Raw genomic sequence first — 135,430 nt, forward strand, 5'->3', positions numbered from 1 at the left:
AGACCTCTGTGTTCGACTCGATTTGACTGTGTCCTGACCATGAGATGGTGGGTCTCTGGCTCTGTGTGTTTGTTCTCCTCAGTTACCTGCCCAGGTGGAGACTAGTTCTGGTGGGCTGGTTACTGAGAGCCCAGAGGCAGGTGTGCTCCAGGAACAAGTGGTAACTGTCTCCCTTTCCCTCTCTCTCCTCCCGACTTCCCTCAAGGCCACATCACTGTTCCACGCCATGGCAGTTAAAGCTCGGAATCCTAACCACTAGGTCACCAAGTTTCTCAGCTACGTCTGAGAAACCTGCAGCAGCGTCACAGCTGCACCGGTCACAGCTGCGGGCCCTGTCAGCACAGCCACCGAGCTCTAAGCACCCTTTGGGACTGGGACACTTGATGAAATAAAATTTATATTTTGGGAATTCCCTGGCGGTCCAGTGGTTAGACTTGGCACTCTCACTGCTGGGGCCCGGGTTCGATCCCTGGTCGGGGAATTAAGATCCTGCAAGTCTTGCAGCACGGGCCAAAAAAGAAACTATTTTACGGCAGGACAAGAGAAAATTAAACATAAGATTCTCTCCGTGTGTTTGCGCCTCCTCCCTCCCTGACCCGCCATGTGCCTCTGCATCACGCGCGAGCCGGAGCTCCTCCAAGGTGGGGCGCCTGTGCCATCGGAAAGATCAGTTTTTTTCTTCTGATGCCAGCAATGTAACTTCTTAAAGAATAGAGTCCCTGGGCTTCCCTGGTGGCGCAGTGGTTAAGAATCCACCTGTCAATGCAGGGGACACGGGTTCGAGCCCTGGTCCGGGAAGATCCCACATGCCGCGGAGCAGCTAAGCACGTGCGCCACAACTACTGAGCCTGCGCTCTAGAGCCCGCGAGCCACAACTACTGAAGCCCGTGAGCCACAACTACTGAGCCTGCGCTCTAGAGCCCGCGAGCCACAACTACTGAGCCCGTGCCCCACAACTACTGAGCCTGCGCTCTAGAGCCCGCGAGCCACAACTACTGAGCCTGCGCTCTAGAGCCCGCGAGCCACAACTACTGAAGCCCACGTGCCTAGAGACTGTGCTCTGCAACGAGAGAAGACACGACAATGAGAAGCCTGTGCACCGCAACGAAGAGTAGCTCCCGCTCGCGGCAACTAGAGAAAGCCCACACACGCAGCAACAAAGACCTGATGCAGCCCAAAATAAAAACAAATAAATAAATAAATTTATTTTAAAAAAAGAAAAGAAAGAAACGTATTCATCATGGACCCAGAAGCTGGTGCCAGCACAGGCAGGTTCCCGTGAGGACCTCTTCCAGGCGCAAAGCCTGCCTTCCAGCTGTGTCCTCACATGGCCGACAGAGTGGGCGAAAGCTCTCCCGTCTCGTCCCTCTGTAAGGGCACTAATCTCATTCCATGACCCCATCCCCTCCCAGAGGCCCCTCTTAAGGCCACCACCTTGGGGGGCAGGTTTCAACATATGAATTAGCAGGGAAGGGGGTGAGGTAGTAAGGGTTGTGGACACAAACATTTAGTCCATTGGACCTGGTCTCTGCTCTGGAAAAGTCCGACCAAAGATTGCAGACTCCAAGTGGGCAGACCGGTCAGCTCAGTCCTGGGATGTTACCCTCACCTCTTAATTCAACAAAGCAAACTCCTAGGGACACAGAGAGAAGAAAGTCCCATGCACACACAGCCAGATGGTGCCCCGTCCCACCTGGCATTTCGTCCAGAGCCGGCCTCCTGATCCAAGTAGAGGAAGAAGCTTGGCCAGGTCTTGCCTAACACTTTTCTGACCTTAGGCTGGCAGCGGAAGCCCAAGCCCAGGGCCCCACAGGCCTGGGGCCTTGAGAGGCCATGAGAAGGGAGGGCCAGGAGCTGGGGATGCTCCGGCTGCAGCTTGGCCAGCCCCCGGCCCCTGCATGTGCGTGTATGGCCCAGGCCGTGGTCAGCTCATATGTTGGGGGGTGGACGTAGGGGCCAGGAGAGGACAGAGTTGCCTCCCCACACCCAGAGCCGCTGAGCCTTACCCCACTGTGCTAGACAAGGCAAGGGGTGCTGGGGGGACCATGGGTGAGGGGAAGGGCGTGGCCTCTGGCCCACTCGTGGGTAAGGATGGGAAGGCAGGAAGTGGGCCCCCACCTCCCCACACAGACGTGGGGATTCCTTCTCTGAAGCGGGAGCCCAAAGCCACCAGATGGGTGTCAGGGTCAGGCAGTCCACCAGGAAGAGACACCTCTGAAGCAGCAGCATCCAGTTGCTTCTTGGTCACCACAGATACCAGGCTGCAAAAAGGGCTGACATGCCCATTGAGGGCAGGTCAGTGTGGCCCTGGGGCAGGCTGGGTTCTGTGGGTCTCAGCACGGAGCATCTCCCGCACCTGTCCTTGTCTGAAGTCTGGGGCCCATGAATCCCCTACGCCATGCCCTGTCAGTTACCAGAACAGAAATGGGCCCCTGCCCTGCCCAGGAGCCACAGGGATGGGCCTTGGCTGTCCCTGCACCCCCAGCTGGAGCTCACGGGGAAGCGACTTCCAGGCAGACATCAGGCCAACCCACTCCACTCTTCACAGCTTCAACGGCTGTTTCCGGGTCCCGCCCCGCCTGACCTCTTCCACAACCCCATCAAGTGGGCACGTGGTGGTGGCCCTGGGTGGCGGTGGGCACATTAGTTGTTTATTGCTATTGTTATTTATATTTATTTTAATTTTACATAAAACATCATTGTTATTTATAGCTGCATGACAAATTAACCTACAATTCAGCAGTTTAAATCAACAGACGTTTATTATGTTGCACAGTTTCTGAGGGATAGGAGTCAAGGAGCTGCTCAGCTGGGTGATTCTGGCTCTCAGTCTCTCAGCGTTGCCCTTGAGATGCCGGCAGTGACTGGGGTCTCATCTGAAGGCTCGACAGGGCCGGAGGATCTGCTTCTAAACACCACACTGTTGGCCTCTCCATAGCAAAGAACAGCTGGCCTGCCTCAGAGTGGAGAATATGAGACAAAGACGTAGGCCAGGATGCCCTGCAACCTCGTCTTCTACAGGATCTTACTGGTCACGCAGGTCAACCTCAGTACATTTACAAGGCTGAATACCAGGTGGGGGCTCTTGGGGGCCTCCTTCCTCGCCCAAGGGTGCATCCTAGGATGAGTATGCCCCCCAGGGCTCCATGGAGGAGAGAGGAGCCAGGCACAGCCGCAGGACCCTCTGGTCTCAGCTTCTTCCTCGGGAAAAGGGAGCAGGCCCTGGAGCCAGGGCATGCCAGTGCGTGCCAGCGGAGAGGAAGAGGCTGCTGGCAACCGTAGGAGTTCTGGTGGGGGTGCTAAGGCCTCACCTCTCACAAGCCAGGGCTCCAAGCAGCCCCAGGCCCTGCCCCACCCCAAATTCCCAAGTGACTGGAGTTTCATGGGCCTGGCCAGGAGGACTTCTGTCACCATGAGGATTAATTCTTTCTCCATATTTCAAACACCTATGACTTGCTGTCATTGTCTGGTCCCCAAGCCCTGACCCCACAGGCGAGACAGAGGGGCCCAGCGTCACAGGGCTCCACAGGGCTGAGACACCCACAGAGGCAGGCAGATCACCTGACCTTGCACGTGAATTCAGCAAACATTTATTGACCCTTGGTCCCTGCCAGGGTCCAACTGGGCTGGAAGGAGGCCACAGATGAATGAGGCTCCACCTGCCAGTGGAGGAGAAATGATCAGCAGGGCTTCTGGCCACACCCACCCCAAGGAGGAGGAAGTTCTGATTCCTCCCACACCCCCAACACAGCCACCGAGAAGATGCTTCCTCTATTATTCTGCAGGAAAGGCCTGCAAGACAAAGGCCAAGCCAAAGGGGTGGAGGGGGACAGAGGAATTACCCAGAGCCCCTCTGAGGCATGGGAGGGGGCAGGAAACGGGCAGAGAAGGGGGGAGGGTGGCAGTAGGAAGAGCCCCTGGTGTGAGGGGGAGACCCCCCCCCCAACCCAGCTCTCCACGGATGGTGCAGGTGTCCAGGCTGAGTGGGGAGAGGGGTGTGGCCTCCTCCCACAGACAAGGATACTGCGGACGGGTGGCCTGGGGAGGGGCCCAGCCTCAGGCCCCGGTGTGCTCCCTCACACCCCCCTAATCTAACCAAGGGCGACACCCTCGGCAAACCTCCTGGCTCCTCCTTCATCCAAGCTAATTAACGAGGTCTGTATGGCCTGAGCCCGACCTGAGCGTCTTCCTGTTCCAGGCAGGTGCTGGGGACAGGAGTGAGTGACAGAGACACGGCCCTGGCCTCCAGAGCCCTCGGAGCCTGGGGTGGCTGCCTCAGGTGGGAAAGTGGGGAGAGAATGGGGCGGGGGGGGGGGGTGAGTACAAAGGGATAGAGACGAGAGGAGCTTGCCTGTCTGAGGAACAGTGTGGTTCCCTCTGAGCCTGAGAGGTCCCTGGAGGGCTAACAGGGTGCTCGGCGCAAAGATCCCTTTGGCAATAGCGTCTTGAGAACAGATGGCCAGGGACAGGAAGTAAGGGAGGGGGCAAGGCCCTGGGACGGAGGTGGGGGGTCTGGTCTGGAGCTGTCGCCACCCCCTCCCTGGAGAAGGGAGAGTGTGATGACCCAAGTTCCAGGTGACCTTCCCAGGCAGCCCTTCTCTCTGGCCACCAGGCGGGGTGCTCCCCCTACCCACCGACCCACCCACCCAGCTTCATATCCCAAAGCACCCCCCCCAACCCCTCCTGCACTGAGGCCCTCCCTGAGCGGTTCCCCTCCCCCAGCCAAGCTGAACTTCTGGCTTCTGAAATGGACCCTCTACAATTCTCCTGCTGGGAGGGCCCCCCAGGCTGGTCAGGAGCAACTCCCCCACAGTCCTGCTGGAGCCCCGGCTCTCCCAGCCTCCCCAGGGCCTGTGTGCAGAGGGTGCGGCACCCGGCCTGCATGGCTGCAACTGTCCAGGACCACTGGCCTGGGCCCTGGACACTCAGGAAGATGGGCCAGGCAGCTAGAGGCCGGGGAGGAACTGCCTTGGTGGGACGTGGCAGGCCCTGCCGGGTGTGCACAGCTGAGTCCAGGAGGGCAGGTGAACCCTGCGCATGACACAGGCACGGGAGCTGATGGGGCCACTGGAGGAGGGGCGGGCCAGCCCCGGCAGTGATTCACCCTCCTCCTCCGCGATGGTCCCTGGCCAGGCAGGTGGCCGGCAACCATCAGGTAAACTTGGCTGTGGTTGGGAAACAGATCTTGCCTCAGCCTCAGCAGGGCTCAGGATGAGACACTGCAGTCCCAGCTGCGTGCCTTGGACCACGCCCTCACCGCACCTGGAGCACAGCCCCCAGCAGCAGCCTGGGGAGGCCTGGGACCACAGGACAGCGACTCCCGGGGTGGGGGGTGGGGGGCCATGCCCAACGCTGCCTAGGATCGCTGTATTGTAGGGTGAACACACAGCTGGTGCTCAGGACGGACGTGTAGGCCGGACCAATGCCAGTTCCTTTGTACTGAAGGGGGACCTCCCCTCTCAGGGCAGGATGGGGCACACAGCAGGGCTAGACTCTGGCAGGAGAAGAGCCCCAGCACTAAGTACCCTTTGTCGGGCTGGCCCCCGTTCCCTGCCCCTGGGACTCAGATGCCCTCTCCTGCTGGCAGCCCTCTCCTGGGCAGACACTGGCCTGGGGCAGGCTCAACGCACGGGTGGGCACAGGCAGCTTTGTGCTCGGCCACAAGAAGGCAGGACGTGGAACAGGCCAGAACCGAAGCTTCAGGGACAGTCAGCCCTCACCACAGCTCAGCACCAAGACAACAGTGTGAAAATACATGTCTCCACCTTCCAGGGTCCTCGCGAGTGAGAGTGGGAAACAACATGCCCAGTGATGCTGCGGGACCGCTTCCCAGCACGGGGAGACATTCTGGAAAAAGTGATGACTGGCCCCGTCCTGCCTAAGCCTCCCGCGGGACCTCTCACACACCCTCCCCCCCGCCCCGACTCCAAGGCGGGTCGCGGCTCCAGCGCAGTTAGATACAGGCAAACGCAAGGCCGGCCGAACCTCCGCGCCGGGCACCTGCGGGCCCAGGTGGGAGCAGAACCCCCGCGGCCCGCCCTGCCCGCTCGCGCGAAGACATCAGCCGACCCCGCTGCCGGGCCTCTGCCGGACTGGACCCTTCACGGAGACGACAAAACAAAGCTCCCGACGCGGTCTCTGGAAATAAATATTTTTTGGCACAGTCTCAGCGGGTTCTGGGGCCGCGACCTCACCGCAGCCACGGCCTCCAGGGTGCACGCCGGCCCTGAGCCGCGGCCCCGGGGGCGGCGAGGGGCTCCCCCGTCCGGCCCCGCAGGAAGGGCGGCGCCAAGACCGCCCCGCAGCGCGGCAAGGGGCAGGGGCCGTCGAAGGCTGGCGGCGGCGAGCGGCCCACGTAAACCGCGGGCGCCAGAACTTCGGCGGCAGGGGCCGGTGGAAGCGGGCGGCGCAAGGGCCCCAGCCGGGCCAGGCAGGTCGCCAGATGGCCGAGCAGGCGGGACCGCACGTCGGCCGGGACGCCCTCGCAGCCAGCCAGGAAGCGATTCACCTCGGCCAGACACTCGTGAAAGCCGGCGCGGTACTTGCCCAGGACTGCCGGGTCGGCGCGGAGGGCGGCTGCGGAGGCGGCAGGGGACAGGCGGTCGGGGCCCGCGGTGGCGGCGGCTCCGGCCCCAGAGCCCTCGCCGCCGCCGCCCGCGCTCACCTGTCACCTGCACGCGCCGCAGGCTCTGCAGGTGCTTCACGGTCAGCTCCAGGATGTCCGCCTTCTCCAGCTTCGAGCGGCGGGAGCTCTGGGGGCGGGGCCGGTGTGGGCGGCTGGCAGCCCAGGAGCGCCGGGATTCCAGGCTCCCCGATCTCGCCCTCCCGCCCCCGACTCACCTCTTTCCTGAGGGCGTCCAGGAGGAGGCTCTGGAGCTGAGCGAGGCTCTCGTTGATGCGCGCTCGGCGCCGCTTCTCCATGACGGGCTTGGAGGACTGCGGGGCCGGCAGCGGCTGAGTCCCCCGGGCGTCAGCTCCCCTCTCCCCCCCGCTCCTTACAACCGCGTCTGGCTGGGTCCCCACCTTCCGGTGCTCGGCCGCGCTCCGGGGCTGGTCCGGGGTCCGGCGGGCACCGGCCGGCGCTCCCGCCCGCGGCGAGGCCCTCAACTTCCCCGGGGTGTTGGCAGGCATGGTGCGCCCCCGCGCAGCGCGGGGCCGAGGGCGGGCCGGACGCACGGCTTCCCGAGCCCCTCTCCCGCGGGTTCCAGGCTCCGGGACCGAGCGCGCGCAGCCAGCCGCCTGGCTATTTAAGGAAGCGCCGCCGCGGGGCGTGTGAATCCGGCTCCGCGTTCTTTCCCACACTCGCGCCAGCCAATGAGCCGCCGGCTCCGGGCAGCCCGCCCCCGGCCGCAGCCCCCGCTGGCTGTCAGTCACGCGTCCGCTCCCGGCCCACCGACCCCGCGAGCGACAAAGGCGAGCCGGGGCACCCCGCCCGCGCCCGCCGCTGGCGGCGCCGGGCCGAGGCGGGGAAGTCGCCGCGCCCGCTCCGCCGTTCCGATCGGTGCGCCGGGAGGGGACCTCTCCGGGAAGGCGGAGGCGCGAGGCTCACCTTCCGGGCGAGCTGGGGCCGCGGGAAATCTGAAAGGAAAACTCGCGAGGGGAACCGGGTGAGGCGCCCCCGAGGAGCCGGCGAGCCTCGGCCCGCGCACCTCTGCTCTCCGCGGACCAAGCCGGGCCCTCGGGCCTCCGCGCGGCCTGCGAGTCTGACCCCCGCCGGCTGCAGCACCTGCACGAGGCCCGTGACACAGTGGACGTGGAACACCAGCCGCTGGGCAGGAGAGAGGCTGGCCGGCCAAGGTCGTAGACAGGCAGAGTGGCATCACGGGACCAGTGAAGGTGATGCCACAAGGCGGGCGGAGTGACGTCATCAGTCAGGCAGGATGACGTCATGGAACAGAATGTAAGGCTGTCACTGGTCAGGCTGGTGACGTCTCAGGGTTAAGGTCGATGATGACACAAGCCAGATGGGGTGTTGTCATGGTCGCTGGTGATGTCACTCTCTTCCAGATTACCCAACAGTGAGCCAAGCACCAGCAAAGTAGGGCTCACAAAAAATGAGGGACACTTGTTAAAATTTTGTTTTTTAGTTCAAAGTGGCGTTGTGGGGAAAAAAGAGGGCTAAGCTTATTTTCGCGTTTGATATCTTCATTCTGAATTCCCTTGCGCCAGCACTCTGGTCTTCTGAGTACTGAGGGTTCCAGCCCACTGTGGCCTGGCGGCCGTCTTGTCGGCATCGCACAGATGTCTCCTGAGGCCCACGGTAGACCCGGCCTGCCCTTGGAGCTGAGGAAGCGTCTCGCGGGTTCTAATCCGACGCGGGGGGCGACGGCAAACAAAGTTATGTCGCAGTTGCCAGAGACAGAAAGAAATGGGTAGGTTGCTGGGGGAGAGGAAACCCCTCTTTCGACTGGGTGGTCCGGACGGCTTCTTTGCGGTGGGTTCCAGGAAAGAAGGCAGATCTGCAAGGCCCGGAGAGGAAGTGGCATGCCCAGGGTGGAAAGGGACCACAGGCCCGAGGGAGGAGGGGCAGGGGCAGGTGGGCGCGGGGCCTGGGAGAGTCGTGCTGGGCTTTTCGGAGCAGCGGAGTGGGCCGACTGGCAGCTCGGAAGGGTCACCTCGGTCCTAGGCGTACCTAGTGGGTGGGGTCGCCGGCTGGCCCCTTACCCAACACCAGTTCCCGGGGTCACGGTGTAGACGCCTTTTCTCCTTTCTGAGGCCAACCTAGTCTGGCCCCAGCCTCGCCCTCTGGAACCCCCCAATCCCACCCCCGGCGCGAAACCGACCTCTCAGCGGTCTGCGGGGGCGCCCGGGGCGGGGCGGGAGGCGGCTACACTGGGTTTGTCTGTGGGCTGTCGCCCCCGAGGCCAGGCCCCAGAGGCGCAGCCCCGGAGGAGCGGAGGAGCGTGCGGGGCGGGGAGCGTTGGGAAGCCACGGGCGTCGGGCAGGAGCGGGCGGTGGGGACCCACCCAGAGCACAAAGCCCTGGGAGCGCTGACTGCCCCGGCGCCGGGGTGGCTGGGACCAGCCCTGAGGTGGATGAGGCCGCGGGGGTCGCGGAGTCCCCACCCCGCCCTCACCCCCGCCGGCGGGCTGCGCGCAGGAGAGAAAGCCCGCGAGTGCCCCGCTGGGAAGCATCGGCGGAACCCCAGGCCGGCAGGCGGGGCGCTGGGACCCGGTCTGGGTGGGCCCAGCCCCCCACCCCCAGGAGACCACACAAGCAGGGGGTTCAGACCGCAAGGAGAGGCTCGAGGAGCCATGTTTGACCATTCTTTACCTGCTAGTGGTTAGACGGGTTCGCTTACCCTCCGGTACCTGTTTCCTCACCTGTAAAATGGGCTATCTTTTCATTTATCCCTGGGTTGTTGGGAAGATAAACGAGCTCCTATTCTGAAAACACGCAGCACATGTCAGCTTCAGTTGTTACTGCCTGGGGGAAGGAAGCAGACGCAGGCAGGGAGGAGCCACCTGGACTCACCTCGGCCATGTGCCCCTCTGCACCCTCTGCCCTCTGAGACGCCCCCTCCCCACCCAGGGTCTCCAGGGGCCTGTGTCTTGGCCTCCCAGCCCCAGCCCCAACAAGGAGACTTCACTAGCCCAGAACAAAGTGAGTTTCCCTGGGGTTGTCACCCACACCGTCTGTGTGGTCATGTCTCTGGGCCCTCCTACCTCTGGCCGTCCCCCCACCCCACCTTTTACATCTGGGCTTGATCTCTGGTAGGGCCACCGGGTCTCCTGGGGGTCGTAGGGGCTCCCTTGCTCTGAGCAAGGAGGGAGAGTCCTGGGCTGCAGTTGGGAAATAGTGCCGAGGAATGCTGTGGAATATTGCATTTTCCAAAGATGGCTACAGCAACATCTCCCCCTCCAAATACCCTTACGGTGCACCTTGGTGAGATTTTGTGATGACATCGACCAGCAAAGACAGGGGCAGGGGTGAGATGTGAATTCTGAGGCTGGACCTTAAAAATGCCACACAGGGCTTCCCTGGTGGCGCAGTGGTTGAGAGTCCTCCTGCCGATGCAGGAGACACGAGTTCATGCCCCGGTCCAGGAAGATCCCACATGCCGCGGAGCGGCTGGGTCCGTGAGCCATGGCCCCTGAGCCTGCGCATCCGGAGCCTGTGCTCCACAACCGGAGAGGCCACAACAGTGAGAGGCCCGCGTACCGCAAAAAAAAAAAAAAAAAAAATGCCACACACGTTCACCTTGCTGTCTTGGGAAACCCGCTCTTGGAACCCGTTTGCCCCTCTGTGAGGAAGCCCAAACTGGCCCCATGGAGAGGCCCCAAGGGGAGGCCATTGAGCCAGGAGCCCAGAAATCTCAGCTGCTGGACAGGTGATCCCAACCTGCTGCTTCAGAGCACCCACCTCATGCCTTCCCAGCTGCTCCTGGGTGCTTTGTTCCAATTCTTGATTCACAGAATAGGACAGTTGTTACTGTGACCTTTGGGGGTCATTTGTTACACAACAGTAGTAACTGGAATAACTAAGATGGCCCAAACCCCGGATCTGGTCCTCCGCCCCGCCCCTCCCCCTCCCCGCCCCTCCCCTCCCCTCCCCTCCCCTCCCTCACCCCACTCCCCATCTTGTTCCTTCCTTTCTCTGGCAGGAAGAGAGGCGCCGGAGCCTGCAGCCCTGGCTGTCCAGCTGACGATTTGAGTTGATTTTTGCAAGCCATCAAAGGCCAGCTATTTGTCTTCCTAGATCCAGGCTTGAGTGGGCCAAGCCCCCGTTGGCTGGTTGTCCCAGGGGCATCTCCAGGGCCCACTGGTGGCCACCGGGTTTGGGGAGCAGGGGGCTGAGGCAGGAAAGTCAGTGGGGGAGTCTGTGTGGAAAGACGGGTGTATTTCCCAGGCCAGACACTGGGCTCCAGCCTTGGGTTGCGGGGGGAGGGATGGTCCTCTGCCTACCGTGACAGCGTTCCACACAACATCATTCAGACAGTGTCCCTTGGGGGTCTGCCACGTGCGATCTGTGAACATGTCCCTCCCAACCTCCAACATGGGGGTGGCACCTGCATTCCCACTCTGCCCCTCAGCATTCCACAGGCATATGAGCCCCAGAACATCAGAGACATCACAGACCACCCCCTCCGGCACCCCTTACCCTCCTGTTCCTTCCTCTTCTGCCAAGAGGCAACGGCCTGTGGACTCAGGCAGCCAGGACCAGAGTTGCCAAGTAACCAGGCTAGAACTGTTGCAGGTCCTCTCCTGCAGCTCGGGAGTTGGTCGCTGGGATGATAAAGTGGCAGAGGCCAGGGCTGGAGGAATCCAGCCTTCAGGCTAGAGATGAGGGAAGCAGATAGCCAGGACCCAGGCAGAAGCCAGGAGCACCAGGATGCCGACAACGAGGCTTGAGGTTCAAGGGCAGTCCCCACCCCTGTGACTGAGGGGGCGTCTTCCACCCTTACAGGTCATGAGACCAACGTACCTTCCCTCGGCCACCTGATGCCAGGTAGTGGGAGCATCCTCCCAACACCCGATGCGTGACAGTACCTTCTCCGTGATCTGGGCGCTGTCAACATCTTTCTCCTGAATTGCCCGTTGACACCTCTCCACATTTGGGGAGCCATGTCCCCCAACTTCTGGGTGGTGACAGAATCTCCTTCCAACCCCTACCTGCCTGGCACGCTGCCTCCCTGTGGGCCCCCGTGGGTGCTGCTTTTCTTTCCACTCTCCTTGGGCCGGCGCTCCTGGGGAGAGGTAAGCTTCCCTGTCCTTCCTGCTTGGCGCGTCCAGACCGGTGTCTTCTTCACCAAAAGGGCCCCAGCTTTGAAACCTCACCTTATTAACAGACCACCCCTTTCTTAACAGACCACACAGACTACAGTCGACCAAAACCTTCCTGAAGGGTTTACTCCTGGTTCCCTGTCACCTTCACCAGACACTCCTGTCACAGTTTCTGGTGATTTCAAAATCCACACGGATGAGCCTCCAACTTTCTGGACTTCCTCGCCTCCACCGGGTGTCCTGGTGTAGCGTCAATGACTAAGCTCCGGATCCCAGGTGCTGGATGTTGACTGTAGCTCTCAGTTTCCCACCCACCCTGGAGGCCCCACCCACCGGAAGCCCCTCCCACAGGGGCCAGGTCCGGGCTGGAGCCTGAGGCGGAAGGTGCAGCGCCCTTCGGCTGCTGTTCCAACAGCGTCGCCTCGGGTCCTGCCTCCTCCCTCCACATCCCCAGCCCTTTCTCTCAGGTCCTGTCTCCCGCCCCCCGTGACTCAGCAGGGCCCCAGCTTCTCCTCGTGCCTTTCAGTTCTCTGGTACTTGGGGAGCAAGTCTTCACACTAACTCTTCTGTCCAGACAGCTGGAGAGGTCTCTGCCTGGTGAGGGAGCCTGACTGAGGCTCCAGCCTCCTCTGTATCTCACCCTCTCAGAGTTCTCAGACCAACATTCTGCCATCATCCTGACGCTTGGAGTCCACTCGCAATGCTTCCGCATCAGGTCCTCCAGCAGCTCTGTCTCCCTGATGTATCCAAACGCCCACTTCTGACCTCTTGCGCTCTCACCACCGGCTGCAAGCCTCCACCACCTTCGGCCTGGATTTTTGCAGAAGCTCTTTGCCATGGCAAGGAGGCCAGTGTTGGAGCCAAGCACTTGGTGAGGGGAGGTGGGCCGGAGAGGAGATGAGAGGGCCAGCAGAGTGGCCAGACGAAGCCTAAGCTCCTAAGCCTAAGCATATGCGTCCCAGAAGCACGACCACTGGGATGTATACGCAGTAGCCTGGGCGAGAGGTGACTGTGCCCTGGACCAGGGTGCACAGGTGTACGTGGTGAGGACTGCGAACTTTTTGGGAGGGTTTTTTGCTGTTACTGCTGCTGTTAGATCATTGAAGGGCTTAAAAATAAAAGCAAGTGTGTTAAACATGATATAGATACTGTCTTAAAGATTTAAGGAAGTTTAAGGTAGTTTGTAAATGAAACCAAATATTAACCAAAGACCCCTTTATAAGTGGCTGTCGTAATTTCATGAATAGGACATTCAGGCAGGTTTGTGACTAGAATTTATGTATTCTGTGGTCATGTTATTAGGTGCGTACAAATTTTAAATCTTTTTTTTTTTTTTTTTTTAACCAATGAACTCAACCTTGTATTGCTATGCAACCTTCTGTATCTAATAATGCTTTGTAAGTGTAAGGCCAACTGGCCCGAGGCAGGGGAACGCAATCAGACTCACAGGTTGCATCAGACCGAAACTCTCCAGACCACCCAGTTCCAGAAACTGACCTGGAGACTTTCCGGACCACCCAGTTCCAGGAACTGACCTGGGGATTCTCCACCCGGCCCAGCCTTCCCGCCTTTCGAGGGGCGGGACTAACGGTCCCCCAGGATACCCGAAAAGACCACCAAATAAGGAATACCCTGCGCCCTCCCGGATTCACCACACCCCTTTCCCTTCTTCCCCTATAAATTCTGCCCAAACCCTCGCCCGGGCGCGACTTCCCTGGCCCCTTTCTCTCGGACCAGTGAACCTCGCCCGGGAGCGTTCCCAAATACAACTTGCTTAAGCTCTCCTCCGTTTCTTGGTGCCGTTCCTTACAATAAGATTTCTTTGTTAATCTGTTAATAAAATTGTTAATGTAGCCACATTGGCTTCCTTTTAGTTAACATTTACCTGGTAGGTTTATTTTCATCCTTTTACTTTCAGTTTCCCATATCCTTATATTTCAGATGATCCGTGTCTTCTGTAAGCCACATAAAATCAGATTATTTTTAACCAGGCTGACAACCCTGGTCATTTAGTCCCCCTGGATTTTAGACCTCTGCTCTGTAGAACTGTGAGGGAATACATTTCTGTTGTTTTAAGCCACCAGTTTGTGGTGACTTAAAAGCCACCAAGACAGGGAGACACGTGCTTCCAGGCGCTATCACTTTGTCTGCCTAAAGCCTTTGTGTTTAGTTCCTCTTGTCAAAAGCAGGTGACAGAGCTTCCCTGGTGGCGCAGTGGTTGGGAGTCCGCCTGCAATGCAGGGGACACGGGTTCGTGCCCTGGTCCGGGAACATCCCACATGCCGTGGAGCGGCTGGGCCCCTGAGCCATGGCCGCTGAGCCTGCACGTCCGGAGCCTGTGCTCTGCAACAGGAGCGGCCACAGCAGTGAGAGGCCCGTGTACCGCAAAAAAAAAAAAAGGTGACATTCAATGAAGTAACTAAAAGAAAATACTCTATTACTGTATGTCAGTATTAAGAAATTAGGAGACATATGCCATGTTTTTGTTTTCTCTTTTTAAATTTTTAAAATTTTTTAATTTTTAATTTCTTTTTAAAAAATTTAAATTGTTGTATCTTTGCCATGTTTAATAATGGTCATCTGGGGACTTCCCTGGCGGTCCAGTGGTTAAGACTCCTAGCTCCCAATGCAGGGGACATGGGTTCAATCCCTGGTCAGGAAACTAAGATCCCGCATGCCGCACCGCATGGCCAAAAACAAAAACAAAATAATGGTCATCTGAAGGAGATTGAGAGATTTGCACATTCTATATTCTTTGTTATGTTTCTAGTTTTCTTTTTATAATACTAATATTATTTATGCAAGGAATGTGTCGAGATAGAAACTTAAAATAATAAAGAAACAAGTTTTTAAACTGCTTTGTGCATGTTAACAACTTTGGTGCCATATGAGATGATTTTGGGGGAGGGGAGGTGGAATGATTAATTCATATGCAGAACAGTTTGTTTTTTCCCAGTCTTTTACTTATTTATTTAAATTTTTATTTATTTGATTTTTTTTTTTTTTTTTTTTTTTTTTTTTTTTTTTTTGTGGTACGCGGGCCTCCCACTGTTGTGGCCTCTCCCGTTGCGGAGCACAGGCTCCGGACGCGCAGGCCCAGCGGCCATGGCTCACGGGCCCAGCCGCTCCGCGGCACGTGGGATCCTCCCAGACCGGGGCACGAACCCGCGTCCCCTGCATCGGCAGGCGGACTCTCAACCACTGCGCCACCAGAGAAGCCCTATTTATTTGAGCTTTAATGTATTTTTAAGTATTTATTTTTAAGTATTTATTTTTATTTTATTTATTTATTTACTTATTTATTTTTGCTGTGCCATGCAGCATGTGAGATCTTAATTCCCTGACCAGGGACTGAACCCATGCCCCCTGCAGTGGAAGCCTGAGTTACTAACCAGTGGACCACCAGGGAATTCCCTAAGTATTTATTTTTACTTTTAGCTAACGTATGCCTGTGATATGCTGTTTGTGATAGGGAAAACTTGAGAATAACCTACATATTCAACAGTATGGGACTGGTTAACTAAATTACACTGTATTCTATAATGGACTCATTATGCTATGAGCAACATATACAGCCATGAAAACAACTTGCATAAAAGTATCTATTCATATGGAAAAATGTTTGTGAGATACTTGTGAATGAAGCACTTTAGAAAATGGTGAGAGTAGCATGAGGGTTTCCTTTTTTTCAGTTTTCTTTTTTATTGAGGTGAAGTTCATGTAACATAAACTTAACCATTTTAAGGTATATAATTCAATGGCATTTAGTATATTTAGTACAACCATCACCTCTATCTAGTTCCAAAACATTTTATCATTCCCAAAGGAGGCCTTGTCTCCATGAAGCAGTCACTCCCCATGCCCCCTGGCCCCCAGCCCCTGGCAATCACTTTTTTTTTTTTTTTTTTGCGGTACGCGGACCTCTCACTGTTGTGGCCTCTCCTGTTGCGGAGCACAGGCTCTGGACGCGCAGGGTCAGCGGCCATGGCTCACCGGCCCAGCCGCTCCGCGGCACGTGGGATCTTCCCGGACCGGGACACGAACCCGTGCCCCTGCATCGGCAGGCGGACTCTCAACCACTGCGCCACCAGGGAAGCCCTAATTATTTTTTTCTTTAACTTTTTTTTGGCTGCGTTGGGTCGTTGTTGCTGCGCGCAGGCTTTCTCTCTAGTTGCGGCGAGCGGGGGCTACTCTTTGTTGCGGTGTGTGGGCTTCTCATTGTGGTGGCTTCTCTTGTTGCGGAGCACTGGCTCTAGGCACGTGGGCTCAGTAGTTGTGGCACACGGGCTTAGTTGCCCCTCGGCATGTGGGGTCTTCCCCGGAACAGGGCTCAAACCCATGTCCCTCGCATTGGCAGGTGGATTCTTAACCACTGCACCACCAGGGAAGTCCCTTGTGGACATTTCGTATCAGTAGAATCACACAATATGTGACTTTTTGTGTCTGGCTTCTTTCACTGAGCATCATGTTTTCAAGGTTCATTCACATTGTGGCCTGCGTCAGTGCTTCATTCCTTTTTATGGCTAATATTCCATTACAAGGATGGACCACACTTTGGCTATGCATCCACCTGCTGATGGGTTTGTTTGCTCCCCCAGTTTCTACCATTCATCTCCTGTGAATAGAGCTACTGTTAACATTTGTGTGCAAGCATTTCTCTGAACACCTGTTTGGAGTTCTCTTGGGCATATCCCTAGGAGTGGAATTGCTGGGTCACATGAAAATTCTGTTTAACATTTTGAGGAATTACTAGACTGTTTTCCACAGTGACTGCACCATTTCACATTCCCATCAGCAATGTATGAGGGTTCCATTTTTTCTACATCTTCACCAACACTTGTTATTATTCCCTTTTTAATTATTATAGTTGTGCTAACAGGTGTGACATAGTATCTCACTGTGGGTTTTTTTAAAATAAATTTATTTATTTATCTTTGGTTGTGTTGGGTCTTGGTTGCTGTGCGCGGGCTTTCTCTAGTTGCGGCGAGCAGGGGCTACTCTTCCATGCGGTGAGGGGGCTTCTATTGTGGTGGCTTCTCTTGTTGCGGAGCACGGGCTCTAGGCGCACAGGCTTCAGTAGTTGTGGCACGCGGGCTCAGCAGTTGTGGCTCACGGGCTCTAGAGCGCAGGCTCAGTAGTTGTGGCACACGGGCTTAGTTGCTCCGCGGCATGTGGGGTCTTCCCGGACCAGGGCTTGAACCCGTGTCCCCTGCATTGACAGGCGGATTCTTAACCACCGCACCACCAGGGAAGTCCCTCACTGTGGTTTTGATGTGCATTTCCCTAGTGACCGATGATGTTGACCATCTTTTCATGTGGTTGTTGGCCATTTATATATTTTCTATTTTAAAATGTCTATTTAAGTCTTTTGCCCAACTTTTAACTGAGTTGTTTATCTTTTTGTTGTTGAGCTGTAAAAGTTCCTTATATATTATGGATGCTAGACCCTTATCGGACATGTGATTTGCAAATATTGTCTACCATTTTGTGTATAGTTTTTCTTTTCACTTTGTCAATAGTGTCCAGGAGTTCATTTTTGTAGAAAATAAGATACATATCTTTCATTGAAACAATCAGAACAGGGACTTCCGTGGTGGCGCATTGGTTAAGAATCCACCTGCCAATGCAGGTGACGCGGGTTCAAACCCCGGTCCGGGAAGATCCCACGTGCCGTGGAGCAACTAAGCCTGCATGCCACAACTACTGAAGCCCGCATGCCTAGAGCCCGTGCTCCGCAACAAGAGAAGCCACTGCAATGAGAAGCCTACGCACAGCAACAAAGAGTAGCCCCCCCCCACACTGCAACTAGAGAAAGCCCGTGCACAACGACGAAGACCCAAGCAGCCATTAATTAATTGATTGATTGATTAATTAATTTTTTAAAAATCTGAACAAATATTGTCATAAACAAATGGAGGTTATCTCTGGGTAGTTTAGATTGTCACTATTTTATGTTATTTCTGAATTAACCCTGGCAATGATTTCCGAGTTTACTAATTTTGCAGATTGGTAAATGGAAAGTGAAAGTTTCCAATTGTTAGCTCATGTTATGATGTGTGTGCGTCTTGCAAAGGACCCAAGGTGTTGGACATGCAGGGGGTTTCTGAACACACACCCCTGGAGGCGGGGATGCTGTCACAGTCCCCAGGCCCCGCTGGCCAGGTGGAAAGCCCCAGCCCACCCCTACCTCAGTTTCTTGTCATTGTCATTCTGTTTTGTTTCTGCTATTCACTCCAGGGCCCGCCTTGGGAAAAGGAAACTGAAACTGAAGCTGAATTCGGCTACTGTGTGGCTGGCTCCCCGACACCGCCCTCTGACATGGTTGCTCAGGCTTTAAAAGGGCTGAGCTGCCAGGGCTGGAGAAGAGCTGAGAGCGGAGAGGTAGCCAACCAGTGCTTGCGGAGGACCTGGCGCCAGAGCCCACAGCCATGGTGAGGCGGGTTTGTCAAGTGGGGCAGGTGGGCTCGTACCCCTCCCCCTGGTGGCATCTCCCAGGGGCGGAACACCTACATGTGCAAGGCAGGCAGAGCTGCTCAGAACCCCCAGGTTCTTAAGCGTGAGGGGAGGGACAGGGCTCCTTCTGACAGCAGGGTCTGGGTCCTCAGAGGTGGGTTCTGCCCAGTGGGCAACCCTGAGATCCCTTGGGATCAGCACAGGGGGGCGTCTTAGCAGGTGAAGGGAGGCAACATGATGGTTGTGGGTGGTGACTATTCTTCTAGAAATGCCCGCATGCACTCTCCAGCACCTGGCGTCCCCCTCCTGGTGGGAGGGGAGGCTGGAGAGGAGGGGGCAGCATCACGGGGTCTAGCAGCTTGCCCCACTGCCAGTGTCACACGTGCAGTGCTCCCAGAACTGGTGCCAGGGTCTCTGAGCCTGTGTGATGCCCACAGGGTAAGAACCTGAAGGTGAAGATGCTCGGGGGCCAGGAGATCCTGGTGCCCCTGAGGGACTCCATGCTGGCATCCGAGCTGAAGCAGCAGATCACCCAGCAGATCGGCGTGCCCGCCTTCCAGCAGCTCCTGGCCCACCAGGGCACTCGCGAGGTGCTGCAGGATGGGGTGCCCCTGGTCTGCCAGGGCCTGGGCCCCGACAGCACCGTCCTGCTGATGGTGCAGAGCTGCAAAGAGCCCCTGAACATCCTGGTGAGGAATGACAAGGGTCGCAGCAGCGCCTACGTGGTCCGGCTGACGCAGAGCGTGGCCGAGCTCAAGCTGCAAGTGTGCCAAAAGGAGCACGTGCAAGCCGACCAGTTCTGGCTGAGCTTCGAGGGGAAGCCCATGGAGGACGCGCACCAGCTGGGGGAGTACGGCCTCACCGCCATGTGCACCGTGTTCATGAATCTGCGCCTGCGGGGGGGCGGGGCAGGGCCAGGAGGGCCGCGGAGGGGGGGGCGCCCCACTGAGCACCAGGAATACAGTTGTAGCCCCCTCTGTAGCACCGTTCTGCACCCTTCTGGTCAGATTGGGGGAGGGGTGGAGGAGGGAGTGGTAAGAGGGGACCCAGGGTCGCTGGGGGAATCAGCAGGCTAGGGTGGCCAAGTTCAGGGACAAGCCTAGTGGGATCAAAATGGTGGCCTCCGCCCCCGAGAAACTGAAGGTGTGTCCCCACATCTCTGGGAAGCTAACTTCTAGAGAAATAAAAAGAGGCATATCTGCTGGAGCCCATCCCTGTCTTCACATTGAGCCACGGTCAGCCCCTGCCTGCACAACTGGTCCCCACCCCTCACATCTGGGTCAGCAGGTGGCACAGGGAGGGGAAGGCCTGGCGAGGTCCCAAAGGCCACAAGGCGAGTGTCCCTGGAAGCGGTGAGTCCGTAGGGCCTGCCTGGCCCGGCTGTGAGGGAGGCTTCCCCACACCAGCTGGGGGCTGGGGGCCTCTTGACCCTCCAGGAACCATCAGCCTACACTGTCCAGCCTGCATTGGTCTGGGGAAGAGTGGTGACAGGGCCTTGGGCACTCACATCACCATCGGGGGGAGCGGGGGGGGGAGCTGCTGAGTCAGCAAATAAATATGCCCTCCTTCAGGGTTCAGTTCATGGAGGGGCCGCAGCCAGTAGGTGAGGGGGTACCTGGGATAGGGGTTCCTCCCATCCATGTGGAAGAGTTTGTCCCAGATAGGGGGCACCTAATTTGGCAAAACTACAGCCACTTCCACACCGGATGCATTTTTCTGTGCCAGTTTTCCACATGAGCCACTCGGGAGCCAGGCTGAGTCAGCCTTAGACACGAGGGGTGGGGTGGGGGCTGGGGGCCGGGGAAGCATAGAACGTACACCTCTCTGGGCCAAAGTCCATGACTCTGGGGACACTCAGTCCTCAGCCTTCAGACTCTTCAGTGGCATTTGGCTGCAGACCCAGAAGCCCTCTTTCTGGTCTGTGGGGGTCCGTATCTGAGCTGGGGGACCCCCCAGGTCTGGCTTGCCTGTGACAAATATGTGTAGACATGCAGGTGTGTCGGGGAGAGGGCTCCTGGCTCCAACCTAATTTCCTGGGCCCCCAACCTCACCTCTTTGTCATACTGTAACTTAACAAGTGTAAGCACACCCCCTCGGTGCCACCCTCCTTTCTTGAACCCCCCCCCCCACCAGGGTCTAGGCGACGTAGGGACCCCCGAGGGGCCTCTGCTGCTGCTCACCCTTCATTGCCTCCAGCTCAGAGGTCTGTGGCTGGCTTGGGTGAGGGGATGTGCGGCAGACCCGGCCCTGGAGGGACAGAGGGATCTCCTCTCCCTCCCCACCTCCACCATCTTCAGCTAGGTCGGGGTCTAATCTGGACCCTCTGGGTCTCGGTTTACCCGCCTGGACCCTGTGGGAAGGTCTGGAGAAGCGCCTTGGGGGAGCTGGGGAGGGGGCGTGGCTGGCCGTCCACCGGAGACGCAATCGTCGCCTCGGACAGCAGGGGGAGCCCGCAGCCCTGCAGAGGGGCCGGAGCTGACCCGGGACCGGGAGGTGGGCGGGTCTGCGCTCCGTTGCGACCAATCGCCGCATCCCCCGGCCCGCATTGGTCCCGGCAGGCCGGGGGTCCCGGGTCGGCCGAGCTTCCGTCCCCAGTTCCAGCGAGGGGCTGGGGTCCCCCGTCAGGTTCCTCCTGCCGAGGGAGGGGCGCAGCCCTGCAGGGGTCGAGGGGCGGCGGGGCCCCGGATCTGGCAGCCCCTCCCCGCGGCCGGGGAGCCCCCGCCGCCCCAGCCCCGGCGCAGCCTGGAGCCCCTTGGAAGTCCCGTCACGTCGCTTCCAGATTATGCATTAACCCGATTTCAGCCGCATTTCCTGGCGGGGGTGGGGAACGTCCGCGCAGGTGGGGGAGGGGCGTCCGTGGGGGTGCGCCGCAGCAGGGAGAGCACCCTCGATCCCGCCCTGCCCCCGCCCCTCGGCCGGGCCAGGCCCATCACCCACATTGGCCCGACCCAGACTGGCCCTCTCCCTCCCCCAGCCAGGCCTCCGCCCGGCGCCGCCGTCCCGGCGCTTTGTTCGCGGCCGCCGCGGGTCGCAGGGCGCCGGGCGGGCCGGCGGGGGGGGGGGGGGGGGGAGGCGGGAAGGGGGTGGTGCTGCCCCCGGTCCCGCCCCCGCGCCGCCCGCGCTCCCGCCGCCTCCCAGGAGCTGCGTCCCGTCTTGTCCAGTCCAGTCCCTGGCGCGGCCCGGCCCGTGAGCTTGCTCCGGCCGCCTTCCGCCGTCCTCCGCCCGCGCCATGGCCAGACTGCGGCCGTCCTGCCAGGCTCCTCTGCAGCCACTGCTGCTGCTCCTGGTGGTGGCCGCGCGCGCCCTGCCCGGCGCCGACGGGACGTGCCCCGAACGCGCGCTGGAGAGGCGGGAGGAGGAGGCGAACGTGGTGCTCACCGGCACCGTGGAGGAGATCCTCAACGTGGACCCGGTGCAGCACACGTACTCGTGCAAGGTGGGCCCCCGCGTGACCCCCGGGACCCTGAGCCCCCTTCGGACCGTCCTGGAAGCCTGGGTTGGGGGCCTCTCCCCCGCGATCCCGGCCCCCTAGCCCGGAGGTCCTGCCATCGCGACGCCGGCCGCCCCGCTGAGACCCCCGCCCCGGGCCGTGGGAACGAGCCCCAGACGCTCCGCAGCGCCCGCGCCCGCTCCCTTGGCGACCGCCAACCCCCGCGTGGGGCGCCGGGTCTGGGAAAACTCGCGAGCGCTGGAGGGAAAGTTCTTGAGGTGCCGCTGCCATCCCGCCTCGCGGTGCCCAGGGCCCGGAGACCTGATCGTGTCTGCCCCTTCAACCCAAGCCCCCTCCCTTACTGGAAACAAGTGCGCCTCCCCCCAGGGAGAATGTTCGGCTACCGCACCCCCTACCCACCGGCCAAAGAAAAGGAACAGGGACGAGGGGAGGTGACGCTTTCTGCTTGGGGTGGAGGTGGGGTTTTGGCCTGTGGTCAGTGCTGTCGCCCCCCCCCCCCAGAGGCGAGACGGGGTGGTCAGGAGAGAGTGGAGGGGTGCATATTTTATCTCCCAACCCCAGGGCTCCTGGTGGGGCATGCTGCAGTGATGTGTTTGGGGGCCGGAGCAGATAAGTGGGCGGGGCCGTTGCTGAGCCTCAAGTGTCGGGGTGCAGGGCAAGTGCCCCATCCTGCTCCTGAGAGACCTGGATCTCCCCCGGCCACAGGGAGGGGGAACTTGCCTGGCCTCTCCTTCAGTTGGATCTGGGAGCCCCCTGGGATAGGTCTAGTGGGGTTTTTCCCACAATCTGTTCCTAGGGAGGGCTCAAGGGACCCAGGGCCCTGCCCCCCTCTGGCCCCTAAAACCACCTCCCCGACCAGAAATCGGATCATTCCTCTTCCTTGGAGATGGGGAGGGGTGGCAGCTTCTTTCAGCCTGGCCTGTGCGGGCTACAGCTGGGATCCCCCGCCGGGCCCCCTCCCCTCCACCACCGCCAGGGCACTTTGCCAAGTCCCTGCAGGATTTTCCCGACTTCCTCCCCGCTGCTCCTGGGTGTGGCTGGGGTGGGGGGAGGCGATGAAAGCCACCCAGCCCTCCCCTGCTAGCTGTCGTCCTTCTAGAGCCTACTGTGTGTCTAGGGGTGGGGGGCGGGAGTTGGCCAAGGCTCCCCCACCTCCCCATGGCCACTGGAGGGTGGAGGGAGTCCCTGCAGATTTCTCAGACCCGAGGCTCCCAGCAGGGGCAGGCAGGTGGACGGGCCACCATTGTCTTTCATTCCCCATTCTGGAAGTCCTGGCTCCCCAGAGCTCCCGAGGAAAGGGGTGTCTTCCTAGGCGCAGCATGCATGGGCACGTATCCCCATGGACCTTTTCCTTTAGGACCGCCTGTTCTGACTGCAGCCCCTGCGACCCTCCTCCCCCCACCCCCAGCAGGCCATGGGCGTCCCAGGGCCTGGTTTGTCAGAGCAGGTACCCTCAGGGCCCCAAGAGCAGAGTGGGGAGGGTGGGGCTGCCCTGTGCTGCCCAGGCTTGATTTTGAGGTTCACAGGCTGCCTTGACCGCACTCACTGTAGGAGCCTTGCAGGAGGAGGGCGTTTCACCTGCCGGGGGGCATGGTGTCTTTGCCCACCCACAGGGCTGCATGGAGCCCGGCTGGCCCAGAGCCCTGAGCTTAGAGCTCATCACCCTGAAACTTCATCATCCACCTTAGCTGCTCCTGGCTCTGCCCATACAGAATGGCCGGAGCAGTGGGTGGGGCGATAGGGAGAGTGGGGCACGGAAGGCAGGCACCCCAGCCGGCTGGGTCCCCTTCCCGTAACCAGCCTGAGCCGAGAAGGACGTTATTGGAATTGGGGTGGCTGGGGGTTGGGGGGCTGCTTCTTGAGGAAAGGGGTGTGTTTGCAGGCCAGGTGTCCTAGTGTGTGACACACATGGGTGGGCAGTGGCATCCATCGTGTGTGTCCTTCCCTGCAGCTTCCTCCTGGGGGACTGACCCAAAGATCTCCACACATCTGCCCAGGGTTTGGGTCTATCTACTCTGGACATCTGGCCTGAGCAAGTGAGGTGGGAAGAGAGGAAAAAGCCCAGGTGTCAGCCTCTGCGGCCACCCCTCTCCAGTGGGAAGAGGATCACTGACACCTGCGCACCCCCCGTGTCCACCCCAGGTTCGGGTCTGGCGGTACTTGAAGGGCAAAGATGTGGTGGCCCAGGAGAGCCTGCTGGACGGAGGCAACAAGGTGGTGATTGGCGGCTTCGGAGACCCCCTCATCTGTGACAACCAGGTGTCCACTGGGGACACCAGGATCTTCTTTGTGAACCCGGCCCCGCCGTACCTGTGGCCGGCCCACAAGAATGAGCTGATGCTCAACTCCAGCCTCATGCGCATCACCCTGCGGAACCTGGAGGAGGTGGAACACTGCGTGGAAGGTGCGTGAAGGGGCAGAGCAGGGGAGGCACCGTGGGGGCAGGAGAGTCTGCTGGAGGCGAGAGCACTTGGCATCTCGTGGTCCAACCTCTTTTTCTGAGTCCCAGCTCCAATCTCTGATATAAGCAGCGCTCCCCACCCTGGCCCTGGAGATGCCACCACTTTTTGTCTTGGAGCCAAGTGAGTCCCAGCCCTGCAAAGGGACAGGCCTCCTCTCTCTTCCCCTCCCCCTCTGTAGTTCTGCATGCCCCTTCCTGGAGTTCCCTGTTCTAGGAGAGAGGCTGGGACCAGGTGAATGAACATCAGTTGTTTGTGTTCTGCAGAAGCCCAAACATCTGTTTAGACAGGGCCCAGATGTTGAGCAAACCCGTTGGGGTGGGGCTTAAGGGTTGTGCTGGAGGTGGGGCTGCCCCACCATGTGTTCCAAGAGGCCTGTCATTTCTGGGAGGGGCAGTTATATGGAGTGGGCTGCTTCCAGGAGTTTGAGTGGGTGTGGGATCCCCTCACAGAGGTACAGAACCTTTCCTTGTCTGCTCTCCCCATGCGTCCGTTCTGAATGGCCCAAGAGCACCCCTCCCCCACCCCAGCCTCTGAGAGGTGAGCAGGAATCACATGACCAGGGCTCACCCACCCACCTCAACCCAGGAGAATCCCAGTTGGGGGCTGAGATCCTTGGCTGAGGAATGTAGCAGGGAGAACATAGGAACTGCCCGTCGCCCTCACATCCTGTCTGGCCCCTCATGGCTGCCTGGGAAGGGATGTACCGGAGAGGGCGGAGAGAGGAGAGAATGCTTCCTCCCAGGGCAGTGGGAAGGGTCCTTGACTTCCTGTCCTGGGAAGGTGACCCTGTCCCTCTGATTTGCTCTGTTGGCCAGCAGGGAAGTTCCATCTTCCACCCAACTTACTGCTGTGGTGCTGGCTTGGCTTTTGCGGGGTCCTGGGTGGTGGACTGTGCAGGGCGAGGGGCAGGACCTGAAGTGGGGAGCCCTGTAGCATCCTGCACGGCCTGTAGTCCATTGCCCCTGGGGCTGCGTCCAGGGTCCCAGCCTGCAACGTCATACAGAGAGGCCGGCGGGGCTGTGTCACTGGTCCCTTGCAGCACCAGCTTAGCTGAGGAGGTCCCAGCATGGCCCTCCCACCAGGTGAGGACTGGAGACCCTGGCCCTGCTCTGGAAGCTTGTGGTCTAGGGAAGAGATGGGAGGGCGGCATGGAGATGGGGCAGGCTGTGGGGTGTGATGCCCAGTTTTGAAAGATGAGTTGGGGGCTAAGGAGAGGGGTCAGGGCACAGAGAGTCCCCTGTTTCTGCAAGATCAAGAAGGCACATCATTAACTCTGCAGCTGGACGGGTCCAGCCTGAGGGTCCACGATCTCGGTAACTGAGGCCTTCTGTGGGGTCAGAGGGCGTGTGGCAGGAGGGCCACCCCGGGCAGAACAAGATTTGCCGTCTTGCCAGATCCTGCTCTACCCAGGCCAGGCCCTGGTTCCGGATACATCCGGCTGGGCAGAGGGACACCTGGAAAGGAGGGCCCACAGGGAGAGCTCCCAGCGAGACTTCACCTTCTGTGTGCCGGCTGCCCAGGATAGGGACCGGGCTAGGCCCCCAGCTCCAGTTGGGCCGGTGGGGGAGAGTGGTGCTGGGACCCACAGGCCAGTGTGTAGCAATGGGGTGAGCACCCAGAAGGGGCCGAGGCCACCAGAGTCTTCTGGGGTGGGCCTGCCAGGAGGAGGGTCTTGGGGAAGGAGGTTCATGGAGAGAAAAGGAAAGGAAGTAGCCTTGACTGTTGCTTGGAGCCTTGTGGTAGAGCCAGGGTGGAGGGGAAGCCCCCAGGGAGGGGAGGGGCCCAGAGTGAGAAGCTTGGGGTCCACTGCAAGGGGCCAGGGAGCCCTGGAAGTTTTGAGCCCATGACACGGATCCCTTCTTTGGAAGCAAACCGGGGCACCTTGAGGAGCAGGGGCTGCGGGCAGGGTGGGTGCATCCCAGGGACCCCAGTTAGATGGGGGTGCCTCCCCCTTGAGCCTCCCGAAGGCCTGAGGCAAAAGGCCCCCTGGAGCTGGGGCCAGGCTTGGGGAAGAGACAGTCCTCTCCCCACCTCCCCCAGCAAGGTGCGGCTGGGAGGAGGGCCCGCCTTCCACTCTGTGGGAGATAAGGACCTCAAACCCCACTCCAGGCTCTCCAGGGAGACAAGGCCTCACCCTAGTGAGGGGTTAGGGTTAGGGATGGGCAGGGCTTGAACTAAGATGACCCCTCCCTGTCTGATTCTGACCCTGTTCTGTTCCTGAGAGCCCACAGCTGCCCCTGCCCCACAGGGCCCAGAGTGAAGGCTGGGCAGCCACTGATTTGTGGAGGTCACCCCAAGACCACCCAAGACCCCTGTCTCTAACACACCTCTCCCCGGCCCCCAAAAGGCCCACAGCCGCGAAGGTCAGGGGCACATCCTGCCAGGCCCACCTCCCCGGATGCCCCCAGCTCATCCCCACCTGGGCCCCAGCTCTACTGGGACTACCTTCCTCAGTTTCTCCCCCAGGGCCTGCAGGGTCTTCCTGGCTCTGGGCCCCTTCCCCAGCCTCCAGCCCCCAGGAAGCTCCTCCCCAATCCTCCGCCTGGGGAGCCACATTCCAAGCATAACTGAGACAGGTATGTGTCCCTCCCTCTGCGCCACCTGTGGGTGAAGAGGCTTCCGAGCAGCCTCTTCAGGAAGGAGCCCCTCGCCCCCTGCTTTGTCAGGGAAGTGGCCTGGCCTCTTCCAGTGCCAGCCGCCCACGCACCATGAGCCTGCCCAGGCTGGAAGCTGAGCAGGCATCTCCTCCAGCCTTCAGCCACTCTGCCCTGGTCTGGGCAGCACCCATACATTCCCACCACCCTCCCCTCCCCCACCTTATGAAGACTGGTCCTGGGGCCCCCTGAAGCCCCTAGGAGGGATGCAGGCCTGGAGCCCTTCCCCAGGCCTTTCCCTGCCCACTAGGAGCCAGGAGCAGAGAAAGGAAGTGTTGTCTGCCCTCTTCAGGTCTGGCACAGGGACAGGGTCGGTGAGTCTGGCTGTGGCCCAGCTCAGCCCTGCCCAGCCCTGAAGCCCGGGGTCCTGGCGGCCATGGCCTAGCCTGGCCAGCCTGATTCCAGTGAGCACCCTCCCTCCCTTCCTCCCTGCCAGGCCAGCCTTCTAGGGCCTTTGGGAAGGCAGTCCTATGTAGCTCAGGCTGGAGAGGTGCTGGGTCCTGGCCCGGCCCGGCACTGGTGCAGGCGCTATGGCCTCGGAGCTGGATGTGGACTGCAGACACCCCCAGGCAGGGACTGGCTCTCCCTGAAGCAGAGCGGGGGCAGGTAGAAGTCCAGGGGGAGTTTCCTGGGCGGGTTCCCTCTGCTGTCTGGCACTTAGCTTCTGTACCCCCAAGTCCTCTGAGCCTGTCCTACTCCCGCCACATTCCTCCCTGAGGTGGGAGGTGGCTGCTTCCTGTCCCTGTTTCCCTCTTCCAGACTGTAGGTTCTCACCCCACCCCTCCAGACCCGCCTAGCGCCCTCAGCCCCTCCCCCAGGCAGGCCCAGGCTGGAGGCTGCCCGCCCAGGCTTTCTCCTTCCTTCCAGCAGCCAGGGGTGGGGCATCAGCTCAGGTGGGGTGTGACCGCCCCCCCTCACCGCCCGCCTGTCCTCTCCCCACCTGGGGGTCCGTGGTAGATAGTCAGCGCTAGAATGGACCTGTGCCGGCTTTGACTTCCCCGGGGCCCACGGTGGGCTGGCTGGTGTCCTCCCTGGGGCAGCCCCAGGAGGCTTGGGTGGGGGGCTGCTCCTGAAACCGAAGGCCTTTGGATCCAGTCCCTTCACTGCGCCAGACTGAGCTAGTGGAAACAGCTCTTGGCTTTTTCCAGACCCCACCCCATCCCCCTGCTCCACACCCAGAGAACAGCCCTGGTCTCCATTCTCCCCTGCAGATTGGAAATGCAAAAAAAAAGTTGTTTTGAAACTGTCCTCCCCTCTCCCGCTGTCTATACCGGCCTCCCCCAGGGTGCTGGACAGAGTGGATTCCGGTGGGGCCTGCCTGTGCCCTTACAGCATCTCTGGGGGTGCTGGGACCCACGTGCACAGAGGAGAAATTAGATTCACCTGGTCAGGGGTAGCTGGCCCAGGTGTGGGGCTACAGCCCCCTGCCCCGCCAGTCCTACAGGCTGAGGTGGGGGGAGTGTAGAGGGTGGCATGGGGCTGCCAGGTAAGGTTAGCAGGGGAGTGGGCCCAGACTTCAGGGCCGTGGATCTAGCCAGAGGTCACTCTCACCATCACCCTGCTACAGTCAGGCCAGCTCAGCCTCCTCCAGCCTGCTTTGCTTCCTTCCTAAAGGGTTAATTCTCCCCAGCCCCCTGAGAAGCAAAGCCTGCCCCCACCCCCATCACCACAGGAAGGTGGAAAACAGCTGCAGAAACAGGCCTCTCTCCTGCCCCTGCACCTGCCCCAGCCCTTTGCCTCCACCTGCGGGCTCCAGGCCAACTGCCCTCCCCCCCCCCCCAAGTTCTACCCTTGCCTAGAGGCCTGGGGCGGGGGGGGGGGGGGGGGGGGGATGAAAACTGGTCTCCGTCTCCTGTCCTGCTCTGCTGGCCCCAGCCGCCCCCCCACCATTGAGATAGGGGAACCATGGCTCCTCACACAGGCCCCCAAGGCCCAGCCGGGCTGGGGGCTGCAGGCACAATCACTGAAATAGCCCCAGTAACCCTTGACACCCCAGAGTCCCAGAGAGTGCCCGCCTCTCATTGAAGAGCAACAGGGATCTCAGAAATGAGATCGCACCCTAGTGACAAGCACCCTGGTGACACTGATGCAGCTCATCAGAGGGCACCGTGCCCCCACGGGCTACACTGGGGCTCAGGACGGATCACGTTCCAGTCCCAGGCTGTGGCTGGGAGCCGGGCAGGGGTGACTAGGCCTCTGGTGGAGTTTCCAGTGGGGAGGGAAGCTCCCCTAGAAGGGGCCTCTCCCCCCAGAGCAGATCCTGAGAACTTCCTCTGAGGAAGGCCCCCTGCCAGGGGCTGCTTACAGCTGGAAGATGTAAGCAGCCCCGCCCACTCCCCTCCCCACCAGGGCATAGAGGCATGGGAGGGGCCGGCTCTGTGTCCTCCCACGCAGCCTGCTGTTAACAGCTGTGTGGCCTGCACGTGTGCACGTGTGCCTGCAGCCTCAGGTGTACCAACCGGCACACGATTCTGATTGAAATCCCAGCTGGGCTGTGGTTCCTGCCACCCTTGGATCAGCCTGGGGAGGGGACCCTGCAGGTGCTCTGCCAGCAGACTGGTAGCAGGCAACCTTGGCTTGTGTCCCTGGGGGCCTGGGAACAGGGCTCCAGCCCTCTGCCCTCATATGGCTCCCATCTCCTGCCTGCTGCCCCAGTGTCCAGCTATGCCCTCCTCCCACCCCCCTGTTCCCGGCCGAGGTCTGGGCCCTGCCTCCTGTGGGCTCTGCCTCTGGGTTTTTCAATGCCAGAGATGGAAGGACTGTGGTAGGGACAGGAAGAGTCTCTGGGGCCACTTCGATTCCCTGTCCCATCTCGTACCTGTCGGACCCTGAGTCTGGCACTGTTAGGGGTTAGGTGTGGCAAGTCAGGAGAGGCTGGTCTGCCTCTGGCCTGAGGTGGGCCTGAAGCTTCCCTGCCCCTCCCATTGGCAGCTGCCTCTGGGCCGCCCCACGCTGGCCCCGGCAGAAGCAGGCAGCCTGTCCCTCTGGCCACAGACGCGGGCTTCCCGTGTACATTAGGGCGAAATAAGAGCACAGCATCTGGGCCAGACTGTGGCCTGTCCCTGACCCACCAGTCGGGAGCAATGTACGTCCACTTCTGTCCCTGGAGGGGAGGCGGTGAGGGTCGCTAGGGTCCATTTGTGAATCCATCCGTGGGTTCCTTCCTCAGCCACCCATCTGCCACGGCCCAGAAGCAGATCCTCACAGGGCCGCTGGAAGGGCTGCCGCTGCCACCTGCACAGGGCCCTTCGAGGTTCTGGACGGGCTTTCCAAGGAGGCCAGGTGTAGCTGTGTGTTGAGGAGCGAAGGCCAAGGGGGAAGGGTATTCCGGGCAGGGAAGGCAGCACAAGGTTGGAGATGCAGGGAACAGCAGGTAGCCCCTGTGGCTTGGCTGAGGGGCGGGAGAAGGCAGCTGTGGGCGTGGTGCGGGCCAGAGAGCTGGAAACCTGGACTCAAGAGCTACAGCCCACGGGGTGGAAGAGGGGGACCCTCCCCTCTGAGCAGGAGGCTTCCCACCTGACACTGCGCCTTGGCTGCTGGTCCCGGTCACCCTCCCCCACAGGAGAAACTCCGCCTGCACCCTGGTCTGCACCTACGTCTGCAATCTCCTGGTCTTCCGTCTTTGCGGCTCTCTCCTGTCTGGCTGGTCTCTCTGCCCCTTTGTCCCCTGACTTTCTGGTTCCAGTAGGTGTGTCTGTCTGTCACTCCTCTTCATCCTGACATCCAGCCGGTCAGTACCTCCAGGAAGCACCGTCCCCCAACTCAGACCGTTGTGCTGGACTGTGCATCCCTCACTGCCTGGCGTGGCCCTCAGCAGGACACAGGGTCTCCACTCACCAGGCACTGAGCACACGTGGGTGCCACCCTGGCTCTTCCAGCTTTCTTTTTCCTCCCGGAGATGGGCAGGGCCTGGCCGAAAGAGGTGGATTTGGGGCTGTCCTGGAGGGGAGGGACCGAAGGCATGGATCAGCTCCACCGCGGCCCGCTTTTCTGCAGGTGCCTACCGTCCCCCTCCTCTGTTCGTCTGACGCCCCCTGCTGGCTTCAGTCTATGTCTTGGCAGGTGTCCAGGCCCTGGACTGGGCTCCCTCCTCCCAGCGTTCCCCAGGCCGGAGGACCCGCCCATGGCCCCTGTCGCCCTGAGGCCTCACCAGGCTGGCCCCTCCTGGCCTCCTGAGCCCGTTCTCCCCTGGGCCTCTGTAGTTGCCTCTGTCCGGAGGTGCAAACCCCTCTCCCCATCCTTCGGGTCTCTGTACAGATAACCCACCCACCCCCACCCCCCGACCCTCCGACCTCTAGTGCTCTCTCTGTCACAGGGTAACCTCCCAGGGTGCAGAAATCCGACCCGACTCGGGACACACCTCCTGCACTGAGCCTACCCCCGGAGCTCAGACGGGCTGCTGAGGGAGGCTGGGCCCCGGGCAGGGTTGAAGGCTGAGTAATGAGGGAGGAGGGAAGCCAGGGGTCAGCGGCCGCAGCTGCCGTCCAAGCCGCCAGCGGTCGCCACCCTACGAGCTGGCCCTGCTGAGCCCCGTCCCCAAACACTCACTCAATCCCACCGCCCGGCGGTGTGGGCCCTGCCCGCGGGGCTGGTGGGTGGGCACACAGCCAGCGGACTCAAACCTGGGCGCCTCCCGGCCTCGGCCTCACCTGAGGCGGCGATCGGGGCCCGGGCTGGACGCCGCCTCCTTCCCAGCGGCGGGCCCGGGTCCAGCAGCGACGTCCCGCCGTGAAACGCCCATTGTCTGCCGAGGCCGAGGGGGAGGGGACGGCCGTAGCCTGAGACCAGACACCAGGAGGCCGGGGCTGGGGGAAGGGGCCGCCCTGCCCCGTCCTCTTCCCCTCCCCCACCGGGGCGGCCAGACACCTGTGACTCCGGGCCGCCTGGCGGCCGGCGCTCGACTGTTCGATGCGCTTCACACACAAGCGGGGTACCCTCGAGGTCCCGGCGGTGGGGACAGGCGGACCGCGCGCTCCGCGGGACCAGCCGAGGCCCGACATTAAAGGTGTGTGCGCACGCGCGGTGTGTGCTCGCCGCCGGGAGGGCGGTGCCGCCCCACCCCCACCCCCTCCTTTCCGGGGGATCTGGGCCCGGCCCCTCCGGAGTGAGGGAGGGGTCATCTGCGTAAGAAAGGTGTCGGCGGGGGGCAGTCGGTAGGACTTCCCATCCTCTCTAGACTCCATTCCCCATCTTCCTTCTCAGGGAAGCACCTGGAGGGGCGCAACCACACCGTGTACTTGGGGGCACGCCCAGTGTGTGTTGTGTGACTGAGGGGCAAGTTTTGTATTGCATGAGGGCGTGCAGTGTGTGTGCACGCAGGTGAGTGTGTGACACCCAGTGCCTGTGCAGACTTGGTGAGTGGGTGTGCATGTATCTGCGTACGTGAGACCTGGGACATCGAGTGCGTGTGTACACATGGGAGCAGTAGCATGTTGCTGTGTGTAAGCCCAGAGTGGGGCCGGTTCTTGGCTCGGAGCACCCTCTGTTCCTGGGGTCTGAGCCTGCGTGGCCTGGTCAGGGCTGAATGATTTTGAGTCTGAAGATCCCAAAATAGCCCGGGTAGCCTGAGCTCCCCTCCCCCAGCTGGCTCTGAGGCCTCAATGGCTCTTTGTCTCTCTGAAGGCATCCAAGCCCTGTGGGGGCTCAGGCTCGGGCTGGGGCTGGGAGGGACCGGGCTGCATGCGGGTCCCCTTTCCCCAGGCCAGACCTGACAGGCCTTGCGCACCGCCGCCACCACCACCACGTGAGCCCTAAGGCCAGCCCATTTGCTGGCAGAGTCCAGGTCTCCACCTGGGGGAGGCCTGCCCTGCCAGCACGGGCTCCCCCTGATCCCAGGGCTTGCCCCTCCCACACTCGTCCCCTTGCCTCCCCTCCTCCAGCAGGGCCCACCCAAGATGTCCCAAGCTGCAGTGGCAGCAGCAGACAGGGCTCCTGTGCGGGTGTGTGCTCAGTGCATACGTGTGTGGTTTAAACCCTGGCACTGTCTGTGGGCCCCTCACTGAGTGGAGGGATTCCAACTGCAGTCCTGGGGGCTGCAGTGAGAAGTAAATGGGAAATGTGTCACTGCCTGGGCTCACCACACCAAGTTCTGGGCTGTGGGCCAAGCTCTGCCCGGAGGAGATAAAAAGTCAGACCCTGCCCCGGGTGCTCCAAGTCCGGGGCATTGCCACTCTCAGTGTGGTGTGGGCAGTGCCAGGGTGTGGTGAGGTGAGGTGAGGGGGTGGGAGGCTCCCCTGAGGAGAGAGTGAGGCCAGCCAAGGGCAGGGTCTCCAGGTGGGCTGACAGATTGCTACCCTGGGTCCATCGCGGCCCGGGGTGGGGGGGGGACCACTTTGTGTATTGACTTTTCCTGCAAGGTTTCAGTAGACCCTCAGGTTCCAGGGCACCAAGAGGTTTGAAGACCTCTGCTGTGGATGATTGGGGACCCGGACAGGGTGGGCTGACCCTGTTAGGATATGGTACTAGTGTGTCTGGGCACAGGACTGAAAGGAGTCCAAGGAGATGGACCTGAAGAGCTGGGTGCTGGCTGGCAGGTGCTTGACGAGCGGGGAGTGAGCGAGGTGTGTGTGGGAGGACTCCAGGGACATGTTTGTGAGGCAGATGCTCACGTGATGGGGAGGACGGGAGTCCCAGGTGGGCCGCGCGCCCTGGCCCTCTGTGACGTCAGGGTCTCGGCGTTCCCGGAAGGCCTCTGGGGGGCGCTCCAGGCTTGCGGTCTGGACCTGGAGCCCCGCGACTATTTGCATAACGCTCATTTACATGGGACTCATTTATGATCCTGTCACCTCGCGGACGCGAGTTGGGGGTGTGCGGATGGTTTGAGGTGCTGCTGTCACGTCCTAGGGAGGGGTGGCGCACCCTCTGAATTGAGCCCAGCCTACTACCCACCTGTGTGTATGTACCTGGAGACGCTACCCCCACAGTGCCTGGGTCGCGCCAGCGGGAGCAGAGACATTGACACGCACACGCGGTAGCACGCAGACCGCAGCCCAGAAACCGGGTACTTCGTGCAGGCCGATCCCCCCTGCGGGGACACAGACAGACCCTCGGACACTCCGCCGCGCCGCCGCTCACACGCACAGCCCAGCCCAGCCCAGCCGGGTGGGAGCGGGAGGGGACCCTGTCCCGCCCACCTACTCGCCCCCACTCCGCAGCCCCCCACCCCGACCTCACACGTGCCTTCTCTCCAGCGCCAGCCTCCGCTCCCCCTCATCTCCGGCCCCGACCCCAGCCCCCATCCCGACCTTCACCCTCCGCAGCCCCAGCGCCCCACCTCTGCGCCCTTCCAGCCCCGGTGCCCCCAGCCGTCCCCCAGCGCCCGTAGCCTCTGCGTTCTCTTTTGTGCCGTCGCCCTCCCGTCCTCATCCGCCCGATGCTCCTTGCGGCGCGAGCCGCAACTCCCCGCGGACGCTGGGGTCCCCGGAGGCGTCTTCCTTTGTCTCAGCTCCCCGCCCTCCCTCCGCGGCGCCCCTCGCCCCTCACTCACCGCCTCGGCCCCGGCCTGGGCGCGGGGAGCGGGCGCGGCCCTCCGCGGCCGGCTCTTTCTTCTCTCTCTCCGGAGGCGCGCTCGCCCCTCCCGCTCGCAGCCGTCGCCGCTCCCGCCTCTGCCGGGGACCGAGCAGCCGGGACCCGCCGAGTCCCGGGCGAGGGGCCGCTCGCCGCCCTTCCCACTCGGACCGGCTTTTCCTGGGCGGCCGCGCGGGCAGGATCCGGGGCTGCGGGACTCCCCGAGGCTGGCTCCGGGAAGCCCGAGCCCCGCGGAGAGCTGCTGGCGCCTCCGGCCCAGGCCCTGGCCGGTGTGGACGGCAGGGGTGGTGCTGGCCCTCGGTTCCTCGTCCACCTCCCTGCGAGCCCAAACTTGGGATTTCTACTCCGGGAGAATTCTGCACACCTCCCTTTATGAGCCTCAAGGGCTGTGGAGGGGGCCCGGCGCCCCCCACTCCCCAGCTGTGACTGGAGCTGAACTTTGAGAATATAGCTGCTGTCAACTGGCCCAGGGGTCCAAGAATGGGGCGAGTGGCACCGAAGAGGCCCAAGGGCACCCCGTGAGGACCCCCACGCCTCAAGAGTGGGGGCTGAGGATCCCGGGCCATGCCTCCACTGCCGCTGGAGCGGGACCCCCGGCAGCGGCACGGGCTCTCCCTGCTGGTGCGATATTTCATGATCCCCTGTAACGTCTGCCTGATTCTCCTGGCCACCGCCACGCTCGGCTTCGCGGTGCTACTCTTCCTGAACAACTGTACGTCTGTGGGTGTGGCAGCCTCCGGGCCCAGGTGGCCCTGCCTCTCTGCTCACTGAGGTCCCCTGCCTCAGCCGCCAAAGATTAGGGGACAGGCAGGGTCACAGAGAGGCCACCGGCTGCGACGTGGCTCAGATGGGCCACTGCATCTTCTGGGAACACCATGGGGCGTTCTCTGGATGCCTGGGCCCCCCAAAGGCTGTCTGTGGGCTGGGGGGGGGCAGGGGCCGGCCCACATCCTGAGCTGCAGAGACAACTTTCGTTGGGGGGTGGGTTGGGGGCAGCTGGCTACGCTGGGAATGGGGGCTTTGGCAGGACCTGGGGCTCATCTCGGGAATAGGTGGCTGCCCACACCCCTGCCACTGGGCCTCCTTGACAGGCGTCAGACCATGATGATACAGCCGGAGGGGCAGAGGAAAGCCAGGGAAGGGATGTGTGCAGGCAGGGGTGACCCCTCCAGGCTGGACAATGGGACAGGCTATGGAAGGACTGGCTCGGGCTGGGGAGCGGGGGCGGGGGGTACCTGACTTGGAGATTTGTTTTTTTTCCAGACAAACCTGGGACCCACTTCACGCCAGTGCCCCCAACGCCTCCGGATGGTGAGTGAGGGCTCAGTTGGTGACAGACTGAGCTTGGCAATCTGTGCTTGGAGGGGCGGTGGCACTCTTGGTGGTCAGGGGGTCATTCTTGGGGCGTGTACATCAGACATGTTAGCTGTGTCTGGAGCAGCAGGAGGCTGGATGAGGGAACCTGGGTCCTTCCTGGGGAGTCCACAGTGGTGGACAGCAAAGGGAACCTGGGGTCCGCAGTCCCTGGGCCTGGCCCCACCTTGGCCTCAAAGTTGGGACTGACTTAGTGCCGGAGCCCACGGGTTGAGAGATGGGTCAGAAGATGTGTACAGAGGGCGTGGGGGGCCAGGGGCTTGGGGAGAGGGCCTCAGCAGGACCAGCAGCAGCTGTCTGAGGAGGGATGGGCGGGTCTGTTCCTGGACTGAGCAGGCTGGGCCTGGCCTCCTTGACCTGCTCTGTGGGCTGGGGCCCGGCCTCCCTGGGGGGCTGCTGTAATTAAGCTAATGTGAGCGGGGAAGAGAGGAAGCTGTCAGTGCCTCCGGAGGGCAGGGGAAAGGGGTGGCCTGGGGTCCTCTTGGGAGAGGGAGCTGCTCCCAGGTCTGCTTTCAGTGCCTGGGCCCCCTGCTGGGCAGGCACGGCCCAGGTTCCTGGAAGTACACAGAGGGCCGTCCATACATGGGATGGGCCATGGGAGGGGGCAGGTCTGCACTGGGCTGGGGGTTTGGGCCCAGGACTGAGCCTCTCATAGGCTGTGGACAAGAGGCCTGGAGCTGGCTGGGTTTAAACACCTTCCTCTCTCCCAGCGTCCTCAGCCTTCTCTCCTCAAGCCCCAAGGCCTGCTGTGTCTCTTTTCCTTCACACATGCATTGGCTCGCCCCACAGCCTTCCACACGGGCCCCACACCTGCCCTCGGATCCCATCACACATTTCGGGACAGCTACCCCACATGACCATCGTCATCCCTCCCAGGCGCACACACAGCACATTCTTGGTCACAGGCAGGGCTCAGGGCACGCGCTCCATCCTCCAGCCTACCCAGGTCTGGGGAGAGAGTTAAATATACCCACTCCAACCGGCGGAGGCTATAAAAAGCCACCACCGCCTCCGGCATCGCACACTGTGAGGGAGCCTTGGGCAAGGAAGGAGTGAGGCTCCTTCAGGAGGGCAAGCATGGCAGAGCCCCAGAGGTGACGCTCAAGGGCCGTGAAGCTTGCAGGTCTCTGGGCGCTCCACCTGCGCTAAGGAGGGGCAGCCTGCATGATGAGGGTGCAAGTCTTGGAGGACGAGGAACCTACTGGTCATAGAGGAGTAGGTGTCCTTGGCCCAGGGGTCAGGACCTTGGGTGGTATCCGGCTGGACCAGGGTGACCAGAGGGAGAGAGAGGCTTGAGCCCGAGGGGCAGTGCGGTGACCAGGTCCTCGGCCATAGGGTCAGGACCCTGGGAAAGACCTTGATCAACAGGTCCAATTGAAGCCAGATAGAGCAGCCGGCCAGACGGGGCAAGTGCCCCTGGGTTTGGCCTGGGGGTCCCCAGGGCCTTGGGCAGGTGAGGGCTGAAAGTGAGAGGAAGTGCTAAGGGGAGAGAGAAGGAGCCCGCGAAACGGAAAGTGAGGAGAGGGGCTATGAGTAGACAGTGTTGAGCCGGGACAAGGGATGGCCCATATGCTGGCAGCTCTTACTGCTCTAGTCATCGCAGCGGCTGACCCCCCACCCGGCCCGGAGTGGAGTGCTGGGCCTCTCCAAGCCTTTGCAGGTATTGGCCCATTTAGCCTCACAACAACCCTGGAGGGTAGGTTCTATTGTCCCCATTCACTGGAGGAGATGCTGAGGTGCCCACCGTCACGTGGCGGGTGAATGCAGGTGGGGCAGCCTGGCTCCAGGATCGGATGAAGCGTCTGCGTGGGTGCCCAGATGAGGCGGGGGGAGGACGGGGGGGGGGGGTCTGCAGGGAGTTCAGGCTGGGGTATCCGTGCTGGCCCCGCCCTTGCCTCCAGCCCCAGTTCATTCAGCCCGTGGGGGGTGGGGGCAGGGATTCCCAGACAGACTCGCGGGAGCCTGGGGTGGGCTGTTGCTATGGTGACAGCGCCAGCTGCCTGTGCTGCTCCAGACCCCTCGGAGTTGAGGCTGCTTCCTCCTGCCCCCCTGCCTGAGCCTGCTGGGAGGTGATGGGGGTGCCCCCCGACCCCCATAACTTATTAATGATAAGTGGACCCAATTAAACCTTTATGGCATCCAGACCGCCGCAGCCGGTAGCGGGCCTGCCCCGCCTATGGGAGTGTCACCCTGGGTGGGAGTCCTGAGGAGTCAGCCTGCCCGCTGCCCTGACGCTGTGCCCAGGAGGGCCTGTCCCGACGGCTCTGCAACTCAGTGAGCGGGTGTGCGCTGGCGACGCTGCAAAGTTGAGAACTAGAATGTTTAAAGAAGAAAACAGTCGGGTGCGCAGGGCCCGGTGTGCTAGGGTCCCTGAGGAGGTCATGCTGAGCGTGAGGTGGGGCAGCAGGGCCTGGGGAGGGGGTGGGGGCGGCGACATTTCCTGAGGTGGGGGCCCAGGAGGATAGGTGAGGAAGGATGAGGTGTGTGGGTGCCCGCGGGGCCCCAGCGAGAGATTGCAGCTGGGAGGCCACGAGCCACAGCAGAGCACGGACCTGGGGGAGGCTGGCTGTGGGGACGTGGAAGGTGGGGGAGTGGGCAGACAAGAACCCAAGTGGGGACAGGCCTGAGGAGAGGGGAGGCCTCCAGAGAAGCAGGAAGGGGAATAAGTGAGAAGAGAGGGGTGGGGGCCGGCAGGGCACTGGGTTCTGGGCCGAGCGTGGAGCATGTGACCTGACCTCAGATAACCCCACCCCCTGTCCTGCAGCCGTCTGACCTCGGGCCGGTCCATGAAAGGCAGAGGAGCTGGTCCCTGGGGAGGTGGCAGGGGCCAGGTGTGGGCGGGGACACTGGAGCAGCTCCCAGGGAGGGGGCGGGGCGGGCCGGGGTTCTGAGGAGTAGGTCACAGTCGGAAGAGGGGCTTTGATTCTGAGGTGGGGATGCTGATTCCCTGTGATGGAATCGGCCTGGGGGCTGTCTGTCTGTCCTCTGTGTGCGGAGTGGGTCAGGAGCAGATGCAATGCCCCTTCCACAGTTGCGGGGCTGAGGGGGGCGGGGGCAGAGAAGGCTCTGCGGGGGGAGGAGTTTGTTGAGAGGGGGAGGGCATGAGGCCCTGGCTGTGATGGGCGCGCCCGGGGTTCCTGTGAGCGCCAGCACGAACACGGGTGGGCACGCATGTGCATGTGTGACCGTCCGTGCAAGGTCCTGGCAGGTGTGCGGACGTCGGACTGTGTGCATGATGACCGTGGGCCTGGAGGCGGCAGGGGCCGGGCCCCTACCCACCCCGTCGCGTCTTCCGCCCCACCCGCAGCGTGCCGAGGAATGCTGTGTGGCTTCGGCGCCGTCTGCGAGCCCAGCGCGGAGGAGCCGGGCCGAGCCTCCTGCGTGTGCAAGAAGAGCGTCTGCCCCAGCGTGGTGGCGCCCGTGTGCGGCTCGGACGCCTCCACCTACAGCAACGAGTGCGAGCTGCAGCGGGCGCAGTGCAGCCAGCAGAGGCGCATCCGCCTGCTGCGCCGGGGGCCCTGCGGTGAGTGCGGGGCGGGGCCTTGGTGAGGGGGGGCGGGGACTGTGGTGAGGGGGGTGGGGCCTGCAGTTGGGGGGGCGCGGGGGAGGGGCTGGAGCGGGCCTGAGTGAGGAGGGATGAGGAGGGCGGGGCCTGCGGTGAGGGCGTGCGCTGAGGGCCCGCCGCCGGCCAGTGTGACCCCGCCCTGTTCCGCCCACAGGGACCAGGGACCCCTGCTCCAATGTAACCTGCAGCTTTGGCAGCACCTGTGCGCGCTCCGCAGATGGACTGACAGCCACGTGCCTGTGCCCTGCCACGTGCCTGGGGGCCCCCGAGGGCCCTGTGTGTGGCAGCGACGGCACTGACTACCCCAGCGAGTGCCAGCTCTTGCGCCAAGCCTGCGCCCACCAGGAAAACGTGTTCAAGAAGTTCGACGGCCCTTGCGGTGAGCGCTACCCCTGCGCGTGTAGCGTGACCTCAGTCAGTGTGTGCGCACAGCGGCAGTGCCCTGACCTCCGCCTCCCTGCCCCCAGACCCCTGCCAGGGCGCCCTCAACGACCTGAGCCTCATCTGCCGTGTGGACCCACGCACGCGGCGCCCCGAGATGCTCCTGCGGCCAGAGAGCTGCCCTCCGAGGCAGGCGCCCGTGTGTGGGGATGATGGGGTTACCTATGGTAACGACTGCGTCATGGGCCGAACCGGGGCCACCCGAGGCCTCCTCCTCCAGAAAGTGCGCTCTGGCCAGTGCCAGCCTCGAGGTGGGCGGCTCCTGGGGGAGGGCCCCGTCCTGGCACTCTGCATGACCCAGGGCCCCGCCTGTCCCCACCCTCCCTCGCGTGCCTCGTGGGTCCCCACTCATCACCTCGTGTGCCCGTGGATCCCCTGCACATCCCAGCGTGGGGGCCAGCGTGGTACTCTGGCTCTTCTGATCTCCTTGCCTCCCCAGACCAGTGCCCAGAGGCGTGCAAGTTCAGTGCCGTGTGCCTGTCCCGCCGAGGCCGCCCCCGCTGTTCCTGCGACCGTGTCATCTGTGATGGGGCCTACAAACCCGTGTGCGCCCACGACGGGCGCACGTATGACAATGACTGCCGGCGCCAGCAGGCCGAGTGTCAGCAGCAGCGCAGCATCCCCGCCAAACGCCAGGGCCCGTGTGGTGAGCACCGTGGGCGGGCTCCGTGCCGCGAGCAGGCTGGTCCGGCAGTCCCCGCTGCCTGTCATCACGTGCCATCTCCATCCTGAGTCATGCTTCTCCTCCCTGGGCTTGTGGGCGACAGCTGGTCACTCTGGGGAGCCTTGGCAGGGCTGTTGCCCGTCGGCGGGCTCTGGGGAGGTGGCATCTGTCAGGGAGGTGCCTGCAGCACCTGGGGGGATGTGCGGCAGAGGCAGGGGTCCGTGGGCAGGCTCCCTGGGACCTGCCCGACAGCCCTCAAGTCCTCCGGGTGCCACACTCTTGGGACACACAGCCGCCTTAGAGGCAGCGTCTCAGTCGGGCTTCGAGGGACCAGGAATGGGCAGAGACAGCGCGTCCTGAGTGGACTGGGGCTCTGCCCACCTCTACCTCCGTCCCCGTCGGCCGGTCTGCCCATCTTTCCGGTCTCTCTTTCTGTGTCTGTTTCCTCTCCTCTGCTCTCCCTTCCCTCTTGGGTCCACCTCTTGTGTCTTCCAGCCTGACCTGCTGGCAGGATGAGGTACCGCGCCTGCCGCCAGGAGCCCACAGCCCGAGGTCTGCCCCCCGCGCGGCAGGGGGGGGTGGCTCGCTGCTGCCTGGCCTTGCGGTCCTCAGAGCAAGTGGACAGACACCTCCTCCCCCGTGTGGCCCTGGGTGTGGCTCTGGGTTGCAGACTCGTCCCCCCACAGAGAGAGCACCCCCGCCCCCACGCATGGGCGTCCCAGGGCTGCTGGTGGTCAAGGGTCAGTGGCCTGGGTGGGCTGGTAAAGCTGGCCCTCCCACCAGCCCCTGAGACCAGTCCAGAAGCTCCTGGGTCTAGAGGGCAGCCCCTCCCCACACTCACGCCGGGACCTGGGGCCGTCTGAGTCTGTGTCCCTGCCCACGTGTGTCCGCGTCTGTCCCTTTCTCTGCTGTGTCCTGCGCATCCCGCCCTCCTCCTGGTCCACTCTTCCCACACCATCCCCACCCTGGGAAAGGGTCTGCTGCGTGGGGCTTTGCGCGTCGCCTAGGAGAGCAGGTGGGGACCCTGCTGAGTGGCCACATTCTCCCCAGACCAGCCCCCGTCCCCGTGCCGCGGGGTGCAGTGTCCATTCGGGGCGATGTGTGCTGTGAAGAATGGGGAAGCCGAGTGTGCGTGTCAGCGAGCGTGTTCAGGCATCTACGATCCCGTGTGTGGCAGCGACGGCGTCACGTACGGCAGCACGTGCGAGCTGGAGGCTACGGCCTGCGCCTTTGGGCGGGAGATCCGGGTGGCTCGCCGAGGACCCTGTGGTCAGTGGTGGATGAGTGGGTCTAGCTGGGGGGTGGCCGTCCTCGTCACCGTGGTGATGGAGCCTCCTCCCCAGACCGCTGTGGGCAGTGCCGCTTTGGAGCCCTGTGCGAGGCTGAGACCGGGCGCTGCGTATGCCCCTCCGAGTGCGTGGCCTCGGCCCAGCCCGTGTGTGGCTCTGACGGGCGCACATATGCCAGCGAGTGTGAGCTGCACGTGCACGCCTGCACACGCCAGATCGGCCTGCACGTGGCCTCGGCTGGACCCTGCGGTGAGCGGGGCTGGGGGCGCCCGGCGGGCTGTGGTCCCGTGCCTCCTCCACCCAGTATCAGCTGACCCCCCACCCGGCCCCGCCTTCTGCAGAGACCTGCGGAGACACAGTGTGCGCCTTCGGGGCCGTGTGCTCGGCGGGGCGGTGCGTGTGTCCCCGGTGCGAGCGCCCTCCGCCCGGCCCCGTGTGTGGCAGCGACGGCGTGACCTACCGCAGTTCCTGCGAGCTCCGCGAGGCGGCCTGCCAGCAGCAGATGCAGATAGAGGAGGCCCGGGTGGGGCCGTGTGAGCAGGGTAGGCTCGGGGGCAGCTGGTGTGGGCTGCTGGGCGCCGGCCTCGGCCGGGACCCCGAGATGACCTGGCCTCCTCCCTGCAGCCGAGTGCGGCTCGGGAGGCTCGGGCTCTGGAGAGCACGGTGAGTGTGGACAGGAGCTGTGCCAGCAGCGAGGCGGCATCTGGGACGAGGACTCAGAGGACGGGCCGTGCGTCTGCGACTTCAGCTGCCAGAGCACCCTGAGGAGCCCGGTGAGGCCCCCCGCCCCGACTCCCACTGGGCAGTGAGGCAGGGGCCGTGGCCGCCCACACCTGCCCTGACACCCTTCCTGCAGGTGTGCGGCTCGGACGGGGTCACCTACCACACCGAGTGTGAGCTGAAGAAGGCCAGGTGTGAATCGCGGCCAGAGCTGTACGTCGTGGCCCAGGGAGCCTGCAGTGGTGAGTGGGCGTGCGGGCGTGTCCGGCTGTGTGTGGGCACACATGTGCCTGTTCAAAGGTATGTGTGCCCACGGGTGTGAGGCTTGTGGGGGTCCACGTCTTGTTCGAAGTTGTTGCGTGTATGCTGTGGTGGGCGTGTGTGAACACGTGTATCGTGTTTGCAGTGTGTGCTGTTAGTGTATATCCGCATTTGTGCAGCTGTGGTACGTGGACGTGTGTGCCTGCCGCTCAGCAAGTGTGCACTGAGCACCTACTGTGTGCGAGGGGGCATCAGTGAACCAGCGAGGCCCACCCTCCGGGCACTTTTTCTTCTGAGAGGAGACTGATGATGACCGGCAATCGTGGAATCTTTGTGCACGCACGAGTTCTCCTGTATGTGTCTGTGCGCGGGGGAGTGCGGTGTACGTGTGTGCCTGCCACCTTGCAGAGGCCTACTAATCCGAGCGTGTGGCTCTGGTTGTATGTGTGTGCACGGAGCTTCACGTCCACGATCTGTGGGCGTTTCACATGTTGCTGGTACTCGGTGTGCAGACACGTTATTGTTCTCATGTGCGGTATGGGGGTCCCGCCTGTGACCCGAGCTGCAGACCCACGGGCCCTGGTGGGAGCCGGCATCTGGAGGGCTGAGTGGTGAGGGCGGGGGCGGTCGAGGCAGAGGGGCCGTGCCCAGGTGGAGCGTCTGGCCCTGCCTGGCATCTCAACCCCTGCCCCTCCCTGCAGCCCCCACCTTGGCCCCGCTGCTGCCTGCGGTTCCCCTGCACTGCGCTCAGAGCCCCTACGGCTGCTGCCTGGACAACATCACTGCTGCCCGGGGTGTGGGCCTGGCCGGCTGCCCCAGTGAGTACCCGAGCCTGGCCCTGACCCGCAGCCAGGCAGAGCCACGCAGCTGCGGTGACCCTGCCTTGCCCTGGCCTTGCAGGCTCGTGCCAGTGCAACCCCCACGGCTCCTACGGTGGCACCTGTGACCCGGCCACAGGCCAGTGCTCCTGCCGTCCGGGCGTGGGGGGCCTCAAGTGTGACCGCTGCGAGCCCGGCTTCTGGAACTTTCGTGGCATTGTCACCGATGGCCGGAGTGGCTGTACCCGTGAGTGACGGGGCCCACGATCGGTCCCCAGCTGAGCACTGCTGCCTGCCCACCCTGTCCCTGCTCTCCTCATCCCCCCTGGCAGGGGCTGGGCCAGGCCCTGGAGCCTGCGGGGAAGCCGGGCACAGGTCTCAGCCTCCTCCCCTGCCTCCCAGCCTGCAGCTGTGACCCCCAGGGGGCCGTGCGGGACGACTGTGAACAGATGACCGGGCTGTGCTCCTGTAAGCCCGGGGTGGCCGGACCCAGGTGCGGGCAGTGTCCAGACGGCCGTGCCCTGGGCCCTGCTGGCTGTGAGACAGGTGAGGGCCAGACCTGGCACTGCCCCTGGCCCCCTGTGCTGGGGATGAGGCCGTCATAGGGGCGGGGTTTCCTGAGCCAGTGGGCTCTCCCGTGTCTGTGCCCCAGACTCCCCGGCACCCAAGACCTGTGCTGAGATGCCTTGTGAGTTCGGGGCGTCCTGCGTGGAGGAGGCTGGCTCCGCCCACTGTGTGTGCCCAACACCCGCCTGTCCAGGGGCCAATGCTACCAAGGTGAGGGATGGGTAGTGTGGAGGGTGGCAGGGGTGCGGAGGGGCCTCCCCCCAGCATCCGTGTCCTGTGCCCCAGGTCTGTGGGTCAGATGGAGTCACCTATGGCGACGAGTGCCAGCTGAGGACCATTGCCTGCCGCCAGGGCTTGGACATCTCTATCCAGAGCCTCGGCCCTTGCCAGGGTAAGGCCTCACCCACTGCCCCAGACTGACCAGGAAGGCCTGACCCCGCTCTGACCACCAGCCCCGCCACCTGGAATCTCCTCTCCTTACAGAAGACATCACTTCCGGCCCCCGTCCGACATCTGCCTCTGTGGCCCCCTCAGGGCTTGACCTGAGCAAGGCGCTGCTGCCTCCACCCAGCGCCCTCTCCCTGGCTCCCAGCAGTACCGCTCGACCCGCATCGCAACCTTGGACCACTGCCAGCGTCCCCAGGACCGCTGCAAGGCCTGTGCTGACCATGCCTCCCACGGCCGCCTCCCCGGCAGCCAGCCTCGTCACATCTGCCTTTGGCAGCGCCGATGGGAGCGGCGACGAGGAGCTGAGTGGTGACTTGGAGGCCAGTGCGGCTGGCTCAGGAGGTGAGCACAGGCTCCGGGACGTGGGGGCAGGGCCCAGGAGGGCTGCACCTGGGGCTGGGCTCAGACGGCACCTCCCCAGGACTCGAGCCCCCTGAGAGAGACAGCGCTGGGACCCCCGGGCCACCCATGGAGAGGGCTTCCTGCTACAACTCGCCTATGGGCTGCTGCTCAGATGGCAAGACGCCCTCACTGGACGCAGAGGGCTCCAACTGTCCTGGTGAGTGGCTGGCCGGGGGCCTGGGTGGAGCGTGTGGAATGGCCTGGACACATCCAGAGATGCTGTCTCTCCTCCCGGCCACAGGCCTGTCCAGCAGGTGGGCACCCAGGCTTTGTGACCTTCTGATTTTAGCACACACGTGCAAGCGGTCTTGGGGATTCAGTACGTGCACACATAACGTGTGTTCTCGGCCCCCGCACACGCGTGGGTGCCCAGGACCCCGTGGCTAACCTGTTTTTCCTGTTGCAAGCCGGCCTGGGGCACTGCTCCGAGGAGTCTGTCTGGTAACCGATGCCAGCCCTGCCCCGGGGTCCGCACTAACCTCATGACCATCTGACTAACCACCACCTGCCCTGCACCCCGCGTGGCTCACTGCTGGGGCCTGCGCCCAAGGCTGGCCCAGAGGCCAGGCAGGTGCCGGGCAGGACCTCACTGCTCCCTCCCCCGCAGCCACCAAGGTGTTCCAGGGTGTGCTGGAGCTCGAGGGGGTCGAGGGGCAGGAGCTGTTCTACACGCCGGAGATGGCCGACCCCAAGTCCGAGCTGTTTGGGGAGACGGCCAGGAGCATCGAGAGCGCGGTAAGTGTGGGGCCATGGCCAGGGTGGCAGCCCCTACCCAGCCACTGGCCTTTTTCCCAGGACAGACCCAGAGAAGCGCTGTGGGGGCGGGAGGAGGGCCCAACAGTCCAGCCTGGGCAGCTTCCCGGAGCCCTAACTCACTCTCCACCCGCAGCTGGATGACCTCTTCCGGAACTCGGACCTTAAGAAGGACTTTCGAAGTGTCCGCCTGCGGGACTTGGGGCCCGGCAACTCCGTCCGAGCCATCGTGGATGTGCACTTCGACCCCAGTGAGCCCCCACCCCAGTCCCCCCGGGAAGTGGGGGGCTGCCCTGGCCTCCACCATGCTCAGGGTCCCTCCTCCCCAGCCACAGCCTTCAGGGCACCCGATGTGTGCCAGGCCCTGGTCCGGCAGATCCAGGCATCCAGGCGCCGGTCCCTGGGCGTGAGGCGGCCTCTGCAGGAACACGTGCGGTTCATGGACTTCGGTGAGAGCCTGGTCCGGCCGCCAGCCACAGCTTGTCCCCACCCTCCATCCCCAACGCCGCGCACTGCGCTTGGGATCCCTGCTCCTTGCGGATCCTGACAGCTTCCCCTACCCCCAGACTGGTTTCCTGCGTTCTTCACGGGAGCCACCCCTGCTGCAGCCACGGCCAGAGCCACCACTGTGGCCCGCCTGCCACCTTCAGCTGTGACCCCTCGGGCCCTCTATCCCAGTCACACCAGCCGGCCCGTCAGCAGGATCACAGTGCCCTTCACCGCGCGCCAGCCCCCCACCCCTGCCCCTAGCCGTGTGCCTGCACACCGGCCCTCGCCCCCGGGCATCCAGCAGCCCCCAAGGCCCTGTGACTCCCAGCCCTGCCTCCACGGGGGGACCTGCCAGGACCAGGGCTCAGGTGAAGACTTCACCTGCCGCTGCACAGCGGGCAGGGGGGGCGCTGTCTGCGAGCAGGGTAAGGTCATCCACGCGGGGGAGGGGCAGGGAGGCAGAGGGGGCCAGGTTGGGGAGGGCCGGGCCGCCGGGAGTGGGGGCCCGGGCGGGGGGGGCCAGGCTGGGGTGAGCGGCCGGTTGGACTCCCTGGCCCAGCGCTGGGGACAGGGCTGGGGGTTTCGGACCGGCAGTCAGAGCCCGGGCAGCCGGGTCCTCTGTGCCCTCCACTGCCCCTCCGTCTCCTGCAGCACCGCGCCCCTCCGTGCCGGCCTTCGGGGGCCACTCCTTCCTGGCCTTCCCCACCCTCCGTGCCTACCACACCCTGCGCCTGGCGCTTGAATTCCGGGCACTGGAGCCCCAGGGTCTGCTGCTGTATAACGGCAATGTCCGGGGCAAGGACTTCCTGGCACTGGCGCTGCTGGGGGGCCGCGTGCAGCTCAGGTGGGTGGCGGGTGTTTGGGGGTGTCAGGGATGAGGGTGGGGGTGGGGGGCAGGGCCAGCCCGTGGTCCTGGCTCCGTTTGGCTGTCCTGAGCGCCTGTTCCCGCCCCCCAGGTTCGACACAGGTTCGGGGCCCGCGGTGCTCACCAGCTCAGTGCCCGTGCAGCCCGGCCGGTGGCATCACCTGGAGCTGTCTCGGCACTGGCGCCAGGGCACTCTCTCGGTGGATGGTGAGACCCCTGTCCTGGGCCAGAGCCCCAGTGGCACTGACGGCCTCAACCTGGACATGGACCTTTTTGTGGGTGGCGTCCCGGAGGACCAGGCTTCCGTGTGAGCATGGAGGAGGGTGGTGTGGCCCCGACCGCAGACCCCCGACCTTGGCCCTGATCCCTGACTCTTGGGGTGGCATCCAGGAGGTCCAAGCTCCCTGTGGATAACAGAGGGGTTGGAAGTGTGGGTGTGGCCCCCCGCTGTGACGCTGGCCTCAGCCCCAGCCCTTGACCGTGATCCTGATTCTGTCCTGATGCTGAGGACCAAGCTGCCGTGTAATCACCAAGGAGGGGCTGGGCTGGCCCTGACCTTCAGTCCAGACCCTTGACTCAGCCCAACCCGCCTCCTGATTCTGTGGGTTGACTGTCCATCTCGTGAGGACCCAAAGAGGGGTCGGGGACGGGTAGCAGCCCTGACTCACGACCCCGGCTGACAGGGACGCCAGTGTCACAGCTGGTTGTGAGAGAGGACAGACAGCTCTGGTCTCTGGCCTGTGACCCCTGACCCTCTCATCTCGGTGGCAGGGTGCTCGAGCGGACCTCTGTCGGCGTTGGGCTGAGGGGCTGCATCCGCTTGCTGGACGTCAACAACCAGCAGCTGGAGCTGAGTGACTGGCAGGGGTCTGCGACCCGAAGCTCTGGAGTGGGCGAGTGCGGGGACCACCCCTGTGTGCCTAACCCCTGCCTCGGCGGGGCCCCGTGCCAGGCCCTGGAGGCCGGCATGTTCCACTGTCGGTGCCTACCCGGCCGCTTTGGTGAGGGCGGGCCCTGGGCCGGGTGCTGGGGGGACTTGTGTGTCTGTGCTTGGGACTCAGGCCTCCCGGGACCCCAACCTGCCTCCCTCCAGGCCCGACCTGTGCTGACGAGAAGGACCCTTGTCAGCCGAACCCCTGCCATGGGGCAGCCCCCTGCCGCGTGCTGCCCCAGGGCGAGGCCAAGTGCGAGTGCCCTCAGGGCCGGGAGGGCAGCCTCTGCCAGACAGGTGGGGACAGCGGCGCTCAGGGCAGGGAGGGCGGTGGGGGCTCTGGGGCTCTGGGGTCAGGGCCCGGCACCCTGTGTGATCCTCTCCTGTCCTCGCAGTCTCAGAGCACGAGAATAGCCAGCCTTTCCTGGCCGACTTCAGCAGCTTCTCCTACCTGGAGCTGAAAGGCCTGCACACCTTTGAGCGGGACCTGGGGTCAGTTGGGCAGAGGGGTCGATGAGGGGAAGCGGCTCCCAACCCCATCCAGCCATGGGGTGAGGGGGCATCGAGACACCCCTGCCTGCCCTCATGTGACCCCAGGGAGAAGATGGCACTGGAGGTGGTGTTCCTGGCCCGGGGGCCCAGCGGCCTGCTCCTCTACAACGGGCAGAAGACAGACGGCAAGGGCGACTTCGTGTCGCTGGCACTGCACGACCGTGTCCTGGAGTTCCGCTACGACTTGGGCAAGGGGGCAGCGGTCATCAGGTGGGCCGCACGGGGTGCAGGGGGCCGGCTTCGGGCCCCTGCCGGGCAGGCCGGCAGAGCCCCAGTGCGCTCACGGCACCACCCCCCCCCCCCCCCCCCCCCCCCCCCCCCGCCCTCCTCCAGGAGCAAGGAGCCGGTGGCCCTGGGCGCCTGGACCAGGGTCTCCCTGGAGCGAAACGGACGCAAAGGAGCCATGCGGGTCGACGATGGGCCCCGTGTGCTGGGGGAGTCCCCGGTGAGCTGAGCGAGTGTCTCCAGGGCTGCCCCCCTGCTCGCCGCCGCCCTCCCCCTCCCGGGAGGCGCGCGGCCCCGCCCCGTAGCCCGAGCTCACTGGACTGTTTTCTCTCCTCTGCCCTGGGCCTCTGTCTGTGTCTCCTCTCTGCTCTCACTGCTCCCTGGCCCTCGCTCTGCAACCCCACCCCGCTCGCTCTCCGCTCTCCGCTCTCCGCTCTTCGGATGCCAGAAATCCCGCAAGGTACCGTCTCCTCTCATCCTGCCTCCTTCCTCTTCTGCCGCCTCCGCCCCTAGCGTAGCTCCGCCCTCACTAAGCCCGTGAGGCCGTGTCTGTGATGAACGCTGCTTCCAGCAGGCTGGAGGGCGCGGGGTGGGTCATCACCGGGGGACGGGCCCTGGTCTGGGGCTCGAGCTGTTCCTGCCCGGTGGGTGGGCTCCACACCCCTCACCCCGCTGCACCTCCCCCCAGGTGCCGCACACCGTCCTCAACCTGAAGGAGCCGCTCTACGTAGGGGGGGCCCCTGACTTCAGCAAGCTGGCCCGGGCAGCCGCCGTGTCCTCTGGCTTGGATGGTGCCATCCAGCTGGTACGTGGGGCGGGGGCGGTGCCCTGGTACAGTCTCGAGGAAGGGCCCATCCCAGAGGGGGCTTCTGTCCTCCTGGGATGGGGGCCGTCCGGGCAGGCTGGACAGAGGCTCTCGCTCCCGTCCCCAGGTCTCGCTGAACGGCCGCCAGCTGCTGGCCCGGGAGCACGTGGTGCGGGCGGTGGGTGTCTCGTCCTTCACAGACCACCCTTGTACCCAGGCCGAGGGTCACCCTTGCCTCAACGGGGCCTCCTGTCTCCCTCGGGAGGCCTCCTACGAGTGCCTGTGTCCTGGGGGCTTCTCAGGGCTGCACTGCGAGAAGGGTGAGCGCTTCTGGCACAGGGCCAAGGCTGGACGGGGCAGGGGGAGCCTGCCCGAGGCCGCACTCACCCCGCTGTCTCTCAGGCCTGATTGAGAAGTCGGCCGGGGACTTGGACACGCTGGCCTTTGACGGACGGACCTACATCGAGTACCTCAACGCCGTGGCGGAGAGGTAGTGTGCCCTCCGGAGCCAGGCGCCCCTCCGCCCTCCACTCTCTGGTCCTGTCTGCGGGACCCTCCACTCCGGCCCCGGCTCTGTGCCCACCTCCGCCCCTCCTCCACCCTCCTTCCTTCTCACTGTCTCTGTCTCTTTGATTCCAAGCGAACTGACCAATGAGATCCCAGCGTAAGTAGCTCTGCCTCCACCCTCACTGTCACCATCCTCTGCTCCCCACCCACCGGGCAGCACATCCCAAGGGTGGGCGAGGGCAGAACTTTCCATCCCCAGTGGAGGAGGACGGGGCTTCGGGGGAGCTGTTGGTGCTGCCGGGGCTCCGTTTCCCCGCTTGAAAGTGGGGAGCCGCCCCTTCCCAGATGCGTGGAATGCCCCCTGCAACTACTCCCCTCGCCGCGGGGCACCGGCACGGCATGCGTGCGTGCCCACGTGTCTGTGTGCCTACACGAGCACGTGTGTCTCAGTGTGCACACAAGTCCATGTGCTCCTGTGTGTGCACACGCCCACGTGTATGGGGGGCCATCCGGGGGTCTCTCCCGACCAGGGGCCCTCGGTCTTCGTTCCGTGTCGCCCGTGCCCCGGCTGTTTCCCCTGCACCTGGCCTGGGCCGTGCCTACCAGCTCTGTGTCTGCCCATGTGTGTTGCATGTGTGTCATGGCCCGGGCTCTGTGGTGGGTGGAGCCGACACCCCAGGGTCCTGTGTGTCTTCCGTGGATGCTTGCTCCGCCCGCCTTCCACTGGTGGAGACGGGGTGTGGGGAGGAGCTGCTGCTGGGTCCCGCCCCACCCCGCACTACAGCCTGTCTGTGCCCCAGCTCACCTGCCTCCCTCTCTTCCTGCATCTAAGCCCTGAAACTCGGGATTCCAGGGCACTTCCCAGGTGAGCAGCGGCCCCTGGCCCCTGCCGTCTGCCTGTTGCCTTCCCATCTCTCTGAGCATCTCCCTGCCGAGCTGTCCCTGTGTCTGTCCACCTCACTCCTCTGATTGCCCGTCTGGCCCCACCTCCCACCATCCATCTCTCGGCCCATCTGTCCCACTGACACCACCTGCCCATCCAGCTGCCCCGGTGGCACCACTAGCCCTTGTGGCCTCTGTAGCCATGCCCCTCACCTTCCTACCACCCCTACCCCGTCCCCACCACCCTCCCAAGAGGTCCTGACCAGCCCTCTGCCCACCAGTGAGAAGGCACTACAGAGCAACTACTTTGAGCTGAGCCTGCGTACCGAGGCCACGCAGGGGCTGGTGCTGTGGAGTGGCAAAGCCACAGAGCGGGCCGACTACATCGCACTGGCCATCGTGGACGGGCGCCTGCAGCTGGCTTACGACCTGGGCTCCCAGCCCACGGTGCTGCGCTCCACCGTACCAGTCAGCACCAACCGCTGGTTGCGGGTTAGGGCACACAGGTCAGCAGGGAGCCTGGGGCCACCGAGAATAGCAGCGGGAGCTGCCTGGACTTGCCCGGCCAGGGCATGCCTGGCCACTCGTGGCTAGGGTAGGAGTTTGGTAGGGGGAGGAGGGCGAGGAGGGCTGGTGGCCCGACCTGAGGTCACTGCCCGCACGGAAGGAGAGATGAGAGGGTACAGGAGAAGCAGTGATGGCCAGGGAACCCCTGATCTGAAAGGGGTTTCCCCGCTCTACCCAGACGCCGGCTGGGGACATGTCCCTCTGGTCTGAGCCTTGGCCGTTCCCTCCAGCAAAGCTTGACCCACAGGAGGTCCCCCTGCCCTTGGCCATCTCGTGCTCTCCCGGGGTCAGTGCCACTCCATCCTGGCCCCCAGGGGTGACACCTGGTGACGGTCCCCAGGGTGTGGTGTTGGGGCGAAAGGGATGGAGGGACCAGGACCTGGAGCCACCTGATGGCCTCACCCCACCCACCACGCCCCCAGGGAACAGAGGGAAGGCTCCCTTCAGGTGGGCAATGAGGCCCCTGTGACTGGTTCCTCCCCACTGGGTGCCACGCAGCTGGACACAGATGGAGCCCTGTGGTTGGGTGAGTGATTGGTGGGGGGGAAGCCAGGGGAGGGACAGCGAAGGGTCTCTGAGGGACAGGTCCCATCCCCTGGAGCTGACAACGAAGAGTGGCACCCATGTCAGTGCTATCCAGGACAGCAGGTGGGCTGGCTGGGGTGGGGCCCTCTCCCCTCCTGTCTTAGCCCCTGCCGTGCCCTGGGTGGTGTAGGGCCAGGAGGCTGGAGCTCGTCTGCTGGTCCCCTGGTCACCCCCGGGCACTGGCAGGCTGCAGGTAACTCACCTGGTCATTCAGATGCAGTGGGGCCCTCTGCCCGCCAGTGTCCAGCCTGCCTGTCACTGAGCCCAGTGACCTTTCCTCTGTCTTCCTGCAGGTGGCCTAGAGAAGCTGCCTGTGGGCCAGGCCCTGCCCAAGGCCTACGGCACGGGCTTCGTGGGCTGCCTGCGGGACGTGGTGGTGGGTCGGCGCCCGCTGAACCTGCTGGAGGATGCCGTCACCAAGCCGGACCTTCGGCCCTGTCCTGCCCCGTGAGCCACAATGCAGCCACGACCCACCCTGCTGTAATTATTTTCTATTTTTGTAAACTTGTTGCTTTTTTGATATGATTTTCTTGCCTATGTGTCAGCCGGAGGGACTGCTGGCCCGGCCTCCCTCCCGTCCAGGCAGGCACGCTGCAGAGACAGACTTGGTGCCAAGGGACTCCAAGGGGCTGGGGGAGGAATGCTGCACATGGAGGGCCTGGCTCACTCAGCAGCCTTGGGACGTGCCCCTCTGCCTTGGGACACCGTGTCCTGGCCTCTCAGGCTGTGCCTTCCCCAAGTATCCACTTGTGCTGGCCCCTGTGTTCTCCAGCCTGTCGGCAGGCCCCGCATACATACGTTGCCCATGTTCCATCTGGCGAGGCCTGTGTCCCCAGAGCAGGTAGGCACTGTAGGGTTTAGGGTGCCCTTCCTCTGTGCAAGCCCCACGGGGCCTCTCTGGGTTCCCATCTGAGCCGCCCCTCCTCCCTGCCTATGCTGGGCGGGACCAGCCTCACCAGGGCCCGCCGAGCCCAGGCCCCCTGTGTCAGTCCTGTGAAACAATGTCACTGTTGAGGCCATGCTGTGCCCCTCCCTCCAGCTGAGTCCACCTGTCCCAGGGCACTGGAGAGCATAGGTCGGGCACAGGCCTGTTCAGGGCACCCTGGCCCGTAGCTGGCCCTGCCCATCCACCCAGCCACCCTGGACATGGCTGTGTCCCCCCTCCTCCCCTCAAGGCCCCACGAGGAACCCTGAGAGGGCGTGGGGCCACTTGTGACGTGGAGGACGTCACTGCCTGCCTGGCTGGGGGGGCCAGCATCCCCTCCTGAGGATGCACGTCCAGGCCTGGCCACCAACCGCAGAGTCTTTATGTACTGATTTTATTTGACAGCTGGGGTGGCAGGGCTGTTGTCTTTCCTGTCCTGGCCCGAGGGCAGCTGAGGACGCTGCACAGCAAAGCTGTCCAGTTGTGGTGTGAGGAGGGGTTGTCCTTATCCAGGAGTGACCGGGGGCGGGCTGGGCGTCTAGGCAACACCAAGGGGCAGGTGCGGGGTGGCAGAGACGGCTGCAAAGCCAGAGACGCCTTAAACTGCAATGTTAGGTCTCATCTGGTCCCGTCCCTGCAGCCGCCCTCACCTGTCCTGGCGGGGGTGGCAGCCCCTCCCCCAGCCTCTCCCCCAGCCCAGCCAGGCTGTCAGGCTCAGAGGCTGCAGGAGCCTCAGAAGTCCTGTTACTAACTCCAATTTGTGTTTGTGTCAATCACCGTGAAATAAAGTCTGAACACTTGCAAGAGGTGCTTGCATCTGTCCACACCAACACCACAGCGCTCAACCCCGCCTGGCCCTGTGCTCGCCCACCCGGCCAGTTCCTGTCCCGGGAGCTCCTCGCTGAGCTTCATGGTGGCATGCAGGCTTCAAGCTCCCTCAGGTGGCTCTGGATGGAGGAGGGGGTCCTGTGCTGGGGTGGGGGCTGCTTTTGGCGAGGAAACCCTGAGTGGCGAGTGCGTACACTGTTGTGCAAGGGGCTGGCCGGGGGGGCCCGTGAGGCCTGCAGCCCAGGTCGCCTCCTTAGGGATGGCGGGCCTTGCGGGCAGGCTGCAGCCCCCACCACGTGTGCATGTGTGTATGCATCTGCACATGTACCAGCCTACGTCCGGGTGTCTGTGAGCACAGGATGGGAAGAGGGGCTGCGAGGAGAGCGGGCTGGCGGTACTAAGGGCAAGGAGGGCCTCTGGGGGAGCCAGGATGGGGTGGAGGTGAGGCCTGAGGGAAGGGGACCCTGGTGGGCCGGTTTGGGCTGGACACAGGGAGGGGGAGGCACTGACTGAGGAGCAGGGGCACCTGGGCAGGCCCCCTGCTGCGTCTGGAGTGGCTGGGCTGAGGGGCTGAGGCCGCCTGAGTGGAGTCCAGTAGGCCGTGGGCTACCAAGCAGAGGGGAAGCTGGGCTGAGGCCGGGCACATGAGGGAGTAGGTGGGCTCGGCTGAGTGAGGGGAGAAGAGACCCCCACAGTGGGAGGACCAGGAGAGGGTGCTCTGGGAGCTGATGCTTCCAGAAGGAGGAGCTCTCGGGGCAACAAGCGCTGAGGGTGCAGGACCCTCCAGGTTGTCAGGACGGTGAGGAAGAGGAAAAGCCAAGGAGGGCGAGGGGCACTCCAACCTGCTCTTGGCACTGGTGGTGGTGATTTGGGATCAGGGCTTGCAAGCAGCAGAAGGTCCCAAGCTGGTGGTGTACCGCTCCTGAAAAGGTGGAGGGGTGGGGGGGCGGCGTGGCGCTGGGCAGGCCCTGACAGTCCTAACGGGATCCCCAGGTTAGGCCCAGGCAAGGAAGGGTGAAACCCCCAGGCGACTGGCCAGCGGGCCCCAGGGAAAGCCGGCCTGGTGGGGGCAGTTGTAGCAGGAGCAAAGGCCCTGAGGTCAAGGGGGTGTCAGCATCACTTAGGAAGTGTGGCGACTAGGCGGGTGGCAGAGGTGGAGAGAAGGGGAGCCGGCAGCCCAAGCTAGGACGGCTAAGAGGGAAGAGCTGGTTATCACGTGGGCTCCCACCTCCGTCCCTCTGGGGTCCCCCTCCGGGACGCGGGGCCGGTGGGACCTGTTCCACCCGCTTCTCTAGCTCCGAGCCCCTCCACCCAGGGTGCGGGAAGTGCAGCCCCTCCTCCCCCAGGACGGAGGTGGAGCTCGAAAGGTTCTTGGAAGGAAAGCACCCAGACGAACAGGACACATAATTAATCACTTAACGCGCCTCTCGGACCAGGGCCGCCTGGCGCCTTCGCCCTCCTAGCCCGTGATGTGGCGTGAGCCCCTCGTCCTGAAGCCCGGCGCCCTAGGGAACTGGTGCAACCTCCCAGTACCGTAGCGAGACCTGAGGGCGCGGCTCCTTTTAAGGGAGCTCGGGAGGGGCGGGACCTCTAAGGTGGGCGGAGCTCCGGTGGGCGGATCCTCGAGGTAGGCGGGACCTCCTCCGTGCGGCCGGAGCACCCTGAGCCCAGCAGACATGACCTCGCGCAGGTGAGCCCGGCCTCCCGGTGGCCAGAAGCCGGGACCCCACCACGTGCGGTTCCGGCCGACGGGCGCGGACAGGGGGTGCGGGCGAGATGCTCCCCGGGACGTCTCCTGCTCCCGACCGGTGGCGCTCAGGCCTGACCTTCTGACACCTGCCCCCTTCCACGCGTCCCGGGCCAGCGAGGCCCAGCCTCACCCCGGCGGGTGGATGGGACTCTTTCCGATCGGGGGGCTGGGTCTCGGTGGGGGGTCAGAGGTACCCTGACCCTAGGGAATGGATGGTGCTCTCGGGTGGCAGTGGCTGGAGCCTAGAGCGGGCAGCACGTGTCAGGTCAGTAACAGACCCTCTCTCACTCCCCTGGACTCCTTGCTTTGTTCCAGGCTCCCTTTGGGCCACCAGAGATGTGTTACACCTGGTGGGGTCCCCCGTTTCCCCAGTCCTGAAACTGGGGCCATCCTGGAGGCTCTGGTCTCCCCCTCTAGTTGTGGCCCCTTGACCTGCAAGGATCAGCCCTCCCTTGACAGGCTCATCCCCCACCCCGACCCGACCCTCCTAAGGACCAAGTTTAGGGGTGAGCTCCCTGGCAGGGGTGTGTGTGAGACCCGGGATGGGGCTCAAGTCAAGCCAGCTTCTGGCCTCCATGAAGAGGGAAGACGGGACTTGCCCTTCCTGCCCTTTCCACCAGACCGCCCGCCCACCCCGGGTGTGCACACACTCCTGTGAGCTCAGACCCCAGCTGGATGTGGACGTCTGTGGCGAGCCACAGTTGTGAGACGCCTGTCGCCACTTCCTGGCACATCCGGAACAGCCCCTCTGGGGTTTGGTGAGGCTGGAGGTCACAGGGAGGGTTGCCCTAAGACCCCGAGTGACTCCCTAGATCAGTGAGGGGGCTGGACAAGATCTGATCTGCGGGGCCAGGGCAATGCGTCAGCGGTGAGGGCTCCAGAATCCCTACAAGGGGTGTAGTGAGCCTGGCATGGTGGCCTCCGGCAGGGTCAAAGGCCCTCTTAGGCTCAGGAATAGTGGAAGTAGGTTGGGTCTCCAGGAACCTGTCAGCCCCAGAGCCCTGCGATTCCCAGGTTTAACATCCAGCTGGAGCTCAGGCAGGAGGATGTTTTGGGCTCTGCCTGGAACCACCCCTCGGGCTCCACTGGCCTCACTCCTTGTCCCCCAGGCAAGTTCTGGTGCTCAGAAAAGATCATGTCCGCGTCATGTGCATGTGACCCTGGGCCAGCCTGGGAAAGCCCCGGTGCGGCTCTGCCCGCCCTCGCCAACCCTCCCTGCCCCGCCCTGTGATGGCCTTCTGGACGGTCCCTCCTCTGGCCCCCGGGTCCCTGCCCACGCCCCTATCGGGCCTGGGCAGGCCCAACCAAGTCCCAAGCGAAGCCCATCCCCCTACACCTGCCCCCACCCTGTGGCGCCTCCCCTTCGCCCTGTGGTTTGTGGGTCAACGGGCACCGTCATCGGCACCTCTCGCCCCAGGACTCCGGTGCTGTGGGCAGGGCTGGGCGCAAGTCCTGCCTACTGCTGCTGCCTGACGTGTTGATATTGGTGCTTGGGAAGGAGCCGGGTCCTATGGGGAGCTGCTGAGCATCCTCGAGCTCCCCCTCTGTTCCAGATTGGAGAAGAAAGCGTGTCTCTGGTTAGTTCGGTTCTGCATAGACAGGACAGGCCTTGGTTGAGGTTCCTCTGGGACCAGGAGGGGCTGGGGGCAGGGAGATGGAGAAGAACACTGACTGTGCTCTGGGGTCCCCAGCCCTGGAGTTCCAGCCTGGGACCCTCCCCACTTGTCTGTGTATCTCCCACCATCATGACAATGTCTTCCCTGCAGGTGTGTCCAGCCCCTGTACCGTGTCTGTAAGCGTGTCGACAGGCCATTCATGGGTCTCCCAGGGTCCCAGGGTTGGAGCTGTGCCATCTACAGCTGGGACACCAAGGCCACACAGAAAGCTGGACCAGACGGTGGCCAGTGGGTTCAGGCTGGGCTGTTCTTGGACTCCGGGGCACTGACTGGGCTCAGCTTGGCCTTGGCAGGCCCGGGCTGTTAGACCCATGGGGAGCCCAGTGTGCCCTGCCCACCTCACCTGCCCCTCTCCCAGGCCTGCCTGACCATGTGACCAGGGCAGAGCTGAGTCACCGACCTGCCACTGAGCAGGGAGCCCTTTGGCACAGAAGTGACCCTGGTGTGGAGACTGGAGACGGGACTGCAGCCTCCCCACCTCGTCCCGCCCCTTAGCCAGGGGCCGCCGGCTGCGCCATCCTGCGGACACCTGGCTCCACCGCTAGGCCTGGTCGGGGGAGTGAGGCCTACCTTGGCCTGGGGTTGCAGCTGCTGTGGTGTGAGCTGCTGTGTCCTCTCAGGATACCCCACCCCTGGAGATTTCCACCCAATAGACCCGGGGCAGCTTTCGGGGAGGAGAGAGGGATGGAAAGTATGAGCGAGAGTCCCAGAAAGGACAAACAATATGCCCTTCACCTTTGATGCTGGGCCTCCACCCTCTCTCCCTGGTCCCACACTCTGGGCATCGCCCATCTTGGACTGGCGTCTGAGGCTGCTGGGACTGGGGGAGGTGGCATCTGGGCACAGGATGTGGTTCAGCAGAGTGGGTGGCCCCAGGGTGGGGGGGTCGGAGGCCTTCCTTTGGGTTCCAGTGTCCCCCGCACACACACTGCCGCGTTTCTGACGGCACGAGGCCTTCGCCCTTTTCCTGGTGGCCTCGCCTGCTGTCCTGTGATTGGCCCTGGAGGTCATCACGTGGCAGCCCCTCCCCCTGGGAGCTTCATCTGCTGAACCACTCGACCAAACAGCCCCCAGGCCCCACTCCTCTAGAGCCAGCGCGGCAGGGAGCTCGACCCCAGGCCCAGAAAGTGCCCAGGAAGTGCCTGGCTGGTGGCATCCCTCCTTCCTCCAGGGAGAGCCGCATGGGAGCTCTGGTTGGCCCTGTGCAGGTCACCTGAGCTTCTGGGCCTCTCTGAACCAGTACGTGGACCCTGGGGAGCCATGGAGGTCAGAACGGAGCCTGTCCTCCCCCAGGGCTCACGTCTGGTGATGAAGACATGGGGAGACAGGTAAACACAGAAGCCTGTGCGTGCCCGTCTGCTGTTGCAGGCGCCACACGTGGAAGGTGGGCCAGTGATGCCGCTGCGGCGCTGATGGCAGGGGCAGCGGGATGGTCAGGGAGGGAGCATGAGCCGTGCCCCGTAGGGCCGGCTGGAGGCGGCCAGAGGCGGAGTGACGCCAGTGAACAGAGAGATGGACGACAGGGGGAGGGGCTTTCTAGTGGGGGGTCCTTGAGGTGTGTGTGAGCGTCCTGAGAGCCACGCAGGACCACTGGCAAGGTTTAAACGGCTCTGATGTGCATTTTCTGAGAACCCCTCTGTCTGCCATGGCTCTGCTGAGGGTGAAGCATGAGGCCTGGAGACGTCCAGGCAAGAGCCGGTGGGCACTGGTCCCGGGGCGGTGGCAGAAGCGGTTGGTTCTGGGGTGTCTGGAGGTCAGGGTAAGAGGGCACAGCGTTGGGAGCGTGCTGGGGAGTTGAGGGCAGGGACCTGAGTGATGGGCGGGCGGTGGCCCCCTTCACTGAGCGAGGACTGCATAGAACAGGGGCCCTGTCAGGAGTTTCGAATTTTGCAAACGTTAAGATAGAGATCCTGTTACCCTTCAGACAGAGATACTGGAAAGAGTTGTGTCTATGAGCTTGAAGCTCAGAGCCCAGGTGGGGCTGGAGATGTAGACAGTGCGTGGACGTGGAGACACGTGTAGGGCACAGGTGGTGGGGCTCCAGCACCGCGGGGTCAGAAGAAGGGAGAGGACCCAGGCCGGCTGAGGTGGGAAACCAGGGGAGTGTGGAGAACTCCCGTGTGGAGTACGTGCTTCTGGAAGGAGGCCTGACCACTGGCCCTGGGAGGCCGAGGGAGACCCTGAGAGCCCAGGGAAACAGGTCTGTGGTGACTCAGGCGAAGATGGGCAGTGTGGACCAGCACAGGCCACAACTCTCTGTGATGGTGGAAATTTGCTTTCCCACCGCAGTCGACAGCCTCCAGTGGCCACACGTGGCTTTCAGCAGTGAAACGTGGCCACTGTGACCCAGGAACTGGGATTATGATTCTGCTGAATTTTAATCCATTCACCTGCACACCCCACACCTGCCATGGGCTGTGCGTCAGACAGCGCGATGTAGACTGAGCACAGTGGCTCCTTGGAGGGTTCAGGAAGGAGCTGACGGCAGGGACGAAGGGGCCCAGGAGAGGCAAGGGAGCGGCAGGAGGACCGGAGGAGGCGTGCAGGCCAGCTTTTACGCAAGAGATGTGATCTGATTCCCATTCCAGAAAGATCTCAGTGGGGCGAGATGGTACTGGGTCAACTGTGGGGCGGGGCAGGGTCTGTCCGGGGCACAGCAGCCCCACCCCATTTGTGCCCGGGTTATGACTGCGAACAACTGGGCGGGGCCTGGGGAGGTCGCAAGGCAGCAGAGCTGGAGTTGGGGGCCCTGGTTTCCCACTGGATGCAGGATGGGGCAGGACTACCCCCAACACTGTGTGTCACCTGCACGGTGAACCGGGGACACACCTCTGAACCAGAGATCCCAAGCCCTTCCTGCAGTGACCTTTGGGAGACACAGTGTTGCCAATGGAAGGCCAGATACCGTGCCACAGTGTCCCTCTGGGGGATCGTGCAGGGACCCTGCTCTGAGACGCTCTGGGGCCACCGCACGAGTATGGTTTAATCCCAACCCCAGAAATTCCTGCCCTAATGGGGGAGACGCATGGAGACAGAAGCCACCGGGGTAAAGTTAACAGCAGTCATGATCTCAGCCGTGGGCTCATGTGCAGTCCTGATGAGGTTCCCCTGCCCTGTCCCCACATCTCGTGCGGGAGGCTGTGAAGGTCAGTCCCAGAGTGGTGGCAGCGGCGGGGGTGGGGTTGAGTCCCTTTCAGCCTGGACCCCCAGCAGAACAGATGGTGACTCTCTGGGCTCGCCCAGCACCCACCACCCATTCATAGGTTGCTCACTTCTGAATTCAAGGATGTTTGTTAATGCCCAGGCTCTGTTTTCAACCCTGCCGTACACACTGCCCTTGTGGGGCTTAAAATCAAGGAGATAGACCACAAGCCAATAAATACGTAGCATATGTCAAGAAGATGCCAATACTGGGAAGAAAAATAAAGCAGAATAGGTGTCGCAGAGTGAGGGGAGAGGGTCCCCTGTCACTCGATGTGGGCCGGGAGCGGAGAACAGCTGGCGCAGAGGCCCTGAGGCGCACAGCCTGGTGGGGTGAGGGGCCGGGACTGGCAGGTGGCAACAGGGTGGGGGGCGCTCTCGGGGGTGACGGGCCTGTGGGCTGTGCTCTCGTTCCGGGGGTGCTGACCCAGTGGCTGGCGTGCCATGCTGGGGTCCCGCGGGAGAGGGTGGTGGCCAGGACCGGGAGGGGCGGTGAAGGTGGGAGGGGTGGGCCACGAGGGTCTGCTGCTGGGCTGTAAGGGGAGGAAGGGAGCCCTGGGTGGCCGTGGGGGGTCCCGAGTGCCTTTGGCTGAGCTGGGGCACCCGGTGGGCGGTGGGTGGGGGGAGAGACGGCCGAGGGCTTGAGCTGAGGCTCCTGCTCGTGTCCTTGTGGGGGCTCTGGAGGGGGTCTGCCCTCCCCACCTGCCACTGTGGGTCAGTGTCTGCCCACCTGTGTCCCCAGTCCCCCCCCAACGCCCCCTCCTTCCCCACGGACCCCAGACCCTGTGGTCACGGCTCAAGGACGGTGGTGAGCACAGGGCAGCCCCAGCAGGCATTGTGGGTGTGGTCAGTACTGCCCAGTGTTCCTGGCTCTCTCGTCACCAACTTGCTGTCCTCGTTCCAGGTGGTTTCATCCCAACACCGGCGGGGCTGAGGCGGAGCGGCTGCTCCTGTCCAAGGGCCAGCACGGGAGCTTCCTGGCAAGACCCAGCAAGAGCCGCCCAGGGGGCTTCACGCTGTCCGTCAGGTGGGTGGGTGGTGATGCCGGGTGTGCACAGGCCCCGAGGTCCCGCAAGACTTCAAGGGGTCGGAACACCCTCAGCTGGGGGCACAGCTGGGGATCAGGCTCCCCAGTCCTTCCAGAGGGGGTGGGCAGTGAGGACCCCTGCTGGGAGCGAGATCTTGGCGGGGAGTCTGGCATTCCTGGCCAGGTGGCCTCTGGGCAGGAGGGGGCCACTTAGAGAGGCCTTCAGGGAGGGCTCCGTGAGGTGGGCTTCGGCAGGGCCTCCCTCCCACCCTCTGAGGGGCCTCAATGGCCGGGATCGTGCCCCTATCTCCTGAGGATGCCCTCCACTGGGGGTCTCGCCGGAGCCCTGAAAGGGCCAATGTGCGGGGAGGATGGGCAGGAGGAGTCATGACCAGCAGAGTGGACAGCCGGATCCGTGTCCATCCACCCTGGGTGAGGCGGGTCAGCCTGGGGTCTGGGGAGGGGTCTGCCCAAAGGGCTCCAGATCCTTCCGGGTTTTCTACTAAACCTGGGCAGTGGGCGGGATGAGGTTAGCCCTCAGGATGGACCTCCCTCACCTTGGAGACACAGACATTCTCTCCTGGGGCCTCCCAGGCCACACTGGGACACCTGGGGAAGCAGTCTCGGGGCCCCAGTCCCCCATCCTCTGGAGCACCTGGGCAGGTGGTCTGGAATGAGGCAGAGTCTGTCCGGAGAGGCTGCCCCAAGCCTCGGCCTCCAGGCCAAGGGAGAGTCAGGCCTGTGGTCGACAAGCCCGATCTTGGCTGCCCCATGGGCAGTGGGGGTAGGGTGCCCGCCACCCAGGGTGGGGCCCGGACACTGGCTGGACACGGGGAGCTGCAGAGGGGAGGGGCCTGGCCTTGGCCGTGCTGTTCGTGGCAGGGGGACAGCAGAGGCCGAGATCTCAGGGCAGGAAAACCCCAGGGACTGTTCGGGAAGCTGAGGGTGGTGATGGGAGCAGCAACCCCCAACGGCGGCTGGCGCACCGGCCCTTCCAGGCGCCGCGACGAGGTGACCCACATCAAGATCCAGAACACAGGCGACTACTATGATCTGTACGGAGGGGAGAAGTTCGCGACGCTGGCCGAGCTGGTGCAGCACTACACAGGCCAGCGCGGGGGGCTGCTCCGAGAGCGTGGCGGGGCCCCCGTGGAGCTCTGGCACCCGCTGAGCTGCCAGGACCCCACGTCGGAACGGTAAGCAGCTGGGTCTGCACAGGTGTGCGTGTGAGTGACCGAGGGGGCAGGGGCCGCTGGGCATGGCCTCTGGGTGTCCTCTGCCCCCAGGACTCAGGGTCAGGCTTGGGCACAGCTGTGGCAAAGCTGAGGGAGCGTACTGCACCCCCTCCCCCGGGGTTCTGGCCTCGTTTCTTCCAGGTCCCAGGCACCAGCCACAGGGGTGAGTGCAGGGTGGGAGGGCTGCAGCCAGCCTGCCCCCTGCCTTCCTGGCTGGTGACTTGGGGAGAGCAGGTTCCCCCAGCCTCGGTTTCCCTATGTGCACTGCGGAGGTCTGAGCCAGCTGCATCTGCCGAGGAAGCAGGGTGCGGCTGGCCTGGGGAGACCATCCTGCCCCTCCTTGCTGAGGACGAGGCTGCCACCTGGTGGTCACCCTGGGGCACTGCAGGGCCCGCCTGTCCTGCCTCCTGCTGCTTTCTGGGTCGGAGGAGGGTCGGAGAGGTGGGCAGGGCTGACGGAGGCTGGCCTGGGTGCGGGTGCTGCCTGGGCCCCCGAGGTCTGGGTGGGTCTGTGCCTCTCTCGGTATCTGTGTCTCAGAGCCTTAGGCTACATGTGGGTCTGTGTCCCTCACCTGGCCAGGCCGGGGCCCCTGGTCTCACCTGTGCCATTCTGGGCCAGGTGGTACCATGGGCACCTGTCTGGCAAGGAGGCCGAGAAGCTGCTGATGCAGAAGGGGCGTCCGGGCAGCTTCCTGGTTCGGGAGAGTCAGAGCAAACCTGGGGACTTCGTGCTGTCAGTGCTCACACAGCAGCTGGACAGGGCGGACCGCCAGGCACGCGTCACCCATGTCATGATACACTTCCAGGTAGGAGGCAGTGGCCGGGGTTGGGGGGTGACCCAGGGGAGGGGGCACCACCGGCCGCTCACTGCCGTCCCCACAGCCAGATGGGAAGTACGATGTGGGAGGTGGCGAGAGGTTTGACACCCTGGGAGATCTGGTGGAATGCTACAGGAAGAACCCTCTGGTGGAGAGGTCGGGGACCGTAGTGCACCTCCAGCAGGTATGCCCCTGGGCACCTGAACCTTGGGCTCTGAGTGGGCTTCTCCACCTGGGGGGGCAAGGGATTCTGGCACAGCCCCACCCGGGAAAAAGGACACCAGGCTGGCGCCGGGTGGCCGAGGGCAAGGGTGTGGGCGCCGGGGCACTGTGGGGTCCGCTGGACCCTGCTAAGCTTGGATGCGGGCCTCTCCCTGCCAGCCCCTCAAGACCACGAGAATCAGCGCCACAAGCATTGAGAGCCGTGTGCGGGAGCTCAACGAGGCCATGGATGCCAGCGAGAAGGCCAAGCAGGGCTTCTGGGAGGAGTTCGAGGTGCCGGACTGCTGCCTGCTCCGCCCCCCCACCCGCCCCAACTCCCATCCTCTGGGGCTGTGGCAAGGGCCAGCAGAGGGGTGTGGGTCGGGGGGTTTGAGCGGGTGTTGAGGGCTCCGGGGAAGGGTTGGGGCCACCGGCTAAAGCCCCACATCCCCCAGATGCTGCAGCAGCAGGAATGCCGGCTCCTGTATCCCCGGAAAGAGGGCCAGCGGCTGGAGAACAAGCCCAAGAACCGATACAAGAACATCCTCCCCTGTGAGGCCGGGGCCTGGGGCCACATGGGGGGCCAGGGCTCCATTCACCACATTCAGGGGCCCATCTGGCAGAGGGGTCCTGGAGGGTGAAGGCAGGGGTCATTCCCCACCAGTAGTGTGATGCCCCCTCTTGCCCCTTCGTCCTTTGTCTCTGCTCACCACGGGTCAGCGGGCCAGGAAGCAGGTGGGGTCCACGAGCATCCCCTCTGCCCTGGAGACCTAAGCGGCATCTTCCCTTCCCAGTTGATACCACCCGTGTCATCCTGCGTGATGTGGAGGACAGCGTGCCTGGAGCCGACTACATCAACGCCAACTACATCAGGGTGAGTGTGCATGAGGTGTGGGTGGCCAGCTGCACACGTGGCCCCGCGTGGATCAAACACCAGTCACCCCATCCCCCATAATAATGAGCCTGGAGCTCTGAAGTGATCTGTGGACCTTGGCAAGACAATAGATATTCAGGGGGATATTCAGGGTGCGGCAGTCCACAAGGGGTCCTCAGAGGGGTCTTCAGAGCCTGCTGGACTAAATATTGGTCCTAAGACCCTCCCACCCTCGGCGGACTGCGTGTGAGCCACTGGGCTACTTTGCATATCATTTGCATCAACTTGCATTGGTCCTCTGGCACTTTAATCCCTGGAAACAGCAGGCAGTGGACCCCACCTCCTTTCAGAGTGACCTAGAGGAGAAGCCAGGCCACGGACCAGGCAAGGTGTACATCGCCACCCAGGGCTGTCTGCCAACTACGGCGGCTGCCTTCTGGGCCATGGTGCACCAGGAGAACACGCGTGTCATCGTCATGACCACCAGAGAGGTGGAGCGAGGCCGGGTAGGGGCTCAGGCTCGTGTCCCTCCCCTCCGCCTGCCGCGTGCCCCACTGGACTGGTGCTGGTGCTGGCCCAGCCTTGCTTCTTCAGTCTTAGGGATGCTGGGGGAGCAGGGAGGGCACTGATGAGACCCCGTGTGTGTCCTACGGGGCAGAGGGGCAAGGGTGCTGGTGGTCTTCCAGTATGGCTGATGCCATGCCCCCACCCTCCCAGAACAAGTGTTTCCGATACTGGCCAGAACTGCACGGCAGCCAAGAGTATGGCCGCCTGCGTGTGTGCAACGTTGCTGAGCACCAGGCCCAGGGCTATTGTGTGAGGGAGCTGCAGGTGTGGAGGGCAGACCAGGTGAGCCTGGAGGGCAACGAGACCTGTGGGGCCAGGGTCAGAGTGGTCGGGAAGTCCCCAGGTCTGCGCTGGGGTGAGGAGGCCCTGGGCTGGCCCTGGTGGCTTGCACGTCCCTCAATCCAGTGGGCACAGTCTTGGACTGGGCTCTGCTGGGCAGTGTTTCCAGTCGGGCACGTTCTCAGCCACAGTTGCCTGGCTCCAGGGCGGCCTCACACCCACATGCACCTCTCCCTCCAGCCCTCCCTGGGCCGTCTCAGCACCTTCGGCCTCCTTTGAACACTGGTGGTGCCCATTCCTGTCCCAGGCACAGATCCCTCCTGGCCAGTTCCCTTTGTCTAAGCACCTGGGGGGTCCTGCCAGCCTCTGCATTTGGCCTTTCCCAAATCGAATTCACTTCCCAGAACGCTGCTCTCTCCCCCAGACCATCTTTCTTCCTTTCCCCAGGCACCTGAGCCTCCTGGGGCTATCTGGGGGGTCCCCCAAGCCCTGAATCCCATCTTTTCCTCCCACTCCCTCTTGCTCTGTCCGGGCCCCGCTGGTCACTCCTTCTGGCAAACCCCACCGCGCCACAGCCTGCCTCCTCCCGGTTCAGTCCCTGGGCCCCTCCCCACCGAGGGTCACAGCAGCGTCAGCCCCGACACTGCGCGGGGCGCCTGGGACCCGCCCAGACCCCCCGGTTGGCGCTCACCAGCCCGCCCTAACCAGGAGGAGTCACCGCGCACAGTGGCGCACTGCCAGTACTTCGGCTGGCCGGACCACGGAGTCCCGGCCGAGCCCGCCGGCGTCCTTGGCTTCCTGGACGAGGTGAACCGGGCCCAGAGCGGCATGCCGGGGGCCGGACCCATGGTAGTGCACTGCAGGTGCGACCAGGGACGGGGCGGGGCCAGCGGCACAGGTGCGACCGGGGAAGGGGCCACGGCTTTGTCCCGTCAACTGGCCACAGGCCTCCTGGTCCGTCCCCACAGCGCCGGCATCGGACGCACTGGCACAATCATTGTGATTGACATCTTGGTGGACGTCATTCGCAGGCAGGGTGAGCCACCCCAGGCAGGCCCCGCCCCGCAACCGAGCCCCGCCCCTCCCATCTAGCCCCGCCCCGGTACCGGCCCCTCCCCTTCCATCTAGCCCCGCCCTCCTGCAGTTGCCGGCCCCGCCTATTTCGTCTGGCCCTCCCACCTCCTCCCTGCCTCACCGCCCCGCCCTGAGCTCGCTCGTCCCCAGGGCTGGACTGCGACATCGACGTCCCCAAGACGATCCAGCATGTGCGGCGGCAGCGCTCGGGGATGGTGCAGACCGAGGCGCAGTACAAGTTCGTGTACCTGGCGCTGCAGCGGTACATCCGGGGCGAGCAGCTACGCCTGCGCGAGCAGGTGGGGGCAGGGCCGGGCCGGGGCGGAACCAGCGGGGGCACCACCATGGTGACCAGCGGCCCCTCCCCTCAGCGCGAGCCGCCCGAGGAGCGCGACTCCCTGAAGGTGGGCGCCTCGCCCGCCGACCCCGGCTGTAGCCCCGGAACCGCGCCGTCCCGGGCGCCGGCGGCGTGAGTGGGGCGTCAGGGACCGGGGGTGGGGGTGGGGCGGAGTCCCGGCAGGGAGGCCTCGGGGGCGTGGCCCGGGCGTGGGGGCGTGGCCCGGGGCGAGGGGGCGGGATCGCAGGTGGCCCCCAGCCGAAGCCCGTCTCCGCCCGCAGCACCCCGGAGGCCTCCGGCCACGTGTACGAGAACCTGCTGCGCCTCTGGCCGTGAGGGCCCCGAGTGCGCGCGCCCCGATTGGGGCTGGAGCCGTGCGAGAAGGCGGGAGCCCAGCAAGGCCGGCCCTCGCGTTCCTCCAAAGGACTGTGTTTAGGACTGTGCAGACCGGCGCCCAGCCCAGAGCGTTGCGGGGTTGGGGGGCGGGGGTCCCGGGTCTGCCCCTCAGACCCTCCCTGACCAGGTCTGCACGTCCAGAAATGGTGAGGGAAGTTTAGGAGATCCGGTGTCCCTGCCCCTCCTGGAGGAGGGGAGGCAGGGCTGCAGGGCTGCGGTTTGTCTCAGTGTGGGAGGCCACCAGTGACCACCTGCACGGCGCAGTGACGATGTGTGACCTTGTGTGTGCCACACGTTTGAGTGTCAGCCTGTATGTGGGACACGGGTGACCAGCAAGTGAGTGCCAGTCCGTGGTCACCAGCGTTTGTGCCCCTCTCCCCTGCATCCTGCATGCCCCCCACCCCTTAAAAGCTGCTTCTCAGCCCTGCCCACAGCCGTGGTCTAGGATGTGGGCCAGGCAGTGGCTCCGTTCCTGCCGTGTCCAGGCCTAGCCCAGACCGTCACATTGCTGTCACGAGTGGACACGTGTTTGTTGAATGAGAGAATATGTGACGTGCTTGTGTGACCACGGTGATGAGGGCGGGGCTCCATGTGTGCCTGGCTGGTTTGTGATGGTGTGATGTCACTGGCCTGTGGTCCACGGCTGCACCCTCCCATCATGGATGTCCCTGTGGCTTTGTGGTTTCCTCAGTAAAATGCCTTCTTCTCAGTTCTGTGTCTTTGTTGGGGCCTGGAGAAAGAGAGCATGTGGGTCCCCACGACTGGGCCCAGCTTCCCCAGGGTGTCCCTGAGCCAGAGGCCCAGCTGGTAGGAGCAGGAAGTCCTGGGCTTTGGGGTGAGGGGTGAGGAGGCTGGACCTGTGCGAGAGCCAGACCGGCCTGGCCTCTCTGCCATGCCAAGCTGGCAGTGCAGGATTCCTGGGGCTGAGGGCAGAACCGGGTGGGGGAGGGGTGGGGGCTGGCAGGACTCCCGCCCGCCCTTGCGACACTCGCTTCACCAGCCAGGCCTGGCCCAGCCTGGGAAGGTCTGCTGGAGGAGCCTGAGGTCTGTGGGTCTTCAGGACACGCTGGTTGTCGCCAGCCCCTCTTCCGTGCACACTTGGACTTCGGTTCCCGGGGGCCACGGGGTCCTGCGGCCCTCCAGTCAGGGCTCCAGGCGGGACTGTGGGGCCGTGACTTCTGGGGGAGGCGGCCTGGTGTGACCGTGGTGGGGGCTGGGGGGGAGGGCCCTGGACCAGGCCAAGGCCCCACAGCAGTCCCGCCTGCCCCAGGTGCCCCAGGCCCTCTCCAACTCCCTGGGAGAGCCTCACGGCCCCCGGGGGCAGCCAAGTCCAGAAGTGCCGCAGCCCATCCACAGCCCAGAGGGGACAGCAGTCGGATGCCCTAGAACCTGCGGCCATCCACCCTAGGTGCTGCTGGGAGTGCAGTCCAGTGGGAGTGTCCTCTGGATTGAGGGTCTTTGCAGAAGGGGCAGACTGGGGGTTTTTCTGGAGGGGCTTAATGGTGCAGGAAAGAGGACACAGAGAGTGAGGACCCCTTACCAATTGCGAGTACAAAATAGTTTATTTAAAAATGTACAGTTCAGGAGGGTGGGCTGGGCTCCCCGCCACTGCCCTCTGTCCCCCTGGCCACCCGAGGGAAGGGGCCAGCCCTGCCTGGGGAAGGGAGGAGCCGTGGGCAAAATGTGAAAATGAAAGAAAGATGGTGAGCCTGCTCCCTTTTCAGCAAGGGGCTGGTCTTGCGTGCGATTCACAGTGTGTATGGGGAAGGGGCCTCGCCAAGCTCTCTCCTGGACCTCAGTCTCCCCATCTGCAAGATGGAAGTTAGGGGGGCGGCCTCTGGGGCCCACAGGGATCTGTGATCCCTGGGAGCTCGGGGGACCATTTTGTCCACCCGACAGGAGCCAGCCCCAGAGAGCGGGGGCAGGTGTGCCGAACCGGGTGTGGGTTCCTCAGAGATCCCAGGGGGCTCCTCTGGGATCCCGGGGGTGGGGGCGGTAACCCTAGTTGTCAGCCAGAGACCCGAGCGAGAAGGTGGCGGCGCTGGGGGCGGCGGCGGGGGGTGGCCGGGGGAGGCAGTGCAGGCTCCCGGTCCTGAGCGCGCACTGCACGGGCCAGAGCACCACGCATAAGAGTGCGAGCAGCAGCACGGCGATGAGTGCCGCGCGCCTCCAGTCCCTGCGGCGGGCCCAGCAGCGGGCCAGGCAGCCCTGACGGCGGGCAGGGCCCGGGGTGGGCACGGGTGCTGCGGGCGTGGCGGGCTTGCTCGGGCTCACGTCCACGTACACAAAGCCGGGCGCCGCAGGGCCAGGCGCAGAGGGCGGCGGGCGGCAGCACAGCTTGGTGCCCTCCAGCCACACGGGCTCCTCCCGCCGCAGGTGTGCTGGCATCCGAGCCTGCAGCTGGCGGCTGGTGTGCAGCGCGGGGGCCCCGGCAATGGGCACGGCTGTGGGCCGCCGGCAGAACGGGCAGGGCACGACCTCGCTACCTGGCTGGCCTGCGGGCCGGGCGGCTGCCATCCGCGCAAGGCACTCCAGGCAGAAGACGTGGGTGCAGGAGAGCTCCTTGGGTGTCCTGAAGATGTTGTCGTAGCCCGAGAAGCAGATGGAGCATTCCAGCGGGGAGACCGCCTTCTCTGAGCCAGGGCTGCCGGGGGACCTGGGGCTGCCGGCCGAGCCGCGGGACCTGGGCACTGTGGCGGTGGGGCTGCTCCTGCCAGCAGGCGGCAGGGCCGTGTGCCACACCTGCGGGCCTGATGACATGGTTCTGGGCTGTGGGACAAACAGAGACCCCTGTGAGTGACCTCGATTGCCCCTTTCCTGCAAGGTCTGTCTGTCGCTGTCTCCCCGTCCCTCTCTTGCATCACCCAGAGATTCCGGGAAGGACACTGCCCATCTGCAGGCACCCCCACCAAGTCCCACCTGTCCCTGGCTCAAGGTCTTTCTGCTCAAGTTGTAACCCTGCGCTCCCCAGCCCCTCACCTGCTGAGTCAGGGCTCAGCATCCGGGGGTGCCCCAGCCTGCCTGGGCCCTGTGGACCACTGCTCTGTAGACCCTCCCACCAGCCCTGGCCTACCTGGACGTGCCACTGGGCAGAAATAAAGGTGATGATGACGATGGCCCACAACAGTTACTATTTACATCGGGGCTCTGCCAGGGTGGGCCCTGGGCACATGACACAGAACAGCCACGGTACATTAGAGGCGGCTCGGAGGCTGGGGTGACAGCCAGCGGGGCCCAGGCTCTCACAGGAGGAGTGTGGCTCTGGGTCAGGTGAAGTGGGTTTGAACACAGATCCCAGTGTGGGCGGCCGATTTGGTTGGCATGCGCCCGATCTGCGGGCAGTTGTGTGAGGGTGGGTGCCAGGCCTGGCGGGGTGAGGGTTGGGACTCTGGATCTAGAGCCGGCCTGAGCTGGATGCGCTGCGGGAGACTGGAGGGCCCGAGCAAGGGTGGTGGCCGTGGCCCGAGGAGGAGGTTTGTCCCCCAGCCACGGCCTGAACCTGCAGGGCTGCCTGGTGCTGGCCCTCAGGGCCTGGAAGTGATCCTCAGCCTGTGGCCGGGGGAGCGGGGGGCGGGGTGCTGGATGAGCCCCAGCCATCCTCCCTAGGCCGGCCCGCCACCTGGGAGCGTCACCCCAGCCACAGCTGCCATCAGGAGGCAGTGGGACGTTCTCCCCCTTGCCTGCTGCCCCTTCACGGGGTCCACGTCTCCTTCCCAGGCAGCCACGTGGCTCCTGCTTGGAGGAGGGCGGGTAAGGGGCTGACTCGCCCTTCACCTTCACGACGGACGCAGGAGGCCGGGGCCTTGGGAAGACACTGGCCACGTGACCCCATGGAGCCCAGGAAGGCCCCCCAGGGGTGACCTGACCCTGACTTGCTGGTCAGTCCAGGAGGGATGGTGGGATGACTTTGCAGTGACGTGTCACGAAGGCTCGGTGACCGCCGTGAGTCACGGTGACGTCACTGTGACATCACCAGTGCCCCGGCATCGCAGCATGAAGCGTCATTACGTTTGGTGACAGCAGCTGCCACAGGCCAGGCGGCAGCCTCAGCAGGGTCTGGGGGTACTGCAGGCTGTCCTCCCCCAGCCAGTTCACCCCACATAACCGGTTCCTTGGCACGGAGGCCCCACCCCTCTGAGGAGGTGCCCCACCCTGAGCCCATACAGGTGAGAGGTGAGTGCCAGTTGAGCCAGCCTTACCTGGTAGCCGGGGTCAGTGGGGCCCAGGCATGACCCTCTTGGCTGGCACGGCCAGGCTGCGGCCGCGAGCTCACTCGTCCTGGCAGCGCTGGGTCCTTCCCCTCCGGGCCTGGCTGCTGTTCCTCTCCAGGGCCGCTGTGGGGGCGGGGGGCCGGGGGGCGGGTGTGTGCACTCCTCCAGGTGTGGAGTGCTGTCTGAGGCGGGTGTGAGTTCTCTGGGCGTGGGCTCCCGGCAGGTGTATTTATACACTTGCTGGGATCATGCTGGCCGGGGGCGCGGCCCGCTTCCGGGATTGGCCGGCCTTCTGTCCTGTCCCTGGCAGGCTGGGCAGCCAGCCGAGGGCGGGGAGTCAGAAGTGAGAGGTCTGGGGTGGAGCCTGGGGTGGGGCTAGGGGTCGGTAGGGCTCTGTAGTCTGGGCAGGTCTGGGGGGGTGGCTGGATGCCTGGGTGAAACCTCTCCCCTACCCCCGTGGCCCCTGAGATGCCGGAGCAGCCCCTCCGGAAACAGATCTGCTCACCAACCCTGTTCCAGGTGGCGGCACCTGAGCTCCTGGGTGGGCCCCCCGGAGGGTCCCTGCCAGGAGCCCCCCACTCACGATCAGCTCACTGACATGCTCCCCGAGCAGCCCCTGCCCCTCGCCCCAACACCTGCCTCATCCGTGTGGCTGCCCACCCCAAACTTGGGCTTCTGCTGCCCCCGCCCCTCCCTCCCCACCTACAGCCTTTGGGGGCCGGGAGGGAGCTCCCTGCTCTGGGTCCAGAGAGTGGGGTGAGGAGTCAGGGCTGGGAGCACCCAAGGGCTGAGCCAGTGGTGAGGGTGGGCCAGGCGCCAGGCTGGCCACACGAACTTTCAGGGGAGCGTCTGCTGGGGCACCTCAGTTACACATGTAGGGCAGGGACTCCAAGGCAGTGCCCACCCAGCCAGGGGAGCCGGAAGTCTCCCGGGGGACGGGGAGCGGTTTCAGCCAGTAGGTACGGGGTCCCAGCAGACCACAGGGCCAGCCTGTGCAGAGGCCTGGCTGGAGGGCAGGATGTAGGGGGTGAGGGCTGGGCTGGAGGGGCCCGGGTCCTAGCCAGGGGCTCCCCCATCTGACACCTGATCCTGGCCCCAGGGTCACAGCAGGCTCTCCCCCACACCCCGTGGCTTCCCTGCCCCCACCCCCCAGCCGCACGCAGCACACCTCAGTGTGCACCTGATCTAGACTTGGGGCCCAGCCCTCCTGAGATGGGACCCCAGTCACGAGCCTGTGGGGAGGGGATGCTGGGCTTGGCGAGGCTGGGAGCAGCGTCCACCCTGGTGGGGGACGGCCCACCTCATCCCCACCCACCGGGCAGGGGCCCCCTGACTCCTCAGCGGGTAGTCCAGGACCCCCGGAGGCTGCCCAGCCCCAGTAGCACTAGGAGAGGCACTGACAGCCAACAGAAGTCAGAGGTCAGCAAGAGGAAGACCCTCCCTCAGCGTTAGGAGGTGGGTGCCCAGAGCAGGCTGCCTGGGCCAGACCCCAAGAGGAGCCACAGCGGGCTGGGGGGGCAGCCAGGCCTGCAGCCACAAGGAGGCTGAGCTGTGGGGTGGCTGCAGGGGCGGAGGGGACCTGGGCTTAGGAAGGGACTGGGGCTCCCGTGTGCTCCAGGAAGGGGGAGGAGCCTCAGCCAGGGGCTTGATGAGGGGGTGAGGAGTCTCTGTGAGGGGCGGGCCAGTCCGTGCGAGATGGGACTCGGGGTCGGTCACATGCTGCCTCCAGGAGGCATCCTCGGTCCTCTGAGAACACCTTCCCAAGGGCTCCTGGGAACCTCCGGGCTCCTCAGTGGACAGTCAGTGCCCAGAGGCAAGGGGACAGGAACACCTGAGGGATGTGCCGTCTGCGGTAGTGGCCAGGGCTCACCGCACGGGATCTCAGCACATTTGGGGCCCACCTGGTCCCCACACACCTGCTTGCTCTCCACCTTCACGAGGGAAGAGCAGCTGCTCCAGGTGTGAGCGTGGGCTTCGCCTGAGTGGGTGAGCTGTTCACCAACCCAACCCGGCTGGGTGTGCGAGCGCACGTGTGCAGGTGTCTGTGTGCGCGTGCAGGTGTGTGCACGCGTGAGGGGAGCACGGCGGCCGGCACGTGACCCTGGGGCTGGGACTCACTTGCTGGACCGGGCAGAGAACGAGGCCCACGGCGACCGCCCCTGTCCAGTTGCGGCTCTCAGATGTGGGGTCCCGGAGCCCTCAGGACACCTGGGAGTCCTGGGCTGGACACAGAAGCTGTCCTTGGCCAGAGGAGCAGGAGAGAGGCCTGCCCCCCAAGGGGTGGGGTGAGGACCGGCTTCAGATCCCTGAGGGCTGCCGGGGGCACACGAAATGGCCAGTGTGGGGAGAGGTCCCCACACAGGTGTAGATTCTGGTGTCCCCCACAGGCCAGAGGCTGGGCTGAAGCCGGGGCTCGGGGGGCGCACTTGCGCCCGGCCTCCCCCCCCGCCCCCGCCCACCCGTCCCCACACACACTCTGGGCTCCCGACAGGCTTGGTGAGGCCCTCTGGCCATGAGGGGGACTCCTCCGGTCCTGTCTCTCCAGCACCCAGCAGTGAGCTTGGTCCCCAAAGTCGGCCTGGCCTTGGAAGCCGGCTCCTACTGGGGCCCGGTGCCCAGGCCCCTGCCAGGCCCTCCACCCTCAGGTCACCCCCTCAGGCCCCGCTCGCCCTGCCCTGTGCTGCCACCTCCCACCTCTGCAGTGGGTGCGGCCTCTTGCTGACCTCTGACTTCTGACAGCTCTGGGTGCTCCTGCAGCGCTGTGAGCGGACGAGTGGACGAGCGAGCTGCAGCGTGGCCCCCGGGCCGGGCTCACCTCCCAGGGCAGGGGTCCCCGTGGCGGTTGACACAGTGGGGCTGGGGGGACAACGGGCGCCCCACCTGCCTGCTTTGGCCCCAACTGATAAGCCCACAAATCGGCCTTATCTTGGCTTCTTACGTGAGGGCCTGGAGTCCGGGTGAGGAATGGGTGACGGAGAGAAACTGGGGAGGCGGCTGTGCGTGGTGCCCGGCCCAGATGCCCTGCGCCTGCCAGCTGCCCCACCCCTATCTCGGGTGCCCCCCAACCCTGCCCACCGCTTTCTGGCCAGGATGCCCATCAGGGTCACGGGCTCACGAGTCCAGTGATGCCCCCCCAACTATTTGGGGGCCTGAGACAGTTCGCACCCAGGCCCAGGGGCCTCCGGCGGCTGAGAGCCCAAGGGGCCAGGCCACATAGGCCTGGGAAGTCAGGGGAAGCATCTCACGTGTGGGGACCAGAGGGCTGCAGGCTGAAACGCAGAGTTGAGTTTTGCTGCCGGGGATGGGGCAGGGCTGAGGCTGGGGGCTGCAGGCAAGGCAGGGGACAGGACATTAGAGAAGAGGGGCTCTGGGGGGCCCCGGGGAAGCCGAGGGTCATCTTGCGCCCACGGGAATCCCCTGGGCGACCCACAGCCCCTTAAGGCTGTCAGCCTGGAGGCAGGAGGTTCCCGGGCAGCCGCCCCCCAGAACAGAGGGCGGAGCCCCCCCGCAGCCCGGGCTGTGCTGACGCAGTACCCAGGGCCAGGCAGACGCCCCCCGGGCGCCCCGACGGCTGCAAGCCTGACGGGGTGGGCCAGGCTCTCTGCCCTGCCCCAGCTGTGTCCTGGCGGCTCTGGCTGGGACGCCCGGGATGAAGCCCGCTGCCAGTCGGCAAAGGTCCCTCCGAGGGCCACCCACCCACGGGACCCCACCTCCCCAAGGTGCCGCCAGCCTGCACTCTGTACCCACGTGTAGCTTCCTCCTGGGGGCTGTGAGGCGGGCACCACGGTGACCTCCCCGAGAGGCCCCATGGGTGCCCTGGCCGCACGGGGGCCTGCAGTCACCCGTGACTGCATGTCCCCCATGGGCCCGGTCACTTTACAGAAAAGCCCCCTGGGGGCACCCACACTCTTTCCCATCTCAGTCCTGACGGCTGGGGGCCACCAGGGACTCCTGCTCTCTGAGGCAGCTTGGGACAAGCCCCCTTCTCCCGAGGCTAAGATCCTGAGAGCTCCCCGCCCTCCCCAGCGCGAGGCCGGGCTCGGCAGCAAGGCTCCACCCCTGCTGAGGAGCCGGTGAACCTTAGGCCGGCGAGAAGGGCCTGAGTGGTTCATTGACGCTGATTTCAGGTGGCCGCCCCCTCTCAGCTGCCGGTCAGTCATCGTTCATGTCCTGGCGACCGAGCTTGTGTCCATAAACCACAAACACCCCAGTGGGAATCCCAGTGCAGAAAGCAGGAGGCTGGCCACACAGGCCCTGCCGTGGGCCCCGCGGACGTGGACCAGACACCGGAGGAGGAAAACGTCAGTCCCCGTGGAGGCTCTGGGGAGGCCAGGCAGCACCCTGCCCGTGCTCAGTGGGCACCCCGACGCTCCCCCATTTCCACAGGAACCCAGAGCCGTCCCTCCGCAACCGGCCGAGGCAGGGAACACGGGCTGCTGCCTCGGGGCGGGGGCAGCGGGACGGGACTGCTGGCCAGGGCGGCCCTCGGAAGGTCCAGCGAGACAGCCAGTCCAGGCGGCAGTCACAGGTAAATGTGGCCCCGGGTTGACACGTCCCCGGGGGGGTCTCGACCTCCAGCAGCTTCGGGCCAGTGTCCATCTCAAGGTGGATGAGGACCTCCAGTGCCTGGGGCGCAGGCGGGGTGCAGACGAGGGCAGCGTGCCGCTTGGACTTCTGTGCAAAGTGCTTTCTGCTTAAGCACAGGTAAGAGTCAGCAGGAGGCCAGGCGACTCACTCCCGTGGCGCCTGGAAGTGGGCAGCTGTGGCCGCGCAGGACAGCCCTGCGGGCGCCTGAGCCCAGGGGCCGGTTTGCAGGCCCCAAACTGCCTGTGTGTGGATGCGGCCGGACCCCCCAAAGGCCTCGGCCTCACTGCTCTCAGAGGGGGTGTGGGGGGGGTCTGCCCACCATGGGCTCCAAGGCGGAGGGGCACCCGGGTCCTGCAGGTCGTCTCTCCCGAGGAGCCTGGACCCCATGCGGCCTGGTTCCCCGGCCCGGCTCAGGGCCAGAGGCTGGAGTGCTGCCCCGGGTCAGTCACGCTGAGCGGCTGTGTGCGCTGAGGAAGGCCTGCGGGCAGGCGGCTCTCACTCCACATCTGTGGCTAGAGAGGGACGAGCCAGGGCCGTGTGCAGGCCTGTCCTGAGGCCTCGCTGGGCAGCGCCCAGCCTTCGTGTGGGCCCCCCCTCAGCAGCACGCGGGGCTGTGGATGGGCCGCGGGATCAGACGTTGCTCACCCGGGCCTCCATGGAGGAGACGGCAGTGGGGCCCACGTCCCTGTCCGAGGGCCGCTCGCGCCGGACGTAGCGCGGCTTCCGCACTGAAATAGGGTCAGAGACAGGCGGGATCAGAGTGGGGCCTGGGGCGGCAGGGAGGGCCTGGGGTCGCGGGCCTCCCTGGGGCTCACGGGAGTGGGGCTGGAGCAGCCACCAGGGAGGAAGCCCACCGGGCTCCAGCTCCCGGACACCTGGTGCCCCTCGGCCCGGGAGAGGGCCCGGCTCTCCCAAAACACAAAGGTACAGGTCATGTGATGCACTGCAGGGTGGATGGTATCCCCCCAACTACAAACGCGTGTCCACGCCCTAAGGCCCAGAACCTGCGGGTGCAACCTTACTTGGAAAAATGGTCTCTGCAGATGTGATTATCTGATGGGCCCTAAATCCAGCGACCAGTGGTCTCGGGAGAGGGAGGGAGATACAGAGGGGAGAAGCCAGCGGAAGACGCAGCAGCGGCTGGAGGGACGCGGCCCAAAAGCCCAGGGACACCTGGAGCCCCAGAGGCTGGGAGAGGCGGGAAGGACCCGCCCCAGAGCCTCCGGAGGGAGCAGGTGGCCTCCAGAACCGTGAAGAGAAGACACTTCCGTTCTCCCGAGCCCCCGGGATACTTTGTTACGGCCGCCCCAGGAGACTGACGCAGGCACCTTGTGCTTGGACACGGTGCTGCTTTGGAGAGATCAGACAAGTGTCTCACTGGACAGGGCAGATCTCGCCTTGACCGAGGGACTTCTCTGTCCCCAAGGAGGAGGATGTCCTCACCTGTCCCCACTCCAGACCTCCACACGGTGGCAGGAACACGGTCTAGGGAAGAGGCAGGTGGCCTGTGTGATGTGACCTCTGTGCTCACAGGGTCAACTGTGACACAGCTACTGCTCAGGAGGGACCACGGGAGGGCCCCGTGCCGGCCACCGGCTCCCTGCTCAGGCAGAGCTGGGACCTGGTGGAGGGCTGAGGGCGGCAGGGCTGACCCCTGACCCGTGTTGGGAACACCCTGCCCCCCTCGAGAGACACAGCATCTCAGGAATAAAAGGGAAAAGGCACGAAAGCTGTGGATGATGAAGAGGGGCTTGGCCGGCACCCCTGCAGCGGCCATGGGCCTGGCGTTTTGAAATTCCCACCAGAGATGAGGCATCCCGACAGGGCGAGGGACAGGAAAGCACTGACGCACCTGAGGACGGAGGTGGGGGAATCATCGCGGCCTTGAAAAGGGGAAAAGGCACAGTGAGAACCGGAGATGGGATGGCCCCCAGCCCAGACACACAGACACCCAGACGCACACACACGGGGCCTCAGCCCACCTATCAGGTACTTACAAGCTTCGCCAGGCTGCAGGCTGGGGGCTGTAGGGGAGAGCACAGGTGTCACCTGGAGGCCACACAGCTGCCTCAGCCCTGGGGGGGCCCTCAGCCTGGGCGGGGGTCCCTCAGCCTCGGGACAGGGGTCTCTCAGTCTGGGAGGGACCCTCAGCCTCTGCTGCTGGGCCCTCAGCTTGGGCAGGGGTCTACAGGCCTGAGGTGGGGGTCCATCAGCCTGAGGGTTCCACAAGCCTGCAGAGGGTCCCCGGCTCCAGGCTCACTCCAGTCCCTCACTCCTGTGCCCAGCGGTGCCCTTCAGCCTGCCCGGGCCCCATCTCCCACCACACTCCGGTGGTGTCCCGCCAGCGCTCTGGGCCAGCCGCCCCACCCCCAGCTTCCCACCAGAGCAGATAAGCCGGCCTGCAGAGTGTCTGCCCCCGTCACCCTCCACACTGAGACCCCACGACATCCACCCAGAGCACTCCCAGGACGTGACCGCCCCTCTTATCCTCAGGCCGAGAGCCACGTGACAAACCCAGTCCCCTCCAGGGGGCCACAGATTGCGGCCTCGCACCGGACACCTGCATCTCGGCCCCAGCCCCGCTCCGTGCCCCGGGCACACCCCGGCAGGAGGGGTACCTTTGTTTCTTCCATAGAAGACGTCAGGCAGCTTACTGGCACGCTTGAGGTAGAAAGAATGCAGCCACGGAGAGGATGAGGCCCGAGCTGATGAGAAACGTCCCCAGGAAGAGGGAGGCTGCCACCTGGGGGCCCCCTGCAAGCGAGGTGAGGGCTGCCAGGGGTGCACTACCTGGGCTCCCACAGGGGCCAAGGGGTTCACACACAGGGGTGTGGGTCCCCCCTGCACTCAAACTGCCCAGGCCTCAGTTCTCCGGGGCGTGGGCTGTCAAGACGTTCAGTGATCCTGGCCCCCGAGCCCCGCATCTCCTCCCTTGACACTCAGTGCGGACTCTGGGGCCCCCGTGGCCCTGGCGTGCGGACACACCCCACCTTGCCTCTCTGGAGCTGGTCAGCTGTCACCCGGGGGTGGCCCCTCCCAGCACCAAGATGCCTGCTGTCTTCACCTCCACAGGTTCAGGCAGGCCGGCGGGCGGATGCCAAGCTGGAGGCTCTGCGTTTAGGTGCCCGTGGGAAGCGCCTTCCTGACCCTGACACACAGGCACAAGGCCGGCCACGCTAGAGCCTCAGGAGGGACGGGTTCCAGCTACGCCGCCCCAAACCTGCCAGCTGGAAGCGGGCTCAACGCTGGACTGCAGGGGCCTCATCTGCCACCCTCTGGTGCAAGGCCCAGGCCCACATCGTAAGAAGCCGGGACTGTCTGGGCCCACCCTGCCCAAACACTGCTGGTCGGCCCATGCCAGCACAAGGCCACTTGCTTCCGGTCCTGAGACTCGCAGGGAAGGCCTAAGCCGTTGGTCTAGGTCAACGTGTCCTCTGCTGAAGGACCAGGATCTGGGGGGTCATGACCCCCATCACAACCCAGTCACCTCAGAAGAGGTGGCTACACCCTGGGGCAGGTCCCGTGCCGTGACTGCAGTGGTCATTGGTGGCCTGGGCACCACACCCCCGCAGCATGGCCACTCCCTGTGGCTCGGCCAGCGTCTCAGGTACGACAGGATGCCTCGCAGCAGGAACAGGCGGGGTACCAGGGCGTCTCCCGTGTCTGCACCTGAGGACCAGGTGGTATGGAGGGCATGTCTGCCTGCCTGCAGCGTCTCAGTCCCCTCCAAGACCTATGTCCTAGAAGAGCCACCGGGGACGGTGCAAGGGGACTTCAGATGCCCTCCCACCTTGGAGAACTGCACATCCTGAGCTCCCAGGGACCAAGGGGCCGGGTGCCTCTAAGCCAGGCAAAGGGTTAAGACGTGCAGCCCATTCAGAGGCACGTGGGGGTCCACGCCAAGCGACCCCAGCCGCACCCACCCTTTTATTTATTTATTTATCTTTTGCAGTACACGGGCCTCTCACTGTTGCGGCCTCTCCCGTTGCGGAGCACAGGCTCCAAACGCCCAGGCCTCAGCAGCCATGGCTCACGGGCCAGCCACTCCACTGCATGTGGGATCTTCCCAGACCGGGGCACGAAACCCGTGTCCCCTGCATCGGCAGGCAGACTCTCAACCACTGCGCCACCAGGGAAGCCCAGCACCCACCCTTTTAAATCAACCCCAGACCCTGGCTTCAAAGCCGACCGAGCTTCCATACCGTCCGGGGTCCTGGTCCGTGACCAGGGCTGGGTCCCGGTACAGAGCTCTTGGCTGGGGTGGAGCCTGCCTTTGACTGTGGACATGGCCCTTCCGTGGCCAGCATCGGTGATTGGGTCTGCGCTGGGAATGGCTCTGATGGTGCCCTTGTGTCCCCCCAGGACTGGTCCGGTGAGCCGAGAGACTTACCAAAACTCGGCCGCCCAGGCATCCCCGTGCTCCTGTTCATGGGGAAGTGCGCGCCCGGGCAGCGACTGCGGGGGAACAGAGCAGTCAGTGCGGCTGGCTCCACAGGCCGCCAGACCCACGTGAGGTCCTGGACCAGGCACGGGGGCCCCGCAGAGGACCCCTGGGGAGCCAGAGATGCAGCCCAAATGGGCCGGAAATGAGACAGGGAGGTGGCCATGGGGACAGAGCAGCCCCCCACCCCACAGCTGTCCTGGGGGGCAAGAGGACTCGGGGAGAGGGCTCCTGGGAGGTTGTCCACCGAGGGACAGTGGCCCAGGTGTGGGGACAACAGCGAGGACTCCCACCCTTTCCCCAGAATGTGGAGGTGTGGACCCTTGGTGGGCAGCGGGCAGGGGGAGGGGCGGGGGGACATACAGCCTCTGCACTCGGAGCTGTTGTGAGTCCCGTTCCCGCAGCGGATGCAGTGACGGTCCCGTCCTCGGCCCGGTGCCCGTAGCAGGCCTGTGCCGGGAGACAGGAGCTCGGCTCAAAGCAAGGCCACGCCAGCCGGCTGCCCTCAGGGAGTGCTACGCTCTGAGTCTGTAAAACCACATTTATTCCAGGATGCTAGTTCACCCACTCTGGAAGCTTGGATGGACTTCAGAACAAGAACCGCCCCTGCGGGAACTGCAGCCAGCCCTCTCTCGCACAGGCATTCCCACCGGCCCCTTGCCAGATGCCTCGGAAAGGGTTGCAGAGGCCCGGAATGGGGACCCGAAACTGACAGGTGCCGAGTATACACGCTGGGAGGGGACGAGAGATGAGCCCCACCTCCCACATCCGCCAGGGGCTGCAGCGCACTCCCACTCGGCCGCCACGAGGGACAGGGGCCGTCCTGCGCCGGTGTGCTGCCGGCCGCCCCCGCCCCCGGGCGGCCCAAGCACCCTCGACCCGCGTTCCTGCCCTGCCTAACGCCGCGGCCAGCGGCCTCCCCACAGCCTGCGGCCCGCCCTGGGCTGGGAGCGGTCCAGCGCTTGCCAGCCGGCGGTCTGCAGGCAGTCCACCTGGCCCGCTGCGCCCTTAAGGGCAGAGATTGCATCTTACACCTTTATTTCTTCTCAACACCCCGGCACGTAGCACGGGCTGAGAGAACGTACTGGAGAAATACTGGTGCAGGTGCTGGAGGCCGGCACAGACTTGACCAGCACGCAGTCTGCACACAAACGGGTCCCCTCAGAGGAAGGCCTTCCTGCTGTGACGCCAAGCAGATGGCAGGGTCTGAAGAGTGACGGGGGCGCACGGGCTGAGCGCCGTGCCAGGAGGCCACGTCAGACCCAACGTGGAATCATACAAGTATCAGGAACAGGCCTTCGTTTCTCGTAAGACCAGGGCTTCTCTTCTGAAGTAGTGGGACCTCTTTTCCCTTCACTCGGCATTTCTTGGGAGGGGCTGACCTCTGGGGGGCTGATCGAGGAGGCCTAGGAACGTGGGGGTCCTGGGTACAGGACCTGTCGCCAAGGCAACGATTCTCCCGAGAGCTCCCTCCGCCAGCCCCAAGGTACCTGGGCTCCTTGGTGAAGCCGCCAGGGCTGCTGGCCACAAGGAGGCCCTGCGCTGTGTGTGCGGGAACGAAGCACAGCTGGGGGCCAGGCCCAGTAACCAGATCTAAGGAGGCGAAGGTTGACTTTGCTGAGCCTTAAGCCCCTTGAAAAGCAGCGCACGGCCTGGCTCACTGGGTTCCCTGCCTTGCCCAGTGAGTAAGGAAGGTCAACCGCCCGGCAGGGCCAGGGACCTCAGGAAGAGAGGAAGTCACTCAAACCTAGAGGTACTGCAGGCAAAGTCTGGTGCTGAGTCCTTGGCTTTGGCTTCCTGGACTTCAAGAGGCCCTGGGCAAAGGCCAGCAAAGCAGACTTAAAAAGAGCCTGTGTGGTCAGTCGCTGTTGTGGCTGAATTTCCTTCAACAATCAGGCCAAGCTTAGTGAGGCTAGGCTTCTTTGTAAGACAATTAGTGTCATTGTGACTCTCTCTGGTAGAAAGCGGGCTGGCTGCGAGAGAGAAGTGACCTTTCAGTAGGACACTATGATCTGCCTGATGGAGAAGATTCCAGTCCTGACCTGGGCCCTCGAGGCCCGGCCGCCTGTAAACTGGACCGGGTGCTGAAATCCCCAGTCTCCCCCACTGTCTGGCTCTGACTCTCCATACTAACGTTTCCGCTTCTCTCCCACCCTTCTGAAGTGGTATCACAAGGACCAGAACTGCCGTTTCCGAAGCCCTGCAAACCGATGTGAACTTCAGGCAGTCACCTCGACAGGTTGCGGCAACGGCGGGCCACTGGGAAAGTTCCTGAGAGACTAGGCTGCGTCGAGGGTCTCCACGCTGTCCCCGCCCCACCTACTGCCCACACACAGAGGTTTCACTGGTGGAAGCCCACCCACAGTCCTCCTCCTGCGCTGTCTGATGGGACGGGCTGTCCCAGGACTGAGGGTCAGCGAGACACGGGAGCTGGTGCTTATCTGGTTCCTTTTCTGCTCGTTCCATCTGTGTCCCCTCCCCTTTTGCCGACCTCCTATCCCACAACTTCTAACCAATCTCTCCACAGCTACCAACTTGGCTTTTAATATGTGAAACTTTCTGAAGGTAAAGTCTCAAGTGGGGAGGAGACAAACCCCATATGGGAGCTGCCCCCTGCCCCCCAACCAGGAGAGAAGACGGGAGTCGGGCAACCATGTTACAATCATCCCCGTCTCCCTTCGGCTGCCCCAGTGTTTCAGCCACTTGCCCACAATCGCCTCCTTGTTCAACCTGATGTGTAAGCGCTGATTCTGCCACTTACTTGGGACTCCACTTCCTCCCATGTCCTGTAAAACCTGTACACGTCTCTGTACTTTGCTGCTCCTGTCTTATGTCAGCTTATCTCAGGGCAGCTGAAACTCCCTGCGAGGGAAGAGGCAGTCTTACCTGCCCCCACCCCGCAGGCCTGGAGCCACCGTGTCCTCCTGGGGTCCTGCCCCCACCTCCCAGGACAAGGCCCCATCACGCTTGCTGCCTCTGCCCACCCCTCCGGCCCCTCCTTCCCGAGGCCATCTAGGCTGGCTCATGCCAAAGCTCACCTGGGCCACACAGGTTAGTGCCTGGGCAGGTGGCGTTGGTGTCCACCACGTCCACACAACACTTGGGCTGCTGGCCCTAGAGGGGAGATAGTGGTGAGTTTCCAGACCCTGCAGCCGGGCAGCTTGTGCGGGCCAGGCCCAGGGCGATATCCGCAGAGGGGCTCCCGGCAAGCTCACCCCCAACACCTGGGGCTCTGGCTCTTGTAGTCAGCGTCCGGTGACTGTGCCTCGCTGACCCAGAGCAAGGTGAGGACGCACGGCCACACCGCACAGACGCTCCCTGGGACAGCACTTGGTGTCCGGCGAGCATTTGGTGACTGAACCAACAACCGAAGTGTTGGGCTGGGACCTGCCAGGGCACATTCCGTGGCACCTGGACTCCCAAAGGCAGGAATCCCTCGGGGGATCCCTCGGGGCCCACCCAGAGATTCTGTTGGGGGTGGGCTGGAGCAGCCTGGTGGGCAGGGGGTGGTCCTCTCTCCACTGCCCGCCCACCCTCCCCTTGGGGCCTCCCTGCAGCCCCTTCTTTTCTCACGGGTGTCTCCTGGGTCATGGGAAGAGCCGCCACCTCTCGCCTTGTGGGCCACAGGTGGGCACAGGGCAGGCATTTCAACCGTGAAGTTATTTATATTAGTCGCCACTTGCAGCTGGTGGCTTTGAAAATCAAAAGATGAAGCTGCTAAGAAAGGAAGCACATGTGCTTCTGGACAGTGGTAAAACAGGAAGATAACTCCAGGCCCCCTCGGCCTCCCGAAGTGAGAGACCTGTGCAGCCCTCACAGCGCGTCTGCCCGTGCTCCCGACCAAAACAGCCCACCTTCCTGGACACTTCTGTGATGCTTCTGCAAGTCTACAGGCACCTCCATCGGGGCTCCAGCTCGGCCCCCACAGAGGAAAGGCCAGGCCCACGCGCAGGAGTGGGCGCTGCGGGCACTGCACTCACAGACCAGGCGGCGGCAGGGGCCCTCGGGGGGCGTCCGGGCAGCTCCGCTCTGTGCGCTCAGCCCAGCCGAGCTGGTTTCCCAGGACTGGCACGCTGTGATTTGCAAGGGGCACCTCAGGGCGGCTGAGGAATGGTGGGCGCATCCTGGACTCCAGGGGGCCAAGGCCGAGCCCGAGGGGGAAGCCTGGCTGTCCTGTCCACCCAACCCGGCAGGGGCAGAGCGGCTGGAAGGCTCACCATCCTGGAGGACGAGCAGCTGGGTGTGTGCACACATGGCCGGGCACCTCCAGAAACCACAGGCCTGGCACACCTGTGTCACCGGCTTGGGAGAGCCATGACCTGGCCGAGTCTGAGCCTGAAGTGGGCGTCTCTGTCCGCCCACTAGCTGTGGCCAGTGCCAGTGGGGGCAGCTCTGTGGAGACCCTATTCAGCTCCAGAAAGAGGTCTAGTTGGGCAGAGGGAAAGGAGGTTCTAGCAGGCAGAGTGGAGCAGGTGCCAGGGGCGGGGCTGTGCGTCTGCTGCCCGCCCAGAGGCACAGGCCCCTCTGACCCTGGCAGTGGGCACGGCCAGCGTCTCGGGGGCCGGGACAAGGGTGGCACCTAGAGGTGGAAGGGCGAGCCCCTGGGTGAAGAGCCCACGAGCCACGTGCTGGGTGCTCACCGCACTTCCTGAGGATCTACTGGCAACTTCCACCAGGAGGCTGGCCAGGAGGACGGCGCGCTGGCAGCGCCATGTCCCGGAGCTCAGGGTCTGCGAGAGGAGAGGGTGCCGTGTGGCCACAGGCGACGCCTGGCAGGGCAGGGCACCGGGCGGGGGCCAGAGCACAGGATGCTTACCTGGCCCTCCTGGAGCCCGGCAGACCCTCGGCCCGGGGCCTGCAAATCGAGGTGGATAGGTGAGGCCGTGCTGCTGGTCAAGCGCAGCCAAACCACGCCCGGGGCTCGGGGTCCAACTGGACTTTTCATCAGGAAACCCCATGGCTCGGCCCACCCGGACCAGGATCTTATGGACTCACTCCCTCCTCCGCCAGTTTCCCACCGTTCGCTGCTGCTTCCAGGAAGAAGGACTGAGCAGAGAGGGTCTGGGTGAGCCAGTCCCGCCCCAGAGCTCGGACGGCCCTCCCACCCGCCATCTCATCCTGTCCTCGTAAGACCCGAATTCGATTTCCGGTATTTCCACCCAGAGACGGAATGGCAAGGGTGCCTCTGGGGCGGCCAGGCTGGTCAGGACCCCTCGGTCTTAACAGTTTTGTGCCGTTGGCCCTGTTGTCATCACGGGGAGGGTGTGTGGAAAACACCCAGCTGGGGCACTAAAAGCGTGACACAGGCAGGTACTGGGTGCAGGTGCCTCTGGCGGGTGATGGATCCAGAGAGCAGACAGACTGCAAGTAAAACTTCCTAACGCTAAAGCCACACGAAACGCGGACAGCACACGCGATCCAGCGCTCACGGTGCCACACTTCTAACGCAACCGGGGAAACACGCCGGCCTGCAAACCCCGGAAGTAAATCGTGAGTCGGGTTTTTATTCTGAAAGGTGGGAACTACAATTATAATCTGTCCCAAACACATAAAAGTCACCTCTAAAAACACTTTTTTCTTAACAAAAACAGCTGCAGAGTGGAGCTGCGCGTGAGGAGGGCTGGTTCAGGTTCCACAGAGGGCGCGCTTGGGGCTGGGGGGCGAGAAGCCCCTCTGCCCACTGGCCCAGGGCCTGGGGGTCCCGGGTTGGGGTCTGTCCTGCCATTCGCTCTGTGACGCCTTTAGTCCAGGCTGATGGAGCAGACGCCGCCCCCCACGTCAAGTCCCCCCATTAAAAACACCTGCTCTTGGGCTTCCCTGGTGGCGCAGTGGTTGGGAGTCCGCCTGCCGATGCAGGGGACACGGGTCCGTGCCCCAGTCCAGGAGGATCCCACATGCCGTGGAGCGGCTGGGCCTGTGAGCCATGGCCGCTGAGCCTGCGCGTCCGGAGCCTGTGCTCCGCGACGGGGAGAGGCCACAACGGTGAGAGGCCCGCGTACCGCAAAAACAAAACAAAAACAAAAAGAACACCTGCTCTTTCCTGCGGCACCATCCCCTTTCTAGAATTTGAAATCCCCTCAGGTGGCAACTACTGGTGTCACAGCCGCATTGACACCTTTGATTCAGGAATCAGGTCTCAGTCGACACCTCTGTCTGCTACTCAGTGGACACGACTCCCGTGCGGCCCCTCCACGGCCCCCCCTGCCCGGCCAAGCCCTGCCGCTGCACGTGGACGGTGTCTTCTGGAATTTCAGGAGAACGGACCACACTGTTCCGCGCACCTTGTGTCGGGCTCCTGCCCTTCAGCGTGGCCACAGAGATCTTCAGATTACTCCATACTTTGCCCTCTCGTGGCTGAGTGGCATCCACTGCAAGGACACTTCCCTTGCCCGCTGCCTGCTGATGGCCATGTGGCTTTTTCCCACATTTTGGTGGCTAACGCTGCTGGGGACGTTCTTGGGCCCGTTCCTGCACAGTCGCTGGCTTTCCTTCCTCTTGGGTAAATACTTGGAAGCACCTGGTCAAGGGGACTCTCTGGGAAGCTGCCCTGCTGTTCTCGGGCAGTGGCTCCGTGTGCTCTGGCCCTGCCAGCTAGTGGCCTCGCACCGGTGGGCGGGCAGCGGTTCTCCTGCTGTTTTCTCCTGCGTTTCTCTGGTATAACTAGCGACAGTCAGCACCTCTGTCTGTCAGCCATTCACACATCTTACATCTCTCATAATGTGTCTATTCACATCTTTGGGCCACGCTGTTTGGCTGGGTCATCTGTCTATTATTATGTGCTAACTCTCATGTATTTTTGTCAGATATATGTACTGTAAATATTTTTCTCCCATTTGTGACTTGTCTTATCATTTTCTAATGGGTATCTTTAGAAGAACAAATGTTTTCATTTTGATAAAATCGAATGCATCCATTTTTTCTTTTATGGTTCCGCTTTTTGCGTCCTAAGGAATCTCTGCCTTGACCTCAGGGTCATAAGGATTTCCTGTGTTTTCTTTGAGTTACTTTTGTGTCATGGTGTGAAGTAAAGATCAAGTTCATTTTTCTTCCCTATGTATATCCAGTTATTGTAGCACCATGTGTTAAAAAGGCTTTCCTTTTCATATTAAATTATCTTGACATCTTTGTTGAAAATCAGTTGTCTGTGTGTGGGTCTACTTCTGGACTTCCTATTCTGTTCCACTCATCTGTGTGTCACCAGTACCACACAGTCTCAACTACTGAAGCTTTACAGAAAGTCTGAAGTGAGGCAGAGTGAAGCCCTGCTTTGTGTAATTGCTTTGGCAATTCCAGGTCACCTGCATTTCCATGTTTTAGAATCATCTTGTCAATTACTACAAAAAGCCTTCTGGAATCTTGACTGGGATAACTGACATTTTAACAGTATTGAGTCTTCTAATCTACAAACATGCTCTCGCTCCATTTCTTCAAGTTGTCTTTGTTTCTTTTTTAAAATATTTATTTGGCTGCGCCGGGTCTTAGTTGTGGCACGCGGGATCTTTTTTTAGTTGCGGCATGTGGGACAAGTTCCCTGACCAGGAATTGAACCCGGGCCCCCTGCACTGGGAGCACAGAGTCTTAGCCACTGGACCACCAGGGAAGTCCCTTCAAGTTGTCTTTAATTTCTCTCAGCAATGTTCTGTGGCTTTCAGTGAAGAGGCGCTCTTACACATCTTTTGTTAAACATATTACTAAATATTTTGTCTTTGGGTATTATTGTAAATATAATTAACTCTCTAATTTCTTTTTTCTTTCTCTTTTTTGAACAACACTTGAATGACCTTTAATGTGCTTAGAACAAATCACTTTACAAAAAGCACGAACACTTTTTAAAACATAACTTTGGGGACTTCCCTGGTGGCGCAGTAGTTAAGAATCTGCCTGCCAATGCAGGGGACACAGGTGCGAGCCCTGGTCTAGGAAGATCTCACATGCCGCGGAGCAACTAAGCCCGTGAGCCGCAACTGCTGAGCCCGCATGCTGCAACCACTGAAGCCCACACGCCTAGAGCCCGTGCTCTGCAACAAGAGAAGCCACCGCAGTGAGAAGCCCACGCATCACAACAAAGAGTAGCCCCTTCTCGCCGCAACTAGAGAAAGCCCACATGCGGCAATGAAGACCCAACACAGCCAAAAATAAACAAATCAATCTTTTTAAAAAGTAACTTTGGACACTACACAAATTAATATAATAACAACACAGTCGCATGGTCTGATCCTCTCAACTGGACTTTAGGACTCTCTGAGCAATTTACCAGGATTCTATATGTTCATCCAATGCGCCTAGCTATGTTTCTACAGATCTGAATGTTGCTTTGAGAACAGGTGCTCAAAGACGAGTTCCCTCTGTCAATCTCCACAGTTTTCCAAGGTCAAGTCACCTGTGAACCCATCTGCAACCTCACTCCTTAAAAGTGTCCTATGAAATAAACCAGCAGGAAGTACTGGGCAGAAACTGATTCCCAGGAGACATACGGATAAGCAAGGTCAAACATGAAACATTCTATTTGAAAGAGAAAGAAAGCAAAGAAAGATGCACCAATACACGTCGTTCAAGGAACAGAAGTTTCTAGTAAAAGGCAGAAGTTGCACAGCAGCAGTTACGACTTTTAATGGTATTTTGTTACATGGGAAGACATATCCTGCCATATACCTTGCAGGGAAACTTTCAAGAGGGGTCATGCCGAATCTATCCCATAAACTTAAAAATGGCCAAATCTGAAACTCACCAAGCCACTTTGGAGATGGGGAGCAGGGCCACAGGCGTCAGGTGCCAGCGTTTATGGCCATCAGGAGTCAGCGTTTTGTTCACTAGCCCCTGGCTGACGCACCCTACCCTTTACTAAAGGACTTCATCGTCTTGCTAAAAACCCACGCCAATCAAATGTCCCCCTGTTCTAACCACAAAGTGGTCTGCAACGTAAGCCATCTGCTCCTCTGTTTTCCTTGAGGCCAGATTATCACCGGCCAGGACTTCTGTATAAGACCTTCCCCACGCTTGAAGTGGTAATTAAGTCAACCGCAGGCCAAGCTCTTTAACGTTTTCTCTGTCGGGATTACTTCTCTGCCCCGGACGGGCACCTGCTCTGCACCTCTCGGGCTGGGCAGCCCCGGATGTGCTAACTGTCCTAACAGAGGTATGTCCACAGGGTAACCTGAGCCAATGCTGACTGTCATGGTGACGTGACATCAGAAAGTTTGAAAAGCAGACTGGGAACTGCAAACCCACGTGAACGGTTCAGGTTTAAAACGGTCAAGTTCAGAGTAATACTGGCAGACAGGGAGGAAAAGAGCATGCGAAAAGATGGTCTAATTCACCTGCGTGAGTCGATCACACTTGGTAAGGCGGTGGGACTAGAAGTGAAGAACGGAGAGGAACACTGAGGGGAAAGAGACCACAATGGAAAGCAACGGTAACTCAAGGTCAGAGGAACAGAAACACCTCAGTCTGTGCTCCTGAAAAATATACACAGTGATCTGCCAACTCTCGTGCTTAATACGGTGTGTTGCCTCTGGAGTCCGTAGGAGGAAGCGGTGAAGGGCGCAACATTTCAGAGGTTTTCCGGGGTAATTTCAAGCTCTGTAGCCCCAGCTCTCAGACAGCGGCAGTCTGATTCTACTATGTCTTGTCCTCCTCTTGAACTTTGTCCACGTGTCCCGCTTCTGGTGGTCCCTCCTCCTTCTTGCTTTTATTCAGCGTGGCTGGTGCGGACCTCCGCCAGGAACCCTTGCAGCAGCAGTGTCCCACCCCCACCCAGCCCCTGCCGCCCGGGGGACTGAGCCGTTTCACTGGCTTGCGGTTCCCCCTTTCCAGACTTCCAGGGGCTGCGGTGGCCTCTAATTGCATTTCATAACGGTTTGCTGTTAGTATACAAAAATACAAGTAAAATTTGCATATTAACCTTGAGTTCTGAGATTTTGCTAAATTCACTTAATAGTTCTAGCAGTTTTTCACAGATTTCTTAGTGTCTTCTATATAATCATGTCCTATGCAAATAAATACAGCTGTGCACTACTTTCCTTAGAACTCGTTTTAGGGCACAGCAGCTGGTCTTTGTTAGAGAATACGCACTTAGAAGGGATTTGTGCTCTGCTTCTGATGGGTGTGGCTTTCCACAAATATCAATCAGGTCAAGATGCTTGGGAGCACTGTTCAGATCCTCTATGTCTTTACTGATTTCTTTAGGTCTTTTGTTCTAATACCTGGTGAGAGAAAGATGCTAAAATTGCCTACCATGACTGCTTATTACTCCCTTTATTGGGTGCATTCATAATTGATGTTTTCCTGATGAAACAACCTCTTTATTATTAGAATTTCCTCGTTCTCTTTAGTAATACTCCATATTGTGAATCTACCTTATCTGATATTAATATAGCCACTCCAGCCTTCTTACGCTATTTGTATACATACACATTTTGCATTCACTTATTTTTCAACCTGTGTTTTTGATATTTAAAGTGAATCTCCCATAGACAGCATGTAGTAGGGTCTTGCTTATTTACGCATTCTGATAATCTCTACCTTTTAAGTGGAGAGTTTAGTCCATTAACATTTAATGTGGTTAAACTTAGGTCTACCATTTTATTATTTTTGTACTTGTTCCTTGGTTTTAATACATAGAAGACTTAATTTTTTAGAGCAGTTTTGGGTTCACAGCTAAACTGAGCAGGAAGTAAGAGAATTCCCATACACCCCCCTGCCCCCACACAAGCAGAGGCCTCCCCCACTGGCAACATCCTGCCCCAGATAGGTACTCTGATGAACCTACACTGACACATCATTGTTGCCTCAAGTCCATATTTACATCAGGCTCACTCCTGATGCTGGGCATTGGCAAATGTATAATGACGCTATGGTTGGATTTAAGGCTACCATTTATTATTTGTTTTCTGCTGTCTCTCTGGTGTTTTATTTCTCTGTTCTCTCTTTCCTGTTTTCTCTTATATTATTTGAATATTTTTAAAAATCCCCTGTCAATTTATCTTTTGGTTCTTCAGTTATGAGTCTCTGTATTATTTTTATGGCTATTGCTCTAGGACTGCAACACACATCCCCACTGTTTCACAGCTTACTTAGAATCAATACTGCAGCACTTCATGTAAAGGCAGAACCTGCGGGTCCACAGATCCCCTTCACTGCTCCTTATGCTACAGTTATCATACGTATTTCATCTGTATGCATTACAAACCCAAGACATGTTCTGATTTTTTCTTTAAATACGTATTTTAAAGAAAACATTCCCCCCAGATATTTACCCTTTTTGATGCTCATCACTCACTCATAAAGACCTGAGTTTCACTCTGGTATCATTTTCCTTCAGCCTGGAAAGACTTTCTTTAGCATGTCTGGCAGTACACAGATGATGGCAACAAATTCCATCAGTTTTCCTTCTTCTGAAAACATCTGTATTTAACACACACTCCTGGAGGGTTGACTATCTTTCTTCCAGAACTTTATAGATTGCAGCTCCACTTGCCTTCTGATGATAAGTTCCTAGTCTTTGCGATGCTGTGTGTATGTAGTCTTGTTTTTCTCTGGCTGCCGTCAAGATTTTTAAAGTTAATCTTAAAGTTTTCAGTAATTTGAAAATGATGTGCCTAGGTATGGTTTTAGTCATATTCATCCTGTTTGGGACTCACTGAGCTTCTGAAATCTCTACATTTACGTTTTTCACCATATTTGGAAAGAGTCTGATCACTGTTCTTCAAGTACTTCTCCTGCCCCACTGTGTCCTCTCGCCTCCCCTCTGGGCTCCATAGTTACGCTGCGTGAGACACTTGACACTGCCCCATGAGTCCCTAAGGCTCTTCGTGCTTTTCCCTCAATCATTTCCCCAGTTTTTCTTCAGACCAGATGATTTCTACTGATTTGTCTTTGAAGTCTGACTACTTCCTGTCATTTCCATTCTATTATGCCCATTCAGTGAATTTTTTATTTCAGGTGTTTATTTTCCAGTTCTAAAGTTTCCAACTGTCTTGTTTTGAAAAATATTTTCTACTCCTCTACCGAGATTTCCTATGTTTTTGTTCATTATGAGTGTATTTTCCTTTACCTCACTGAACACAGTTACTAAGCCAGCTGTGAGGTGCTTGTTTGACTATCCAACATCTGGGTCATAACACGATTGGCGTCTGTTGACTGTCTTTTCCCTGAGGATGGTTCACATCCCCCTGGCTCTTTGTATGTTGAGTACTTTCAGATTGTAACATGTATATTGCAAATGTTATGTTGTAGAGACTCTGAATTCCATTATATTGCTCTGAAGAGAGTTTATGGTTTTGCTTTAGCAGGCGATTAATCTCATTAGATTCAAACTGCAAACTGTGTGCTGTTGATTTTGTGGGAAGCGGGTGGCCTCGCTCTCACTCCAGGTGGCTTCTCCCCATGCCCTGTGTGTGTGCACGGTTCAAGGCCTTGGACAGAAATCTGAGCAGAGTTTATTCGCAGAATTCCCCGTTCCAGGATTTCTCCCCAGCAGCTGTGGATACCAGCTCCTCCCCATTAGTCTAACGAGGAATCGCACGGTCTTTCCACCCAGAGTTTTAGCCACCACACCACCCCTGCAGTGACTGTGCAGCCCTCAGAGGAAAGACGTGCAAACAAGAGACACACTGTGTGCCGGCCATGCCTCTAAGTCTAAGCTGCCCTCAGGATCTGCCTGCTGTCCCCTCTTCCAGAGTCCTCAGGTAGCTGCTTTTCTATCTTGTCCAGGCTGATAATTGCCATCTACGGGAGAGTCATTTGTTGGAGCTGATTCTTCTATGCCGGAAATGACTCTACTGCATGGCTTTTCTATTCAGAAACCCAATGGTAGGCACAGAGGTCAGCAACAGGGCACTTGGAGAGAACTGCAGTGCCACCAGAGCCTCATCTCCACTGGGCAGGAGTCGGCCTCAGGGAAGCAAATGGGGATGGATGCTAAAACACTCTTCTTGGTTAACAACATGAATCCAGTTGCAAAAAGATAAATTTAAGATAATAAGTTAGGGCTTCCCTGGTGGCGCAGTGGTTGAGAGTCCGCCTGCCGATGCAGGGGACAGGGGTTCGTGCCCCGGTCTGGGAGGATCCCACATGCCGCGGAGCGGCTGGGCCCGTGAGCCATGGCCTCTGAGCCTGCGTGTCTGGAGCCTGTGCTCCGCAGCGGGAGAGGCCACAGCAGTGAGAGGCCCGCGTACCACAAAAAAAAAAAAAAAAAAAAAAGTTATACTTAACATTATTTTAGTAGCCCTTTTCATCTCTAAAACATTCCCCAAAGAATGATCAAATTAATAATCTGAGGTTTATTCTCCTATGAAAAGTAATTTCACACCTTAGAGGTTTGTCACATACACAGCTAGGGCCGGACTTTCATGCCCATGTTGGTTTGCGAAGGATGAAAAAGTCTCTTTTTGCTGCAGATCCTGGATCTCCAAGGGATGTGAACCTGCTCACTGTGTAACAACAGCAAGAACAGCAATTATATAGTCCTTGCTGTGTGCCAAGCACCACTCTGAGTTATTCATCCATATTACCTCATTTTACCCTCCCAGCAATGCCTTTATCGACCCCCTTTTTTAAAAATTAATTTATTTTATTTTATTATTTATTTTTGGCTGAGCTGGGTCTTCGTTGCTGTGCACGGGCTTTCTCTAGTTGCAGCGAGAGGAGGCTACTCTTCGTTGCGGTGCGAGGGCTTCTCATTGCGGTGGCTTCTCTTGTTGCGGAGCACAGGCTGTGAGCATGCGGGCTTCAGTAGTTGTGGCACATCAGGCTCAGTAGTTGTGGCTCACAGGCTCTAGAGCGCAGGCTCAGTAGTTGTGTGCGCACGGGCTTAGTTGCTCCTCAGCATGTGGGATCTTCCCGGACCAGGGCTTGAAACCCGTGTCCCCTGCATTGGCAGGTGGATTCTTAACCACTGCGCCACCAAGGGAAGTCCCCTGGACCCCTTGTAAGAGGAGAAACACGGCTTGCACAAGATCACACAGCAAGTACATGGCACAGCGAGTACACGGCAGGGTGAGGACTGGCCAGGCCCCTGGCTCCAGAGCCTCTACTTACCCCCCACACTGACCTGGGGTCTGAGGGTTTTCTACAGGGGCCAGTGGGGTACTGCTTGTTTTACAAACGTTCAACTAATACATTTAGCATGTCAAGCCAAGTACGGCACAGTTCTACAGAAATTCTCTCTTTTTTTTTTTGGCTGCACTGGAGGCTTGTGGGATTTTAGTTCCCCGACCAGGGATTGAACCCAGGCCCTCGGCAGTGAGAGCACAAAGTCCTAACCACTGGACCCAGAAATTCTCAATTTAGTAAACAAAGGCATCCAAGACTTTAACAATTAAATGTAATACACCTCTAACTATTTTTAAAGACTATTAGCTAAAGTAAAGATGAAAACTGTGTTGTAGAATTTTCTAGCACAAGAACTAAAATATATGCGGCCAAGAGCACTAGAAGTAGAAGGTGGTCACTGGGACCCTCTGTACTGTTTGTGAAGTACAGGATTAACTTTTAGGTAGACCATGATAAATTAAACACACATATTTAATCTCCATAGGAACCACTATAAAATAACACAAAAGGCAGAACTAAGAAGTCAATAAAGGACATAAAACAGAATTTTAAAAACTCGATTCACCAAAAAAAGAAAAAAGGGAGGAAAGGAGAAACAGATGGAAAAATAGAAATCAAACATCAAGATGGTAGATTTTAAACCCAAGCACTCTAATAACCGCACTAAATGTAAACAGACTAAAGACTCCATCAAAAGCAGAGATTAGCATCACCGATCATTAGAGAAATGCAGCAAATATACTACTGCACACCCATGAGGATGGCTACTATCAAAAAAACAGAAACAACTGGGACTTCGCTAGTGGTCCAGTAGCTAAGACTCCATGCTCCCAATGCAGGGGGGCCTGGGTTCGATCCCTGGTCAGGAAACTAGATCCCACATGCCACAACTAAGACCCGGCACAGCCAAATAAAATAAATAAATAAATAAATATTTTAAAAAGAACCAACCCAGAAACAATGAACGTGGAGAAATCTGAACCCCTGTCTGCTGCTGGTGGAAATGTAAAGCGGTGCAGCATTACCATATGATTCAGCAATTCCGCTTCTGATTATATACTCAGAAGAACCAAAAACAGGGTCGTTAAGAGATATTTGTACACCAGTGTCCACAGCAGCATTATTCACAACAGCCAAGAAAGAAAAAAGTGGAAGCAACCCAAATACCCACTGACCAATGAGTGAGTAAACAAAATGTGGTCCATCCATACAATGGAATGTTATTCAGCCTTAAAAAGGAGGAATTCTGACACCTGCTACAACATGGGTGACATTATACTAAGTGAAATAAGCCAGGCACAAGAGGACCAAATAATGTATGATTCCACTTACATGAGGTCCCCAGGGTCGTCAAATCCATAGAGACAAAAAGTAGGAGGGTGGGTGCCAAGGCTGGGAAGGGGACGGCAGTTAGCGTTTAATGGGGACAGAGTTTCAGTTTGAGAAGATGAGAAAGTTCCAGAGGCGGGTGGTGGTAAGTGTTGTACAACATCATAAATACACTTAATGCTACAGGCTACATATTTTAAAAATGGTAAATTTCATGTTATGTATATTTCACTACAATAAAAAAATCTGGAAAAAATGAAATTACATAATGCATATAAAATGCCTCAATAAATGGTAGTTATTATAGTTATTTTTTCGAAAAGTAGAGATTGTCAGATTGGATAAAAAGCAAGACCAAATGATATGCACTTTATAACAGACAAGCTTTATACATAAAGACACAGAACACTGAAAGCACAGGATGGAAAAGATAGACTACGCAATTACTGAGTATAAGAACACTCATGCAGATATACTGAGAGCAGACAAAGTAGACTTGGATCTTTCACAACAATAACAGCGTAAGTTCATCAGGAAGATAATCAATCGTCTTGGATTGATTTGTATGCACTGAATAAAACCTTGCAAACACATGAAGTTGCGAGAACTAAAAGGAAAAAGCCAAATCCACAAATGTGATTGGAAACTTGAATACCCCTCTTTCAATAACTGATTGAGGGCCTCCCTGGTGGCGCAAGTGGTTGAGAGTCCGCCTGCCGATGCAGGGGACGCGGGTTCGTGCCCCGGTCCGGGAAGATCCCACATGCCGCAGAGCGGCTGGACCCGTGAGCCATGGCCGCTGAGGCTGCGCGTCCGGAGCCTGTGCTCCACAGCGGGAGAGGCCATGGCAGTGAGAGGCCCGCGTACAGCAAAAAAATAAATAAATAAAATAACTGATTGAACAAGTAGACAAAAAAAAAAAAGAGTAAGGATATAAAAGATTTGGGCAGGGCTTCCCTGGTGGCGCGGTGGTTGGGAGTCTGCCTACCGATGCAGGGGACGCGGGTTCGTGCCCCGGTCCGGGAAGATCCCACGTGCCGCGGAGCGGCTGGTCCCGTGAGCCATGGCCGCTGAGCCTGCGTGTCCGGAGCCTGTGCTCCGCAACGGGAGAGGCCACAACCGTGAGAGGCCCCGCGTACCGCCAAAAAAAAAAAAAAAAAAGATTTGGGCAATATTTGACTCAACTGACAATTACAGAATATGACACTCAAAAAAAGTGTAATACACACTCTTCTTAACTGCAAACAAAATATTCACTAACAGACCGTATGTCTGACCATAAAACAAGTATCAACAAATTCAAAGGGTGAAAATCATACAGAGAATATTCTCTGACTAAATGGAATTATATTAGAAATCAGTAACAAAAGATATTTAGAAAATCTCCAAATACTTGTAAATTAAACAACAGACTTCTAAATAACTCATGGATCAAACACTGGAAATTTTAAAATATTTTTAACAGAAAGATAAAGTGCGACCCTATCAGATTTTGTGTAGGAAACTAAAGCAGCGCTTAGAAAAAATTTTATAGTTTTAATGGCTGTATAAGAGACGAAGACAAGTGTGAAAGCACTGACCTGTGCTTCCATCTTAAGACAGAAAAACGAGTGAATTCAACCGTATTAGGCAGATGATGAAAGGAAAGAAACTGAATTAATATTTGTAAAGCTTCCCACAAAGAAAACAGTGAACCCAGACAGCTTCACGAGTGAAGTCTACCAAAACACTAAGGAAGAACTAATACCAATACTAAACAAAGTCCTTCAGAAAACAAAGGGGAAGGGAACCTGTCCTAGCTCGTTTATAAGGCCAGCAAGCAAGACTCAAACATAGGCCAGCATAACCCCGACAGAAATCCAGACAAGGACATTACGAGGGAAAAAATGCAGACTGACATCCCTCACGAATACAGACCCCAAGCTGTAACAAAACATTAGCAAACTGCATTCAGCAAAACACAGAAAGGTGACAGAACACGACAAATGAGTTTCTTCCAGGAACATAAGATTGACTTAACGTAGGACTTCCCTGGTAGTCCAGTGGAGAAGAATCTGCCTTCCAACGCAGGGGACACGGATTCAATCCCTGGTTGGGGAACTAAGAGCCCACATGCTGCGGGGCAACTAAGACCCAACGCAGCCAAAAATAAAATTTAAAAATAAATAAATAAACATATTTTTAAAAGTCTTTGTAACTTCGGGGAAAAAAAAAAAGATTGACCTAACATACAAAAACCAGTCAATGCAATCAACCACTTTAATAGATGAAAGAGGAAAAAAACCATGTCACAATTTCAGCAGATGCAAAACGAGCATTTGACAAAATTTCAGGCCCATTCACGATAACTCTCAGCAAACTGCAAACAGGAGACACCCTCAGCGTGAGGCAGGGCATCTCCAAAAACCCCACAGCTGATGCCATAGCAGCAGTGAAGAGGCCAAGGCCACCCAGCCTTAGCAGGTCTAGTCAACACCGTCCTGTGGCTCAAGCCAGTGACGACAGAAAACAAAGCAAAAGCCACAAGGTTAGAAAGAGGAGTGACCGTGCCTCTGTGCACACGGCATGGCTGTTCACGTGGAAAATCCTCGGAAATCTTAAAAACCTACTATGATTGGTAGGCGAGGCCAGCAATGTTGCAAGAATATAAAGTCAGGGCTTCCCTGGTGGCGCAGTGGTTGAGAGTCCGCCTGCCGATGCAGGGGACGCGGGTTCGTGCCCCGGTCCGGGAAGATCCCACGTGCCGCGGAGCGGCTGGGCCCGTGAGCCGTGGCCGCTGAGCCTGCGCGTCCAGAGTCTGTGCTCCGCAACGGGAGAGGCCACAGCAGTGAGAGGCCCACGTACCGAAAAAAAAAAACAACAACAAGAATATAAAGTCAGTATGCGAAAGCCACTGTCATTTCCGTATAACAGCAACACGCCATTGGAAAGTGAAACTTAAATATCATTTACAACGGCACTCAAAACAGTCTGTTTGTGGGGGTAAACTTAATAAAAGATGTGTGAGACCTGGACACAGAGAAAGATAAAACTGCTGAGACTTGTTCAAGGTCCACACAATGGAAAGACATACAATACTGGCACATATGTATCAACATGAACACACACACATATATGTGTGTATCTCCATTCATCCATGCGAATGGGTTAGAGGACTCAATATTACTAAGATTGATTTCTCCCCAAATTGACCCAGTATTTAAGATAATCACAATCAAAATTACAGCAGGTTTTTTTTTTTTTTTTGAGGAACTGACAACCTGATTCTGAAATGTATATGAAAATACAAAGAACCTAGAATAGCCAGAGCAATTTTTTTTTTTTTTTTTTTTTTTGCTGTACGCAGGCCTCTCACTGTTGTGGCCTCTCCCATTGCGGAGCACAGGCTCCGGATGTGCAGGCTCAGCGGCCATGGTTCACGGGCCCAGCCGCTCCGCGGCATGTGGGATCCTCCCAGACCGGGGCACGAACCCGCGTCCCCTGCATCGGCAGGCGGACTCTCAACCACTGCGCCACCAGGGAAGCCCCAGAGCAATTTTAAAAAGAAGAACAAGTGGGACTTCCCTGGTGGTCCGGTGGTTAAGACTCCAAGCTTCCAATGCAGGGGGTGCAGGTTCAATCCCTGGTCGGGGCACTAAGACCCCACATGCCACGAGGTGCAGCCAAAAAGTAAAAAAAAATAAAATTAAAAAAAATTAAAAAGAATAAAAGCACAAGCATGGAGGACTTACACTGCTGTACCTGAAGACTTACTATAAAGTCACAAGACAGTGTGGATTGATGAACAGATAGACCAACGTAACAGAATAGAGAACCCAGAAATAGATCCTCACAAACAGTCAAATGATTTTTGATAAGATGCCAAAGCAATTCAATGGAGAAAAGAAAGTTGTTTTCAAGAAACGGCGCTGGGACAGCCGGTTACTCACATGGAGTAAAAAGTGAAACTACTAGACTCACATCACATGAAAAGTTAATTAGAGACGGCTCACAGAGCTAAACACAAAACTGCATCTATAAACCTTCTACAAGCAACTACAGGAGACTATCTTAGGGGCTTTTGGTTAGGCAAAGACTTTTAAATAGGACACAGAAAGCATGAACCAAAAAAGAAACACAACTGATAAACTAAACTTCATCAATATTAAAAACTTCTGCTCATGAAAATACACCATTATGGTGGATACAAATTCCATGCATTTGCCAAAATCCATAGAATGATATATCACAGAGAGTAGACTTTAATACATGCAAAAAAATCAACAACACCCACCAGAATGTCAGGGATGTCAGGACGGAAGCAGACTGTGACCACTGAATCTAACTGTATCACAACGTGTGGCACCAACACACCGAAGAGGACAGGAAGACAGTGTTTTGACTGGGAACTGTAAGACCAACGATAAGAAGAAACCAAATATAAACATGGCACTCAAGGTGACAAATTTGTTTCTCAGAGTGGGGAGGTATATGGGAGAACAATTCTGAAACTGCTTTCTATGTACACTGGGGTGGGACAAATAAGAAAATGATGGTGATGGCAGTGAGAAGGTTACATATAAGCACTTTTCTAACAAACTACAGGTTACAGACACACAGGTGAACAGATACATAGTTACCTATCTGCTAAGAGGACTACAGGCAAGGACACCCCAGCAGCAACGCCCACACCCGCTGCCAGGTCCTCGTTTCTAAATCGCACTCTCCCATGAAACAAACCAACACTCCCCGGAGAACTGGGTGATTCTAGGGCTGAGGCGGGGAACACAACAAGATGAAGGAAAGCTGGCGTGGCTGGCAGTGCAAGAAAGGAAGGAAGCGCTCACAAGGGGTGGGGGGGTGGGAGGGGTGGGCAACGACAAGGTCCTGGCGGCCAAGGCTGGAACGAGGTGGGCAGCCAAACCGACAGCGCGGAGCTGCGTCCCCACCAAAGTGCAGACGACACCCATGCGTCCATCCTCCTTACGGGAGTCCAGACCACACGGCGGGTCTTCCCCGGAGCTTCGCTCCCACCCCCGGGAGGGTGGGCTGCCCCTCTGAGTGGCTGCCAAAGAGACGGGAGGACAGGACAAGGAGTGACACTCCTTGGCAGATCCCCCCTGAGCCAGGTGACCAGGCCGACAGCCCCCGTGATGTCGTGCGTCAGGTGCCCTGATGTGATGTGACGAGAGCGCCACCTCACCTCTGGGGTCTTCTTTCCATAAACCACAACCCCTGTCTAACCAGGAGAAAACACAGCAGACAAAGCCCAAATCAGGGACACGCTACAGAACACCTGAGTGGTCCTCCCCCAAACCGTCAAGGTCACGAAAAAGTAGGCTCCCAGATGGGACCCCGGGCAGAAAGAGGACCCTGCGGCAGCGCGTGACCTGCAGCCTGGAGCGCGGGGAACAGTAACAGAGCACCGTCGCGTCTTAGTTTCCACAGTGTGCCTCGGTCTGCATCTTTCTGTTAACCTAAAACCACTCCAAAAGAGTTTAATTTTAAAAAGACGCTAATAATGCGAATAGGCAAGTCAAACAATGGGAGGTAATACTCTCTCTCTCTATGTATACATATATATATATATCTGACATGGCTTGTATCCAGAAGACCTAGAGGAAATTACCACTTGATAATTTTTATAATTTTGTTTTATTCATTTATTTTTGGCTGCATTGGGTCTTCGTTGCTGCATGTGGGCTTTCTCTAGTTGCGACGAGCGGGGGCTACTCTTCGTTGCGGTGTGCGGGCTTCTCATTGTGGTGGCTTCTCTTGAGAAGCACGGGCTCTAGGCTCGTGGGCTTCAGTAGTTATGGCACGCAGGCTCAGTAGTTGTGGCACATGGTCTTAGCTGCTCTGCGGCATGTGGGATCTTCCCAGACCAGGGATCGAACCCGTGTCCCCTGCACTGGCAGGCGGGTTCTTTACCACTGTGCCACCAGGGAAGTCTCTACAACTTGATAATTTTTTAAAAAGGCAGGGGGCTTTCCTGGTGGTCCAGTGGTTAAGAATTCACCTTCCAATGCATGGGACGAGGGTTTGATCCCTGGTCGGGAAACTAAGATCCCACATGCTGCGGGGCAACTACTGAGCACATGGGCCACAACTAGAAAGCCCGCGTGCTGCAACTACAGAGCCCATGTGCCGTGGAGCCTGCGTGCCACAACTAGAGAGAAGCCCACGTGCCACAGCAGAGGATCCCGCATGCTGCAAGGAAGATCCCATGTGCCGCAACCGAGACACAGCCAAAAATAAATTTTAAAAATATTTTAAAATTTTAAAAAATTTAAAAAGGCAAAAAACTTGATCAGATGCTTTGAGCGGGTGTCGCAGATGGACGCATGCCCAGCATCACTGCTCAAGGAGATGCAGATGGAAGACACTAGTGAACACCGCCCTGCCCACCAGGCCCCACATGGCAGTCTCACGCCCACAGAACACAAGTGCAAGAATGTGCGTGACCCCATAACCCAAGGCAATGCCAGGAACCCACCCAAGTGCTGTCCCAGGTCAGGCATTGCGCTGCGGACAGCCAGGGCGCTCCACAGACCATGGAGTCTAACACAGCACCATGAAGAAACGTGGCAGAAATCAGAACCATGCCGGCTCCTGGGGGGCAGGGCTGGGAAGGCTTACGAGGTCTCAGTCAGCCCAGGGCAGCTTAGACAGACACTGTTCCTCACAGAACCGGGGCTGGGAGGCCCAAGGTCCGGGTGCCGGCAGATCCGGCCTCTGGTGAGGGCCCTTCCCGGCCTGCAGACGGCCGCCTTCTCGCGGTCCTCCTGGCCTTGCCTGGTGTGTGAGCAGGGAGGGGGGGTCTCTGTCTTCCTCTTGTTATCAGGGCACCGATCCCCTCACGGGCCCCCCTCACCCTGATCACCTCCCCAAGGCCCCACCTGCAGACAACATCACGCTGGGGGTCAGGGCTTCGACACAAGGACTCGGGGGACACAACATGAGGGAACCTTTGGGGATGACAGAAATGTGCTCTATCATGCCAGTATGCAAGTTACACAGCTATATACATTTGTCAAAACTGGGCAAACTGAACCTATGCACTTCACTTATGTGGATTACATGTAATCACGAACTGAATAAATGCAATTCATTTTCTATTTTGAAAATCTTATTGGAGCCAAAAATCTAAGGAATTGGGTCCAAAAATTTCTACAAGGTAATGAAAAGTTTGGTGAGAATTTAAATTGTACCATGTGTTCTCTCATGACTCTCATTTATCCTTAGAAGCACTGGTTTCAAGGAAGAAGTCACTGTGATTCTGAACAAGTAACACGTCAGGTAACGGCGCGGGGGGCGGGGGGGGGGTGGAATTATTCAGGTCCCTCAATAGCTGTTGGGTGCTGGGCCAGAAAACCACATAAACAGCTCTCCGACAGGAGGCCCTGCCCGGGTGACCACGGCAGGGGGCAGACGCGATCTTCCAGCCTTGCGGGCAGCTGTGGCTGGAGAGGGGAGAGGGGCAGGTGGTCACTAACTTCACAGTTCACGTGTGCTGCCCTTTCCTTCTCCCACCGTCGAGCACAACGCAGGAGGGCCCGCGGCATCTCCAGAGCCTCCGTGCGGGTACCTCCAGTCAGCCTCTCGGCGAGCAAAGGGCGCCAACGGGCAATATGAGAACCGCGGACGTTCTCATTCTGCTGCTTCCCATTCTGAAAATCCCCCCACGCTCAAGGAAGATAAGCGCAGTGAACGATCTGACCGACGTAAAGGACACACTCCCGGCTGCTGACACTTACGGCTCGGGGGCCTCAGCAGTCCCGAGACGGAGCTGCCGGTTGGACCCTTGGAGCCCACCTGGGGGGGGGGGGGTCCTTGGCCTTGGGGACGCGGGATTCCCAGTGCTGTGGTGACCAGAGGTCGTTCTTCAAGTGAATTACGCGACAAATCACAGCTTACCTCGAGGCACAGGGCGCTGCAGGGAGGGGCGGGCGGCGCCCTAGGGGTGCGGGGGTGAGCACCCTCGAGCCGCGGCTGCTCCGCCTTTGGGAGGAGCGCCCAGGGCCAGGTGGGGTGAGCGTGTGCCAGTAAGAGAAACTTTCCGGAAAACCCAGGTTTGATTTCCTTCTAGGAGCTCCTGAGATCACCGTGGCCGTTCAGACTCTGGCTAACACAGCCTGCTGCGGAGGCACGGGGAGGAGGAGAGAAGCACGGGGCCCAGCTCTGCCCCCGGCCCCGCAGGGGCCCGGGGAACAGGACAAAAGGGCCACCCTGGCGCTCGGGCACCGAGGAGCTGCGTTGGCTCGAACGCTGCTCCTTGAAACGCTGTGATACGCGCGTCCGAACCCCGGTCTCAATTAAACCGAAACTAAAGCGTCAATTAAATCGTCCTGGTGATGACGCACACAGACCCTGCTGGATCAGACTGGACACTGTGGGGGCGATATCCACCTGCGGGCCCTCCCGCGCGGCCGGGGCGGCGGGGGACGCGGAGGAGCAGGGCGGCCGGACCCCGCGCCCTCCGCCCCGCCCCGCCATTACCGCCTGGCCCAGGGTCTGCACCCCGAGGGTAGCCCCCCGCCCTCTCCCCGCGCGCCCGCCCCCGGCCCCTCACTCACCCCCGCGCCCTTCGGGTTCCTCTTTCGTACCCCCCGCCCTCCAGGCGGTCGCGCTGCGCCCCCTGGGACTTGTAGTCTCTCTGCAGCCCGAGCCTGGGTACCAGGGAGCGTGGCTCCCAGCCCAAAACTACACCTCCCGGCGGTCCACGCGAGAGCCCGCCCCCGCCATGTAGGTGCCAGGCCAGGGTTCTCGCGACATCTGCAAGCGCGCGCGGAGCGGCCTGGGAAGTGTAGTCTAGGGCCCTGAATAGGGCAGCGGAAGCGACGGGAGGCCTGTGCTGGCCGGGGGGACAGCTGTTCGTGGACGGTCGGCGAGGCTGCCCGTCGGTGTCCGGCGGGGCAGCGATTCCGGAGACAGCACGGGATTACACAGCCGCGTCCCGGAGGGCGGCGCCGCGCTGCGAACAGGGTTCCGGCTGCGCCTCTGGAATCGGCCTGGGGGCCGCTCCCGGCGCCCGGGGGCCCGGCCCGCGCTCGGGCGCGGTGGACGACGGGGCCGGGAAAAGGCCTCTGTGGGGTTTGCATCCTCTGTGCGCGGTTGCCCAGGAAGGACGCTGTTCCTGGACTGCCCCTCGCCCAGCTCTGCCACTTTCGGGACCTCAGGCGGAGCCCTTCTCACGGGGTGGGGTCGGGGTACGTGGGACCCCCGGGGCCTGGGCCGCACCAAGCCTGCCTCTGGGGAAGGCTGTGACGAGGAGCTTGGAGAAAAGAGAGTAAGACCGACCACCCACCTTGTCGTGCTTTCTGTGCCGTTGGGCGGGGGCCGACTTTCCTTAAGGGCGGCTACTCGGAGAGCAGTGTCTGGGTCGGTGGGTCTGAGCAGAGAGGCCTGCATCGGAACGGGCAGCCACGCCGAGGACTGCAGTCCGCATGGACGCCTGTAACACGGGCTTTTCGCGTCTCTCCCGAACCTCCTCATTCAGTATGAAGAGGGGTGGATGGGAAAGACGCGTGGTCTCGGGTTTCTTTGAACTGGTGAAGCTGGTCGGACTGGTGGTTCTTTCCACGAAAGCTCCCACCCCGTGGCCTTGTGGTGCCTCCCAGGCGCTGGGAATGCTCCCCAGTCAGTCCCAAAGACCATGGGGTCTAGGTGACAGGACTGTTGGCGTCCCAGGCTGGTTTGTCCCGACAGGATGACACCGGAGGACGTCCGCCTTGTGGTCTCAGGCTCTGCCTCTGCTCTGTGTCCTGCACGCTCCTCGCTTCTCAGCACGTGGGGTCCCATGTGTGCGATCAAAGGGCCAGGACCCCGTCGGCCTCGGTGGGGGCATCGGAGTGAGAGTCAGGGCAGGTTAGGGTCAGGGTCTATAGTTATACGGAGTGCTGTAGGACAGCTGGCACCAGCCTACGCCTGGCCCCTGGACTCCCAGTTGGCTTCTGCACCAGCTGGCCATCCGGCCCGAATTCCACGGGTTCTCTTCCCCTTGGGAGCCGCCTCAGGACGTTCATCCAAGTTTGAATGTCCAGAGTTTTCAACAGAAATAAAGCATCTTGCAGTGTGAGGCTACTCTCCAAGTAAGAGAACTGGGGCAGAAGGACAAGTCGCATTTGTGTCTTCTCTTCCCAAGGACAGCGGTAGCTGAGTTTCTTTAGTTGGAGGCGGGGGCTTGATCCCAGGGTGGCCCTCGGGGGCCTCCGTGGGAGGAGCTGATGTTGGCTCCAAGAGCGATCTCGTGGCACTGCTTTTCTGTCTGTCAGAGATGTGACGGGGGGGGGGGGGGGCGCTCGAGGCGTGCAGGCTTCAGTAGTTGTGGCTCGCAGGCTCAGTAGTTGTGGCACACCGGCTTAGTTGCTCCGCAGCATGTGGGATCTTCCTTGACCAGGGCTCGACCCGTGTCCCCTGCATTGGCAGGTGGATTCTTAACCACTGCGCCACCAGGGAAGCCCAACGGTGTGACTCTTGATGGCAATGGTAAAGTCTCTCAAGGACGAAATTGTGCCTGGGAGTGTGACAGCTCTCGTGGGCCCGTGCGGTTGGGAGGAACTTGCACGGTTCCTGCACTGGGATGTTTGAGAAGCATCCTTGGGCAGCAGGGCAGCATCTCTGCCGCCGGGGGCCCCGCACCCGCCTGCCGTGCCTGTTGCAGAATCATTGCTCCGTCGGACTTTAGTCCACTTCCACTTTCTTGGTGGTTTTCTGAAGGCAGGGGAAACAGTGTTCTTCGCCGCCTGCTTCAGCCCCACGTGCCCCTAAGGTCAGGCCATCCGTTAATAACAGATCGTTTACTATCAAGGGATGACCTTCTCACTCCAGCGATTCTCAGTCCTGTCAAATGTGGGTTTCCTGAAAATGCTGCCAAAGAAGCTTGCAGACGGACAAAGCACGTGCATTCTCGACTGACTCCCTGCAGAGTCCCCATCGGTGGCTGGAGTCTGGGTCAGGGTGGGCTTGCAATGGGGAGGAGGCTTGGTTCGGATCGGGTGAGGGTCCCCAGGCCGGTGGCACAGCAAGGTGAGGGATCTGAGGCATCTTTTCGTGGGATCCATTGAAAGCCTCGTGTTTACATTTTTTCCCCCTAAAGTTTCTGAAATGAACAATAAAATTATCTGCAACTGTTATCTTTCCCTGTAGGAGTTTCTTGAAGGCTCATGTAACCCGCTGTCCCCTCGACACCTCTGCTTGGAAGTCTCATCCATACTTCACACCCGTGGGCCCACAGGGAACCCCCATCTCACTAAGCTGAGGAAGTTTCTTCTACTTCTACTTGGTTTTTCTGTTTGTTTGGTTTTGGTTTTGGTTTTAACCGGGAATGGATGTTGGGTTTTGTCAAAAGCTTTTTTAAAAATCTATTGAGAGGGCTTCCCTGGTGGCGCAGTGGTTGAGAGTCCGCCTGCCGATGCAGGGGACACGGGTTCGTGCCCCGGTCCGGGAAGATCCCACATGCCGCGGAGCGGCTCGGCCAGTGAGCCATGGCCGCTGAGCCTGCACGTCCGGAGCCTATGCTCCGCAACGGGAGAGGCCACAACAGTGAGAGGCCCGTGTACCGCAAAAAAAAAAAAAAAAAAAATCTATTGAGAAGCCTCTGTTCATGTGGTGAATTACATTGATTCTCTAATGTTAAACCAACCTTATGTTCCATCTGGTCATGATATGTTACCCTTTCTGTATATTGCTATGCCAATTTGCTAAGGTTCTCCAAGTTAAGAATTAATTTGCTAAGAATTTTTGCATCTGTGTTGCAAGGGACATCGGCCTGTGGTTTTCCTGTAAGGCCTTTGTTTGTTATCAGGGTCACGTTGGCCTCATAGAAGGGTCAGGGTTAGCCTTCGCTTGAATTTTCCGGACCAAGTAGCAGAGAATTGGTCTTGACTCTTCCTTAAATGTGTGGTAGACTTTTTACCAGTGAAGCCATCTGGGCCTGGAATTCTCTTTGTGAGAAGGTTTTTAACCATCATTTCAGTTTCTTTAGTGAAGTTATCTACTTACGTCTGAGCAGGCTTTGGCGATCTTCGGCTGGTTGGCAGATGTGAACTGACCTTGGTGCTGGGCATTTTGTATTCCATCAGTATTTGAGCTTTGTTCTAGGATGCGCAAAAGTTACTTGGAAAGAGTTTGACCCTTTTGGATCTTTCTTTTGAGCTTTGTGAGGAGATTCTGGGCAGCATTCACTGTTCCTCACTCCTGAGGCCAGCCCTTCTGAGTGCCCTTGCAGCCCCCGCGGGTCCGAGTGTGCACGTGTGCTCGCCTGCGCCTGCCCACCCTGCCTGCCCCTCTGCGGCTCCATCCTGGGCACTCCAGCCGCACTGGGCCCTCTGGGCCATCAGCTCCATCTCCTGATTTGGGGGGCCCTGGGCCCCGCATCTTGGGGGTCACTGTCCTCGGTCACCCGATGTCCAATACCTTGAGGGCGGTCGTCTCCTGGATCTTGCCTGGGTTTTAGCCGGTTGGGGGAGGGGTGATCGGCCCAGTGGCGCCATCTGGCTACGAGCAGAAGTCTGTTTCTGTTTTTGTTTTTATCTCCAGCTCCACCCTTTCCTTCCAAACTCCCAGTTCCTGCTCCTCAGAGAAAACAGCCGTCTGAGAGTGTGTTGTGGTTCCCCGCCTCCCCAGCAATACACGGGAAAGTTATGCTGGCTTCCTGGGTCAGCTTCCAGTGTTAGCTGTCAGGTGTTTGCTCTGGGCAGCGCGGTGTGGGACTCGCCCCCAGCGGCCCCCACCCCCACCCCGCACAGGGCTGTCTCCCAGCAGTGGCATCCAGGGCCATGTCGTCAGTGGTGTGGAGTGTCAGGGCTCAGCCAGCTCCCTGAGTGCCAGCCCCTGCTCTGTAAGGCGGGCAGGGGCTTACCTGGCCCCCTCCCAGGGCAGGGAGAGGCCTGGCAAGGCCTGGGGAGCAGTGGGGGGCGGGGGCGGGACACGTCATGGACGTGAGGAAGAGTCTGTGTCAGGTGAGTGGCTGCTGGGCGGTGGCCCCGTATGGTCCAGACGAGGCTGAGAGAGCTGTTCTGGGGCCTCCTGAGGATCCCCAAGAGCTGCACAGTCCCAGTTCCATCAGGTTGGTGGGGAGTATGAGGACGTCTCTTAGGAGCCCATCCGGTTGAAGAATTTCCAGGCTAAGATGGAAAATAAATTTACTGTCTTAAGGACCACAGAAATGCCAAATCCCTTAGAGCAGTCCCGTGGGGGGAGGCCCCCTGCAGGCCACAGGGAGCAACGTGGGAAGCGGGCCGGCTGCCAGCGAAACCCGCCAGGGTCAGCGCCTGGATTGAGTCAGCGTCCCGCAGGAGTCTCTGCGTTCGAGGTTTCCGCCTGGGCCTGTGTGCAGACTTTCCCTGAGTGGGAATTTCCCAGCTGAGGGTGGGGGGTTGATTCACTGTGGGGAGGGCTAGGAGAAACAAAAAGTCAGGCGCTAATATTTTTGTGTGTTGAAGTGGAATGAGTACATGTTTCGTGCTTGTCGTGCATCTCCTGTTGAGATGGTGAGCTTTGCCACCAAATCATCGTTCAGGGGAGGGCATTATTTACATTTGCTGCTTTAAGATGAAATCCTACTAAACTTATATAAGTAAGTGTTGAAAATTTAAGAGAATTTTTGGAATAACCTGCATATAAGTTTAATTAAGATAGGTGTCTGGCAGTTATATACCTCCAGGTGTCTGGAGGATTTTGTTGATTCAGATAAAGTTGAAAAGGAAATAGAATGTCGGGAATTCCCTAGCAGTCCAGTGGTTAGGACTCAGCACTTTCACTGCCGGGGCCCAGCTTCAGTACCTGGCCGGGGAGCTAAGATCCCACAAGCCGAGTGGCGGGGCCAAAAACAAAGAAAAACAAATAGAATGTATTACCTTTGTAAATAGTTTAAAATATTAGAAGGTGAGCAAGAGACATTTCATTGAACAAGGTCTACAGATGGCCGGTAAGCAGATGTAAAGATGCTCAGCATCATTTGCCATCAGGGAAACGCAAGTTAAAACCACGTGAGGGGCTTCCCTTCCCTGGTGGCGCAGTGGTTGGGAGTCCGCCTGCCGATGCAGGGGACGCGGGTTCGGGCCCCGGTCCGGGAGGATCCCACATGCCGCGGAGTGGCTGGGCCCGTGAGCCATGGCCGCCGAGCCTGCGAGTCCGCAACGGGAGAGGCCGTAACAGTGAGAGGCTCGCGTACCGCAAAAAAAACACAAAAAACAAAAAACCACATGAGGTACCACCACTCACCCTTCAGAATGGCTAAAATTAAAAATAGTGACAACACCGACTGCTGTCGAGGCTGCAGAGGACCCGGATCACTGTTGCATTGCTGGTGGGGAGTGAAAGGGAACAGGCCCTGGGAGGCTGTCTGACAGTTTCTCATAAACTGAACATCACCTACCGCATATGCTGGCAGTGGCACTCCTGGGCATTTATTCCAGAGAGACGAAAACTGATGTCCACAGTGGCTTTGTTTGTAAAACCCAAACCTGGCAACCACCCAGGTGTCCCAGGTGGCAGAGCAGGTCAGCCAGCTGTGGGGCACCACCTGCGCCAGGGGGGCTGCGGGCATTGGCTGGGTGAAAAAAAGCCAGTCTCAAAAGCACCCTTATTCCTGAAATGACAGAGTTATGGAGGTGGAGAACAGACGACAGTGGGTGGGGGCAGCTGGAAGGCTCCTTGCGGGGACCACTCTGCACCTGACTGCGGGGTGTTCCCGGGATCACACGTGGGACCAGATGACAGCTAAGCACACAGTGAGCAACGCCACGGTTTTGGGAAGACGTTCCCGTCGGGGGAATGGGGTAGCTTCTCTGCCCCCGTCTGGACTTGACCGTCTCAGGGTCTTTGTTTCTGTCCGTCTCCTGAAACCCAGTGGCCTTTCTCATGCTCCGCTTTTCCTGTAAGATGGCTGCTCAGACAAAGGGTTCCCAGCCCCTCCACATCCTGCCGCTGCAGAAAGGGGGGACCCTCTGGCTGGGCCAGGGTCGCCCAGAGGAGCCTGAGGCACAGACAGCCCGCGCCCCCGACCCAGGGCTCCCAGAGCGCCTGTGGGCATTTCTGTTGCGTCAACCCAGGAAGGAGGTACCCCGGGCGCCCAGGGAGCAGGCGTGTCCAGGCTCGCCTCCCACTGCTTCCCGCTCCTGGAAGGGCGGGGCAGGCAATTATCCGCTCTGCACTGGGTTCCCTGGGGGCTGCCCTCCCCCGCCCCCACGGTAGGAGAGTGTTCTCTGCAGGAACTCAGAAGGTGATGTGACCTGGGCGGGCATGGGCAGGCTCAGGACCCCCAGCCCCACGGAGCCCCTCGGGCCTGTCCCCCACTCCGCACGCCCGCTGGGCACCTGCACAGCCCAGGGAAGAGCAGGTGAAGGTCCTTAGCTCTTCCCAAGCAGAGCTTCCCAAGCTCTTCTTATGCTCTTCCAAGCATAAGCTCTTCTTTATGCCGGGGGAGGTCAATCATCAGCTAATTCATTGCCCGCAATTAGAAGGCGGCCTTAATTGCTCTTTACAACCCTAATCCCCGCCCGGCCCTCCCCAACCTGGCCGGTTTCCCCGGGTTGTGGGCTGCCTGCAAATGTCACGCAGACCTTTGGGTGGGGCTGTCATCTGAAGAGCAGCAGGAAGGTGTGCCGGGTGCCCAGACACTCCACCCGGAGCTTACATTCCAGGGTCCTCACCGCGTGGGGACTGTGTAGTCACCGGTCACCTGGTGAAGGGCTGTGTGGGGACAGCACCTTGGGGGTGCCGGCTTCTGGGACGCCGTGCCTGCCAAGCAGACCTCTGGGCCCCACGTGCACCTCGCTCACGACTGAAAGACCAAGAGCACGTTTAACCTTTGCTGGAATCTTCTCAGAGCTCCAGGGACACAGCCCAGCAGGGAGGCCAGTCCCTTGCTTGTCATTAGCAAACCTCTGAGCTGGGCTGGGACGACCTGGGTCTAGCTGCCTCTGGGGCTCAACCATCCCTGGCTGGGGCCCTGGGGATGGCGCGTTCCCAAGCCAGCCTGCAGGTGGCGCCCTCGTGCAGCAGGCGGCAGCCAGCGCCTCAGCTGTCCCAGGCCCTCGGATTGCAGAGGGAACCGGCCTGGGGGGAGGAGAAGGGGACCCCGCCTCGACCAGCGACACCCAGTGCCTCCCTGTTCCAGGAACCCGAAGACCCCCCACCATGGCTGCCTGGGGTCCCCAAAACTGGGAGCAGCGCTGGGACAGCCCCAGCAAACTCGGGCTGTCAGGCCTGCCCAGCACACAGGTCCCCGCCCTCATTTTCTGTGTCGTCCCTGGGACTTAGAGGGGCTGTTCCTTCCCCTGCAGCCGTGTTCCTGTACCTCGTCTCAGACCTCAGACCTCCCCTTCCATCCGATCACACAGCCCCTCGCCCTCGCCATGGGAGGGTCCCGGTCGGTTCCTGGGCCTGGACGCTGGGACCCCCAGTGGCACACCTCCTCCCTGACCCACACCCAGGCCGCCCCCACCCACCGAAGCCCGCGTGGCCACAGCCACCCATTCACCCAGACACACGAGTCAGGGTCTCCAGAAACAGACCAGCAGGACGCACATGGACAGACAGAGATTCATTATGAGGACTTGGCGGGCATGGAGGCCGAGAGCCCCGGGGTGTGCAGTCGGCCAGCTGGAGACCCCGAGAGCGCGGGGTCGCTCTGGGCCAGAAGCTGGAGGCATCCCCTTAGTGGGGAGGACCCGCCTCCTTGTTCCATTCAGGCCCTTGACATATCAGACAAGGCCCACCCTCACAGGAGGGCCATCTGCTTTCCTTGGCCCACCGATTTGTGTTAATCTCATGGAAAAACGCCTGGGACGAGGTCTGGACACATACCTGGGCTCCCCGTGGCCCAGCCAAGCTGACACTAAATCAGCCCAGACCCTGGCTTGCTGTGGGGACTTGGGACTGCGTCGGAGCTGCTGCAAAGAGTGACAGACGCGTAGGATGAGTGCACACACGTGCCCGTGAAAAGCAGATTGAATGCCTGGAAAGCCTGGTGGAGGACATGTGTCCCCACGATTCCCAGGATGGCAGGAACTGCCGCAGGGCCGGCTGCGCGTGGCCTGGCGTTCCTAGGAGTTAGGTTGACTCCAAATGTGTATCTTTTCAAAACTCCTCCCACTTTATAGTCTTAACCGACCAACCGCCAGTCCATCAGTAAAAACAACAAACGCCCACAAGGGACAAGTGGCTTCCAGGACACAAACCAAATGCACTGATCCTGACCAGTGCCCCGGGATCCCACGGCCCCGAGCAGCCCTCCCCTCCGACTCCCGACTCACTGCTCAGTGGACGCAGTGTGAGGAAGAGGGAGGCGGCACGTCCAGGGCTGGTCATCAGGCGGCTGTGGCCACCCTCGCAGACAGCTGCGGGACCCTCCCCGTGGAGCCTTGTGCCACACCAGCCACTCTGGGTTCCCAGCCACAGAAAGGCAGAGACGCTGCTGTTTCCAGGCACCGTGCTGGGGCCACCTGTTAGGCAGCAGCACCTGATGGACACGGGGTTGGTCTGGAAGTGTCTTTTCCTGCCTCGTCCCCCGTTGCTCAGGACCAGCCACGTCCTGGCTGACCTCTGGGTGGACAGAGCCTTCCCTTGCACCTCGCATTCCCAGGATTTCCCCTGCCTCTGTCCTCCTCGGTCCCTGGGCTGGCCTTTGCCCCGGGCCAGGGTCAGCTCTGCCTTCCCATCTGGACAGGGTGGCTGGGAACGCGGTCGGGCCAGCATCCCACGCCCCCCGGGCCCTCCAGGGCGGCCATGGGGGCCTCCGACTTTCAGCCCATGTAATACTTAACCCTGAGCACCAAGCCCCACCCTGGGCAAATATTTATTTGGCAATTAAGGGCTCACCGGGACGAAGGCCACGGAAGGTTCTCACAGCCGCAGAGGCACAGGAGTAAACCGCAGTGGCCGGCTGGCGGGGAGGGAGAGGGGTCATCGGCGTGGGGGCCCGGGCCGTGGGAGGGGAGCTGGCTGCACCTTGGGGATTTCGGGCCACTCCACAGCAACGCCCCACCCAGCAGGAGGCCACGCTTGAGGGGCTTTGGACGTCCATCCCCAGTGCAGGAGGCGTGGGCAGCCCGCACAGGACGTGTCCCAGTGCCCGGCCGCAGTGTACTGAGGCCCCAATAGCGGGACCGGAAGCACCTGTACCCTGCGGGGGCCAAGGCCTGGAGACACACCCGAGGGTCGCAGAGCTCCCAGCCTGGGGGTGGAACAGTGCCCTTGCCCCGGAGCTCGGGTACAGCAGTGGGACTGCTGCAGGCCGCTCCTGACGGCACCACCCCCAGCCCTTGCTCACCGTGGAGGGGCCGTGGTGGGCATGGCATGTCCCGCAGGGGCCTCAGCCAGGCAGGCTCGAAGGCCAGGAAGGGGGCTGTGGCCTGTCTCTCCCGACCACAGCGGCAGCGTGGGCAGGGCTGGGCCCAGAGCTGGCTTCCGCCTGGATTCCAGCCAGGACACCTCCTGCCCAGGCCCTCGGGGTGCCCCGGAGGGAGAAGCTGGGTGGGGGCTGTGTCCTCGGTCTAGCCTCCGTCCCCTCGCCAACCCCCAGGAATCTCCTGGGCAGGTGCAGGTGCCACCCAGGCAGACCCTGTTCCCCTCTGCTCTCTGGGCGCTGGGCCTGCGGTCAGGTGCATAGAGGGGCCACACACCACAGAGCCCGGCCCACATAGAGCTGAGCTATCCAGGGAGTGATGGGCCTTGTCCCAGTCAAGGCCTGGCCGCCAGCTGAAAGAGAGCCCCGGGGTCCCAGGCAGACACGTGAAGCATGGCCGTGGCAGATCCTGGCAGGGCCCCTCAGCCCCCGGGGCATGAGCACACAGGTGCAGCTGGTGAGGATGGACAGCAAGGGGGGCGGTGGGAGGGGAGGAGGGGGACACAGGCCAGGGGGGCTGGGGAGGCCCCACAGTTCTGACTGGGGGCAGCCCCCCTCTCCGGCCACCCTGGAGTGTTGGCCTGCGGCGTGGTCCCAGTGTCCCCGGGGAGCAACACCAAAGGGACCACAGTGCCTGGCCTTCCGTGTGGCCCAGGATGCGGCCAGCCTGCAGAGCCTGGGGGCCGGTTCTCCACCTCCTTCTCACTGGATCCGGGAGGAGCCAGGAGGCCTCCCTGTGGCTCACCTGCAGGGTGGACGTGAGCCGGGGACACCAGTGGGGCGGTCACCTGCCAGGCCACTGGCTCTCTGGGCTCATCCCTGGAGTTCTGATCAGACACAGGCAGCGGGGCGCTCACCCAGTGCCCCCCAAACCAACAGATGACACAGGCCGACCTCCGCGGGTTCCGTTCCAGACCACCCAACACGGCGAACGTCACGATGAAGTGAGTCACGCGTTTGCTCTCCCGAGCACATAAGTCATATTTACACACTGCACTGTAGTTTAGCGTTATGTCTAAGAGAACCAACGTGCACACCTTAATTTCAAAATCCTTGACTGCGAAGAAATGCTGTCATCTGACAATGCAGGGTTGCCACACACCTTCAATCTGTGAAACACAGTATCCGCGAAATGCCATGAAGACTACAGTGTGCTTACATTAGGCTGTGCGGCTACCACGCCCCGTCAGGGAGGTGTCCTAACGGCAAAGTGAGAAGATACAACATGGCCTTGGATGGAACAAGCGTAATTGGGTTTTTAACCCGGTATTTATTTACTTGGATTTACTTACATCAGTGCATAGGAAAACGTTTGTAAGGAAGCGTACGGAGATGCCAGCGCCTTCCGTGTGGGGTGGCGCTTCTGGCGGCTCCTTCCCACAGTCCAGCGCATCTTCCCCCATGAGTACTGGCTTGGTCGCCAGGGAAAACCCTGCCGCGTGCCGGTGATCTCCTGCCCGCGGTGCGGCTCCCCGGCACTTTCTGCGTGAGTGGGCCCGTGGGCACCCCGCAGTTGCCTCCCACTGCCCGGCTCACTGCCAAGGGCCCCTTGGTTAAACACGGGAATTGCCAACCACTTTTAAGAGCCGGTGCCTCCCACCCAGGGGCCCACCGAGCCCCCCACCTTGGGGCGGACCGCGCAGCGGGAGCCATGGAGAACAGCACTTGTCGAGCGTCTCTGGCGGCAGCGAAGTGCTGGACACGGCTGGCTCTCTTCTCATCTCCCACGGCCTCAGCTCTGTCTTGCAGTCCCAAGGCCTGGCCTCCGGCTGCTGCACTGCCCAGGGCCTGCACGGGCTGGAGGGCCCGGTGCCTCACCGCTCTTCAGAGAGAGCTGGGGGTGGTCGCAGGTTCCAGCCCATGGGCTTCTCGAGTCCACATTTCACCCCAGAAGGAAACACTGCGGAGCTGATGCTACATCACTGCATCCCTCTCACCCTGGGGAGAGAGCCTGGCTGTTGGCCTCCCGAAGTTGCAGAAACCAGCTCGTGGGACCTCACGGGCAAGGCCTTCTCCATCACCAGAGCCCTCGGCTGCCACTCTGGCCTTGCAGGCCCCTGCCTGGGCCCTGGGACTCGAGCGGGCTGGTGCCTGGTGGAGGGGGCGCCCCGCTGGCTGGCACGGGCCTGGGAGTTTGCCAGACTTTGGACTCTAAGCATTCTGACCCTGGGCCGACCCCAGGCCCCCTGAACTTCTGATGGCCTGGACCTGGACATGTCTCTCCAGGCGCACCTTCCCAGCCGAGGGCCAGGCTGTGTCCTCAGCAGCCACACAGCAGGGCTGGACCTGGTCCTCAGTCACTTCCCGGTGGTGGGTGGGGCAACACGGGCACAGGCACACATGTGCACATGCTCCGAGGAGGTCCTGCCAGCCGCCCATCAGTGCCCTGCCACCACACACACTGGTGGACACGGGAAGCCGTCTCCCGGTGCCCCCAAGGGCTGAAAGAGCCCACGGTCAGCGCTGCCCTTTTCTGCTCCGGGCATCTGAGCTGTCCCTGCAAGCAGAGGTGATTGCCCCAGAGGCACAGGACAGAAAACTGGACGTGGGGAGGCTGTCACCACGTGGAGGCTGATGGGGGTCCAGCTCTGACACCAGCCCTGGTGCAGGGCAGCCCGGGCTGCCCTGTCTGGGGTCAGACCCTCGCCCTGACCCAGTGCTTTTGGGTCAGCCCGGGTTCCCCGCTGTTGGGGGTCATGGTCATGGTTCCAGCACCGTGGCCTCCCTCCCACCCTCCCTGGCCTGGACCTGCTGGGCACCCCCAAACTCAGACCTGCCCCCGGGCAGCGGGGCCCCTCCTGGTCTTTGTCTGCCGCTGCCACTTGTCACTCCTTCCCGGGCGAGGGCACCTCAGCCTTCGCCAGCTCCCGTACACGCGTGGTTTCCCCGCAGATCTGATACCACACGCTCCACCAATGGTCCTTCCAGTTCCTGCTCCCCTGGACATAAATTTCCCCCAAACTGGGTGAGAGGAGCAAGCACACCCCCCAAGCTCCTGCATCTGCAACCCTTGGGTTTGTGCTCTTCACCTGCTTCTCTGGTGGTGCCCTGGCTCCCCCAGCAATGCTACGAGTCTGAACCAAATTCACCTCTCGATGCTGTTTCTCTGATTCTTGGTGCTAGATACTTGCCTAAGCACAGCTTCCTGGAGGTGATTCCCTTGTGAAAAGATGTTACCTTGAGGCCAGAGGATTCTAATGTGTCAGTTCTTCAAATATCTTTTTTTTTTTTTTTTTTTTGGCCGAGCCACGTGCCTTGTGGTATCTTAGTTCCCCAACCGGGGATTGAACCCGCGTCCCCTGCAGTGGGAGCAAGGAGCCCTAAACACTGGACCGCCAGGGAATTCCCTCAAATATCTTATATGTCGGGACAGTAAGCTCTTTTCCTGTCATGTTTTCCATTGGAAATGATGAGACGTTTTCCTTGTTCCCCGCATACGATGATTTGTCTTCTGATATGCTGTCTCTACTCCCCTCGCCTGGATTCTCTGTCTGAGAACTGCGTGAGCGTCTTAAATGCCAGTAGAATTCACGTCCTACAAGCTAACACCTGAGTCCCTGTAAGGACTCCACCAATGGTCCCTCTAGCTCCAAAGGGGCCTGAGAATGCAGCCGGATGTCAGGGAAGGGACCTGCCCACTGTGTCCGCTGCTGGACCCCGGCACACAGCACAGAGAATGTGGACAGCAGGCAGTCTTCCTCGTGTTTGGAAGCTTGGTGCTCAGTGTGCTGTGTCTTGGGCCACCCCTGACTCCTGTGCATTCACACCTTCCCGTAGATGAGCAAAGGCTAAGGGAGGTCAGGGCTGAGGAAGGTCAAGCAGCACTGTGGGAGGGTGCGCCCTGCTGTGCGGACTTGCAGTGAAAGGGCATGTAGGGTTTGCCTCTTAACATCAAGATCCTCTCTGTAACTAATGAAATGCAACAGTGTATTAAAAATAGTACATCATGACCAAATGGGTTGTAACAGGAATTCAATAGATTAAAGGAGAAAATGTGGTTACCTTATTTGATTCAGAAAAACTTTAAATAAATTTCAAAACCTAATTGTGATTTTTAGAGTCACTTTTTAAAAAACTTGCGTCAAAAGTGAAGTTTGGGACTTCCCTGGTGGTCCAGCGGTTAAGGCTCCACGCTCCCAACGCAGGAGGCCCGGGTTATGATCCCTGGTCAGGGAACTAGGTTGCACGCACTGCAACTAAGACCCGGCGGAGCCAAATGAATTTAAAAGTAAATAAACGAATGAATAAATAAAGTGAAGTTCACTGACACGATAAAGTTCGCACATCAAAACATCATAGCAAACTTTACACTAACTGGAGAAACTTCCAGTGCATTCTCTTTAAGATCTGGATGAGGTCAAGGGTGCCCCCATATAGTGGATACTGCCTAACATAGGACTGGAGATCATGGCCAACATGATAAAGAAAGAAAAATAAATGAGGCATATGATTATAAGAGAAGATAAAAAATCAATATTAGTTGCAGAAGATACAATCATCTATCTAGAAAAAACAGTAGAACAGATGGGAAAACTTTAGAATAAGAGTCCAGTAAGATTGCTGAATAAACGACCAATCTACAAAAAATCAATAGTATTGATTAGAACACTAGGCTGAGTGAGATAAACCAGTCACAAAGGGACAAACAATTATGATTCCACTCATATGAGGTCCCTGGAGGAGTGAAACTCGAAGACTGGAAGTAGGAGGGTGGGTACCAAGGGCTGGGGGAGGGGGTGGGGAGTGAGTTTTTAGTGGGGACAGAGTTTCAATTTGGGAAGATGAAAAGGTTCTGGAGGTGGATGGTGGTGACGGTTGCATAACAACGTAAATGTGCTTAATATCCCTGAGCTGTGCACTTAAAAATGGTTAAACAGTAAATTTTATGTTAGGTGTATTTTATCCAAATAAGAAAACAATAGTATAGGAATGAAGCCAGACAAGTGGCAGAAGTCGCACGTTGTATGAGTCCATTTCTATGAAATATCCAAAACAGGCAACTCCATAGAAAGAGAAAGCAGACTGGTGGTTGCCAAGGAGAACAGGGAGTCACTGCAGTGGGTGCGGGCTTCCCTTGCAGCGGCGGCGACCTTTAGCAGCCGCACGCAGAGGGGGCGCCGGTGCACACTGTGTGTCATGTAAATTGCACCTCAATTTTTTTTAATGAAAAAATCAATAATATTGCTCTATACCAGCAATAACCCATTAGGAGAAAGAGAATTCACAATAGCAAGGAAGAAAATAAAGTATCTAGGAATCAACTCAGGCAAGAATATACACAGGCTGAATGGAGAGAACTGGGAACTGAGATAAAGGCTGTGGGTGCTGATCTGGGAACTGAGATAAAGGCTGTGGGCGCTCATCTGGGCCGGTGGGGAGGTCTTCTGCCTTCCTGGACGCAAGAGCAGTGTTATACAGACATTGCCTCTTCCTAATTAATCTGTAAGGTCCGTGCAATCCTAGTCAAAATTACAGGTGGAGTTTCACAGGGACTAGACAAATTGACTCTAAAATTTATGAGAGAAAAAGTCATGAATAATGAGGCAAACATTTAAAAAAAGAGGGAAGAGGAGAGCTAGCTCTTCCAGATGTTGGGGCACATGGCAAGGTGAGGGTTACACAAACCTGGCAGAAACGACGTGTAGGCAGAGGGACGGGACGGGTTGCAGGCACAGACCTTACAGTCATGTGTGTTTAGTGTACGATGACGGGGCCAGACGGAGTAACCGGGACGGGGATGGGAAGCAGGCTCACGGTATCTAGAGCACGTGCAAGACAGGTGGTCCAGGGAGAACCCATCGGTGACACCCGGTGGCCTGGGAGAGACGGGGAAGGAGGCCTTAGACACAACCTCAAACGCACGAACCCTCGGGCAAACAAGGGCTGCATTTGATTATAAAAACCAGGATTTCTGATCAATGGATAGGCAGAACTGGAGAAGATCACTGAATGTGCCCATCCGTAGGGACTGTTATCTAGGATATACAAGGAACTCTGCAATTTAACAGGAAAGGAGAGGAATCCTAGCAAAAAAGTGAGAAAATGATCATGTTTCCGAAGACCTCGTGTGGGACACCTTCAAGCCCGTTAGCAGTTAGAGGAACACACGTGAGTCACGAGGAGGGGCCGTCTCACCATCAGCCTGCCTGACATGGAGCGCTGGAGTGTGTGCAGGCATGGGGCCCATGGGTGAGTGTAGACAGGGTGGGCAGGTGTGGGGGGGCAACCCGGCTGGGGACGTGGCCAGCTGGGTGAGGGCATCCCCAGAGAGCTGTATGGGGGTGACAGGCATGTGTGTGGGGGCAGCCTGAGGAGGGCAACTCAGGTTCTGGAAGCTCAGGGCTACACAAGATGCCTCCTGAAATCCGATGCTGAGTGAATGGGGGGATGGGAGGAACGTGGGGTCAGCAGTGCCGGCACCCAAAACAACCAGTGCAGCCTGTGTGGAGCCCCCTACAGGCAGGATGGGGCGGGGGGGGGGCGGGACCAACACCCCTCCTCCGAGGTCGGAAGGACCGAAGCCCTCTTGCCCGAGGAGCCCCAGCCATGCGCACCCGACCGGCTGCACCGGCGGTCAGGGGTCCTGGCCGTGCGGCCTTGCCCAGGTCCCCTCTTTCCTCACTGCCCCCTGGGTGACCACCACGCCAGCAGGCAGGCCCTGAAGGGCCTCCCCGGCATGTGTGTCCCTGGGGTTTATTCCCAGCATGGGCCTGTGGTTGCCCAATCCACCCTCCTGATTGCCTGCTGTCCCTGAGTAGAGCCTGCGGTGTGCAGGGGTCACACGCTACCAGAGGAATGTGGGGACCCCAGTCGGGCGGGGTGGCGGGAGCCCCTCTCCTGCCCCACCTGCCCAGGCCCCTCGTGTCTGGCCTCCCTGCTCACCTCACCTCTGGCTGCTGCACGGGAGCCTCACCCCCAGCTCCCCACCGAGCTCAGCCTCCAACGCGCAGGGCTCCCTAGGGCGGGTCCTGGGGCTCTGAGCCCAGGGCCCACGTGGCGGCGCAGAGCTGGGCCGCCTGGAACCCCGTCCTCTGGTGCTGGTGATCCCGTGTCCTGGGGAGTCCAGTGCCCTCCCTCACGGGGTCAGTGGGCCTTGCCTGGGCCACCTTGAGCATCAGTCACTCCTGTCCCAGAGCTGGAGAAAATTGAGGTCTCCCAGCTCTGGTCTCCCAGCTCACTGTGTGAAGGCCATCCTGGGGGGCAGGGGGGCGGCCAGACTGCCCCTCCCCCGTCATGGCCACAGGGCCCACAGGAGCTCGAGCGGCCCCTGCCACGTGCTGCCGCAGGGTCACGGGTCCAATCTTGGACGCGCACAGAGCTAACCCCAGGCTGGAAGCGGGCGTGCAGGGTGCAGGGGTGGCACGGCTTGGCTCCAGCAGTTTGAAATATGAGGCTGTTGGAAGAAATCACAGAACCGGTGTGGGGTTAGAGGCCAGGGAGGTGGGCGCTGCGGGCGGGAGAGCGGTCACCAAGGCGGCTTCACGTCCAGAGAATGAGGCGAGACTGGCCGGCTGCTCGCCTGGGCGCCAGTAGGCTCCCCGAGCCCTGTAGCCACTTCTTCTCTTCTTCTTTCTCTTTTTTAGCCAGGGCAGGTTTCCCTGTTATTGCTGAGGGCTTTGCTCCTGAGCGAAAGCCCCCTGGCATTCTGTGTAGAGAGGCACTGCACACAACCTTGGTTTTCTCCCAGGCAGAAGTTAAAAATTATTCAAGGCAGAATTCCTGGGCTGTGTTGCAGAGGCCGGTTGTACCAGGCAAAGGCTTCCACCGCATCCCCCGGCCAGGCCGCGATAAGGCAGCCAGGGAGCCAGCCTCGGCGACACCGCCCGCCGCCCTCGTGGGGACCAGGTAGGACTGCGGCTCCCAGGCAAGTGCTGGGGAGAGCTTGTCTCGTGGGGTCTGTGGTTCCCCCATGGCTTCTGAGCACAGCTGGCTCGAAACATCCCTTCCCCCCAACTCTAAAGCTTTTCCTTCTGAGCGGCCGGCCGTCCAGCCCTCGGTCTCTGGGGCGTCCCGGTGGGGCCACTGGGGACGTCCCAGCGGTGAGCGCAGGGGCCATGCCCTGGGCCGGGGGTGACTGTGGGGAAAGTGGGGGTCTCTGGGAGAGCTTTTCTCGGCTGGAGGGGTTTTCCAGAGAGCCGTCTGTCTCTGCTGTTTGTTGGGCGATGGGGTGGGGATCGTGCCCTCTGAACACATTTGGGGGAGGTGGAAATAGCTGGGCAGGCTGGAGCTCCCCAGCGGGCCACGGGGGACGTTCCGCCCAACTTGAGGAGATCCCTGGGCTCCCCCAGGAGAAGTTGGGGACCTCGATGACGTTTGTGGGTGTTTTCGAGCTTCCAGTGGGCAAAGGTGACTCTTAAGGCCCGAAACTGGTTCCCGGGGCCTGCCTTTGACCAGCCACCTCTGAGAACAGCCGGAATCCAGGGCCCAGTAGGAAGGGGGCAGGTCTGAGACACCTGAATTTACATGACAGTGGCCAGAGGCTCTTGCAAGGGAACCAGATTTATTCCACTTAACGAGATGCTGTGTCTGTGAATTACCCCAGAGGAGTGGAATTCGGAGCTGACTAGAGCAGGACCAGCTTCCTTCATCAAAGCTGAAATTCAGTCCCGCACTGGGTGTCCCGGTAACAAGAGGGCACAAAAGAAATAAGACGTGGGCCTAAGACCCGGGACTGCTCCACCACAGCGCTCGCCCCGGGGGTCTCCTGGCAGGATGCGGTGGACGCAACGACACCTGACTGGGAAGGTGGACTCGGGGTGGAGGTGCTGGACCCCACGTGGCCTCATGCTGGGAAAACCCAGAGAAACGCTCTGTCCCAGCAGAATATCAACTGTCAGAGAAGAGGCGGGGAACGTGGCGAGGTCGGGGATGCAGAAGAATCGGGCAAGGTGATGAGAGACACTACCCAGAAAACACAGCGAGAGCAGACAGGTCCACAGCCGAGTTTGATTACAGGTCCTTCCAGCATTATGGAAACAGTTCCCAGGCCGCAGAGCGGGGGTAGGGCACCAGATGAGTTTTAATTTCATTTTTGTCAAAGTTATACTTGCATGTGGTTTAAGAGTCAAGCATTTCTGCAAGCTTCGGACAAATGTCCCCGCCACCCACCCAGCCGGCCGCAGGGGCCACCGTTTCCGTCCCCCAGAGAATTCCAGCACCTGTGCAGCAGCGTGATTGAATGACAGCTTCTTGGGGTTTCAGATTTAGGTATTGTCTACTGAATTCACCCCAGGGAAGTTGGGTTTATTTCTTCTTAGTTCTTCTTCCCCTCTCCCCCACATACTCGGGTCCCCCTGTTTTTCCAAAGGAATGACGTTATAATTTTAGTTTGCTCTGAATTCAGCGGTTAGATCCGTGTTCCCGCCAGGCCTGTGACAGGCCGTGGTTACTGTTCCAATCAGAACATGTGTTGAAACATGTGTTGAACACATGTTAATCATCGCCTTCCTTTTTCGTGCTTGCTGAGTTCTCTCTGCACTCACGACTAATTCATCCTCAGACTCTCGCCAGTGGCTTAAGTTCAAACACATGGGTATTTCTGAAGTGGTCCGTCCAGGAGCCTCCACCCTTTGCCCGTGGTGGCCCATCCTCCTGGGTCTACGTCAGGGCTGCTCCCTCCACCCCTGAGATCTCCCCTGGCCTTCACCCAGAAGATTCCCTTTGCTTCTCCTGGTTGGATTTTCCTGGCCCCCACACCCTCCTTTTTCTCGGTTCACTCCTGCCCTGGTGGAGCACGTCTTTGCTGAGAAAGGGCGTCTGGCAGACACATGGCTTTCGATGCCTTGTCCCTTCCCTGACGTGGAGGCGTGTTGCTGGGTGTAGAACTCCAGCCCAGGACCACGTCCCTCCAAAGTGGGACCCCAGCTTCTGAATTTACCTGCTGCTGTGGGTAAATTCAACCCCACTTTAATTCCTGATCCGCGGTGTGAAACTGGTTTGTCTTTTCTTTTTATTTTATTTATTTATTTATTTATTTATTATTTTATGGCTGCGTTGGGTCTTCGTTGCTGCCCACGGGCTTTCTCTCTAGTTGCGGCGAGCAGGGGCTACTCTTGGTTGTGATGCGGGGGCTTCTCATTGTAGTGGCTTCTCTTGTTGCAGAGCACAGGCTCTAGGTGCGTGGGCTCTAGCAGTTGTGGCACGTGGGCTCAGTAGTTGTGGCTCGCAGGCTCTAGAGCACAGGCTCAGTAGTTGTGGCACACGGACTTAGCTGCTCCGCAGCATGTGGGATCTTCCTGGACCAGGGCTTGAACCAGTGTCCCCTGCATTAGCAGGTGGGTTCTTAACCACTGTGCAACCAGGGAAGTCCTGACTTGTCTTTTCTTCCTGGAAGTTTCGGGGCTTCTTTTTGTCTCTGGTGTCCTGACAGTTCGTGCAAATGACCTTCGTGTGGGTTCCCTTTCACCCTCTGCCAGGTGCCCCACGGCTCCGCCAGTCTGGAAATTCTTGTTCTTTATTTCCAGGAAATTTTCTTTAATTATTAATTTTAAATTGTTTCCTGGCTTCTGTTTTCTCCGTCCCCTCTTTCGTGGTAAATATCACTGAGACGTGGGACCTCATAGGTGGGACCCAGGGACCCGATCTCCTTTTCTGGGTCTTTCAGCCTTACTTTACAACTCCTTTATTGAGGTTCATGTTTGAATATTTATTGCTAAAGCATTCTGATCTTTCTCCATGATCACAATACTGCCTCTTATGTCTTTGAGGAGATCAATAATGGTTGTGTGGGGTTTTTTAAGTCTTCTTCTCCTTGTACAGACTCTGCCTGGAGAACTGCAGTAAATAGATTTTCCCCCTATTTCCTTACAGTCACACTTACTATATCAAAGTTAAAACTTGAACATAGCAAAATAATCCATAAGCAAAGTCAGCAGACAAATCATCAATTTGAGAAAATATTTTAATGCATTTGACACACGGTTAAAATAAATATTATATTAAGAACTTATAAACTGTCAAGAAAAAGACAAGAAACTCTGTGGGAAAATGGGTGAAAGCTGTGACCGGGCGATCCACTGAGCAAATCCAGGAGCTGTTAGACTTGGGAACGTCCAGATTCGCTGGCGTCAGGGAAGCAAGAATCACGGACACCGGGTCAGTGTCCAGGGAGCAGAGCCTGGGACGGGGTCCTTGTGTGAGAGGCATGTGGAGAGGGGTCTCGGGAGACGGCCTCAGGGAGCAGGGAGCAGGCCAATCTACCCCACCTCAGTATGGGTCACTGCCCCAAGGGTGACCTCCCAGGAGGCCTCAGAGAACCCTGGGCAGCAGGGGCCGTGCACCTGCCAGAGGAGGCCTGGGGAGGGCACCCGGCTTCTTCAGAGGTGAGATGTTGCCGGGGATGCGTCACACTGGCAAAAATGAAAAAGCAAAAGCACGTATCGCTGGAGGGGCCAGAGTATGGGCAGCTGGCTCTCACTTGTTGTAGAAGAGCTCGGGGCAGGCCGTCTGGTCGCCATCACACAGTTAGAAGCATCTGCAAATCCCGACTCTGGGGGATGCCCTCAAGGACACCAAGCAGGGGCGGTCCTGCGGCATCTCATGGCCTCTCTTGGGGTGGTGGGTGCAGAGCGAGCGCCGGCTGTGCAGTTGGCCTGGGGCGGCCGTAACAAAGTCCCGCAGACACGGGGCTTATACAATAGGAGTTAATTTCCGCCCAGTCCTGGCGGCTGCAAGTCTGAGACCAGGGTTCTTGGGAGGCCTCTCTCCTCTGAGTGCAGAGGGCTGTCTCCCCATGTCCTCCCGGGGTCTGTGTCCTGATCTCCTCTTCTTATGGGGCACCAGTCAGATTGGATCAGAGCTCACCTCATTGGCCTCGTTTTACCTTAATCCCCTCTGTAAAGGCCCCATCTCCAAACAGCCACATTCCGAGGTTCTGGGGATCAGAGTTTCAACATATGAATCTGGGGAAACACAGCTCAGCACGACAGGGGGTTAGCGTGCAGCCCCTCCAAGGAGGGGAGGCGTCCAGGTGACCTGGAGGTGTCAAGACACAGGTGAGAAGTGGGACGTTTATACAACCCGTCATTCTCGCCAAGGCCCCAGTAAAACTCCATAGTTACATAAGCAGACGCTGCAGATCACACGCGCTCATGTTCTGCGTGTAAGTATCGCGTTTTGTGCACAAGGAGAAAACACAGAGGAAAGCGAGCTGGAGTGACACCTGGGGACTCGGGACATTGGTAGAGGGAGGGGGCAGTACGGGTCACCCACACGGTCACGTGAAATGATTTAGGCACACGTGTCTCTGCAAAGAACAAATACATTAAAATGCCTTCTACAGGAAGAGAGAGGGCACATGCATGGGGTCTGAGGGGTGACCGAGGTGGGGGCCCTGGTCTGTGGGTGGAGTCCCGGTGGGGGTTGGTCTGTGCGTGGGGTCCCGGTGGGGGTCCTGGTCTGGCTGTGGGTCTCGGTGGGGGCCACGGTCTGTCTGTGGGGTCCCAGTGGGGGCCCTGGTCTCTCCGTTGGGTCCCCGTGGGGGCCCTGGTCTGTCTGTGGGGTCCCGGTAATGGCCCTAGTGTGTTTGTGGGGTCCCAGTGGGGGCCGTTTGGTGTGTGGGGTCCCAGTGGTGGCCCTAGTCTGTTCGTGGGGTCCCAGCGGTGGCCCTGGTCTGTCTGTGGGGTCCCGGTGGGGGCTGGTCTGTGTGTGCGGTCCCGGTGGGGTTCCTGGTCTTCGGTGGGGAACCTGGGCTGTCTCTGGGGTCCCTGGTCAGTCTGTGGGGTCCCGGTGAGGGTTGGTCTGTCTATGGGGTCTCGGTGGGCACTGGTCTGTCTGTGGGGTCCCAGTGGGGGCCCTGGTCTGTACTTTGGGTCCCTGCAGGGGCCCTGGTCTCTCCGTGGCGTCCAGGTGGAGGCCCTGGAGTGTTCGTGGGGTCCCGGTGGGGGCCCTGATCTGTCTGTGGGGTCACGGTGGGGGCGCTGGTCTGTGGGTTCCCGGTGGGGGCCCAGGTCTGTCTGTGGGGTACCGGTGGGGGCCCTGGTCTGTCCGTGGCATCCCGGTGGGGGAGCTGGACTGTCCGTGGTGTCCCAGTGGGGGCTCTGGTCTGTCTGTGGTGTCCCAGTGGGGGCCGTGGTCAGTGTGTGGGGTCCCAGTGTGGGCCCTGGTCTGTCCGTGGGGTCCTGGTGAGGGCCCTGTTCTGTCCGTGGGGTCCCAATTGTGGCCCTGGTCTGTCTGTGGGGTCCCGGTGGGGGTTGGTCTGTCTGTGGGGTCTCGGTGGGCAATGGTCTGTCCGTAGGGTCCCGGTGGGGGCCTTGGTCTGTCTGTGGTGTCCTAGTGGGGGCCCTGGCTGTCTCTGGGGTCTTGGTTAGGGTCCTGGTCTGTCAGTGGGGTCCCAGTGGAGGCTCTGTTCTGTCTGTGGCTTCCCTGTGGGGACTGGCCTGTCTGTTGTGTCCCGTTGGTGGCTGATCTGTGTGTGGGGTCCCGGTGTGGCCCATGGTCTGTTTGTGGGGTCCCGGTTGGTACTGGTTGTGTATGGGGTCCTAGTGGGGGCCCGGGTATGTCTGTGGGGACCCAGAGAGGGCCCTGGTCAGTCCGCTGTGTCCCGGTGGGGGCCCTGGTCTGTCTGTGGGGTCCCAGTGGGGGCCGTGGTCTGTCTGTGGGTTCCCCGTGGGGACTGGCCTGTCTGTGGGGTCCCGCTGGGGGCTGGTCTGTATGTGGGGTCACGGTGGGGGCCTTGGTCTGTCTGTGGGGTCCTTGTTGGGTCCGTGGTCTGTCTGTGCGTTCCCCGTGGGGACTGGCCTGTCTGTGGGGTCCCACCGGGGGTTGGTCTGTGTGTGGGGTCCCGTTTGGGGCCTTGGTATGTCTGCTGGGTCCCAGTGGGAGTCATGGACTCTCTGTGGGGTCCTGTTGGGGATTGACCTGTCTGTGAGGTCCCGTTAGGGGCTGGTCTGTCTGTGCGTTCCTGGTGCGGGCCCTGGTCTGTCTGTGGGGTCCTGGTGGGTGTCCTGGTCTGTCCGTTGGGCTCCCTGATCTGTCCGTTGGGTCCCTACGGGGGCTCTGGTTGGTCCGTGGGGTCCCAGTGGGGGCCCTGGTCTGTACCCGCTGTCCCGGTGGGGCCCCTGATCTGTCTGTGGGCTCGCGGTGGTCTGTCTGTGGCGTCCTAGTGCGGGCCCAGGTCTGTCCGTGGGGTGCCGGTGGGGGCCCTGGTCAGTCTGTGGGGTCCCGCAGGGGGTCCTGGTCTGTCTTTTGCATCCCGGTGGCGGCCCTGGTCTGTCCGTGGGGTCCCGGTTGTGGCCCTGGTCTGTCTGTGGGGTCCCAGTGTGTGTTGGTCTGTCTGTGGGGTCTCCGTGGGCACTGGTCTGTCCGTGGGGTCCTGGTGGGGGCCCTGGTCTGTCCGTGGGGTCCCGGTGGGGACCCTGGTCTGTCTGTTGGGTCCTGGTGGGGGCCCTAGTGTGTCTGTGGGGTCCCACTAGGGGTTTCTCTGTCTGTGGGGCCCCTTTGGGGCCAGGTCTGTCTGTGGCGTCACAGTGGGGGCCCTGGTCTCTCCGTGGGGTCCCGGTGGGGACCCTGGTCTGTCCGTGGGGACCCTTTGGGGACCCTGTTCTATCTGTGGGGTCAGTGGGCACTGCTCTGTGTGTGGGGGTCCAGGTGGGGGCCCTGGTCTATCCGTTGGGTCCTCGTGGGGGCCCTGGTCTGTCCGTGGGGTTCCGTTGTGGGCTTGTCTGTGTGTGTGGTCCCAGTGGGGGCCATGATCTGTCTGTGCGGTGCCGGTTGGTACTCGTCTGGGTGGGGTCTGGTTTGGGGCCTTGGTATGTCTGTGGGGACTGGGTGGGGGCCCTGGTCTGTCTGTGGTTTCCCGGTGGGGGCCCTGGTATGTCTGTGCGGTCCCGTTGGGTGCCCTTTTCTGTACGTGTGGTTCCGGTGGGGGCCCTGGTCTGTCTTTGGGTCCCGGTGGGGACTGGTCTGTCTGTGGGTCCTGGTGGGGGCCCTGGTCTGTCCGTGGGGTCCCGGTGTGTACTGGTCTGTCTGTGGGGTCCCAGTGGGGGTCTTGGTGTCTCCCTGGGGTCCCGATGGGGGCTAGTCTGTCCTTGGGGTCCCGGTAGGGGCTGTTCTGTCTGTGGAGTCCCAGTGGGGGCCCTGGTCTATCCGTTGGGTCCTGGTGGGGGATCATGTGTCTGTGGGGCCCTGGTGGGGGCCCTGGTCTGTCCGTTGGATCATGGTGGGGGGCCTGGTCTGTCTGTGGGGTCCCCGTGGGGACTGGCCTGTCTGTGGGGTCCCGTTGGGGGCTGGTCTGTGTGTGGGGTACAGGTGGGGGCCATGGTCCGTCTGTGGGGTCCCGTTTGGGGCCTTGGTATGTCTGCTGGGTCCTGGTGGGAGCCATGGACTCTCTGTGGGGTCCCGTTGGGGACTGACCTGTCTGTGAGGTCCCTTGGGGGCTGGTCTGTCTGTGAGTTCCCGGTGCGGGCCCTAGTCTGTCTGTAGAGTCCCGGTGGGGCCACTTGTCTGTGTTTGGTTTCGCGGTGGGAGCCCTGGTCTGTCTGTGGGGTACCAGTGGTGTCCCAGGTCTGTCTGTGGGGTCCTGTGGAGTCCCAGTGGGGACTGGTCTGTCTGTGGGGTCCTGTGGAGTCCCAGTGGGGATCCTGGTGTCTCCCTGGGGTCCTGGTGGGGGCTAGTCTGTCCTTGAGGTCCCGGTATGGGCTGGTCAGTCTGTAGAGTCTCGGTGGGGTCCGTGGTCTATCTGTTGGCTCCCAGTGGGGGATCGTGTGTCTTGGCTGTGGGTTCCCTCGCCTGTGAGAAACGAGGGGTCGGGAGGGCTGACGTCTTCTCTCCGTCCTGAGAGAGGCCTGGTGTGAACCGCACGGGGCCTCCGTCTCACCGCCCACCACCTGCTCCCCTTCCAGGGCCACGGTGGGCACCCCCCACCCCTCAGGCTGGCTCCCCCTCCCTCCCCACCCATCCCCCTCCACCAAAACCAGGACACCCCAGCAAACCATTCCTCACGTCCTGTTAACACCAGTAACACCAGAGGGGCCGCTGGGCTCCCCAGGACAGTCACACGTGGTCCCCAGCAGGCAAGGTGACCTCGAGGGAGCAAGGATCCCCAGCGCTGCGCCCCACACGGGCAGGCAGGCTTCGGGCCACGGGGTCTCACCCTGTCCTGCGGAGGTGCCTATAGGACCCCAGGTCCTCCGCGGGCAGGGTGCCAGCATCTCCCAGTGTCCTGCTGAGCAGGTGTCCACACCGTGGCCACACAGAGCCCCCGGAGGAAGCAGCTACACCAGGGGCCTGCGGCAGGACCCACGTTTGTGTGGGCAGAGCTGTCCCCCAGGAAAGGGGCTGAGGTGGGGGGCCACTGCAGCCCTCGGCCTGTGGTGGGGGAGGGGCCAGCCGCGCTCTGAGAATCGGGGGTGGGGGGCCGGAGACGCCGGGTGGAGGGGTGGCCCTGGAGGGCTCTGGCTGAGTGTCTGGGGGGCGGTGAGTGGAGGACTGCAGGGCCGCTGGCGGGGCCGCTGGCGGGGGTGCTAGCAGAGAAGGGTCTCCCTGGGAAGGCTGTGTGGAGGGGCTGCCGCGGCCTGGGGGGCTGGTCAGCCTGAAGCCTCAGAAGCAACGTCTGAGCTCCAGGCCTCACTGAGCAGGGTTTCTCCCTAGAGGCGGCTCTGGTCACGCCCAAGGACAGAGCACGGGGTGGGGGCCTCAGCTCTCGGGATGCAGCTTGACCCCGGGGCTCCTGGCAGCACGGGGGGGGGGGGGGGTGGGGTGGGGGTGGGTGGAGGGAGGCCGCTGGGCAAGCACCCCAACCTGCCCCAAGGTGGAATGGAAACACAGAACTTTGAATGGCTCTGACGTAAGCAGACAGACGCCCACCTTCCACAGCAGGTTGGAGGTGGTGCCGGGGCTCTGGTCCCCCGGGGTCCCCACCCGGGCAAGGCCTGTGGGAAGAAAGGAGAGGGTCCCTCTTCTGGTGGGAGGCATGCAGTCCCGCCTTCCTTTGCCCGGTGGATCGGAGCGCAGGTGCAGATCTGCAAACAAAGGTGCGGTGGGTCCGCCAGGCCAGCTTAACCCTTCCCTGGGGTGGGGCAGAGCAGGGGGGGCAGAGGCCAGCGGGGCCAGCGGTGCTTTGCCCTGGGTTCCCGGCCACGCGCCCTCAGTGGGGATAGTGGAGCTGCACCCGAGCCCCAGCCGAGCAGCTGTCTGCCACCCCCACCCCGCCCCACCCCAGTGGTCCTGCCAGCGAACAATGCCCAAATGCGGGCGGGAGCCAGCGCCCCGGCAGTGGCCTCCCTGTGGGGAGCACCCCTCCCAGGGTAGGGAGGGCGCGGCTGGGCGGGGAGCTTTGTGTAAGGAAACCCGAGCCCAGCCAGGTGCCCAGGTGCCCAGGTGCGGGAGCAGGGCTGGGTCTCCGCTCAGGCTCCGGACGGCGCGCGCAGAAGGGGTGGGAGGGGAGGGGGAATTCCGAGCGGCCGAGGTTCCCCCCAACCCCTGCGAGGCCCCCTCCGTTGAGCGCAGCCCCGCACCCGTGAACTGCAGGAGGCTTGGAGCAGGGCAAGCCAACATTTGCTCCTCGGGGACCATCCTTTTGTCCCCATCACCAAGTCAATCTCGGAGAGGGATCCCAGGAAAGGTCAGACCTTTAGGTTGAAGGGGCTTTGCTGGTGGAGTGTCCTGGCTCCGCCTCTGCCCCCCTTCCTGGGGCCCCCTCACAGGCCCTGGGCCCCCCAGCCCTCTCCGGTGTCCAGAGCCGTGGGTCCTGCTGGGACCTTGGCAGGGTCCCGGGCGCACGGGACACCCTGAGCCTGACTGTAGGAGCACCCCCCTGGGTGTCTGGGGACCACGGGGGTCTCTTGGAGACAGGACCCCTCCAGCCCCGCGTGGCCCACCCCAGGGGTGTAGCACAGCCACTGGGCCCAGGTTCAAACCACTGTGACCCGGGGAGGTCCAGACTCTGCTGTCACAGGAGTCAAGGGAAGCCTTTGGGACGAGTAGCCACAGGCATCAGTGGGAAGGGGGTGGGGTCTCCTGAGCTCTCGGTGCCCTCTGGGCTCAGCCCACACCCCCAGAGCATCAGGGGCCCCTCCTCCTGTCCCTTCCCCGTGACTCTGCCTGCTTCCTCCTCTGGGTTCCTCTGGGCTCCCCATCCACACACACGCTTCGCTCGCACACCCACAACCCCACATTCCCCGTGCACAGCCTCGTGCACACACGCACACAGGGGGGTGTGCAACTGCGACTGGTGGCCGGGTGACTGCGCTGCAGACGCTCCCGGCCCCATCCTGGGTGCCCGTCTCATTCAGCCCTCAGGACCAGGGGCTGGGCAGCCCCACTGAAGCTTCGCACAGAGAGAGGTCTCACCAGGATGGGGCTCTTGCGCGCTCTCGGCCGGGCCGGGCGGCCGTCCTCACCCCAGGCTCCACCTGACTTACGCCACCAGCTCCTTCCATCCTCCACCTTCTCCAGAAACAGGGCACGACCCCTCCGCCCCCACCCCAGGTCGACCCCTTCAGGAAACGCTCCCTGACTGTTTCCTACCTTCCATCACATGCTGGACATTCGGCAACCTCGTCCACTCCTGACGGCAGTGAGAAGGACAGAGCAGAGGACTCAGAGGACGAGGGAGGGGCGGGGGAGGGACGTGCTGGCTGCAGGTCTGGAGCCGGACAGCTGCCGCCCCTCGCTCGCCGGGGCTCCTGGGCAGTGTGGCGCACCCGCTTTTCCAGGAAGCTGAGTTTAAACTTGTGCTCCTTCAAGGCAGCATCCTTTGTCCTAAGACCGCGTGCCCCCCCACTTACTGCTGTGAACATGTCTGCTCTGTAAGATGTGGGCTGGGAGATGGTGGCATTTGTCAATGTCCTTTTCATCAGATTAAATACGTGCTGGTCCCCAAAGTCCAGGACAGCGGGGTTGGGGCTGCGCCTTTGAGGGGAGGACAGAACAGCAGGCCAAAAGCTGGGCTCCAGTGTGACTGGACGGACAGATGGACGGACAGATGGACGGTCCAGGGGCGGCCCTGCCTGGGGCCTGGCGGTCGGCAAGCCTACTCGCTACCCAGCTGTTCTCACGGGCGTGTCCGGCTTTGGGGCAGCACCGTCCTGAGTGTGGGCGGCCATGGGGAGGGCCGTCCTGGGGAGGCTGCGTCCTAGAGCTCAGGGCGCCTGGTGGCAGCGTGATCTAAGACAGCAGGAGCCACCACTTCCAATTCAGATGCTTTGCTTTTCCATAGAGCTGTGCTTTGTTTCTATTCACCAACCTGTGTAACAATAAAAGGCCTTTGGCCGAACCCAAATACTCTGGGCTTTCAGGACGTGAACCCCCTTCACGTAGGGCTGCTTTTTGCTTCCGGCTCTGGCCCTCAGCTGGGATCTGCTTTGGAAAAGACAAAAGGCAGAGGAAGGGGTGGGAGGAGGAGTGCGGACTGCGCGGAAACGAGGCGCCTCAGCGCCTCTGGGTCTGTCCTTTCTTCTCTCCCCCTCCACACGGCCGTTTACCACCCCCCTTCTTCCTGCATGAAATCCCACACCCTGTGGGTCTGCTTCCGGTCTCTGCTGGGGCCACTGGCCTGTCCTCCTGGACTCAGGCGAATGCTCCCACACTGCCTTTCCCTCCAGGCTTGTCTCGGCGGGTTCTGCCACGCCCCCCCGCGCACCCCCCTACCCCCGCGCTGGCCTCGGGTCCATCCTGGTGCCACAGGCTCCTCCCGGAAGCGTCTCACGCGGCCCCAGCTCAGCACCCCGCCCTCCCCGCAGCACCCGCTCCCGGGCCAGGGCATTCCCAAAGCCCTCAGGCCGGCACCCCTCCCACCCTGGCAGACCCCTGCCCGAGGCTCCAGGGCCTAAGCTGGTCTCTGGGTACCCCTGAGGAAGACTCATTTTGCAAACAGGATAGGAACACAGAGGCTCATTCCAGGTGGACCCCCCTCTGCCCGGCACCTCTGACGGGTCGCGGTCAAAGCCGCGACCCCGAACACCACACATCTACTTCTCCTTGGCCATCATGCTCGAACACCCGAGGGGGGTGCCTCGGGGACACCCCCGCGTGTACCTGCCCTCGTGAGCCTCCCTGAGCTGACACACTTGTGTCACACACCTGTGTGCACCCCAGGCCTGAGCGCCGTCAACCCAGAATCGGACCAGGACCATGGAACCCCAGACGAGCCCCTCAGAGGTGCTCTCTGTGTCCGTCCACGGGACACTGGGGCCCAAGTGCCCTCCTGTGTATACCCACACCTGCCACCGAAGACCCCGGGGTGACCAGACGCGAGAAATAGGTCGATTCCCCAAGGGGTCTGGGGCAGCAGCCAGGGGTGAGAGCCCATCCCTCAGAGGGCAGGACAGGTGACTCAGACCCCTTCCATGGATGTGTGATGACGGGAGGGGGGGCCACGTACTCCCTGGGGGGGCACAGGGGTGCAGCCTCTCCCTTCCTGCTGGGGCTCTCTCCTCATGGGGTGCTAGACCCCCCGAGAGGCAGGACCCCCGCCTCTGACCGTGAGGATGGAGGGCAGCCAGAGTGAAGGTGGGCTGGGAGCTGCCCTCTCTCTGGCCCACCCCCCGCCACTCTCAGGAAATGAGGTGCAGTGTCCAGCGCCCACAAAGAGGACCTGGGTGCCCCGGGCTGTGGTCGCAGTGGCTTCTCCCTGACAAGGCAAAGCCCGGGGCCAGGCTCCGCCGGGCGGGTGCTGGAGGCGCAGCCACCCCACTCGGGGGAGGCTCTGGGAGTCTGTAGGGTGAGACCTGAGCAGGGGAAGCTCCCAGGGGGAGGCACGGCCATGTGGGGAAGGGTGGGACAGGACAGAGTCCTGGGGTGACTCGTGTCATCTCGCAGACACAGGGACCCTCCTGGGCCATTGGCGGTCCGGGAGGAGGGGTTGAGAATCCCCGGATGGACTTTTCCCCTGAAAGACCCGGAGCCCAGATGGAATCCAGCAGCTGAAAGTTGAATCGTGTCTCGAAGCCCCTTCCCAGTCCCCTTGTGCAGCCAACGGCAGGAGCCGGGGTGTGGAGCCGGCTGCACTTTTAGATTTCGTGAGCGTTTTGCCCACAAGGTATAACGTTGTCCTGAAGTCCACGCTGCCGGCCAGCCTTCCCGCTGACTCCAGCGCGGCTTTATCAGCAGCTCGCGGGTCCCCATGCCTCGCTGCGGCAGTTCACGGTGGCGAAAACAGTGAGACACCTCTGTGCTTTGCTCCCATGGTTCTGGAGCCGGTGGGGCCACACTGGGCCCCCAGCACAGACCAGCAGGCCTGTTCTCTGCAGCCCGGTTGCCCCTGACGATGTTACTTTGGCATCCAGCCCCGCCCTGCCCGGACAGGAGCCCTGTGGCACCAGGCTCCAGGGGCAGCCCCCATGGGCCAGTAAACAACCAGACCGAGTTGGGGGAG

The 135,430-nt window shown here is 60.8% G+C and overlaps 8 protein-coding genes across 18 annotated transcripts; 3 read left to right on the forward strand and 5 right to left on the reverse strand.

Moving 5' to 3' along the window:
* Window positions 1-2,743: 2,743 nt before the first annotated feature.
* Window positions 2,744-7,286, reverse strand: HES4 (hes family bHLH transcription factor 4). Of its 6 annotated transcripts, XM_032647077.1 has the most exons (4): window positions 7,024-7,286; window positions 6,841-6,936; window positions 6,665-6,752; window positions 2,744-6,576 (listed from the first exon to the last, which is right to left on the reverse strand). In XM_032647077.1, exons 1-4 carry the CDS (start codon window positions 7,129-7,131, stop codon window positions 6,191-6,193), a joined length of 678 nt encoding a protein of 225 aa, XP_032502968.1. In that variant the 5' UTR covers window positions 7,132-7,286; the 3' UTR covers window positions 2,744-6,190. The 6 variants fall into 6 exon arrangements, with proteins under 6 accessions (XP_032502968.1, XP_032502951.1, XP_032502943.1 ...); XM_032647060.1 differs by having other exon boundaries at window positions 2,744-6,752; XM_032647052.1 differs by having other exon boundaries at window positions 6,665-6,936.
* A 10,712-nt stretch (window positions 7,287-17,998) lies between these two features.
* On the forward strand, window positions 17,999-19,387 carry ISG15 (ISG15 ubiquitin like modifier). The gene is made up of 2 exons (XM_032640593.1): window positions 17,999-18,154; window positions 18,614-19,387. The coding sequence occupies exons 1-2, from the start codon at window positions 18,152-18,154 to the stop codon at window positions 19,250-19,252; spliced, it is 642 nt and encodes a 213-aa protein (XP_032496484.1). The 5' UTR covers window positions 17,999-18,151; the 3' UTR covers window positions 19,253-19,387.
* Window positions 19,388-20,312: 925 nt separating this feature from the next.
* Window positions 20,313-21,407, reverse strand: LOC116760889 (proline-rich protein HaeIII subfamily 1). Its single transcript, XM_032646413.1, has 2 exons — window positions 21,062-21,407; window positions 20,313-20,830 (listed from the first exon to the last, which is right to left on the reverse strand). The coding sequence occupies exons 1-2, from the start codon at window positions 21,405-21,407 to the stop codon at window positions 20,313-20,315; spliced, it is 864 nt and encodes a 287-aa protein (XP_032502304.1).
* AGRN (agrin) lies at window positions 21,325-54,101 on the forward strand. 3 transcript variants are annotated; one of them, XM_032647245.1, is made up of 36 exons: window positions 21,326-21,612; window positions 23,770-24,031; window positions 35,534-35,581; window positions 38,952-39,167; window positions 39,364-39,588; window positions 39,677-39,901; window positions 40,090-40,296; window positions 41,365-41,583; window positions 41,658-41,852; window positions 41,945-42,145; window positions 42,228-42,376; window positions 42,460-42,565; window positions 43,286-43,402; window positions 43,485-43,649; window positions 43,805-43,948; window positions 44,055-44,179; window positions 44,255-44,360; window positions 44,453-44,758; window positions 44,838-44,975; window positions 45,426-45,553; window positions 45,708-45,822; window positions 45,901-46,020; window positions 46,138-46,485; window positions 46,712-46,904; window positions 47,017-47,232; window positions 47,697-47,926; window positions 48,019-48,153; window positions 48,252-48,348; window positions 48,454-48,618; window positions 48,742-48,853; window positions 49,322-49,438; window positions 49,566-49,758; window positions 49,841-49,928; window positions 51,109-51,333; window positions 51,817-51,920; window positions 52,273-53,708. In XM_032647245.1, the coding sequence occupies exons 1-36, from the start codon at window positions 21,406-21,408 to the stop codon at window positions 52,428-52,430; spliced, it is 6,105 nt and encodes a 2,034-aa protein (XP_032503136.1). In that variant the 5' UTR covers window positions 21,326-21,405; the 3' UTR covers window positions 52,431-53,708. The 3 variants fall into 3 exon arrangements, with proteins under 3 accessions (XP_032503152.1, XP_032503136.1, XP_032503144.1); XM_032647261.1 differs by lacking the exons at window positions 51,817-51,920; window positions 52,273-53,708 and adding an exon at window positions 54,091-54,101 and having other exon boundaries at window positions 21,325-21,612; window positions 51,109-51,422; XM_032647253.1 differs by lacking the exon at window positions 43,805-43,948.
* A 4,153-nt stretch (window positions 54,102-58,254) lies between these two features.
* Window positions 58,255-67,875, forward strand: LOC116744012 (tyrosine-protein phosphatase non-receptor type 11-like). 4 transcript variants are annotated; one of them, XR_004346936.1, is made up of 15 exons: window positions 58,255-58,486; window positions 61,264-61,386; window positions 62,385-62,582; window positions 63,240-63,426; window positions 63,503-63,622; window positions 63,820-63,933; window positions 64,095-64,191; window positions 64,434-64,513; window positions 64,837-65,019; window positions 65,231-65,362; window positions 66,068-66,222; window positions 66,328-66,395; window positions 66,584-66,695; window positions 66,805-66,902; window positions 67,052-67,183. XR_004346936.1 is itself a non-coding variant. In XM_032613307.1 (15 exons), the coding sequence occupies exons 1-15, from the start codon at window positions 58,419-58,421 to the stop codon at window positions 67,104-67,106; spliced, it is 1,827 nt and encodes a 608-aa protein (XP_032469198.1). In that variant the 5' UTR covers window positions 58,255-58,418; the 3' UTR covers window positions 67,107-67,235. The 4 variants fall into 4 exon arrangements, 3 of the variants coding, with proteins under 3 accessions (XP_032469198.1, XP_032469182.1, XP_032469192.1); XM_032613307.1 differs by having other exon boundaries at window positions 66,584-66,732; window positions 67,052-67,235; XM_032613291.1 differs by lacking the exon at window positions 66,805-66,902 and having other exon boundaries at window positions 66,584-66,732; window positions 67,052-67,875.
* An 834-nt stretch (window positions 67,876-68,709) lies between these two features.
* RNF223 (ring finger protein 223) lies at window positions 68,710-71,491 on the reverse strand. The gene is made up of 2 exons (XM_032629270.1): window positions 71,366-71,491; window positions 68,710-69,935 (listed from the first exon to the last, which is right to left on the reverse strand). Exon 2 carries the CDS (start codon window positions 69,924-69,926, stop codon window positions 69,168-69,170), a length of 759 nt encoding a protein of 252 aa, XP_032485161.1. The 5' UTR covers window positions 69,927-69,935; window positions 71,366-71,491; the 3' UTR covers window positions 68,710-69,167.
* Window positions 71,492-72,512: 1,021 nt separating this feature from the next.
* On the reverse strand, window positions 72,513-75,569 carry LOC116752387. The gene is made up of 2 exons (XM_032629268.1): window positions 74,101-75,569; window positions 72,513-73,690 (listed from the first exon to the last, which is right to left on the reverse strand). The coding sequence occupies exon 1, from the start codon at window positions 75,535-75,537 to the stop codon at window positions 74,605-74,607; it is 933 nt and encodes a 310-aa protein (XP_032485159.1). The 5' UTR covers window positions 75,538-75,569; the 3' UTR covers window positions 72,513-73,690; window positions 74,101-74,604.
* On the reverse strand, window positions 75,471-85,416 carry C1H1orf159 (chromosome 1 C1orf159 homolog). The gene is given in 11 exon segments (XM_032629271.1): window positions 75,471-76,692; window positions 77,817-77,847; window positions 77,966-77,988; window positions 78,583-78,637; window positions 78,639-78,718; window positions 80,355-80,419; window positions 80,765-80,819; window positions 80,822-80,853; window positions 83,443-83,519; window positions 85,046-85,135; window positions 85,222-85,416. Coding segments are annotated over 11 exon segments (735 nt in total). The 5' UTR covers window positions 85,351-85,416; the 3' UTR covers window positions 75,471-76,594.
* Between the last annotated feature and the right edge of the window lie 50,014 nt (window positions 85,417-135,430).

The sequence above is a fragment of the Phocoena sinus genome, chromosome 1 (genome assembly GCF_008692025.1).
Source record: "Phocoena sinus isolate mPhoSin1 chromosome 1, mPhoSin1.pri, whole genome shotgun sequence".
In the NCBI taxonomy this organism is placed as follows: Eukaryota; Metazoa; Chordata; class Mammalia; order Artiodactyla; family Phocoenidae; genus Phocoena; species Phocoena sinus.

Coding starts and splice junctions, on each gene's coding strand:
- HES4 (XM_032647043.1), bottom strand. CDS start 7,131: ATGCCTGCCAACACCCCGGGGAAGTTGAGGGCCTCGCCGCGGGCGGGA. Junction 6,753..6,840: donor TGGACGCCCTCAGGAAAGAG/GTGAGTCGGGGG, acceptor CCCCGCCCCCAG/AGCTCCCGCCGCTCGAAGCT.
- AGRN (XM_032647245.1), top strand. CDS start 21,406: ATGGCCAGACTGCGGCCGTCCTGCCAGGCTCCTCTGCAGCCACTGCTG. Junction 39,168..39,363: donor GCTGCGCCGGGGGCCCTGCG/GTGAGTGCGGGG, acceptor TTCCGCCCACAG/GGACCAGGGACCCCTGCTCC. Junction 39,589..39,676: donor GAAGTTCGACGGCCCTTGCG/GTGAGCGCTACC, acceptor CCCTGCCCCCAG/ACCCCTGCCAGGGCGCCCTC.
- LOC116760889 (XM_032646413.1), bottom strand. CDS start 21,407: ATGGCGCGGGCGGAGGACGGCGGAAGGCGGCCGGAGCAAGCTCACGGG. Junction 20,831..21,061: donor GGGGCAGGGCGGGATCGAGG/GTGCTCTCCCTG, acceptor CGACCCCTGCAG/GGCTGCGCCCCTCCCTCGGC.
- LOC116744012 (XM_032613291.1), top strand. CDS start 58,419: ATGGAGGTCAGAACGGAGCCTGTCCTCCCCCAGGGCTCACGTCTGGTG. Junction 58,487..61,263: donor ATGAAGACATGGGGAGACAG/GTAAACACAGAA, acceptor TCCTCGTTCCAG/GTGGTTTCATCCCAACACCG. Junction 61,387..62,384: donor GGCTTCACGCTGTCCGTCAG/GTGGGTGGGTGG, acceptor CGGCCCTTCCAG/GCGCCGCGACGAGGTGACCC.
- RNF223 (XM_032629270.1), bottom strand. CDS start 69,926: ATGTCATCAGGCCCGCAGGTGTGGCACACGGCCCTGCCGCCTGCTGGC.
- LOC116752387 (XM_032629268.1), bottom strand. CDS start 75,537: ATGACTGACCGGCAGCTGAGAGGGGGCGGCCACCTGAAATCAGCGTCA.